Genomic DNA, 124,913 nt, shown 5'->3' with positions numbered 1-124,913 from the left:
GTTCTTCTTCCTTTCTTAGAAGTCGTTTGTTTGGACTTTCCCTTACGGCCACTTTACCACTCAAATAGGTTGGGCAATTTGGTGGTATCGTGGGTACTGCTCCGTGTATAAGCTGCGGTACAGATAGTTTTGCAGTAATCCGCCTGCCCGTTTTCTCATCAAAAGCCTGAGAATGCCATCTGATAGAGTTTGGTGCAAAATGTAGTTCACAAATCTGAAAAAGACAAAATAAAAAACAAATTAAAATAATGACAATGTTAAGATGAACTATATACGTAAATACAGTGATATTTCGAGACTTACAGAAATAACGGGGAGAGAAAGCTAAAGCCCTTAGTATAAAATCTCACAGTTATGCTCTGTAGACAAAATGAGGGACGATTAAAGGATGTGAAACGAAGGGAGTTATTAAAAACGGAAGGATCCTTAGAAACCTATAAAATGATTTTATCCATCAGAACATGGGGACATTGCGTGTAGTAGAATTGAATCAAGCCTTGGAAGCAGAGTTCTGTACTCCACTATGAAATCATGTCTTCCTCTTACGTGAACTGAATCGTATGTAAGTTGACATGGTCCTGATTATTATAATGTGATGAGAAACAAACTAGGAACATAGAGCCGTTAAAACAAATGCATGAAATGTTAAAGTATTTAATTTATTTTTATGTGCTTGAATATTAACGTAAAATAGAGTAAAAATTAAAATACCTACCTTAGTATATGTTTTCTTTTTAATCCTGATATTTCTCCTTTGGTAAAAGTATCAGTTAAGAGTTATTGAAATACCGGGATAAAAAGAAAAACAACACGTATTAAGGTAAATATGTTACCTTCCTTTATCATACGTGAATATTGCATTTCATAAGTAAAGAGGAAATTGGAAAATTAAATCACCAGACCATGTAGCGCCAGACCTAAAGAAAAAGATCAATTTCGGCTGCTACCTACATGGAATGATCCGAAATTGATTAACTCGTTAAACTGTAATAGTTATTTATTTTACAAAAAAATAAATTTTGTGTGGAAAAAGTAATATACTGCAATCTTTGCACTAAATGACTATTATTACAAAATATTCTAGAATATTTCTGATGACTAGTCAGTAATAATACGAAAAAATGTACCAAGTAAACGACTTAACATGAACGTAGTCGAACATCGAGTCGTTTCGATGTTTTACCGAAAATCCAAAAACAGTTCAAGCTAAGTGGTAAAAGATTTTTTAAAAATTCAACATTTAATTATTTTGCAAGCTTAAAATAACAACTAATAGTTATTTTAAGGGTAACGACATTATCATAACCATATCTCGTTTACAGCTCTAAGGCAGACAATTTTGAAAATGTCGTAGCTTATAAAAAGAGTTCCATCGTCCCATGAAAGTAATGCATTATTATTATTGGTATATTCAATAAAATTAAATAGCGATTAATCTCTCTTATCATTACCAATTTTGGCAACGAATATCCTTAACCAGAGTTCAAACTCGAAAGGATCAACATAGCAATAAGTCAATGGAATTATTACATACCTATTAGTGATGAAAAAAGATATGTCCAAAGATAAAGGCAAATCAAGGCAGAAAGATGAAATTGTAGCGAATTAAGCTACAGTAATACTTACCTTGCTATATTTATTTGGCACATAATTGTCTCTGTGAATGTTTCGTAGCTATTTAGACTGAAGTTCCGCATCTTTCAGAAATGAAAAAACATAAACTTTTGGTCCATTCTTATAATTACCATTACATCCTGGTACACAGCAGGTGTACGGCATATCTGAAATTTGTAACAAAACTTGAATTCACTCAAAGAATATTGATGCGTTAAAAATAGTGACACAGTAAGATAAAATTAGTACATTAGTAGAATCTATATAGTTTTCTACAATCACAAATTCAGAACAGTCAAAAGCCCAAAACTGCACTTCATATTTACACCAAACGAAGTTGAAAGCTACTATATAGTGCATCTTTATCTTGTATTCTACTACAGGGACGTACACAGCAATTTATTTTCAGGGGGAGATTAATATGAGTACGAACTGTATTGAAATATGTATAATTGCTCCTAAAATTAGGCAGAATTTAGATAAAAGACATGATTTCTGGCCTTAACGTTCTTGTGCAATAGCGGTGCTATTAAAATAAACGGACAATTTCAAAAGACTACAGAATACAGATCAAAATTAGTCCCGAGTTAGTTCACTAGTTGGAAATACGTTTTGATTTAATTTGCTTATCAGTTCAAGAAGCAAATAAAGATACGAAAATTTGACTTCACTCTAGCTTTGAAGCACTCATCTTATAGTTTTGATTTAAATTAATTCCATGAGAAAAACGTTTAAAGCAGCCAATCCTGTCCAGGACCAACCCTCTGCGTACGCCCCTGCTGTACTGTATAGAACATAATACAATATCGAATCTAATTTACTCTTCAGGCCCCTCCACACACTGTGCAAATTGACGAGAGGATGCCGGGAATTCCCCCCCTCCCTGGCAAAAACTTTTATCCTCCCTGTCGAGAAGATAATTTTTATCCTTGGTAGGGAGAACTTTCCCCACTCTCTCTTTATAGTTTACGTATGTGATAGCTGAGTGTGTATCTGGGTGAAATTCATCCCGCTGGGGAAAATGTTCAATTCGCACACTACCGGTATCTTTGCAAATACAAAAAATAGCACTTACAGCCAGAGCTGTTATATAAACAATTTAATGATTAGTAATTAACAATCTGTATTGTGATTAGTATTTAACAACTCCTGTGTTCAATGGTGAGTATAGTGACTTACTATTAATATGATTACTATGTTATTAAATTATTTTGTATTTGTATATAAATATTCCAATTATACTATAGTAATAATAAGTAGTTTGGTAGTAGTAGTAGTAGTAGTAGTACGTTGAATTACTTTAAATAATCTATTCTGTTCTATTAAACAATCATTATTTCATCACGGAAGGTAATCCGGAGAAATGTCAGCTACGGAACTTTACCCAAAGTGACTAGCTACCACAGCTTCGTGTTTTTTTTGTTTTTTTTTTCGCATAAAAGCATTTTTTTTCAAAGTAATAACGCTTATGTCTTTCTGCAGCAAATTTGTATTGAGAGCAACACCGCATATTAAACACAATGTTAGGTACTAAGAGTGTCTCTTGATGAAAAAGGAAAATTATGTAATTAAAGTTAATTTGGAACGAGGTTCTATACCTGCACACAACATAATGAACACTGCCAAGTCATGAGAAAAATTAAACTAAATACGTACTCAAAAATGTAAATAACCATTATACAATTGAAACACTACATTAAGACTGCTTTTCAACCACTTACATGTAATTTTAAAATGGTTGATTTCCGAAGTGCATTCACATAATTGAGTATATGTATTGTACAATGTAGTTGTTTGCAATATTTATAATGTACCTTATGCACTAAAAAAGTCTACACAAATTATTTGCAGTGTTTCATTGTGTACACTCCATGAAAACGCATTTTTGTAGGTGTATGGACGTACCATATTCAATTAAAGCCTATTTCGGAACTTTTGATTCATATTGACAGTTTGCACACTATAATGGTGACTCTCTCTTATCCTTCGAGGATACAGTATACATGTTTTATTTTCCGGTGCAACAACAAATAATGATTGTATCACTTATGATTTTTACGATCCTTATCGATAAATGACAACAATAACAAGAGGAACAGATGTTAAAATTAAACTCTTCTATTTAGCTATACTGTAGATGAAGGTATGAAATCAAAGATGCTGCTGAAGTTATACTTTATGTTATATTTAAAGATTAAACTAAATATATTGACTTACCTTCCACTTTTAACGTGTCCTCTAATACTTCTGTCACAAAATTGGTGTATTTCTTCCTTACAATGATATGTTTTATCTCCAAAATTTACAATAAAGCTTCAAACAAGCATGCTTATGATAGTAAGTTTGCCCTACGGGATATGACGTATGAGCTTCGTGACGTCAGCGCCCTCAGGCCTTTATATCGGTGGCTACGCCTCAGGTGACCTCCTACTGCATGACAACGCCCGATTACGTACTGCCCGTTTGACCATTGAGACTCGATATCAAATTTGAGTGTCCATTCATCCACTCTATTCACCAGATCTTGCCCTCAGTGACTTTCATGTGTTTGGACTACTCAAAAGAAGCGATGGGAGGCAAGCATTCCAATAGTGATGAAGAGGTGAAATAAGCGGTGCACGAATGGCTACAATCTCGATCAAAAGAATTCGTCCAACGTGGTATCCATGCATTTCCGAAGCGGTGGAATACTTGCATTCAATGTCAAGAGGACTACGTTGAAAAATAAGAGGACTTAATTATTTGAATAGAGAACTATATAGAGAAAGCAAACATACTTCAGATAGGGCATTGAAACAATTTAAAATAGATAATCTTTTTCCATAATTTCTTATGATTCGCTTTCGATATTGAAGAAATTTCACTAAATATTGAAAACAAGCAGCGAATTATTTGAAAGTTTCACTAAATATAATTACATACAGATTTTAGTGTAGTACGCAGTTAAAAATAAATGGAACAAAAAAATCCATGTAGGATCATGATACTGATGAAATAACAGCTTTGGTACATGAAACGAAAAGTCCTTACTTTATTGTTAGAACAAAACATACTAAAGGTATATTATATATATATATATACAGTATGGCGCTAAATTCGTTGTACAAAAACAGAGGGGTGATTTCTGAGAGTAAAACAAACAAAAAAGTTCCTATAAACATAGGGCGAAAACCCCATCGTTTACGTGTTATAGGCTGTCGAAAACATGAATTCTAAAGGTCCATAGCTCCAAAACTATGGGACCTACAGTAGTCGGGTAAACACTTCACTTAGGAACTAGTATGCGCTCTATCCAAAATTACATGTTTTAGAATCCTAAGGTACTCACGCAACAATTTTTATGAAGGTAGTTGGAGAGTACTTTATATCATAGGCCCGTAGTCAAACTCCCTCTATAAAAATTATTGTGGAAGGACCTCAGGGTTCTGAAACACATTTTTGGATAGGGAACACACTAGTTCCTAAGTGAAGTCTTGACCCGACCAAGGTACAGTGAAACCACTCTAAAGCGGACAGCCGTGGGGAATCAAAAATTGTCCGCTATAGAGAGGTGTCCGCCTTACAGAGGTTTCAATATTTTCTTACGTAAATTAATAAAAAAGGTAATATGCAATTAGAAAAAATATTTTTGCGTGAATCACGTATTTATGAATATTACCAATATGTTATTGTACCTGCATTATCTTGCGTCATCCAATTCCCTATATTCGAGACACAACATGGGAATAATGTTATAGTTCTCTGCACTTTACATTTATCGCTACTTACTAAGTTTTCAGTGTGTTGCTTTAATTTGAGAGTTAATTGCAAGCCAGTAATTACTCTTTTTTTTTAAGACAATATGCGTACCCGTGGTCAAAAATACCAAACTTGTCTTCTGCTTGGTTAGAGATTCCAGCGAGACAGTAGAATGATGTGTCATCCCAAACAGTGGGCAACTGTCAATCACTTTTGTTTCTGAAACAGGTTGGGTGGGAGTGGAATGCAAGCAAAGGACATAAGGGTGTTGTGAAACAGAGACCCTTCCTCAGGGTTGCTGAACAGAAGTTGAGGAGGCAAAATGTTGTCACACCCTCCTGTTCTTCCTTGGTGACATGGTATGAACTACTAAAAGTGTATTTATACTGTACTTTTCAACTTGTTTTTAGAGAAAGTGTCCGTAATAGGAGGTAAATACCTATAATAGACAAGAAAAACTGTCCGTATCCGCTTGAGAGAGGTTTGCCAATATGTTTTTTTCCTATTACGGTGCTTGGGATTAAAAAATATGTCCGTTAGTAGAGGTTTCACTGTAGTTCCCATAGTTTTGGAGATATGAACCTTTAAAATTCATTTTTTCATGATTTCGGCAGCCTATAACACGTAAACGATGGGGTTTTCATCCTATGCTTATTGGAACTTTTTTTTTGTTTGTTTTACTCTCAGGACTCACTCCTCTGCTTTTGCACAACGAATTTAGCACCATACTGTATATATATGATATTCAGCGTTTGAGCAACTAACTTGTCATCGATAGAGTATGAGGAGGAGGAAAGAAATCTTAGATGATGTGCATCAGGGATCTTGGAGGAATGAATATTGTTACACAGGTTGATCCATCTATACATGTCTGATTTTGAAGTCTCATCTATTTTAGGAAAAGAAACACGGGATCACCATCAGTTGACCTTGTGAGTACCATGTGTCTTGGCAATAGACCTACACCGTAACTTCCATTATAGGAGGTTCCGTTGAAGTACAGGAAATCTTGAGCCGCCCCTCTTGATAGGCTTCCCAGAAGCCACACATAGTGGTGACACGACGAAATGCAAGTGCTCTTTTCAATAGGCACCATGGGACTGGCATCAGGTGACTTGCACATTCTGAAAGGGAGTAGCCTGGATGCCAATGTCTGCCGCCACCTGTTGCAGAAATCTGTATAGAACAGGGTGTATGTAATGAGGCCTTATTCATATGCAGACGGACTTGATTTATTGAATTACCATACAAATAGGGCATATTTGGTATAAATTTGTGTGAGGATGTGTTGCCGAGAATATGCGGAGTTGATATTGCAGTTTTTAGGTACCTGCCGAATCGTTAACTTGCCTTCACAACAGTATCCCGCGACATCCGAGAAACTTGCTTTGCACTGACGGATAAAGTCAGGACGGATTTTTGCGTCTTGTACAGTGTACGTTACGGCTCGAATTTTGCTACAATCAGATAAATCCATGCTTCGTTGAGTGCGGCAACAAACTTCCACTTTTCCGCAGAACTATGGCGTTCATAGAAGCGCTTGCAATGGGTCTTTGTTTCCGATGAGCTCTAGTAAGGACATATCCACAACTTCTAAACACTGTCCAGAGCTTTAATTGCCACGTAGTTTGCGGTTCATAGTTGACTGTGCCACATACAACTTTTCAATCACACGTTGTGTAAGTGTGTTTTCCTCCAGAGCCATTCAGCGAAACTTCCAACAGCTACAGGTGAAGTCATGGCAGTACATGATCACTTTCTACTCCCCTTACTGAGTGAAGTGCTGGAACTTCGTGGTGTTTATATAGATCATGTTCTTGATGATCGTTGACCCAATGCACATAATTTTTCGTGCATTGCTTTTGAATGTGTGTCACGGGAAAGTGCTACGATATAGCCTACCCAAAACCGGTTCACTTTGGTTTCCCAGCTCGCGCCAAGTGAACTTTGTGGTGAACAAACACCGTGTGCGTGGGTTTACTCGGGGTTCTCCCGTTTCCTCCCACTTTCTTCATTCCACCATTTCATTCATTATTTCATCATCGCCGTCTCCTTTAGCCTAGCCGGCATAACCATGGGACGTAAAACTCACAGATTTCATTTTCGGTTCACTTTGGGAGCCATGATGCACACACTTCATATACACGCGAACTTGGCGCGACACTCGAAACCTTTGGCTTTCTCTTGCTGATTAAATCATTCGGATTGGTCGATTCTGTGAGCAGGGATGCAGTTTTAAAATCAGACAGACGGAGCAAGCTTCTCTAACACTCGAAATAATGTATCACCATGACTGGACCCCGTGTTTCTTAGTATTATTTTGCATTTCTTTACGTTTATTCCCTCGACGACTCATTAAGGCTTGAAAGGTAAGTGTGTACTGAGTGATATAAAGAACAATGCAAGTATTTCTATAAAGGTAACCAAGAAAGTTCTGTCGCTTTTCCACCCACCACCTTCGAACATCGATATGTCACCTAATACGTACCTGGAAGATCAAAAATAGTCCCCATCAGCATCGACGACCTTCTGCCAACGTTCTGGAAGGCCATGGATTCTATCGCGATAGAACTTCGTGGACCGTGAAGCGAAGAAGGTATCAAGTGCATTTTGCACCTCTATTAGAGATTTGAACTGGCGTCCTCAAAGATGATTGTCCAAGGAATGGAACAGATGATAATCAGGTGGTGCAATGTCCGAGGGATATTGCGGATGTACTAGTGTTTCCCATCCAAGGCGTAGGATAATGTATGGTGTCCGCGTCATCCTAGCCACGTCGGGCTTAGCGTTGCCCTGTAACAGGAGAACCCCTTTGCAATTCAGAAATGCTGGCTTCAGAGTTTTGAGTTTTTCTTGAACACGGCTCAATTTCTGACGGTACACAGTTGCATTGATGGTCTGACCAACTAGTAGAAGTTCCCCATGCACGATGCCGCGAATAATCCACCAAACACACAAAAGAACCTTCTCCTGGTGCAGTGCTGGTTTCGGCTGTTTTAGAACCGGTTCATGGGATGTTAACCAATGAAGACGGTACCGTGGAGCTTCGTAAAGGATCCACTTCTCATCACATGTCAGCTCCCTGTCCAGAAATGGTTACTTTCTCAGACAAATACAGCGAAGAAACACAGGTGTCTGCTCGCGTTGCCTTCTAGCCCGGAGTCAAATCATGTGGAACCCAAACTTGTAGTGCTTCCCAAGTTGATGGACGTGCTGCCGAATGGTTTCTCCACTCACACTGAATTGCAGTCCCAGTTCCGCACATATCTGGCCACTGTTCGCCTCAATTGTTGCCTGAAGATCTTCATTTTGTACGTGTGTTGGTCTTCCGGCACGTGGTGCGTCTTCGAGTGTTTCGTCACCGTACTTGTTAAACCACCGATGCACTGTCCGCGTAGTCACGACATCCTCACCGAAGGCCCCGCTGCAGCGGCGATTGACCCCAGTTTGAACTCTTATAGCAATAGCATACACGCCCTTATGACACTCTGTGGAGTTCCCATGTTCACTTTGTCCTTACGTAAGTTCACAGTGTAACTGAACTGCCACAACCAGGTAGTATGTTGTATATACCAACATACTTCGCCTTATCTCTATTCGCATTCATCTATGTGGGTGCTAATTGAACACTAGCCTCCACAAAAAGCGACAGAACTTTCTTGGTTACCTTTGCATTAAAGAGGCAAGTTAGCAGATGGTTTAACACACACTTCTTTAAAACAGAATTTTTAAGTAGTTTAGAGGCCACACAGGACGTGCTAACGTTAAATGTCATCGAATTTGAGTTTCAATGTATTATAATGGCTTATTTTTGCACATATATTAAAAGTTAGGAGCAGCGCTTAAAAAAATTCTGATCGAGGAGTCAATTGTGGAAACCAGCCGCCCCAATATTACAAATCCAATTTGATTTGTAGGCCTACATATCTTGGCCTTAGATTATTATAGTTACTGGTGTAGAAAAATACAATTGAAACAATAACATTGTCCGATTCTGAAATTACACCTCACTTCACATGATTCCGACTTAATACATAATGATTTGAATAAATACTTTAACATGAATCTTTCTTTCCTACCGGCATGCTAAAATAATTATTCAGCCGAGGTTGTTTCAAATCTTGTGTTTTGAGTATTTAATGCCGCACGTTTCATAATCTAAAAGCAACAAAAATTTTGCTAATTGTAAAAGAGAGAAAAATATATACAATAAAGTGATATTGTAGGTAATGGTCGTAATTCAACGGAATTAAACCTCTTCCAGTCACAATGGTGTTCTGGCGCTTGATATATTTCGAGTCATTGATAGGTGTAACACGTTAATCAAGAAAGAAGCCATGCCTAAAAGATACAAATATATTCAGAAGAAACTTCTATAAAGAAATCGCCAAAAAAAAAAAAAAAAGTCTTTTTCAATTTTATAACCCTTGCACCGAACCAAAAGTAAAAATCGTATAAAATAATTAGATCGTGTGAAAGTGGTCGAAACAATTAAGGAAAGCTCTTACAGTTACAATCAACGAAGTAAGTGTTCCACTTATTTCTTTAACATTAGAAATTCGTCAATGACTGCCTAAGTATATGTGTAAGGGTTAAGACATACCGAAGAGACCTCGCGATCGTTACCTCGACGTCTACGTCGCGATGGATGAAGGGCGCACATAGTAAGGAGGTCGCACCCTCGCTGTAAGTTCTCAGTTTGAGGAGAAACATTACTGTGACGCGTGTGAAATTATTCCGTCAGTGCATAAAAATCACTGCACAACCACATTTTGAAATTAAAAGGACCAAAGGGATGGACGCGAGACGAGATGTGTAGACTTTCGATTTCCTACTTACTGCTCACATAGTACTGGTACGTAGCGGGCCCACGTCTGTGGAATTTTATACCTCTAAAGTCGGAAACACACTTAATTGTTTGCATACTTCCACAAAACATACAAACACCAAATTTTGCATACTTGTTCGTCATGTGATGTGAGTAATGGGAAAATTCCGATATCATGAAAAAGGCGACATTTTCCATATAAATGAAGTGTCGAAATTTTTGGTCGTTTCAAAATGCTGGTTTTTAGAGTAGTTCCGCATATGATAGAAACGTCATATTTTGTCAGACAGTAAAGATAAGAACATTGTTTATGCTGAAAGAAAGAGCATTAAAATTCGTTTTGGTTTGGCGGCGCAAATCGAAATGTGAAATTTGTAATGGCTGTGTTTAGGACGTTGAAATTCCGAGGTGATGTTTATTCTGATGCGTAGTTTGCGAAGTCACTGCAACTATTATTCGACGTTTCCTCCCTATGGATACGTGCCTGACTTTACAGGTATTTCTTACCTTATATCAGTAACGAATTTAAAAGAAACCCTTAATCTCTGAATTGAAGAGGAGGGGGGCGTGTAGTTTTTAAGCAAAGATATGATTAACAGTAATTTTTTTTTTTTTATTTAGAAATTCCACAACTTACGGACTTCAGCCCGAAAGCCCCTCTGTAACCGCCACTGCCTTATATAATAATAAGCTACAGTATAATTCTCAAATGAATAACTTATCTGACATTTCCATTTCAGTTGCTATTTTCTTTCATTCTCTATTTAAAACGTGCCTATTATGATGTTTATGTTTCTTATCCCATATTGCGGAACCCCTTAGTGGAACCTTCTCCACTAGTTCTATTAATACGTCTTTCATAAATTTAATATATTCCCTTTAATATATTCCCAACCGGTGTGCCGCAAGGAAATCGAAACAAAATTATTAATTCTATAGCAACCAAATTGCAAGACATAGGAAAAAAATTTATATTTTTGTATTTCACATTACTATGAATTTCTACCATGGAAAAAGTTACTGTAATTGTAATATACGTATTATTCTACATCCATTACCGTGTAGCAGACAGTATTTCGGCTCGTACACATTTCCACGGTTAGCTGCTATGTTACGTTTCAATTGAGAGTCATACTAACACCGAGAAATGGAAGCACTTGTACGGTACGCGTCAAGTGAACGTTCGTAGAACACTCATTCGCACGTGAATGACAGAACAACACTTTGTTCAACAGCTGTGTTTTGACTTCGACGCATCGCAAGCTGTGTGATTGCAATAATATGCACCGGTTTTGGTTAAAACAGCAAAGTTAAAAGAAAGTACAAGACATTTGTTTGTTCGTTCGTTATTTAGTGATATTCGTTCTTAGTGAAAGATTGAATACAGTTTTCGAAAAAAAAAAAAAAAGTGTATTTTTAAAAACCTAAGTCCTATATTTCATTGCAATTGTTTTCTATTTTAAAATTAGAATAAAAAATAAGCATAAAGAATTAGCATGGGGGGAAAACCAGTGATCGAGCTTCCATCTCTGTGAGGAGATCAGTAATCACAGAAAAATTACCATGGTATTTTATATTTGCAAATAATATGTAATATATATGAGTGTGCCGCAAGTTGAAAAAGGTTTGGAAACGTTGCCTTAGTGGAACATTCCTCATTAGTTCTATTAATACGTCTTTCATAATCAAATTTAATAGTTCAGCAAAACCTCTCGAGCATAGACACACACAATCCTCTGCAGACGAAATTCTAAACAAATAAAGACTATTCCGTGTAGCGTTTCAGGGAGAACCAATGAGAACATGAGCCACGGCGATGCTTCCGCTGAACATGGATGTAAAAACAAACTCGGTTGTTTAGCATGGCGACCACTTATTCACCCTCGCGATCGACCTCTAGGTCCCGATGTAACGTACATCTTCGGCATGCGCTTACCCATTTGAATCCATGTGTTTGTATCAGTATCGAGGGTGCGACCGCGACTTAAGGACATGCCGAAGAGACCTCGCGATCGAGGTTTAAGTATCCTTTATTTTGATACGTATCATCAATAAGTCCGTATCATTTCATCCTAGAAAATAGAAAGCATTGATTTTTTTTCATATCTACTATACAGTTTGGTAGATAAACATTAGTCTTTTTCTCTGATTCGGTTACATAGACAGTCCGTTTACTATGTTAATATTGATTTTTCTGTGAATGTCAGGCGTGCGATCTATCTAGCAATAGATCTCGTCGGAGTGCATATAGAGTTTTGTGTATATGTGGCTGGTAGTGTTTGTGGCATGTGCGATTGAATGAGTTGCGTCAAATGTGCTAGTCATTGATAAAACTGACAAACCCTTGATATGGCAAATGCAGCTCACCGGGATCAAGCGTTATCTCGTTCGAATGTTTTCCGGTATTTTAGGAGATTTTCTGATGGATGAGACGATATTCAAGGCTATCCCAGGTGTGCAAAGACCATCGACGCAGTTCGACAATAGCTGCTTCGGAACTGCCATCTTTCGCTCAAAATGGTAAACTATGTAAATATCAGCAAGAAACTACGACGAAAATTGTCGAGAAAGATTTGCGAAAACAGATTTATTCGCGGTTCGTCCCGAAACTGATTCAAGAACAAAGATTTGATCAGCACAGTTTAAAATCTTTATTTCATGGTGCAACAAGTATGAAACTTCCACTAAACTTCCATCGGTTGCAGAAGATGGAGAAAATTCTCCGCGGCCGAAGAAAGTTTGATTTGAGAAATCTCGTGTGAAGACTGAAGACTATGCTCATAGTTTTCTTTCAGGTGGGATGGCGTTATCCACAAGAAATTCGTACCAAAATGTCAAATTGTGAATCAACAGTGCAACAAAAGCGTAAATGGAAAGGTTTCTTCAAAGCATTCAGCATGCCAAACTGGCCATGGCGAAATCCAATGATTTATTCCTTCTCTACGGCAATATCCCCGCTCACAACACGATTCCTGTTAAGCAGATTTTGGAAAAAAAAAAAAAAAAAGAAAAGAAAAGAAAAAAATATTGAACCTTCTCCATTATTTGCCCAACTTAATACCGACAGACTATCTGCTCCCAATATTCAAATTGAAAAGCCATGTTATGACTCGGTTCCAAAGATTTAGCAGAGCATAATGAGTGCGTTAAGGACAATTCCAAAAGCAAACTTCTATTAAGACATCCAAACTGTATGATCATACAAGAGATGTATATTGATATTAAAATAGCTGAAAGCTAATTTAATCTGTTTTTGTCCATAACACTCTTAAACGGATTTGTCTTGCGAGGAAATTGACGTTATTTTAATCAGCTTCAGTTACTTCAAAAATAAACCTCAAAGAAACTTTGTAGTTTTCCAGTTAGTGGACACATACAAAATATACAAATTGTTTCCTTGTAACTTATAAAGCTATTTTATTATTATTTAGTAATAAACTTACAAAATATACAACTGTTCTAAATTTCATTATACAATCAACATCTTATACAAAAATAATTCATTGAGCAATATTAATCTCCAAAAATATAATTTCAAAATTGAGCAGCAAAAAAATATAAAAACACGTAATTATGCATTCGTATTATTCGACATTATATATGTATTTTCTTAACTTGAGCATTTAAACCCGAAAAATTTCAACCAGGAATGTTAAAAGGCACATACATTTTTAGATTCGTAACATATCCATACATTATACAAACAACTTCAATTGCAATGTAATGCAAAAATACCCTTATTGTGATATTTTTTAACGATCTATGTAGTACAATAAAAAAAATCTAAATACACAATAATGCAACAAAGTCGTCGTAATTTGCAGTTACATAATGGCACTGTATACAAAACTGGGAATCAGTTCAATTATAACAGAAGAACATGTTATTGGTTTCTTCAATTTTAAAATAAACCTTCAATTTCTAAGGTTTCTGTGTTGAGATCCATATCATAGAAGCTTGGTCTCGTAGGAAGTCCAGGCATTTTACTAATCTGAAAATAAAGTTTTAGTACTCATTTTAATATTCAACTTTCACCAAAAGAATACACTTCGCATAGTGTAGTGTTTGGTATGGTTTATGTACGTTTCTATTCACATGCAACAATGATTTTTACAAAGTGTTTAAGGGTTCTTAACAATAGCAACTACTATTACTATTAAACATATTAAAAATATTTTCAAACCAATTCAGAAATTACAGTTTTATATAAACTACATATTCCGCGTCCATCTATTCTATCCTCCAAGCAATTTCTTTTGCAACATGCAAAGACCAAATGTTGATTTCAAAACACATTAGCTCCGTTTCATACACAAACTATGATAGGCTTCCAAAACAATGTTAATTCAGTATTGAAACAAGAAGTAATAGATCTAACTGATTTGCAATAGAGGGATATGGTGGGAGATGGAATCTGTTCTCACGCTGAAACCATATCAAAAAAGTTTTTTGGTGTCTTTTTTCAATTATTACTATATAGGCCTCTTATTGAACTTGTACTAGCTTGTACTATTTCCAGTTTCAGTAGAACAAGTATACACGTATTACTCGCTCAGGCCATGCGTGTTACATATTGTCCTTTAATCATTCTTTTCATTATAATTTATCAACGTTTCCGTCAATCTACAGGGCAGAACTACACAACAATGAGATGCAAAAAACAAAAAACAAAAATGCAAGAGAAATGATATGAACGCAAAAGTCTGCGAGTTTCTGCTTCTAAGGGATGAAGGTATATTTGGATTGAGTTCCGATGGTATGTATGTGCAGGTAGAATAATTGAGAGACTGGATATTAAATAGACAGGATTGACTTTCTCTAGTACAGACTACAACATAATGATTATATATTTAAAACAACTAAGTGTACTGCAATCTCTTCAATCTCCTAAAATACACCACAACTAGCATCTACATACGAGATATCCCATGAACAATACTATCCTTACAATGGTCGGATCCCCCCGTTTATTCTCTCTAAATACGGAAAGAACTCCAGCTTCGAAGCTACGTTTAGTATCAACATCTTAGAAATCCTCGATCCAAATATTTTTCCTTGGAGAGGTGAAAAACAGTGAAAATCATGAGTTACGACTAAACTAATTAATCTCCCATTTATCCATCATGATGTGGCAGTAGCGGAAGTGGCTATTATTATTATTATTATTATTATTATTATTATTATTATTATTATTATTATTATTATTATTAGTTGTTCCCCTCAAATCTTCGACTCGTATGATATAGCTTAAAACTGCTTGAAAGTTACAAGTGTTTACATTTGTCTATTAACTTACTTGCGGTTACACAAACATTAATGTTCAAATTTAAATGGCTTATTAACAGGGTTGTTTGATTTAAATCACATGACTTTTTTTTAAAATCAATGATTTAAATCAAATTTATTTTTCCTTGAACTGAAACAAAATGCAGTATTTTTGAGCATTCTGAAACTCTAATCCAATTTAAATCTAAAATTCTTATCTTAATCCGTACTGTGTAGCGGCAGTGATGCCAGTTAATAGGATAATTAGAAGGAATGTTCTTCGCAGATTACTTGGTTTATGAGTAGTAATGAAAGTTTATGATTCAAGTAAGATACATACTGAGCTATTAAGATCATATTTCCGTACTTCTTGGAATGCCATATTATTGATCATTAAGTATTTGGTTTAAACTTGCATCCTACCTGATCTTAAAACGAGGTTAGCTAAATGTTAATTTTAGATTCCTTATATGGTATCGTCTGACAGCTATCTACTAATAAGGAAACAAACACGATTAGTGATTATAATTCGTCACATTATTTAATGATCAATAATATGGCATATATAAATTCCTGGGCCAAGAATTTTATTCATTGTCAATGACAATAAATAATTTAGAATTCAATATTCACAATTTTCAGTTCAGAATTTTACATACCATGTTTGCTAATATATATAACTTTTTTTTTCCATAACTGCAAAATTATTAATACGAATATTGAAAAATATATTTTTAAGAAATGGCATTTTTGATTAGAAACTACAAACTGTTCGTTTATGGCAGTGTCTACGTCCTGTGCTAAACTACTTTCTACTAACTACTAAACCATCTTACATAGTGTTGTATTATGTTGATCATACTCAGAGTAGATAACTTGATATACAAGTTTACCTTGAATACATTTACAGTTTTTAAGCGAAAGATAAGTGATTTGTAACAAAATAAAATTAAATATTTGCCTATACAATACATCTAGTTATTATTCCTCTTTCATAGGTAAATGTAAGTGCGTACAAGAAATATGAACACATGGCATTATACAAAACGACACTGATTAACATATAAAAAGATACTGATATTTATTACGAGATAGTAAAAATAGAAGAGTGTAAAAAATCATTCATTTTATAAACAAAAATATAAAATAGGCTATATACTCACTATGCAGTGCAATGCAAATTTTTCTACATGAGCATATTTAAATTCTGATTAAGTTGCTTAAAAAGAAAAACTAACTAACAGGCTTTGTCAGTGCCTAAACGATTTCGTATTTTAGATTGTACAAAATCAAAAGAAGAAAAATTCTTTCACAGTGTGTCTATCGATCACGAAATCAGAAAACTGTCACGAAAGTCAAGAAATATAGCTTTTGGGTCACGATTTTTTGTACCCGTACAAATATAAGTACATACTGAAAATTTTTGTATAAAACGTCAAAATTCACAACCAAAAGTGTCTATGGTCGACCTAAGCGCTACCAAATCCCAAGCAAAGCACGCTTCTATCGCTTGCATGAAAATTCGGCCTAATTGGCTCGAGAATGTTACGAATTTTATGGTTTGGTGAAGAAAAAGTCACAAAATATCATTTTGAAATTTTAGTGGACACCTGTTTCAACCCCTGAAGATTAAACGGAAGCTGTAAACACCTGCATAATTGGCTTCATATTTCCAAGTCAAGGATAATTGCTTTTGATTTCCACCATTCAATGACTGTTACACCTTGTAGAACTTAGTTGGTGAAAATCACGTTAGAGAAAGGAGACTTCGCTTGAAATTTAATTACCGTGGGCAGTAGAGAAGTACCACTATAAGCTTCTTCTGCAAATTTCAAAGCTAAATCGTTTCCTTCGGCAGTTAATTTGAATTTTCGCTGTTTCAAATCGAGAAGACAGTCCAAGAAATAGGGAGGCGTTAATGCTTCCGTATACCTGTTTTCATATTTATTCTCTATTTCCTTGGAGTGCGTCTTTTAGACACTTCCATATTCCTACAGCGTCAGATATTATTGTTTCATTTCTTTGAATTCTGTCCAATACAACAGAGATCGGCTTGAGAGTTTGGACCACGTGTCCTACATTTCTTTTAATATTTACATTTTTCACTTTGTTTTATCGTTTTGTCTATTTTTGATCGATTCTTCACATACATTAAACAAAACTGGCCATTTTTTAATGTCACTCTCGTCACCCCCCAGAATCTTCCACTAGTTGTTCTGCTTTGCACACTTCTAAAGGTTTCTTCAGCTGGATAACACGATCTTGCATTTCTGAGACACACACCTTGCATTTTGCATGAAATCCTTTCTAGTTTGCAGTTGGGATTCGGATTAAAAAACTATACGTTGTTTTTCTTTCGTTTAATCATTCAGATTTGAACTCGAGATCAACGTGACCACCCACTGTTACACGTTAAGAGAACAGTGATGTACTGCTCCTGACTAATTGTCACGTATAAGAAACACCTTTCGGAAAACAGACCATAACCGCGATCGTGAAACCCCCAATTTTTCTTTTTAGTCTAACTAAAAGAAACTGGAAAACCTCCGTAACTTATCAAAAACAAAATAACAAAAATGATACATTATATATATATATATTTTTTAAATCAACTACTAGTGATTTAAATCAAGTCAACAAAAAAAATTGATTTTTTCAACCCTGCTTATTAATGGTAGTGTGCTTCATGTGGGTTGGCGGTAAAGCTTATTAAATATTGCACCGTCCTAAAGGGAAATGATAACTGCCTGTAGTTAATTATATTGTGCTTGATATAGAATAAATAATTATGGATATTATACCTAGGTATAAGCAATTACAACCTTATTTGCTGGCCTTAACCTGATTACATTTAAGGGATGACATCCCTCGGCAAGGAAACTATCCAGGGAAGGGGAAAAGAAAGAAATAGGGAAGGAAGAAAACGGTCTGAGACCTGTAAGGTATCATCCCGGCATTTGTCTGGTGTGTATGGGAGAAGTTCAGAAAAATCTCACTCAGGATGGCTGGCTTGAAAAAGCTGTTAAATCTCATTTTATTTATCTGTGTAAGCGGCAAAACTGCGAACTAATTTCCTTGTTTACGAGTGACGTCAGTCACACGGTAGAGTTGCAAGAGATACTGGTTTTACCTAAGATTTGTTTCATATGCAGTTTATCAACAAAACCAAAAGGATATGCTGAACTGGATCAAATTTAATGGAAGCTGTCATATAGCGTACTTGTGCGCTAAATACGTAAAACTACTTAACATGGGATCAAACAGTAAAGCATGTAGAGGGCTGCGAACGATTTTTCCATACTATAATAGAACTTAAATAGTATAAAAACAACTAATTTATTACGTCTACATCAGTGACAGAGCCAGAAAAAACATGTAGCTAATAAACTGCAATAGTAAAGAAACTCAAACAAGCATATGTATAAGCCGATGCACACATCATGCGTCACAAGCTGAAATGTCCGCATGGCCGGACGGACTTTCATGTCCTCTTGCATCGTAACTTTAAATATTTTATTTTCAGTACATAGAGGTAAGCCGAATTACAGGGGACAGGTAAGACTCATTCCTATTAAGTTTGTTTCTAGTCCTACAGGTTTGAAATACTGATGAAATTAGTTAACAGAGAGAAGTACTTAACTCACTGTCGCTACAATCGAAGGGCTGTGGGTACAAGATGAAGCACGTTCAACCCATATAGTGTCCTTGCGCGATGCGTGGTCACCCTCAACTAAGGTGTTATTTCTAACTTTCAGGACCTGAGTTCGCTACTTCTTAATTCATGTAGTTCCCCAATTGCCTCATGATTATGAAAAAATGAAACGAAATCGCAGTTTTACGACCTACGATTATGCCATAAAGGCTAAATAAGATTATGATCATGAAGAAATTGGAAGGAAACGAAAAAACGAGAAAATTCACGCAATTATAGTTTTGCACCACAAAGCCCACTTGATGCGAACTACGATCAAATCAGGAACACCACGCGCCAGAGAGGAGCGGTCTACCATTGAGCCACCGTGGCCCTTCATGATGATGGGTCAACCGGAAAATATTAATGGTGAAATTGGGAGTAGAACCAGGAACCACACACTACGAAATTGCGTGCGTTACAATTCGGCTAAGCAGGCCAATAAAAAAAAGAAATCTGCTCCTTTTTTTTTTTCTTTTTTTTCTTCATGCTCTTCATCGCTTCCGTAGACGATACATTTTGACGCTCATGCTGACGAGAAAGAGTCCCTCCTCTCAAAAGAATAATTCAGTACATAACCAATGTGTTGAAATCTTATGTAGGGTTAGAGCGGAATTTCTGAGAACTAAGTTTTGTTTATAACATGAATGTATAATGTTTGTGGTAAATTACACGGAAAGTTATATTATGGGGGATCACAAACGGCATATTAGCAGAATCAATTTTTAATATCACTATACTAATAGAGGGTACACTTAAGCGTGTACGCCACTGATCTACAGTGTGGATTTATGCATATACTTTCAACAGCTTGGCTGAACAAAATATACCAATTTTAATAATAGTTCTCATATTTCTGTCTACGTCACAGGCAGTTATTTCTATTAAATGTAACATAAATATACCTTTTTTTCTTTTTTTTTCTACATAGTTTTAACACGATATGTAGTCCTAATATCGGAATGCATTACTTTATATGGTGATTTTTCTTTTTTCCTTTTCATTTTCCACTTCAAATTATAACAATCACTACAACAATATTACAACATAAACCAGGTAGTGACTTTTAGTGCTCGTATGTTCTGGCCACCATGTAAAGTAAAGCAGGAATACACACCTCCCCTCCCAACTTCAACCAATAACAGCCTATAAATATACCACAGCAACTCTACAAAACAAATGCACGAACTCGCGAGAGGGGTAAAACATTTTTCGACCAAGTGTCCCCACTAGGAATTGAACCTGGGATCGCTCGCATAAAAAGTGTTAGCTACGCATGGCAATTGTTCTAATAATGAAGATCAAAGAACGTTTATGCTCAGCATAATCACTATACATTTCCACATTAAGGCAGGTAGGCAGCAAAGTGGCGCCTGATAACTAATAGGAATTAGCATTACTCGGACCAAGACATTCCCCTTTTATAACTATCATAAAAATTATGCTTTTAAAGCCATGTTTTTATTACCGTTCCCATTCCGGCTCTTTTCTCTGCACTTTTCTTATAATCTCGAGTTTTAGCTGTTTTTGCTTACTTCTACTTTTATTATCCATACATCTATTATTTTTAATTTCACTTCATTTACTTTTTGCCTGCCATCTCTATTTTTCTCGTGTTTTTGCTGTTACAATTACAGACCAGACTTTTGTAATTCTCTAGTATCCTTTTTCTCTCTTCTCTACACTACTTCAATACTACGAGCAGTTCGAGTTGAACGTGTTTATATTTAGCTCTCTTAGTTGTGGCATTCTCAATTATGAAAGAACTTATTTAATATTTTAGTTTTTAAATATTTTTATACAGAACTTTTCTAATGTCACTGACCTGTTCATACTAATCTTTCATCAAAAAATACTGACATATAGCTGACTGGCTGTGCGTAAAAGCTGTGTGCATGTTTTACTTAGTGCCTTCAGCATAGGAAAATATTTCATAATATTTCATACGAACATGAGGAAACTACCCCTCCCTCCATGTATCAGGACAACTTACCTCTCCTGCAAGTGGAACAAGAAACCCAGCTCCGACGGATACAATTATATCCTTAATAGGAACAGTGAAGCCAACAGGTGCGCCCTTAATGGTTGGATCTGCTGTGAAAGACAGGTGAGTTTTTGCCATGCACACTGGTAAATTGCCGAAGCCCTTTAAGAAAGAAAAATGTATAACGTTAATTACTTTTGAGATTTACTTTCAAATACACCAAGTATATATTTAGTATTGTTTAAAAACAACAATGCAGCAGAAACTTCAATACGATGTCTGCGTTAAATTATTTTAACTAATACATGATTTTTTTTTTTTTAATAATAATTACTACTTCTATAGAATTACACGGGAATTTAGGTTTAGAAAACTGACAAGGCATCGCAAAATTTGCTGATAGTCACACTTCCGTCATTTTAGGCACGAATTTCATACAACATAATCGTAAATCTTACCCTAAAATACTGTTTTTCTATTCTACCTACTTTCTGGGGAAGCCTATAGCAGTAAATAAGAATATCTATCTACTGAGGAAAAAGAATGTTAGTTGCATTTTAGATCCCAACTTTCCTACGAAGTTTCAAATAATTTATTTCCAAATAATATTACCTAACGAAAATACCAATTTTTACAAACCAGTATGTATATGTATAGCTTAGTATTTTCTAAAGTCACTAAGTTTAAATTCATATTGTTTAATAGATAGTAGATTTAACAGACGTATTCTAATAATAATAATAATAATTAGGATTAGAATATTTAGATTTCTGAGCTTTCGGCATCTATGGCCATTTAGCCCGTCACGTATGAAGGATGATCTCTCTCGGCGAGCACATTATCCGGGGAAAGAAAAGGAAAAAAGCGACCTGGGACCTATGAGTTAGATACCACTCCGGCATTTGCCTGGTATGAATGAAGAAAACCTCATTCAGGATGGTTGGCCTAAAGCTTTTTTTCACTTTTTCGACCGAGTGCCCCCAACGGGACTAATAAGAAAAATGTATAGCACATTAATAATTTAATAAAACACTAACTTTATTATATTAATTATCTACTAACCTCAATAATGTTCCTTCCAATTATATTGTTCTTTTCCTCCAATATTTCGAATGCATTGTCCAATCATTCTTCAAGGTCACAAGACTGAAGTAGTTATTTTTGTTAGTCTTTACATAGTTCTTACATCTCAACAGTGGCACACAAAATATATTACGCAATATATTAATCTATACTTGTTTGTCTATGTCCTACTGAGTATGTTGACTTTCAACATTTTAAAAACTAGTGCACTGGCTGTTACTAAAATCTGTATTTTTGTTTTTAGGAATCCTTGTTAAAAATTACAAAATCCATCCACTTTATAATTGTGAATGTTGTTTTTATAAAAATTAGGTTTACATATGATCATTAAATTGGAAACAATGTTGACCTGAATACAATGTATACTCATGTCCAAAATGATTGTCGCGTAAGAATAATTTGATAATGATTTTGCAGGGTGCTTTTAATACTGATACTATGTGCATAATCTGGAAATGTATATTTGTGGTAAATTTTATAGGAAAAGAGTTATAAATACAAAAATTAGAGTGAGTAAAACAAAATGTTGCTAAATGGCGAAGAAAGTTTTATTTTCGTTTTATTGTTCTTATTTACTGCTCTTTTGACAACATTTTCCACATACATGTCTTTGCCGATTATACACATACTAACATTATAAGAAATACCCGGCGAATTCGTTATCAAATTATATTCCTACAACAACATATTTATAGACATGCAACAATTTTGGACATGAGTGTACATAACAGTACATTGAAGCAGTTGTCAGTTGAGTGGATAGGGTTATCACTTAAACAAGGATTCCTAAAAACAGAAGTACTAGCTAGTGCACTAGTTTTAAAAATTTACAAACAAATTGTTAACTGTGTGTTTAAAGCAACATACCTACTGGAACACGTAGACAAACTACAAGTATAAATAAATGTACTTTTTTGTTATGCCACTGTTTAAATATAAAAACAATGTGAAGACTATCAAAACAGCGACTTAAACCTTGTGACCTTGAAGAATGTTCAACAGTGCATTCGAAATATTAGAGGAAAAAAACAATACAATTGGAAGGAGCATTATTCAGGTTAATAGACAATTAATACTACAATGTGTCCTAGTAATTATAACTTTATTGTCTCTGAAATTTTGCAGGAACTCTTGTTTCCTTCGTAAGTCACGATGTACAGGGATAAAGCAGCTAACGTTAAAACAATTCACATTCCTATAACTCAAAATTGTTGTTGTTTTGATTTTAGTTTAGTGTCCCTTTCAGCAGCGAAGCTATGAGACTTTGACCTACAGCTTAACGTAGTATCCAAACCAGATGAGGTCCTGCTGGGAATCGAACCCAGGTATTCCGCGCCGAAGACGCATACACCCTCAAAATTAAATGCACAGATTTTGTAATAACTTCGTCATAGTACACATATGAATCACTGTCTAGAACACTCATAACTAATTGATCAAAAATTGGAAGATAAAATTATAGTTTCTCTCCGTACATCCTGACTGACGAAGGGAACAGAGGAGTTGCTGAAAATTTTCCTCGAGATAAAAATATCGGCATAATAGAGTTAAATTTTATTAGATATATAGATTGTATTTTATTATAATGTCCGTCTTGTTTCTTCCTACGTCGTATTTAGTGTATAGTTTTTTTTTTAATAGTAATGAATTCACAAAGAAATCTTAATTTACATTTTTCTGATGTTCTATAATAAGCTAAAAGTTTGATCGTGATTGTCTTAGGACTTGCCGTTCGAAATATTTAACTTTTTTCCTATCTTTGTTTTCAAAGTCAGGTACAATTATGATGGTATCAAATGATGCAGCTTCCCCGGTATAAAACAACATTCTCACCTGCTTTGTGTATTCCTGAATAAGGTTCTTCACATTTTCAGACAGTTCAACTCCATCTGCTCCATAAACGTTGCGAGCTATAACGTTTAACTTTTCTTCAATTGAAAGATTCAGGTCATACAAAAACCTGTAAGTTATAAATACATGAGATTATTATTTTTTTTTTTTTTAATTACAATACCCTCTTTATCAATTAAAATAGCATATTAAAGATTGTGGCAACTGAATATAGATTAGACAATACATCACTGGAAAAATGAATTGACATTTACGCTCAAGAAGAATAATGTACTGAAGTTAGTTACAGTTAGAGTGAGTAAAGTTCAATTTTCACCTATATTTTACTGATCTATCCCAGCTTTTTCAATAGTATTAACGATATGGCATCAGTTACTTGAAGGAAGAACAGAAACTGGGTAAACAGAAATCAACCTTTTCCATCATCAAATACTTTGTGTGAAAAAGCGAACAGAAAGACCAATAAAGTATCTTGAACTGAATTATCCTATTTACAGTAATTGTATTTATTTTCACAAAAATTGTTATTCGATTTTGTGATAAATCTCCTTTAGGATAAGCTATTAAATAAGTTGTAATGTTAAAAAATGAGGAATAATAATGTGAAAAACTATTTATCTTGTAAGCGCCTCGCTTCTCGTCAATATCTATATAGAGCTAACCTTGCATCATTACTTCATTCGAACTTCTGTGCTCACTTTGAGAAAAGTGGAAAGAAATATTCCAGGAAAGAGTTTAGATTTCTCTTTGATACTTATATTCAGTTTTGTAAGTCCAGTGCCTCAGATTACAGAATTCTGTAGTGTCTGAAATTATGTTATACCTATTAAGAAATTCACTAATCATTAGCCATGTTTCTTGTACCAAATAAAATAAAATAAAATATCTAAGCTTACCTATCTGAGACAATATGTCCAAAATAAAGTACTAGTCCTGTTGAGATTATTCGTAGGTTATAGGTAATACGTCTTATAAGTGGGCGTAACATACTGATCTATCAAGACAGACAAGGTAGTATATAGATGTCTGAAAGTCTTGTACTAAGATGCGTTAAGTTTATGGAAAGTTTGTACCCTCAGGTACCTTTGAAAGTGTACTCTTCGTTGGTCGACATCAAGATCTGGGTCTAAGACTATCTATATGTAATAGGTAATACGGAAAAGGGCCAAGAGCAACAGAGTTGTGGGCCTAGTGTAATAGTTGTACGCTTTGCTTTAGGATCTGGTATTCGGCCTTTGTGTATCGCAGCCAACCAGACCAGCTTAACGGCTAAGAATGGATTATATCTTAGGCGGAAATATAACCAAATCAAACCAGTGAGAAATCTAGCTTTATACCTTTTCATTCTTATAATATATAAACAATTACGCTTTAAGATTTAAAATTTAACACTCACTCACTCACTCACTCACTCACACACTCTCTCTCTCTCTCTCTCTCTCTCTCCAAATTTTCTCAGGAAACTTTTCACTTGAAAAAGTAATTTGCAAATTGTCCCCACGACGCAATCCGGATTTAACACACTAACTTTTTTTCAATTACTGAAGTACTACGGTTTTCTGAGAACAACGAAAGTTAAAACTAAATAAGGCACACTACAATCTCCTGCCGACGAAGGAGAAATTAGGAACAGATTACGTAGGAAATTTATTTTATTCATACTTGAACTGGGAAGGCTGATTAGAAGCTTCCACCACAGCATCAGCAAGGTCCGACGCTCCAGCTCCTCCTTGAGCCCAATGTGTGCAAATTACTGCCCGGAAAGCACCATTATCCAAGCATGCTTTCTTCACAAGCTCAAGTTCGGCTTGGGTATCAGTCCTGAAATAAACGAAAATATATATTTATTTCTAAAAGCTATAGGGCACCTATTTATATGAAAAGTTACTTTAACTGAACTGAATATTTCTTTCCCGAGAGAGATGTTCCCAGAGAGGAAAGAAATATTCAATTAAAGTAAGAAATAGGGCAAGACATTGTGCATTGATGTATGTATTTATTAAAAGCAAACTGCAAACTATTGCTACTTACCATTTAGCACTCACATTCACTTTTAATGTAAATACTGGTGTAAAGCATAAGCGATAATCTGTAATTTTGTACAGATTGATAGTGAAACCTCCCTTAACGGACACCTCTATAATACGGACAGAGTTTCTTTTATCCCGGCAAATTTATATGTTCTCTTATGGAACAAAACTCTCCCTTTAACGAACACTCAGATACGGACGCGGACAGTCCTTTTTTTCCCCAAACTTTCAATAACCTCTTCATAACGGACAGGAATTATTCTCGGTTCCGCAATATATTACAGTAGACAGAAAAGTCTTTTCCCCACAAGTGTATCTATCATGAGTCTAGACCTGGTGAACCATCAAACAGAACAGCTTCAAACTGAACTTGAAATTTTTCTTTGTTTATGCCCGCAATAAACTGCTTTCTGATGGAAATCCTAGAAAACCTTCAATAAGTAATAACACTCATGCAGGTCAGTCGTAAGGCCAAGAATTCTACGCGAAAGATCTTTCCTTCCCTAACAAATTTAGCCATTTTTCATCTGGGCCTTGCATCTTTCCCGACAATTTCTTAAATAACAAAATAATGTTTGTTTTACAATAACATTTTTAACGAGCAATGTTTCTTCTCTTACTTTTTTGGAAAAGTAACATTTTTCTTTTACTTATGACACTGGAACAAGTCTGGGTTTGGGGTTTTCCCGGCTTTCTTTTCACTTTCACTAAGAGGATAGTCTTTGTGATTGGGACTGGGTCAATAAACATATGCACTTCCAATAACTTACCTTTTCATCCAAAGAACGAATATATTAACACATTCCCCAGTAATAATATTATTTAAGAAATGAATTTCTCCTTCATCCCTTCCAGTAATCCAAACGCGTACTAAATAGAATATTTTCATATTGAATTTTACGCATCTACGCTCATACATAATGCAGTTACTGTATATTACTGCATACAATTACCATTGTGAAAAATTAAATTTTTGTAACCTCTCTGTAACGGACACCTCAATAGCGGACAAAAATTCATGTCCCATTAGTGTCCGTTATTCCGAGGTTTCACTGTATATACAGAGTAGGCAGTTACCTTGACAAACACCCTTGTAACTTTTAAACTAATCTATGTAAAATTGAAATTTTGTACGATGTAAATGTCAACAGAAGGACACTGACAATCTGCACCACCACCAGATTAACAGTGTTGTTAACCCAGTTTTTTTGTTTTTTTTTTTTTTTTTTTTTTTTTCTCCCTCAATGGCACTATGTCACATTACTACACATTTCAAATCTATGTATTAAACGAAAACTTAAAATATCACATTATTTAGTGCTACAATATCCTCCTAGAAAATTACGAACAAAATTTCGGAGACATCTACAGCAGTAATTACGTAAGACAGACGGCACAATGTACATATCAAATACAATGAAACCTCGTAATAACGGATACCGATAAGACATGAATGTCTGTTCGTAAGTGAGAGGTGTCCGTCACAGAGAAGTTAAAACGAAGTTAGATTGCTCACAGCTTATATAGCAACTGTATGCAGTACGCACTGAATACATTAGTTACAAATGTAAATATAGGCTAATAAAATACTGCTCTCAGTGTTCGGATTACTGGGGAATGAGGGAAACCCTACCTCCCTTCGGTCTATGTGTAAAGAACCGAAGTATTCTGAGGGATGTGTATGTATATGGACGTGTCTATATGATCATTCTCAAGTACAAGCTATACCTCTATACAAGTCTCTTTATTAACTTACTAACTATATTAAAAGGTAAAAATAAGCCAATAAGAACATGCACATTATTATCAAATACTGAAAATGTAGATGTCACCAACCAATCATGGTGGTTTATGAATCTCTCTGAAGATAAATCTACGATGACTGTCTTATAATCCTGCGGACATTAGTTTGTAGTTGCAAGATCAGTTCAACGGATCAACTAAAGAATTTTCAAATTGCAGTAAGTTTTTCTGTGGTAAAAAAGTATAAGCTGAGAAATTCTGTCCGTTATGAAGAAATTAATACAACGTTTGGAATAAAAGAAGACTGTTCATGTCTGTAAAAGGGAGGGTTTTCTCTCATAACAGTACATATATTATTGCCGGGACGAAAAAGTTTGATGAGAGGGGGTTTCACTGTACTATGAACATATGACATTCCGAATGAATAGGAACAATAGTTACAAGGAATTAATAACTTTACTATTGTATCACTTAAATATTATAACTATAATAATAATAATAATAATAATAATAATAATAATAATATTAATAATAATAATAATAATAATAATATGATGTTAATATGTTTATTAGAAGCAAACAGCGATACAGCCACAAGTGCCCCTTACAAGAAAGAAAAAAAAATTACATAGGGCGCATGCAAATAGAATAACATTATACAACTGATTGTACAAAAATGAATAAAAAGAAAATATTTATTGAAAAAAAAAACATAAAACATGCAGTATCTGTTACAAACTGGAAGAAAAAAAATACAAAGTAAAAATACAAAATATACAAAGTAAAATTCAAGATTGGATTATTATTAACAATGTAGTTGTAGCTGTTTACAAAATAATAATAATAATAATAATAATATAATAATAATAATAATAATAATAATAATAATAATAATAATAATAATAATAATAATAATAATAATAATAAAGAGCTGTAGAATGACTAAGCTGAATTTACGGCCTTGCACTACTACTAAAAATCTTCGAACATCCTGGACTTTTGTGAGCACCTATGGTGTCATCCTGGATTTTTTGTGTGTCAGAGTTGACGGCAGTTGAATCAAGATTTGAGAGGTGCTGCAGACGATATATCTAATTATATTTCTTGAAACTGAAACCAAACAAGATAATTTTATATAGATTTTGTACAGTATAAACAAAAGTGTGGAAGGTGAGGTAAAATATTAGTTTTGTTTGAAAGATATAGACAGAGTCAATGCAGTGACAAAAGTTTGAAAGAAAAAGATCCAAATTTTGCAGTTCTTTAGACCTTACTGATATGTTAAAACGTTTTAAAAAGCCAAAAATACAACATTTTGAAGAGTTTACATTGGTTTCATATGCTCCATTGTTGCTTGTTGGAGTAGCAACGACAAGCACTACATACACGTTCCTACTTAGCAACAACCGAGCATAGAAAGCCATATATTGGCAGTCGTAAACACTTTTCAAAGTTTAGTATTTTTTGGCTTTTAAAACGTTAGCGCGCTCTTTATACTCTGCAATATCGTATATCAAATTGTCTCTTTGGTTTACATTTTAAGAAATATAATTAGATATATCATTTGCAATACCTGTGAGATCTCGATTGAACTGTTATCAAATTTTGTGCTTTAGATAGGTGTACCTACGACACGGCAGACAACTTATCGTGCCAAAATAATAGGTTCACAGTAGATGCTTACAAAAATCCGGGGTGTTCAAAATCTTGAGCGGTAGTGTATCCTTGACAGATATTAACTGTAAACAGAAACGATGGTTGAACCTTACAAGATACGAACAAATTAATACTTACGCAAATACATTGATAGCAACAACAACAGGAAGACCATACTGGATACCATTTTTGATGTGACGCAATAAGTTGGGTAATCCTTTTTCCAGAAGTTCTAAATTTTCCTGAAATAGAACTTCTAATGTAAGTTACAACACTTTGCAACCAATGAAAGAAATTGTAAATAATCAAAATGACTAACCTAGCACGGAAAGGCAGTTCATGTTACGAGCCAAATATTCAACAACATTATAATCTCGTTAATATTCAAATTTTAGACAATTTACTGCTATCGTTCTGCATTTGTAAATATCTCGATATACATAACTTGCAGTATTTAAGATAATTCAAACTGCATAATTTCACTCATTCGAATTATGACACACACATTAATGCACTGACATGTTTCACTTTGATATTGTTAACTTTATATTGTTTTCATTGAAGATTAATTACTTGAGTTAAAAATAAAATAAGTAACACTGAAATTTCGGAGCAGAAACGTGCAAAGCTGAGCCGGGAAGCGGCATACACTAAGGAAAATTGGTTTATTCCTGGAGTCTTCTCATATACGAGGCGTATTACAAAAGTAAGGGTCATTTGATTTAAAAAAAAAAAAAAAAAAAAACGCTCGTGTAGAACGGGATTTATTGTCAGAAATACGTGCCTATAGAGTTACTTCACTTTTCTACATAATGACCATGCCGTTCCAAACCCTTTTCGTAACGCTACACCATCTTCCGTAAACCCTCTGCATAGAAGTTTTCCGCCTGGGATCGGAACCAGGCGACAACGATAGTCTTGAGATCCTCATCGTTTTCAAACCGTTGTCCACCAAACCACCGTTTCAGATGCAATAAGAGGAAGTAATCGCTAGAGGAAGGTCAGGATTGTATGAAGGGTAGTCAAACAGGTCCCAACGAAAATCTTGAATCATCATCTTGAAGACGGCAGCGTTACGAGGACGATTCCGGACGACAGTTTTCCGCAGTGTCGATTTTGAATCACACGTCGCAGTACACGTCAGCTGTAACTGTTGTCCCACGTTCCACAAATCAACCAACAGGACGCCCTTGTCGTCCCAAAAGACTGTAGTCATCAGTTTGCGGAGATTGCTTAAACTTTCTGATTTCGGGGAACCTCAATTGAGTCACTGCATGGAATGTTGTTTGAATTCGAAGTTGGTGTACGAGATGTACATCTCGTCGCCCGTCACAATGTGGGAAAAATTATCTCCTTGTTGTCGATAGCGATCCAAAAACTGTCAGGCACTGCACATTCGTTGCTCTTTGTGCTGGTTTGTTAGCATTTGTGGCACCCAGCTTGCACACAATGTGATATTCAAGCATTTCTGTGACAATCCTATAGACTGTATTTTGTGCAACGTGGGAAAGCCATTAGCCAGAGCACTGATCGTCAATCGCCGATCACTTCGCAGTTTTTGGTTCACCTGCTCCACCAGGTTGTCAGTATGAACACTAGGCCTGTCACTCAGGTCCTCATCGTGCACGTTGCTGCAGCCATTTTGAAATTCGCGACAACATTTGCGAATATTTCCTGCACTCATTACTGTAGGTCCATACACTAGACAGAACTCACGAAGGATATCACAGCAGACGTTCCTTTTGCAAGCAAAAATCGTATTACACCGCGTACTTCACAACTAGCGGGAGAAAATTTTCGCGGCCATTGCGATCTGCCTTCCACGGTTGCCAACTTCTACTGACGCATGACAACCATTACAGTGGCTTCGTCAATAGTCCGTCGTTGGCGCTGCATGTGTGAAATTGTGTTCCACCCTACCCCCATTTCACTATACATCGACGGCCCTTACTTTTGGAATACGCCTCGTATATGTATAATGAAGTATCAAATTTCGTTTGATGCATTTGTGCATACATTGGAAGAGTTCTGAACTTAAATTTATTTAAATTATTGAGTAAGTTTATTTCCTTTATATAAGGAAAACTGTCATATTATTGAGAATAAATTCGAAACAATCCGCATGAGAAAACTGATGTTAATGAATTAATGAAACAGTATTAATTTAGCGTACAAGACTTTCTCCAATATACATTAAACACCAAGTATAATTATTAGTTTATCCTGAAAGTTTCACAAATACAAAATATGAAAAGTTTGTAAACTGAATGCTAACGTGAGAACTGGGAAGTGTTAATTTTATATTGTTGAGTTTCATAATTATTAGTGATCGTTAAAATTATCATAATTTAATACATAAATTACCAAATTAAGAAAATAAATTAAAATGGTAATGAATCAACGTAATAGTAAAATTTCATACCTGAGTATATTCTGGTTTCAGAGGTGTTCCGGGTGTCACCGTTGGTCCTCCACCATGCATCTTTAGTGCTCTCACAGTTGTAACTAGCACCACAGCACTTGGAAGTAAGCCTGATGTTCGGCATTTGATATTAAAGAACTTCTCCATACCTAGAACGAATACATACAAATCTTTATTCAACAGTATCTTGCTCTTACTGTCACTTTGCTCAAACCTTTCGGGCTCAGACATTCCACCGTGAGATTACAGACTCAAAAGCAGCTTGATGCACAATGACCTTTCTACAAAACAGTTCAGCGATGCACTTGAAAGGGTAAGTATACTTATTTACTTACACTGACTAATATTGCACTAGATTTCTCTAATAGAAAGTGAATTCTTAATTTTGTAAACGGTATATGTGTATTAACAATTAACTTATGACGAAGTGGGAGAAGAATCAGTACCCGTTTCCTTGGACGCACGTGGTTTCAGGTTCGATTCCCGGTCGGAAAGCACAAAGTTTACGATCATTCATTTTCATTAACCATTCATCTCCTTTAGCAAGGGCAGAATTGTGGGACAATAAGCTAAAATATGTCATTTAAGGGTTATCTCTAAATATTGTAAAACTGTCCCATATACTGTAGGTTGTAGGTAGAGCATTAATAAAAAGAGCGTCCGGAATCGACTCCCACTACCGGCTTTATTATAAAATTCCACTATAAACAGTATTTACAAAAATTTTACAAACATTCTACAAAGATGATTTCTCTAAGTTTGCAAGGCTAGATATAGGTAGTCTTTGACCGAAAGGTCGCAGACAGGATCTTCACAGAGCCCCGTAGCAGGCTAAGCGGCTGAGGTTAGGATTCCCGACAGAGCCCCGTAGCAGGCTAAGCCAGGAATCCCGTTGCAGATTAGAGGCCTGGGGTTAGGTTACTCTTAATGTTCCGTTGCAAACAGTAGGAAGGGTACCAGAGAACTGGTACAGGTCCGCTGTCTACTACCAAATTTATAGAGGTCCTTGGACGGCGGTGGCGGTGCTGCTTTGTTGGTGTTGTTTGCTTCGTGGGAGGAGCCAGAAGTCCGTCGTCTGCAGGTGATAGTAGATCCATCTGGTGTGAAGATCCTCTTGAAAAACCATGTGCTGGTGTTTGTAAACATAAGCGTGAAGTTGTTTGTATGCAACACCACGTGGGACATTACAATATCAAAATAATGGAAACACCTTAAAATGAAACAACTTACGTGATTAATAATACGGTGAAGGATCACCTTTAGACCACTAGTTAAACTTATTCATCGCGAGGCACGTCACGCGAACTGTTTTCGGATAAATAGTGTGAACCACTCTCCGTGCGATCCCGTACTCAGTCGCAACAGCGAAATTTGGGCCAAACACACTACTATAAAATTGACAATGGATATTCAATAACGTTCAATTTGGGGAGGGATTAAGTAGGTCAGGAAAGGTGTTGCAAGTTCATAGCGAGGTTCTTCACACCACGCCTGGGAAGATCTGACTGTGTGTACGGTGTGTATCTGTAATGTGGGAGGCTGCGTCTTTGTCAAGGAACAATATCTGTACCACAAAGTTCATCTAGCGACCTAAAATATCATAATTACTGGCATCATTCGTCCTTAGTAACAGTATAGATGGAACAATATAAAATTGCGACCCAGACCAGCAAAAAGTAACTGATCTTTAATGGTAGGAAGTCCAATGCATATATCTCTGAACATCCGCCACACAAGCCCAGCCTGTTTTTGCAGACAAAGAGGACAGAGGACTCATCGAATCAGTTATTCTTTTAATCCTCAGTGGTCGTCGTTTTATCTGTTCATCACAATATTGTTCGCGCTACCACGCAGTGATCAGGAATTTCGAAATCGCAACCCGACCACCGATGTTGAAGTTGTGCAGCTCTCGTACTGCAACTGTGAAATAGGTCATTCTAGATATGATCGAGTTCTTCCATCAGTTGTCTCATTAGCTGTACAGTTCTTTGTGGCAATATTCTTTAATCTTCGGCGATCCTCCTCACATACACTTTGTTTCTTTCACTACTCTTTCTCTGATTATGTCTTGTCACATGTTATGTATACAGTCTTCACACTTGTTCTCGCTACACCAAACATTATCAGTCTTGGATATAGTTGCTCCAACTATATGTACACCTATAATACGCCTCTTTTGAAAATCGGAGAGATCTTCCATTTTGCATCACCACTGTCTATTGCACACACGAATCCGTGCTACCGTCTCAAATACTACACAGCAAAAAATGTGTTGGAACAACAAAAAATGACTACCACTTTAGCGTGTTACTCGTGTGTCAATTCAACACCAAACACATCGCCTTCACAGCATATCAGTAATTCCTCCTTACGTTCTGTGAGTATTTGCATGGTTTTTTATTGTTTGGTATGAACAACGCTTTGCGAAATATATTTCGCATTTATGGCAATTAACTGATAACATTCTATGTTTTCTGTAATTAAATCATAACATTGTTGTAAACATGTGAATCGTCTAACAACAGTTACACGGATAGCAATGCTTCCATCTGTTCTCTTTATCTGTTATTCTTGTGTCTTAGCACGTATGAACAGAAGATGGCAGAACTGTTGCCTATGTAACTTGTCGGACGATTCACAGGTTTACAACAATATTACTGTGACCGACAGAAAACATAGAACATTATTCGTTACTTGGCATAAGTGCCAAATATATTTCGCAAAGTTTTGCTTATATTGAACAATAAATACTAATGCAAATTCTTTCAGGTAGTAACGAGTTATTTCTAAAGTGCTCAGAAAGCGATGTACCTAGTGCTGAATTAACACACAAGTAACACGCTAAAATGGTAGTCATTTTGTGTTGTTTCAACACCTAATTTTTTACAGTGTAATCCCTCTTCCTCAACAAAAACTAACAAGACAGTCACAGTGTATGAATAAATCACGAAGATTACATGTTGCCATACATGGACGCTCCCATTTATTTTAATAACTATCCGTGTGTATACATATATAGTTGAAACAAAGGAATTCCGAAGTGAAAATAGAAAACTAATTACCAGAAAAGTGGAAAAATAGGAAGGAAAATAAACAGAAAATGCTGAAAAGAATCTGGGTGGAAGTCCTGTAGCATTATATTATGGTTAACTTGTGATGTATTTAATTAAAGCTTTGTCTAATTTAATTCAAGGAAAAAAAAGTAAAAAAATTAGTTCTACAAAATCTTTCATCATTTAACATGATCCTTAACTTACCTACGTCCGACCCGAATCCAGCTTCCGTCACAACGTAACCATCTGGTCCAACCAATTTGAGAGCAATATTGTCTGATACTATGGATGAGCAACCATGGGCAATGTTAGCAAAAGGCCCAGCATGTACAAACACAGGTGTTCCTTCTAAAGTCTGCATTAAAGTAGGTTCAATGGCGTCCTTCAAAAGAATAGCTAACGCACCAGTAACACCCTACAATAGATTAGAAAATAATCTTTACATTTCATATTGATATTGTTAGATAATTTAGCTCTACGTTCTTGTTCTTATTTATGACTAGCTGAAATTCTCGTTCTTCACATACGAAAAATAGCTTTATGGAAAAATATTTGAAAGGTATTTTTGAATCCATATACTATGCATGTTTGGATCAAAATTATTTATTAAAAAAAAAAAAAAAAAAAAAGTTTGGCCCAAGTGCTATGTTCAATACTGCATTTAAAATTGCAGCAGTTATTCTCTCCGAATACGCATTTCAATCAAAGTGAAGTAACTCAGGTTGAAAAGGTACTTAAAAAGCGGTTCAAACGTTTCCTCACTTCGACCGTTGTGACAAAATGGGGAAAATATAATTTTTCTAGAAATTACCCCGTTAATTTCCTTTAGCAGAGGAATTTACGACAAGGGCAGGACACGTGTCAACTTACACTTCACACCACGCCTGAGCAGATTGACTGTGTGTACTGGTGCATTTAACCTTGGAAGACTGAGTCCTTGTTAAGGAACAATATACCACAAGGTGCACCTAACCACCTAAGTTTATATCTGATTAGCTCAAGAAGATAGTGAGATATATTTTTGGAATAAATTTTGAACTCTCTCTCCGTCAATATACTGTAGTAGTAGTTTCTACAAACAACAACAACTTTGAAATGTGTCGTCGAGATGTATAATTTCACTGTAACCTTTCAATGATAGAAAGTGTGACGAATAGACATTAGTAATTCTCTAAAATTGTATTCCATCATTCAATTTATCAGATTAGCACAACTCTGACAATGAGATATTAAAAATACATCTTGCTTGTCTATTGGTCTGTTGTTTTGGTTACTTCAATACAAAACTCAAAAGAAGCTACGTTGGCCATTAAGACCATAGAAAATTCATTCAGACAATACCACACCATTCAAACGATATTAGTTACTCCATTAACCCAACCCAGAATTAGAAAAGTAACAATACATCACATAATTAAAACTGGAAGCCTTAAAATATTCAGCACTTTGGTGAAAATAAACAAATCAATGTGTAAACAATATTCGTATTATTTTTAGCAAATTTAATTTCAGTTGTTTATTACAGTAAAACTTTTCAAAGCGGAGTCACAAAGGACCGAATTATTTTTCCAAACTGGACGAGTTTTCGCATTATAAAAATTGCATACAGAGATTACTGTAAGTCTGAATAAATTATACTGATTTTCAGTACACATTTATAGACGAATCTTCTGTTTAGGAGTGTCTATTCTCACTGATTTTATTCCTACATTGATGCATGCTATAAAACCCTACAGTACACTTACCAATCACATAACTGTTTATTATTCTTGTATACTAGATTTCACGCTATATTTCACTGCACATTAAACTACACTAGATCTTTAGATTTATACATTTGGAAACTAACTAGGCCTATTAAGCCTTCTTCCAAGGGTCTAACACGGAATTGACCACTTTCGAGAGATTTTATCTACAGCGAGAAGCGTCACTTTATAGCACTGGTTCATGTATGTGCGTATTTTCTGAATATGTATTAGTGAACTATTCCCAAATGGTTTTGTTGACTTCCTCATTGACAGTTTTCTTTGGTTTGCTCTTCATTTACCCATTTCCTTGCGGCCATTCATCCATGATTTTATCTTTCCGTTTTAGCACATAAATCTGAGTTTTCCTGCATTTAAATCGAGTTTACTTCCCGCACAGAGAGAGTTTGTCTCTTTAGCTTCGAAAATTTTGTCATTAGGTGAAAATGAGAAAACTCAACCATGATGCTCACTGTTAACAACCTGGGAACAAAGTGGATTATTCTTAAAATATTTCCATATTATACACATAATTTCGAGTGAATTCTTGACTTATTACTTGTACTTTCAGTTTCCGAGTTCGACAGATTCCTTATTATGCAAAGAAATTAACAAATTAGCTGGGACGATGGAGTTTGTTCATAATGGGCAAGTTTCCGCCGTTTCCACGTTTCATCTTGGATAAGTTTTACTGTACTATATTATTATTACTATACAAATTAGTATTAGCTTTTTACCGACTGTCAGAATAGTATTTCTCATTTCGACAAAAACGCAAATACATGTTCTAGTAAAATGTAATCCTTCAAATTTTTCTTTAAAATGAAGAGAAAATACTTAGTGCATACAAACCTTACGTAATGAATTAGTTAATTCATAATAACTTACTAGGTCATCTGCTGAGACAGGGTTACCTTCCTTGTCGGAGGCAACAACTATTTTCCCAAGCCTGTCTTTCATGTCATCCAAATCCTTCGCGAGAGCAAGTATAGCCATTATTTCACTAGCAACTGAAATACTAAAACCCGTTGTTCGAACATGACCCTGTTCCGTTGGGGATTGACCAACAGTAACACGTCGGAGGAACCTGTCATTTATATCAATCACTGAAAAGAAATAGTTGAACATGGAATTAATCAAGAGCCGAAATGAACAAAGTACTTATATAAGCGTATTGAAGAATACACAAATAGAATACTCATTTTGATTAACAGCTGGCCATAGACATGTGATCTTTGGTAGAAGAGGCTGCCTTCTTGAATCGTGTGGAGAAATCTTACTAGTGCTAAGCTATATATTTAAATGCTAGATTTATAGGTTTGTGGTCAAAAAAATTATGTTTATCTCCAATCCTTTCAACAATCTCATCTCGAAAACCACAAGTGCTAGAAAAGTGCCGTTTTCGCTAGTCTCTTCCAAATTTTGTGCAGATTTATCAGTTCTAATTGAATATTAAAAAAAAAAAAAAAAACTTGGCCGTTATTCTTTATTATGTTTTTTAGAGGTACACTCGAAGCGTTGAAATTTTTAAGTAAAAAATCATATCCTACGAGTTATATATTTCAACATCACATATTTGTATACATGGGGTGCATATATCTCAGGCGTTTTGATTCATGGCCTAATGATGAGAAACTAACGGTAACCGTTTCTCCAGTTTAAGATGAATCTATTGTTTGAAGTATTTTGCCCAATCAACATATCAGGATAGGCAAAAACCATGTTTTTTATTGATTTTTTTTTTTTTTTTTTTGCTTAAACCAGGATTGTTTTTGTTTAAATAATTTGTTCTATATATTTATATTACATATGGACAGAAATACAGTTGTTTCGCCTTGGTGTTATTATGCAACAACGGGGTTATGCTGGAAGGGGTCATATATAAGCTTAAAGCGGAATCCGAACTGCTTCTCGGCTTACATCCGAGAGAAATTGTTCTCCATTTGGATTCGAAACCGGCACTAATTGGCCACAAATGAGATAAGTCTGCCGACTCGCTCTTGATAAAAATACGTTGTACTAATCTTTACATACTTGTTAATACAAATGTCAAGAGTCATTTCAGAAGGACAAAAAGATGAACATTTGCACAAATGAAACCATTATACAGAATTATATATAAATCGGGAAACTCTGCCTTAGCCATTGGAAAATTCCTGTTATTACTTTTAATGCAAAGCAATAACGGAAAAATTCCGTTATTGCTTGGCATGTAAAATTTTATGGCCAACGTATCATAATCAGTACGCTAAAACTGAGATATTAGATTACAAATTTAGTATGTAGATACCACTCAATACAAAGCTAATGTTGGAAGCTACGTAGGCAGTCGATAAATTCTGCCAACTACACCAGTCTAATTTCTACCAGTATATTTAAGCAACCTTGGTTTCTTTATAAAACAACAGCCATTCAGGCAAGTAGAACTAACAATTTGGTTTCGTTTTGTATATTTAGGCCTTAAGTAATACCGAGGTTATCAAGCAGACTTTCGCTTAAAGTGACATCCGAACCGCTCCTTGGTTTACACACCTGAAAGAAGGGTTGTGGTTCAACCGAGAATTGAACAAGGGACGCCTTGATTAAAAGGTGAAAAGGAGAAAAGTAATGCAGATTGTTTGGTATGTGGAAACTTCACCATGAAGTTCATACGATTTAAAGCATTTTTTGTTTTGTTATAATTATTTTGGTTTAAACCAGTTTCTTAAAAAAACTGGTTTAAACCAAGTTTTAAACCACTTTGGTTTAAACCAGCCAACAGTGCCATATCACTGACATACTTAATTGTGTGTGTAATGTATTTGCTTATTACATGCTGTATGCAAGAAAGAAAACCTTGATCATACATGAATTAGAAACTCTAACCGGAAGTAGGCTCAAATGTTGCAAACGGTGCGAGATATTGAAAATAATAATAATCATCATCATCATCGAAAAGACCTCCCTTTTATGGTACCCCTTGCCGATTTTTATCAAGACTTATTTCACTTGTGTCGGTAAAGGGACATGTACAGATGATGTGAGGAATGACAAGGAGGTTCATCCTCATAATACATGAAAAGGGCAAGCAAATGGGGTTTGGTATCCTTCCTCAGGAGTGGTATGTAACCCTTAGTGGAATCTTACACCCAGATTTATTTCTTTGGAAACTTTCGATTACTGTATAAAAAGAAATAGTGTGTTATGGTAGGGCATACAAATCTTTCACTAAAATCCTTGACGAACATCCATCGAATCACGCTAAAAGACTGCGGGTATTAAGGATGTCCATATTCTTTCCGAAAGAAACGCGCAGGATAACCCAGCCGTTAATTGCAACTAGTTTTACTAATGGAAAGAATTTGCGCATATGGTCCATTAATTTTTAGATGAACACAGTTTCCTGATTACATGCCAAATGTCATTTCTTCCTTCATTAAACAAAGGCTTTTCTTTTAATTATGCAAATGAAATATTATCTATATGAGTAAAGGGAATTTTCCACGCGCCGCTTTTCCATATGGAGTAATCGTAACGATACTCAATTTTTTAAGGAGGAACGCAAGTGTACGTTAACTAATAGTCACGAGTCAAAGAAATAAGTCCACATCTAATGTAGGAAAATAAAAAGAAATTAAATTACAGCAGACCTAGAGAATAATAATAATAATAATAATAATAATAATAATAATACAAACTAAGATTTAATTTGGATAGGACAAGAAGTTAACAAATTCTTTCCATTTTTGAGGAAAAACTGAAGGCTGGGTAGGGATTTGAAGAAAAACTGAAAATTCGACCAAACATGAAAACAAATAGTGCTTAGACTGAAAGAAAGACAGATATCCAAACTTCGTGCATTTCCTTTCATAGTGGTTTACAGCCACCTAGTAAATAAAGATTTCGGATCAACCAACAAATATTTTATGCGATTACAGTGTGTGTACGCCAAATTGAAATTTCGAGACTTTTTCGCGACCAAACCACAAAATTTCGTAACATTCTCAAGAGCAAATCTGGGTGCAAATTAGGCTGAATTGTCATGCATGCTTACCTTGCGATTTGGTAGCGTCTGAAGTCAACCATAGATATTTTTGGTGATGAATTTTGACGTTTTATAGAACAAAATTTTCCAGTCTGTACTTATATTTATACCCCCCCCCCCAAAAAAAAAAAATCGTGACCCAAAAGCAAAATTTCTTGACTTTCATGACCGTTTTCTGATTTCATGACTCGTGACCGATAGACACCCTGAATTACATTGAAATAATTTTCATGGGAAAAGGAGGATTTTAAATTTAATTTGGTGATAGTTCATATAATCTGTTATACAGTACACTCCCTACAGTACTGGATATTTATATTAACAATATATGGTTACAGTTTTTTTTCTTGGAGATTGTAGTTAACGTTTCATATATATATTGTATATGTGCAAGTTCAGGCGTTGTCTTGGAGGATGTAAAGGTATTATTGCGATTAGCGAGGATGAAAATCAACACCTCATGGGTTTGATGTTACTAACCAAGATATCTTAATTTACTTCACTTTTTTCTTTAAATCCATTCACTTGTTCACTCATTCAGATAAGACGGAAAAACATAGCTTCGACCTTACAAATGTGAATTATGTTGTTTCTCTAAATGTATATTTTACATCATGCGTACTTAAATCTGTTTTATCATTTTATAAACCATCGTAACTACCTATTACATAATACTTATGAACATAATTTTCTCTACCTAACAATTTTGTGCAAAAACGAAGATTTTAGACTGAGCACACGAAGTAGTATTTTTGCATACTTATAGTAATCTCCCTTCCGTGGTATATAAAATGAGGATTTTACTAAATGAAGTCTTATTCGCAAGAAGCAGAGCTCGCCAATAATTAACTAAACCTTCTATCCAGAAAACTTACAGGAAGCACGTAAAGGCCACTATCAACCTCTCGTTCGAGATCAGTTTAGGATATGCAAAAGAATCTACAATCCTCTGCCTTGGAGTTGTGTTCAGAGTAACTATCTCAAGACCAAACTCGAAAAGTAGTGATTTCAGCAAACTCGATTCATTGACATTTAAAGACTAACCACTACTAAAGAGAGCCATCCAGTACTACAGTAACAAGTCAGTGACAGAATTATGTCCTTGCTTACACATTACACTCTCAACATAACCAAATACATGTATATCATTTAGTAACCATTAAACTACAGTATCACTTGAAGTCTGTTTATCTTCCATTTCTCTGTTTAAGCTAAGATATATATATATATATATATATATGATCGACATTAGGTTGGTCAGATTCTTTTCTCTTTGTTACCTCTTCTCGTACGCTCAGTTACAATTACATTCAAAACAAGATACGAGGTAGGGAAGACGACAGGTATAGGATTTTTTTTTTAAATACAATTTTCTTTCCTTCGTCTGGTTTTCCGGTTTTCAGAACCGGTTCCAGACCTAGATCCGAAAACTGTTTCAGACCTGGACCCGAAAACCCGGTTCTAGAACCGGATCTATCCTGAATCCGAAAACCTGGTTCCAGACTTGGATCCGAAAGCCCCAAAGACCCGTAAAGGAGACAAAGTTCACTTTCAAAACATTGCAAAGAGAACCACGCGCTTGTCCCCCCCCCCCCCGAAAAAAGTTTTGGTCCACCAGTGGGTGTTTAGCCAAATGTTTGCCAGTTTAGTCAATGAGTCTGCCAGTTACCCAGTTTGTTTAACTAAATGAGACAAGCAGCAGCCCGCCGCCTGGGCGCCTGCCTGTCGCTTCCATCATTTCATCTAGCACTGTTCACAGCCTGCCAGCAGCTCGGGTTTAGCGTAGGGATGGCCACAAAGTTCTGGTTCCGACGGAACCGGTTCTGGCCATTCCTAATACAGACCTTAAATTCAAGCTTTTTTTTTTTTTCTGAATTAGGTTTTTTTAACTATTTTTTTCTATCTTCTCCAGTCTTTCGTATCTACTGAAGATTTATCCTCCATCTTGGGATAGGAACCGAAAAGTACGACATAATTATCTTTGGTAAGTGCCCACACAACTTGGGTTGGTCTTCGGAAGGCCAGTTATCACTTCTTAATGACTGTCTCCACTATTTCGACTACCAAGAATAATTTTATGGGATGGTTGAGAAATTGAAATAGTTTATTGTGGCTTTTCTATCATTGAAAACAAAACTAATAACGCACAAAATCCGAACACTTTAAAATTTTCGTACCTACCTTTCTCTCTCATTATTATTATTATTATTATTATTATTATTATTATTATTAAACATCTAGATATCAATATCCCAGCTGACCACAATAACCGATTTCACTACCATGATTACAACCTCATCCACCGAGAGCTGGAACACGAGGGATTAGATGCAATCACCGTGATCTAGTAATTATATGAAACTAACATAAATCAGTAGATGCACATTACGTACCAGAGGATTAAGTTTGTAAGCAAGTGAAATCTGACAATTTAACTGTATGATTATTGTATTGAAATCTTGAATGAAAGATCACATACAAGATCGAACGAACAACAATTTTACACATTAACATTATAACTCGTAAAGACTAATGGTGCACGTGTTGAGCCATAACTCTTTGCAGGGAATCTGGTATTCACACCTAACGTTAACCATACGTTACATAGTGGCTTTTTCTTTTATATTTACGTGTAAAAATGTACCGTACTCACAGTGAGGCCTCTGTCCAGCTTTCGTACACTAGAACTGTAGTCTACTATCACTTACGACGAACAACCGAACAGTGTGTTAGCGGAAGCGCAACACATTCCTTCGAAGCGAGTTCCTGAACAACGCCAACAGCAACTATCTAAAAATACACCAAGCACCTCTACGCCTGCATCTTTAGTTCTGAATGCGTCCAAATATCAGGATTCCACTTTTGCTAAATATTGACCATTAATGTTACTACCCACTTGTCAACTTAGCGTCAAAATAAAAATGTTGCTTCTCGTACTGCTTTGATAGCGCACTGTTACAGGCTGGTCCTGTCATCATACTCGGATACTCCATACTTGCCTGTGATTGGCTGGAAAATGTCCAGTCAGTAACAGGGCCAATACAAATTTACTGACTTAGAGAAGCTTTTCTTTGAAATGCCCTACAGGAGATCGAGAATATTCCGTCCTCCCACGTCTTCAAGAGAATGAACTATTGTTCAAGCAAGATATTTTTAAGAGATTATCACAACAACCAGCGCCAGATCGTTGTATGTAAGAATATTACAGCGTAGTAGAGGTAGCTTGTAAATGTCCAAGAAAGGTAACATTGGAAAAGCATAAATAAAATACTAAAATTCTGCTTCTTTTCCTTTTAATTTTTTAGTTTAACTCATTTTGTGAGCCGAAAAAGGCTGGTGATAAAATCAATATACAGAAATTATTTCCACCAATTTATCTATTGTTCTGGTATAACTTACACTTAGATTTAATATGTTGAGAGAGAAAGAGATTATACATTCTATCACAAATTACGTATGAATGTTTTAAAACAACCTTACCTCGTAGCCACGTGATAGTATTAGGATCAATGTTTAGTCTTGCAAATTTCCTTCTTTGCTCTGGTGTTAATGCATTAGGGTCAGTTTCTTCAATCCCCAGCCTTTTCAAGCGTCTCAACTAAAAGGAAGATTTTTTTAGTTTTAGTTACATAGTATATTAAAATACGGTACTAATATCCATAACAAGAATAGCTACTCAAATTGGTAAAAGTTTACGAACTCTTTCAGATAACGCACCTATGCGTCCTTTGCCTGATATGAAGATTAAAATGAAATAAATTAACAGGAAAAACATAGGTATAAAGATAATCCATATCAAATTAAACAAAGATAGTTAAGAAAATTTATTATTATTATTATTTTTTAATTTTTGTACACAAAGCTGTACTATTTTGTGTTGAAAACTAGCATTAATTCATTTTTTTTATATGTTCTATTTGTTTGAGCGGCCGTTTTGTATAGGCGGGTAAGGCTATTTCGCACTTTACAAAGGTTTGCGGTCATCGCCAAAGTTTCGTGATTTTTTGAAAGTACTGATTTCCAATAAATAAATAAATAAAAAACTTTGAAAGCACTAAATCTCTAATAGACAAATTTAAGCCAATTACACTATGAATAGCTTTAAAAAAATCGTTGAAAAACGCTAATTATCGTTCTTAAAATTAAAAATTTTAAAGGGAAAAATAAGGCTCATGTTTTTTTTTTCCTAACTACAGTACTTCTTCCTAACAGTGTTCGTTACCTGAAAGTCTTAAGTTAAATGTATTTATTTTGAAGTCTTGCTATTTTTCGAAAATCGGCTATGTTTAACCTAAAATCTCTCAGAAAGGACACATCAAAAACTTCAAATTTTCAAACAAGGCAATTGTGTAGTAACAAGTGGTTAAAATTTGATCATAGAATTGATTAGTTTCTTGAGTTAACGATTTTTGTTCGTATGGCGCAATTCGCTTTATTAACTAAAGTACAACTAAACTGATTGTTCATTCTACAATTAAACTACATATCGCACCCTTACTACAAAAGTGCCACAACTCAAAGTCAGTTTTCCTAAATCGCATTTGAAAGTGTTAGTAATACATTCACTTTAATGTTATTCACTAGTGAAACTCACGCTCTCGTGCAGCTTCTAGAAAAGCTAGGACCATGATTCTTATATTGCCGGATAGACGGCATGCTCACTAATCCGAATATATACAACTTAAAATTGACAATTTTTGAGTTGTGGCACTTTTGTAGTAAGAGTGCGATATGTTAGCTATTAATATATATAGTTCAATTCAATTGTGCATATTTTATTGTAATAACATTTTACTGGACAAAGTAATTGTTAATTATGTTTCGAACGAACTAATTATTAAACAATAAACTTGTTTCATCTTACGAAGGTTTTGAGCTTTGCAAAGTAGCCAAGATCACTATTAATAGGAGGCCCAATTTGGCTTACCGGTAAGCAAATTACAAAATTTCAAAAACAGCTTTAAAAACAGCACGGCCAAATAATCCCCGGTCGGGTGCCTTTGTATTGAAGCAAAGAACATTTTCCGTAGATTGCAATTTTTTTTTTTTTTTTTTTTTTTTTTTTTTTAACTGCAATAAGAGGAAGTGCAAACACAACAAAACATTAATGATATGTTTCTTGCTCGCAAATTACAATCAAGGTCATTTCATGGATCTGTATATCTAACCATCGGCGTACGCAAGGGGTGAGGGTCCGGCGTTTAAACTCCCTTCGATCTTATGGAAAAATAAATATTTACTATATATATATATATATATATATATATATATATATATATATATATATACAGATACACGAAAGTCACGCCCTCTAAAAAAAATTAGAAGTTATGTATACCTACACTGAAAGGAGTTTGCTGTTTGCAGCACTAAAGTGATTACAGAAGAGTGTGTGTTGTCATTTAAAATACAAGACAGCGAAGCTTGCATTACCTACAAGAACCTGCGGATCGGAAAATTTGAGAAAGCTACGATCCGAAAGCGTCTTTCCAAATCTCTAGAGATGACAACGTTTGGGTGCCAATTAGTAAGGTACTAAAAGACCTTATCACCCACAGACTTCACAACTGCTACAAGTCAGGTCGAAGCTTCAATATCAGCGAAAGAGTATAGAAATCGAACTTTTTCAGCAGTGACATTTTAAGAAAATAAGAACAGAATAATTAACAGTTATTTGTACTTTTGCTTGAAGTATGAAGTGTATAAATAGTAATTAAAAGATACTAAGTGTTATTAATGCATTATTTCGATTTACAACACTTGTTACCACACTTGCACCAAGCACCACTTGTGATTTTGCCACTTAAGAAACGCAACTCAAAAACTAGTCGAGTCTCAGTGATCAAAATATGACCATCTGTTACTACGGAAATAACGGCTGTTTTATGAAAATCTAAGTTTTCATGTGTCTCTTGCGAGATAGTTTATGCTGAACATTGTCATGTACACTCATGTCCAAAATTATTGTCGCATGTCTATAAATATGTTGTAGGAATATATTTTGATAACGAATTTGCCCGGTATTTCTTACAACGTTAGTACAGGGTGTCCATAAAGTCCTGCAGAAAAGTGAAACTAACTTGCAAACTATGTAATGTATTAAATATTTTTTGGTGTACTTACAGAAAGGTTCAAAGTTTTGTTTCAGCTAGTTAAGATTCATCGCTAAACCTCCAATTGTGCACCATTCACGTCCAAACGCTCTTGCAGTCTTTTTGGGACCAAGAATTGTGTGTTGGCGGTGCTCGTCTGGAATGTTCAAAATCACATAAGTTATTTTGTTCATGAGATTAGCTGGCTTCTGCGAATACACCTTGGTCTTCACGTGTCCCCACAGCCAGTAATCACAAGGCGACAAATCTGGTGATCTTGCAGGCCAAGGTGTGGGTTCTCTTCGACCAATCCATCTCCTTAAATTTTTCGTTAAGAAACTGTAGAACTTGAAGGGCATAGTGCGGCGGTGCCCCATCCTGTTGCATGTGGACCTCATTAAGGATGCCTAACCTAGTAAGTTCTGGCAAAAGGAATATATGTAGCATGTTCTGATAATTGTTACCCTTTACAGTCTCTTCCTCGAAGAAAAAAGGGCCGATAATGTGGTCCATTGAAACAGCACATCACACATTGACTTTGGGACTACCCCGCTTGTGGTCCTCGAATTCACGTGGATTTTCCACCCCCCAAATTCGGCAGTTGTGCCTGTTCACTTTTCCCAACACATGAAATGTGGCTTCATCTGTAAACAGAAATCGAGACAGGTCACCATTTTCTTGTAAGCGGGTAAGTATTGACTCACAGAATTCCATTCTCATGTTATAGTCTTCCTCTATCAGCTCGTGCACAAATTTTAACTTCTTCGGCTGGACCTTCAAACTCTTGCGTACGATCTTGTGTAACGTTGACTTCGGTATTCCCAGTTCCAATGACCTACGTTTAAGCGACTTCATTGGACTCCTGGCTACGCTGCCCTGTAACGTGTGAATCACATCGTCACTCGTTCCTGGCCTTCCACTGCGTGGTAAATCTGACACACTTTCCGTTTCTTTGAACTTCTCGTACCATCTCTTGATACTTGTTTCTGTTGGGAGTGTTTTCCCATACGTTGTTTGGAACTTCCTCCGCACTGAAACGTAAGATTTTAATGCCGCCAACACAAAACACATTGTGCTTTTTCTTTAATGGACGCCATCTTAAGTCACGTGATTACCAGCGCAAACGTCATCGAGCATTGTGGCCAGAACAAAACTTTAAACTTCCCTTCTTCCAACCCCAAAAATTTATACACTTAAACATAACGGTTTCGAAGTTTTGGAATTTATACACTTAAACATAACGGTTTTGAAGTTTTGGAGTTTTAGTTTCCTGCAGGACTTTATGGACTCCCTGTAAGTGTATAATCGACAAAGACAAGTATGTGGCAAATTTCATGTCAAAAGAGCAGTAAATAAGAACAAAATGAAAATAAAACTTTCTTGTCCATTTAGCAACATTTTGTTTTACTAATTCTATGAAATTTACCAGAAATCTACATTTCCCGATTATACATATAGTATCAGTATTAAAAATACCCTGCAAAATCAGTATCAAATTATATTTTTACAAGAAGACAGTTATAGATATGCGACAATCATTTTAGACATGAGAGTACATAGTTCTCAAAACAATAGCAATGTTTGAAAGCTCATAACAAGGAAAGGATGAGTGTCAGGTTTCAAACGTTTTTAGGAAGTAGTATACCTTTTAGAAAGTTTATATTTGGAAGAACAATTAAGTCTTATTATTTTCTTTAAAATTTTTAATTAAAAAACGCAACTTTACGAATTATATTTTAACATCTTTTTCAAAGATGGTGTAGTAGGCTTAAATGTGAACTGGACACAAAATATTGTACATTTAATTCTTTCACATATTTTTTGTTGGAAATCAGTATCTTTCAAAACAGCGTTTACCACAAGCCATTGTAACGTGAAGGAAAGACTTATGTACCAATACAAAATGCCGCTCAAGAAAGAAAAAAAAAAAACACCTAAAAAAATAAATGAATCCTGGTTTTCAACTCTAAATATAGTATAACTTCGTGTACAAAAATTAAAACAGCTACCTTTTAATCTGAAATTGAGTTATTTTAGATAGATTAACTCAAACGAGTGTATTGAAATTCAATCTCTTCCAACCTGGTAAACCATGTCAAAATTATAATCACAAAATGGATTAATGTTTAAGTCATTAACCAAAAGGGCAGTGAATTTTATTTAAGCAACATCCCTATGTTTCTCCTGTTATTTTCTCTCTTTTAATCCTTATACCATCCAAGGGAGCCCGAAATGCTTTCGAAATCTTGTAAAGATTGGGTTAATTTGAATGCTGTGTTCGTAACCTTTTATTTTGATTAAAACAGTAGTTTCCTCGCTCTCGTATACTAAAATTAAAAACTGTCTTTAAAACATAAGATGGAAGACATATTAACAACAATTACAGATTCAAAAAAAAAAAAAAAAAAAAAAAAAAAAAGTGCAACTTACAAAAAGTGCTGTAACATACTACTACGAACAGTCGGCGTTGCAGTTGTCATCTGAACGTTATCAACCCAGATATCTGGGGTGTTTCAAACTCCGGGTTTTTTCATTAAATTGATATACATAGGATGGACTAATTACCTTGAAACTTTTTAAAGTAATACCCAATAAACATTGAAATTTTGTATAATGCAAATATCGACACGGGGACATTATATGACACGCTGCAATACTACCAGATGAACAGTGTTGCCAACCCGACAGAGCTGTATTTTTCAAATGCCACTACATTCGATTATTACAAATTTCAAGTTTACTTATCAAAGGAAACTTAGAATACCACATTTATTATTCAGTGCTAGAAACTACGGACAATACAATATCAAACATCCACATTTTGAAGTTTCTACAGAAGTAATAATAAAGCAGTGAGCGGACAGCTGTAATGCACATCCAAAATACCTAACGTCGAATACTATCATTATGATATGACATCTTTCAAATGAATAGAAATAAAGTTACAAGGAACTGAAAATTTGACTTTTATCGAAAGGCTAACATAAGTAACACATCTAATCATATAAATGTGTTTCAAATGATAGAAAGACCACAATTCTATTTATAGCAATTTGATATCACAAACAGTTTCGGAAATCTGGAAAATCGGAATTTAACTTCAGCATGAGATAATATTAGACATGAAAGTAGGATAAAATACCGGAAATCGAACTGATCTACCACAGACAGGTATCCTATACAGATAGTAGATTGTACTAAGCAACCATTCTACCATTATGTGCCTTCCCTTTTAAAGAAAAATTCTTTAGGAAAAGTCGAGATTTATCATTAAATAATAAGAAAGCAAAATAAAAAAATTGGGCATATTATTACAGTTGAAACAGTTTATCGTTAAGTTAAGAGTTTGAAAATATTCTAATTAACGAGCCTGAACCCAGCGTCACACAGAAATACGTTGTCTGTCCAGCAGACGCTTAACTTCAACGAACCTGCCCTTGACTTTCTTCTTGCCACCGCCGTGTAGTAAGATTCTTCTTAAGGATTTGAAATTGAAACTAAGAGAAGCATCAAATTGCGTTTGAGACTGGGCAAGACATTTACATGAATTTTCAAAATGTTGCCGGGAATGTGCGAGAAAGAAATACCCGACTGAAATGTCTAATAGATTCTCGCTTTTAGAAGGGTCGGAAAGCACTAGTATTGAAAATACTTGCGTTAAATTTACGGATAACACCAAAATTTCAGCAAACTGGAGTACGTGGAAATACATCGGAACAAATCTTGGTTTGATCGGCAATGAATAAAACCAACAGAAGAGAAAACAGTCAAATTCGTTGACCACCACAAAATTTCGTTGATATTAAGTGCAAACTTCCAAATTTTTTAGAATAAAGAAATGTGAGACTTTTTTTTAAAGCCACTGAACGTGAAAATAACAGTAAAAACAAAAATATTCGGAACATGTGTACAGGTGTGAACGAATTTAAGAAAGATTCTCAACTTTGCCTTTGTATATTAAAGAAAGCAGAACAATTCTCACAGACACGTATAGTTATTTTGAATAGGTAGAAAAATTTCTTAGTTACTCATTGAATTTAGAAAGGTCTACTGCTCAGTTAGGAGGAAAACATTACACAGTCCTTACCGAATTTGGGTATGTTTTTGATAAAGCAAGTTGTTTAACAGAGATATGTTTAAGTAAAACCCAAAGTAAAATCAGAAGAGGAAATATTTGTCCACGAGTCCTCACGTCAAGAATGAACAAGATGCCCTGTCGTATTATTATTCAACTTTGTTCTCGAATACGTATAAGGAAAACTAAAAATATTAACCAGGGCCTAGAGCTGAATGGCGATTACCAGGTTGTTGCTTTGATAATCTGATGAGGACAATATAAAAAATGTTGAGGTTTTATTAAATGTTTGCAGGGAGTGCGTGGGTTTAGAAATAGATGCTGAGAAAACTACATACATGAAAATTCAGCGCGCCCATAATGCTGCAAATTATGCATACGTTCAAACAAAGTAATACTTTCAACAAAGTGGACACTGTCTATCTGGGATTAAGTTAACAGACCAAACCATTGCCGTACAAATTAAATGTCAACTGAAAGCAGGGAATTCATGTTATTTAGTTCAAGTCTTCGCGGATTCCGTCGAAGAATTTAAAGGTTATAATATGTAAAATGATAATTATGCCTAATGTACTGTATGCTTGCGAAACAATCAGTTAATTGAGGGAAAAACTCTCAAAGTAATTGAAAATAAAATTTTGAGACGAACAGTCGGACCCAAGAGGAACGGGAATGGGGAAACTTTATATCTAGGTACTGCGTAATTTATATAGTTTACCTAATATTGTTAAGACTCACTAAGTCTAAGAAACTCAGGTGGGCAAGTCATGTAGCCAGAATGGAAGACAGTAAGAGCGCTTTCAAAATTTTTGGCTGAAAATCCAATCAGCAAAAAAACCATTAGGAAGATCTAGGCGCAGATAGGAGGACAATATTAAGATGAATCTCGCAGAAATAGGAATACAAAATAGAAGCTGAATCCAACCGGCTAACTACGAAAGTCAATGGAAAGTTTTTTGTGAATGCAGAACTGAACCTTTGAGTTTCATGGAGTATAGAGTGAGTTAGTACGAAAACCGAGTTGAAGCCAATGTTCCAAGTGATTTCAGCGTTTCAAAGCAAAAGAACATTCCTCGAAGACAAGGCAAAACCTGGTTGCCGATTAACAATTGATTATGTCACGTTCAAAAGGTATGATATGTTACACAGAAATCGTAGTTTGATTATTTGCGAAATAGCTAGGAAAAAAAAAAAAAAAAATCAGGAAATCGTCCAGTCATGTGATTTTAGAAAGCTGAACATGCACTGTGCTGCTGCAGAATTCGCTCCACGGTTGCTAATAAATTAACAAAACAGCTTGCGAAAATCGTGAAGATCTTTTAATCGCGCAATCGAAGACAACAACTTCACGAAAAACAGAACAGTTGAGGAAACTTTGGTCTATGGCTAGGATAATGAAATCAAGACAGTCATCTCGATAGGTAGGAAAATCTTAGCCGAGACACAAAAGAGTACGTCGAAGTTGCTCAAACGTTGAAGTGATGCTGATTGTTTTATTTTTGTGGTGATGTTCATTATGAATACCTCACACGTAATCAAACCATCAACGAAGAGTATTATTTAGAAGTAGTAACATACTTGAGGAAGGTTGTGCAGAACAAGGATTAGGGAATTAGATTTCTGGCCATGTTAGCCCGTCACATGGTGTCTTTCTGCGATCACACTACCCGGGGAATTCGGGAGGAAGAAAGCGTCCTGGAACCATTATGATATGTACCATCCCAGCATTTGCCTGGCGTAAACAAGAAAACCCAGTGAAACATCACTCAGAATGGCTGGCCTGAGCGTTTTTTTTTTTTAACACTTTTTCGACCGGCTGTTCCCATCGGGAATTGAACACGGGACTGCTCGCACCAAAGGCGAGTGTTAGCCACTACGCTACGCGGGGTCAAGTGAAGAGGAAGGGACTGGAAGCTTGGGGGAAAAGGAACATAATTGCTGCACCATGACAACTGTACTAGCAATTCGGCGCTCCTCGTTGGAAAGAGTTTGGCTAAAAACAATGATTGTGTACCTCCAACCACCCTACTCACCTGATTTGATACCTGTAGCCTTTTTTTTTTTTTTTCCTATTTCCAAGTTGAAATTCACCCTGAAAGGTCGCAGCTTCCAATTCACAGAAGAGAAAAAATTCGCTACGAGACCTTCAGGCTATTAAAGCGTTCCAGGATACGTTTCAACAGTGGAAGACGCGCTGGGAACGATATATCAATAGTGGAAGGAACTATTTTGAAGGAAATAAACCTGAATTATTTCCACAAATTGAAAGTACCATTATATTAGGTGGACAGACCTTGCAGTTTGTTGATTATTTTTTCTAATATATAAAAGAAGGTTAAGCATTACCACAATTTTTCTCATTACTCTTATACTTTGTGGAATGTTTAAAGCCTTGAGGGTTCTTGTATATACTTTTTAATTGTAACTAATATGTATGGAGCGTGGTAGGATAATATTGGAGGTTATTAAACGTGATATTGTCAATTGATTGGATCGTCGATTAACTCTCACTACTGGTGTAGCTGTATCTTTAGTGAACGTCTACTTGTTTACTGCTTCTTCACATCCCGAGACTAGGATTTTAACAGACATATCAGAACAAATTTAGAGGGGGTTCCAACACATTTTGATATGTATTATCTACGTCCGAGTGACACAAAATTAATAAAAATATATGGATATATTTATACACAAGCTTATGAAAGCAAGGCATCAAATAAAGCTAATTTCTGAAATGTAAGATTTCCTTACAGTTCAGAGATACTATACGTAAATGTAACTTAACGGGGATCACAGTCTCATGTATACTCATCTGAGATCACTCACTTATTTGTTGTTATTGCTTTTCACGAAAGGTGAGATTATTTAGCCACAAGTTTTTATGATGATGGAAAAAACTAACCTGAATTTTTGAAAACTTCCTTGAACCCTTAACAGATGGGACTAGTCGATTGTAAAGTGCCTCATCACTTTGTGTTGCTTCATGGAACATTCTGGCATCAATCTGGGCTGCTAGGAGATTATTTGCAGCTGACACAGCATGTATATCACCCGTCAAGTGAAGATTAAAATCTTCCATTGGAATCACTTGAGAATAACCACCTCCTGCCGCACCACCTATAAAAGGTTTTACAAATCAATTAGACGAGCCAGTCATTTCTAAAATTAACAAGAAAAAATTTAAAAAAAAAAATGGAAATACAAGAACATGACAGACCAATAAGCGTAAGGCCTCATATAGCCTTTATTTGTACGCTATTAATATTATATATGATATATAGATTGGTAATTCGATGCATTCCTTGCAAGGGATATTCTACAAGTACTTTAGAACATTTTCACCATATGAACCGGGGGTCACAAATCAATAGCTTGAGTAATTTGCACGTGTGTGATTTCTTTGAAATTTGCGGGCTAACAAGAGGTGGGCGAGAAACTTTCACTGACTCACTTCCACATATCAAAGAGCGATGAAATTTTGCATGTGTAATCCTGCATACTTTCTGCACTATTGCTGTGTTATAGGTCCGAACGTAAAGTAAGGTATAGTAGTCCAAAATCCATTATTGCACCTCAGAAAGCAGCGTGGCAACATCGCAGAACTTGTCCCAAGGAAACTACTGCGTGGTTGGGAAGAGGTGGAATGATGTGCGGTCAAGACAAAACGCGAACTATTACTGATTTTGATACCCAGGGCCGTGCATCTGTCTGGCCAACATTCGAGCGGTGAAGAGAGCGTTGTTTTCCAGGAGGCGGACACCTTTTGTCAGCATGCCACGCTCTATTTATATTTTTCACAAGTTTTTGTTAATGTTACAGGGCTAAATGTGTTATTTTGTTATGACTTACCAACATTTAAATTTTTACCTTTGTAGAAAGCTTATAACAGTACGTTCTCATTGTAGCAATTGGTACAGCAATGGTCGTAATTTTGTTTGGAGTTAAAGAGATGTATTCGACTGCTATTTCTTTATTTCTTTATTCATGTATTTATGCAAGGGAATGACTCAAGGAAGGGTTCGGACCTCCAACTCCGGGGTCATATTGGTTTCTTTACGTGGGTTTAGGATTTGGGCAGGAACTCGCCCTGGCTTTCTAGAATATACCATCCCTGCCTTCGCCTAGTAGGAGTGAAGAAAGCCAGGAAAAACCTAGTCAAATCAATGACAGCGTGCCGACGTATCATCAAAGGAAGACCGTGTTCATGAGAGACCAAAATGATCATTTTATTTGCGATCAGCATGAGATATTACTACTCGCTTTCCAGGCAAAGGGCACCACAACTACCACGATATACTGTGCCTCATTGTTGCGTGCGTTGTGGGATTGTGAAATCCTAGAGCGTGGCATGCTGACAAAAGGGTGTCCGCTTCCTGGAAAACAACGCACCCGTTCATTGTTTGAATGTTGGTCAGAGATGCACGATCCTGGGTATGAAATCAGTCATAGTTCGCGTTGTCTTGACCGCACACCTTCATTCCACCTCTTCCCAACCATGCAGTCATTTCCTTGGGGCAAGTTTTTCTGTGATGCTGCCACGCTGTTTTCTGACGTGCAGTAATGGATTTTGGACCACTACACTTACTTCAAGTTCGGACCTATAACACAGCAACGGTGCAGAGTTACGAGCTGTACGTTACCACATGTACTACATAAGTATGCACAGTTACACATGTAAAATTTCATCGCTCTACGATATGTGGAAGTGGGTCAAGGTGAAAGGTTCTCGCACATCTCTCGTTAGTCGGTAAATTTCAAAGAAATCACACATGTGCAAATTACTCAAACTATTGATTTGCGACCCCTGATTCATATGGGTGAAAATGTTCCAAAGTACTTGTAGAATATCCCCTTGTAAGGAATGCATAGAATTACCCGTCACCCTGTATATATATATTGTATTTTAGTGTGCGTGTGTCTTTCTTTTTGGAAACTATTCCATCCCTGTAATCCATTCTTTTGCTATTCAATATCGTACTCCCTTCCAATATATTCTCCCTCTATTTACTCTCTAACCCCTCCTCAATCCAAACAGGAAATCCACAATTCCAAATTACAATGAATCTTTGGACATTATATGCTTTATATAGGGTTTTGGTTGCATCTATTTCATTTTGATCATGAGAATGCGTTTTCACACGTGAGGAAACTGCGAAAGAGTCCAAGCTGTGAAAGCTCTCATTTTCTTTCAACTGAACTTCATTACGTTAGTTTCAAAATAATTGTATTTTTTTTTCCTAATTTTGATAATTTAAAATACAAAATGTTCATTAAATCTCGCAACTTTTTTCTTTATTTTACGGTCATACTATACAGGCTAATCTGCAATATTATTAGGTTTAACGGGAAAAAAAGTGCAAAGATGAGACATAGTAATCAATAGATCTTATTAAGCCGAACAAAATGTTATGCGTAGCTGTCAAATGTCATACGTAGTTTTGGAAAAGGAATTTCTCTGTAAACATCAAAATTGATGCTGTACAACCATATCACTCACTCAGGTGAAACTGATACTGAAATAATAATAATAATAATATATATATATATTTTTTTTATTGTACTCTTTCATACATAGATCTGGTCGACAAAATCTGCGATCAAGCTGGCTGTCCTTTGTACGACATGAAACTTCGAGCAGAATTACACTTTTTGCTCTTCGTCGCTCTTGTTTAGAATTGGTATCGCTCATGAATATGACTCTCTCCCTCGCGCCAAGTGGAATAATTGGGTCTATTTTTGTTTCAGTGTTAGAAAAACCTATTTTAAAAAACAAGCTTTCAAGACAAAATAAATTAAGACATAATTAAATTGGCAACAGAACGATTTCTTTGGCAACAAAAAGTTAAGGCTGTACCCACGAATTCCTTAACCAATCTTTTCAATTATTTCCACAACAATGACAAATTAGTATTTTGTCTATTTTAAGAATCAAAACTTACAACTGCTGGCTAGTATATGGGTAACTACTTTGTTTTCTTTTAAATTCCACGAACTCACGCAAATAATTATAGATATTATACGAAAGTTTTCAATAATTCTATCGGTATATTTATTAAAATCCATGTACTTTAAATACTACCTATGCAAATGACCTACAAAGCACTCACTGTAAATTTACTTATGCAAACCACTATTTTTCTTCTCAAAAGTTACCTTTTATTCCGAAAGTTGGCCCCTGTGATGGCTGACGTACGCACGCAAATACGTTTTTATTTTTATGTGCTCCTAAAGCCTGCGACAGTCCTATCGTTGTTGTGCTTTTACCTTCTCCCAACGGAGTTGGGGTAATCCTGTAACAAAAGAGATCAAAATACGTAGTTAGTACAGATTATATTTATAAACTTATTTTATACAAAATTTCGTACGCAGAGAAAGGTTTATAAAAAGAAAAAATATATATATTTTAAGTAATGAGTATAATGAACATTTTTGCTAAAAGGAAACAATGAAACAATAATCTGAGTCTTGTAAGCACATTGCATATTACTTTTAAAATGTACTAGCATCAATTACCTGCGTCACTGGGTTAAATTTAAAAAAAATAGTAAGATGTTCCGTTAGTCGTTATTACTAAAGTGCTCTTTGATATCGGTCATTTTTGACGATTTTTATATATCCCCTTCCCTCCCTATGTTGCGGAGCACGACATCGGAAGTGTCCTTGTTCATATCAGCGACCCCGAAAAGTATGAATTCGACACTCATTGATCATTTCGATCATTTATATATATATCCTCCATTTTGATCATTTATATATATCCTCCTTAACCTCTCCCAATTTCCGGGGCTGAATTTGGATTTAACGGCACCAAAAATGTCACTAATCATCTCAGTGACCCCAAAAACTATAGATTCGACACTAAAATCGGTCATTTTTGATCATTTTTAAATGTCTCTTCCCCTCCTTTAAGTTACACCGTCGAAGTGATACGGCAAAAACCATTTCAGGTTCGAACTTTATCTAGGTAGAAAATTTGATCGAAATCGATCCAGTTGTTCAAGAGTTAAGTTTTATGTATCTCCTACTCCCATCCCCCTCCCCTAAGTTCTATCATCAACATGAAATGATAGAAAACACCTCAGGCTCGAATCTCATCTATGTTAAAAATTTGATCGAGACTGATCTTTTGGTTCAAGAGTTATTCAGTTTTATTATTTTTTTTAACTCCTCCCTCCCCATCCAATAAAGTTCTATCGTCAAAGTGAATAGATGAATACCATCCCAGGCCCGAACCTCATCTATGTTAAAAATCGAGATCGGTTGGGTGGTTCAAGAGCTAACTTTTATTTATTCTTATGTATCTCTCTCCACCCCTCCCGTAAGTTCTACCGTAAAAGTGATATGATAAATACCACCTTGTTTGAACTTAATCTATATTGAAAATTTGATCAAGATCGGTTGGGTGGTTTAAGCGTTATAAAGTCACAAAGACAGTCACTTGTTTTTAAACATATCTTCCCCTCCCCTTCTACGTTGCACCGTAAAAGTGAAATGACAAACATTCCAGGCCCGAACCTTATTTATGTTGAAAGTTTGATCGAGAAATGTCGGATGGTTTAATCAGTTTTCACATATTTCCCTTCTTTCCCTCCCCTAAGACTTACCGTCAAAGTGAAATGATCAAAAAACTTCCCAGGTTCAAACCTCCTAACCCACAATTCTAACACACACACACATATTCGTTTTCCGCTCGACCCAACTAAAGGCTTCCAGTCGATTTTCATCACTTTTACGTAATGTCCACGAACAGTCATTTATATTATATATATATATAATCATCATAGGTATTCTGCCTTTATTGGCAGGTCACTTGCCGCAGCTGAGAAGCTTCCATGCTCCACGGTCCTCCGTTAATTTCTTCGTCTTCGCGTATGATCTTTGTTTTTATATCATCCATTAATTGTAGTCTCCTTCGCCCCCTTCCTCTCTTTCCCGCCACCATGCTCTCTAGGACGTCCCTCATGATACACTCTTTTCTTAGGCAATGTCCCAACCAGTTTCTCTTCCTCTTCCTAATAATATCTAAAAGTGTTCTTTTCTCACCCACCATTTCTAACACTCTCTCATTCGTTTTCCGCTCGACCCAACTAATTCTTTCCATTCTTCTTCACACCCACATTTCAAAGGCTTCCAGTCGATTTTCATCACCTTTACGTAATGTCCACGTTTCCGCCCCATACAGTACAACACTCCACACGAAGCATTTTATGAGTCTTTTTCTCAACTCTTTATTCAAGGTCCCACAAAACAGACTTTTCTTCCTCCTAAAGGCTTCTTTCGCCATTCCTATCCTTGCTTTTATTTCAAGTTCGCACTTCATGTTATTACTAAGAATACTACCCAGATATCGAAAACTATTCACTTGTTCTATTTTCTCCCCTCCTACGTTTATATTTGACACAGACCCCTTCGTTCCAATCACCATGGCTTTTGTCTTTCTAACATTTATTTTCATCCCATATTCTTCAAAGCCCTTTCTCATGTTTTCTAACATTTTATTGATTTTCTTTTCAGATTCTGCAACAAGCGCCATATCGTCTGCATCTAATCATTCTACCTCCTACCGAAATGCCATCATCATGTAAACTCTTTTTCACTATCTCTTCTAGATAGACATTAAATAGTGTTGGCGAGAGGCAGCATCCTTGTCGAACTCCCCTTCCAATTGCACTCTCTTCTATGTTGCTTCGTCAAAGTGAAATGATTATAAAAAAAAAAAAAAAAAATCCCAGGCACGAATCTCATCTCTGTTGAAAATTTGATCGCAATTGGTCGTTTAGTTCAAGAATTAATTTTTATTTATTTTTCATAATTCCCCCTCCCCTCAGTTCTACCGTCAAAGTGAAATGATAAAAACACCCCCAGGCCCGAACCTCGCGAATGTTGAAAATTTGATCGAGATCAATCGGCTGGTTCAAGAGATTAAAAGTCACGAACATAGTAACTTTCAATTTTATAATATAGACTAGCCTTTCGCTAGCTGGGGGCTCGGCCTACGACCTCGCATTTCTTATCTATCGGCCTTTGCATCAACAGTGAATTTCGTGAACTTGCTCTTCATATTTCCTGAATTTGCCCATCCGGGAGCTTCGCCCCCCACACACTTTCTTTACTCGGCCTACGGCTTCGCACCTCTTGAACCCATAATTCTATAGTTTCTTTTCCTATTTCATCTGAAAGAAAAGATTTTGTATCCCAAGAAAACGCCCATTTAAATAGCATGGGAATTTCTTCATCCCCCTTTAGACCCCTAAAAAATTAAAAATATTCACTTTTGACCATTTTCCTGTCTGTTAGTCCTGGAAGGCTACAATCGTGCCAAATTTCATCATTCTAATCCTGCCGGAAGTGCCTGAACATTTTAGGGTGTAGAAGACGTCCCATATAAATAACACGGGAAAGGTTTTTCAGTTCCCCATAAACCACTCTACGGTTGGAAATTTTATTTCTGATGATTCACTTAGATAACGCTAACGAAAACGTACAAGCATACCAAATTTCAAGTTTTTATTCCTATTCTAAGTACCTAAAACTAGATTTAAGGTTAAAAAAAAAGGCCATTTAAATAACATACGGAAATTTTCTTCATCCCCTTTTTAGATCCCCTAAAAATTAAAAATCTTCACTTTCGGCAATTTTCCTGTGGGTTAGTTCCCGAAAGCTACAATCATGCCAAATTTAATCATTGTAGCTCTACAAGAAGTGCTCAATAATTCAGGTCAACTCCTGTAATTTTATATATAGTTAGGATAAGAATACTTTGCTTAAAAGGGTAAGTCCGCTTCTTAATGCATAATTCTTAAGGTTAATAATACTACTACTAATAATAATAAGACATTTTGGAAATCAATTGAGACAACTGGCATCAAGATCAAAAATAGTATGTATAACTGTAGAATTTACTGCAAAAAAACAAAATTGAAGAAAATAGTTACAGAAAATCAATTTTTTTATTGTCTTCCTAAATCACTTTAAATTAATAAAAAGATGGGCAAAAAAATCCTATTCCCTCACTACTATTATTATTATTATTATTATTATTATTATTAAATTTTAGTAATATAAATTCTGCTCCGTCTAATATTTTGAAGGAAAATTACCTATTATAGACAAATGCTACTGAAATGTCCCCATTTCCGATAGTTCAGTGATTATACTGGCCGTCCTTGGAAACTGTAATAGTGGACCAAGCATAGCTAGAAACGGGTGGGCAATTGGAGGATTCTCATGCTTCTTTAGTAATAGTGGAAAACTGTTTAACAAATTCAAGTGAAATTAAAATGGTTGTTAAATTTTTGCAGTTAATGTCTTCTTTTAGTTTCATGTATCTTTCTAATCTAATGTATTTTTGTCAGTTAATGTCACTTCAAGATTTTGAGGATCAAAGTACTTTCTTCTTTCCATCAGTTATATTATGCTATTATAATACAGCTGTATGTTGCCCTACCCCATGGTCTAGTGGCTAGCGCGTATGCCTTTCGTGCACATGGTCCCGGATTTGATTCCCGGTAGTTTAATTTCACAATTATTCACTTTATTAATCATTATCTTCTGTACCCTAAAGGGCATATAACCGTGGAGTGTTAAACTGAAAAACAATTATTTTTAAATTTGATTTTATTTAGATTTTTTACAGTTTTATATTAAAAAGAAACTAAAAATTTTGTATCATTTACACGAAAAAATGGTGTAGGTTTAACATACATGTAAAAATTGTTCTCTACTAATCTTTTTCACAATAAATAAAAAAAAAAAAAACCTTACATACCATATTAACGTATTTACATCAATAACGAGAATATATCTGCGATAATCGATACCATTTTTTTTTAAAGCAACTTCCCAGAATAATCGGAATTGTTACGTTTACAGGCAAAATGTAAAAATGGATCGACCCGAATTATCTTGTGCATTGTTTATTTCTTACGTTCTGATCTGAATTAATCCAAAATACTTCCTCCTGATATATCATTGCACAGAAAGGGTAGATGCACTGGATTAAAACTTATTATCCTGTTGTTTATTGATTTACGACATATATACATTATTTCGAAGACCTCTTATTTAACATTGTTCCTGAATCTCATTATGTAGTTTATTTATCGTATTACTTAGCCAGAAGCAAATAATCTTGACTGCAACTTAAGTTAGTTTAATTTTACTTACCCAGTAACAACTATGTACTTCCCATGTTTCTGATTCGAAAGTCTATTTAAGACTGAAAGTGAAACTTTTGCCTTCTTGTTGCCATAAGTGCTAACTTCTGACGGATTAAGGCCTATTTCTGACGATAATAATAGAATGTCCTTTGGTACTTGAGCCCTCGCAATATCTATATCGCTGAAAAAGAATTTCAAATTTAAAAAGAAATTTTAGATACTGCACATTCAGGAGTAATTCTATTTTCAAGAACTGCTACTACTATATTGAATAAAATCTGAAAGCTAATACACTGTAATACTTTAGCAACTTTTAGAAGAAACACATGTTTGATTTTTTTTTTTTTTTTAATCCCTTTGCACTTCATCTACACATACTAGTATACAAGTGAAAACCACGTTGTCTTACATCATTATGGGAAAAAAGGCTAAATAGTTTGCTACCTACATCGAAATGTTTTTATTATGACACTTTGGTTAAAATGTTTATCCAAAGAGTTTAAAATGTTTATCCCTTAAGGAAAGACGAGGGAAGTTTAAAATTTGTGTCAAAAATATAGTAATTCAGAGGTCCCTCACATTAGGTAGATGAAACTTGGTATGTACTCCTTATTAAAAATTAGTGTAATGTACCCCCACGTTTTAGGAAATTCCTTTCCTGACAGCAGCAATCTATATATTTTTTCTCAATATGTTAAAGTAACATCGACGTTATTTGTCTTACGATCATGAGAAAACAGGTGCACAGTTTGAACGAACAACAGAAATTTATCTGAAAATTTCTGAGGCTGAAACTGATCTCCGAAGTCTTGGAATATGCTGGCTTAATAGTTACGATTATTATTTTCAGGTGTTTCAAATGTGCTAAAAACCACTAGGTATAGAATAACAGTGGGATAAATACCTGGATACTAGATAGGTAGGAACTGCAACTTACGCTTGCCTAGCGATTGCTCTACCAAGTAAGTTATGATACGAACGACACGATCAACTCATCTCTTTATTCCTGAACTCCTGCAAACAACCCAATCTTCTGACAATTTGTAGAACAACAAAAATTTATACTGGAGTTGAGAAAGCATACGCGTAACAGTAAAAACACAATACTAAAGTACACCATGAGCTTTCGCTAGATGCCTATTAAATAGGGAATAGAATAATGAGGAAAGGGAAAAATTAAGAACAGAGGAAAGTTGAGGAACGTCCAGTTGGGTGCAATGTTGGAATGCAGGGTCACATGGTTTCCTTTGTTCCATCTAGCGAATGGAAGTAAAAACTGCATGCACTCGCCTCGTTCAACACGCTGAAGATAGGGAAAAAGTCCTGCGGACAACAAATTACAGCACTACTGTCACATCCAGATGAACACTGTCTTATCTCTATTCAGCCTTAGAAAAAAGTAGATGTAAACAAACCTACCTGACTACCACCAGTGATTGGTTGTTTGTCTCACTGCACTAGTATCCTACCGCAATAAAATCATTACTAAAACAATTTAAAGTAAAAGGTATCCGAATATATCCTGCATTTTGTGATAATAAACGCAATATATGTAATATTTAACAACAGATGTAGCTTTATTTCAATCTCACCCGTACCTGGACATATAGTACTTACTGTGCAAGCGTATGCGTTCACGCGCCGACTCCGCTCACTTCAAATTGTAGAACGCACAGTTTCATGGCGAGTGACAATCCATCTTTGTCTCGTGTTATAAAACACAAAGAGGCAATCTCGTTTATATAACGATTTAAGGGAGTACATATTTCCAACATAACAGTAGTCAGTGTCAGTGCGTTAATTATTTACCGACCAACTGTAGCCTTCACTTTGGAAATTATGCGACGATAATAAGCTAGCTGATGTTCTTGCTGTCCACCTCTCGCTGCCGAAGCACGTGTGAGCCACGGAGTAATACATTTCGCTTTGTTTACGTCTACTTTGTTCTAAGGCTGGAAAGGCTTTAGAAGAGTACATTAAAGAACAGATAGTTTGGAATGTTTTTTTCGCGAGTTTGTGGTTAGCTTTCGTATATTTATAATATTTATTTTTGAAACAAACATAGGACGCACCTAAACCCTCCATTCACTTTGCTGCAATGGGTTTACGTTCCAGGATGTAAATCTGGATATGGAGAAATAGTAAGAGGCAAGCACTTTTCTCAACAGCCGAAAATGATTTTTCATAAATTCGGAAAAAGCAAGCCCTCGAAAACAGAAAATTTTAATGCAAAAATTATGTATGTGATGCTCTGTTTATTTTAAAGAGTGATTGTAATTATTATAAACAGAGAAAAAGTAGAAATTTCACGAAACAAGTGGAACTTAGTACGAGGCATTTTACCATTTTCAAATTTATCATCATATCTCAATTTCTCGTTGTTGTGAAAAGGACAATTATTACTGAAACCGAATCTTAAGAAAGCGTGCTACAGGCTGAGACTGGGAATCTTACTTCCCTGTTGTAAAATTGTCAGAGGTCCAGAACTAGTCACGTTAATAACTATGCGGATCGGCCTGGAAAAATAAATTTTGGCTCTCTCAAAAATATAATAACTGACGAACTAGAGTTACGATTACTTATGGCATATTACAACAGACAAATGCAAGTTAATGCACTATCATTAATAAATTATAGCAGAGTCGATTTCTGTGGAGAGAAGGGCAGGGAGATTTCAGGTGTGTTTCGTTGCCAGATATCCAAGCAAAGATATTCAGATCCCAAAGATCTCAACAAACTTTGAGGGGGAGGGGGAGGGGAATCCGCAAGCCTAGGATCGAAGCTCGTAACATTTTCTAAGTGCTGGTTATTAAATTGCTTGACTGACATTAATATATTACTATATTTTTGTATGTTAATATACAGAACAGAAATTCAATTTTCAATGGTCATGTTTTTTATCTGTCACATGTATTGTAAATATTTACAAAATTGTATTCACATTGTTCTTTAATGAAAAAAACAAGCGACGTGTTTCCTAGGATGCGAAGATACTGATGATTTCACTGACGTCAATGGAACTTCACATTCAATACTGAGAAGGCTGAGTTCAATCTAACCTGTCATTGCAATTAGTACGTAATTCTTCATACGTTTAATTTCGAAAATGAACGTTCAACCGAGGAAAATGATACACAAGGAGCAAGGAACATTAACTTTGATACTGAATTTTCTATTATCGGTTTGAGTTTAGTATCGCTTTTCAGTATCGAAGCTATATGAGACATGGACGTACAGTTTAATGTGAAATCTAAACCATCCTAATACATTCAAATGGCAAGAATCTCCTAGGATGAAGCAGAGAAAAGGGAGAGGGGGTGTATGTCAGAACTTCCTTACCTTGGCACGGGAGACTGCAATCGCAAAGGCATACTTCTTAGTGACCACAGTGCACTCTTCAACCTAGCTGCTACTTTCACTGCTGACTGTACTGTATTTTTCATAAGCATTGCTACTGTCATTGGCCCTACTCCACCAGGAACAGGAGTAATGTACGATGCAACTGTTTTTGCAGTTTCAAACTCAACATCTCCAACAAGACGCTGACCGGATTTTTTGGTAGAATCTGTTATAAAAATGAAGTTAAGAAAACTTATGAATAAAACTAACAAGTATGGACAGATTCAATCGCACAGAATTTTTCACTATAATTCTCATATTTTAAGGATAAAGGATTAATAAAATTTTATCCTTTATTTCTGCATATATTTAAAACTGGCAAAATTACAGGAAATCTGAAAACATATGGTAAAGTTTTTCAACACTCCTTTCCTTTCAAGACAGTAATATTAAAATTTTACATCTAAGTTTTAGTACAGGCTCTAAATACGATGGCCGTTTTATTACTAGATACAGGATCTCTCTCTCAGAGAAATTACCTCGCAAACTTCCTGGTAACTGGTATAGTCATTTATTCACCTGACAGGCACAAATATTTTAGTCAATATTAGTTTCTGAATTATAAAGTCACGACTTTCTCTTTATAGAGGAAGCACTGACGAGATTGCTGAAACAACTTCAAGATTGAGTACATTTTCATCAAGTAAGTACAGGTAGTTAAATATTCTGCGACATTTCATTGCAGAATTAAGATGTTCAACTTCACGATTTTGGTGAAAGTACTTTATGAGGATTATAAAAAGCCAAATGTTATTAATCTACATAGGATTCAATGCAGAGTTCACATAGATAAATATAAGCAAACAAAAAAATAACATGCCTGGAATTGCGTTGATGCCACAGTCGATAACAACAGCACCCGGCTTAATCCAGCTTCCTTTAACCATTTCTGGTCGGCCAATAGCAACAACAAGTATATCAGCCGCTGCTGCCTAAAAATACAGTAAAAACATATCTGAAAAACCAGTTAATTATATATTAAGATATTCCTAAATATGTATTTCATAAAAAGTATTGGCATGTTTCTTTGTTTCATTACTTTTTATTAATGAACACTAATGTAGAAATGATAAAGGGATTAATTACCACCTTGTTCTGAGATCGAACTCAAATACACAACAACAAAAAGAGGTTTTTTTGTAATTTTTAAACACCTTATCATCCTATATATTGAGATAACTATAATCAATCGATTCTATCGTTAATATTATACAAGATTAGATTTTTTAAAGAAGAAACTAGTTAAAGAATACAAACAAATGTATTTTAATTATACAAAAATAATATTGTACACCCAGAAAAGACAGTATTTGACAGTTGACAAATTTTCTTTTGTCAATAGCTCAGAAACAAATTAATTACTTTGGATCTTTTTTGTTGTTATCCTTAGAATAGTTATAATTTGATAACTTGCTAATATTGGTACTCTACTAGGTTAATTTATTATTAAGTTTTTAGGAAAAGAAATTTTGTCAATGAAAAATTCTTTCTTCCGTGACTGTACTTATTGTTACGTTGAACCACAAATAGGTTACGAACAGCGAGAAAAATTAGTCTTTCATTGATTTTAGCAGATTTTCTTGTTGTTGTGGGTGGTGGTGGTTACGTTTTTTGTTTTAGCGTCTCTTTCAACAGTGAGACTACATGAGACGTGAACATATAGCTTAAGATGGATTCCGTATTACATAAGCTCCAACCAAGACTCGTACTCGGTCTTCCACGTCAAAGGTGCGTAAGTCGTTAACCACATAGCCACGAGAGCTCAAATTTATTTAACATACAATAAAAGATTAATCAATATAGACAATTTGCATGTGTGTAAAGTTTATTTTCTACCTGAAGATGTATTTTAGTGTACAATCTTCACAAGGAATTGGAACATGACCTCATTATAATATGCCTTCTCATTGTTTGGATCATCTCCGTACATTGCAGATCCTAATTTATTTCCTTGAATGGCTGTCATCAAAGATTTCACGTGTACTAAGCAGGTTAAGGTTTAGCCCTATGCTAAGTTGTCACGATTAGATGAGTCTAATTTTAGCGATTTCTTGATTTCAGTAATTCAAATACCAACTTTGATGGAAATTTCCTAAACTAAAGGTCTGCACTTTACAATATTTAAGACAATATTTAAGCCTAAGCCAGTCATGGTCTGCCATCATGCCACGTTTGGTATCCTTGTGACTGATTTTTTTCCTTTTTACAAAAATCAAATGAAGGACGAAACTATTGCGCAAATTCTATAATCTTATACTTTTTACTTATAAGAACTGCAATTTCAATAATAAATACTTTGACTATGATAAATAATAGTAATCCAGATAACTAATACTGGTGAATCACATACAAATATTCAAGAAAACGAGAAACTGATTCCAATCACTGACCTGTTGTGCTAAGTTCTTTGTTTTTGAGTGACAAACTGTGACTGTTGCATGATGCCATTTTAACAATTCTGAGACTGGAGTGCCTACTATCTTACTCCTTCCAATCACAACTGCATTGCTACCGCTTATCGGTACACCACTCCTATAATGACCAGAAAATATATCCTTTTTAGGAATCTCGTCTTATTTTTTATATTATATATATATATATATATATTAGTAAACACTTATTGAAGATCGCTTCTTTTTTCATAAAGAAAAGTTGGCAAGAATTAGAACAAAAACTACAAATTTATTTTAAAAATTGTTTTAAAATCTTAATATTTACACTAGTCACAAAGTATATGCTGCAAAGATGGTTGGTTATCCATCTATAATTTAAATCTGACCATAAAATACGAAACTGGAATGCCGAAATTGTCCTGTACAAATTGAGCAAAAACCTGCTTGTAAAATTGTATACTGAGTTATTGTTGTAAGGGTTTATATATGTAATTCAATACATATTATAAACAAAAAGCTACCATACTTAACTAAAGAAATTATACAACAAATCCATGAACTACGGAAAGAGCCCATCCAAATTATCAGCAATACTTTTTCATTTCATTCACATTTAGTAAATATTCTGAAGTAGCAAAAATGGTATAGGAACAAAAGCAAGACAGAATAGGATACAACATCAAGGTTACTAGAGAACAGGTTGCCTCGAAACACTTCGGTTTTCGTTCGGAGGTAGTCGGTGAACATCGTAATACGTCACCCGTAGACCAAAAACTTTTAAGACACTTGAGAACTCTATGATCATCCTACAGTTTTAAATGCACTAAATACAATTAGAATGATTATTTTAGGCAATAATCCTGGCGTACTGAAAATTAACAAAAATGAAATACTGTCGAAAATTAAGAATTTATTTTAAACAAATTTCTTTAAAAATGTGGTGTTGTATGTACTGATGAAATGCTGAAGACAATGACCGAAGACAAAGATGTTCTTAAGTCAAGTGTGCTACATTGAGATACAATCAGCAATGGAAGAAGATGGACTGGTGTATATAGCAGGTTGGCTTGCAATAATAATAATAATAATAATAATAATAATAATAATAATAATAATAATAATAATAATAATAATAATAATAATAATAATAATAATAATAATAATAATAATAAAGTAAATGCAAAAAATACACCCTCATTTAAGCATTTAAGTAATCAGTACAATAAAAATGTTCTCATTGATCACACTTTACCATCATCGATTCAAAGCAGTGGTGTAGCCACAGGGGGCATCGGGGCCAGACCCCCCAAATGATTTCCTGGACTACCGAAATGACCAGCTTTTAAAACACCATCATCAGATTACCTCGCTTCAGTCATTTAAAAATAATAAAGTTCATATAATTAATAATCGGTAAATTATATACAGATCCTTGCCGATCGAAAAATAGTATGGTATCTCTTCCGTGTAAGGAATGACCAAATGCAGAACTTGCTGCCACATTTGCTACACTCGATTGATCTAGTGCTCCTGTGCGGATCATGTCCAATATGCAGCATGAAAATATTTTATATAGGCCTATTTTAAAATAATTGTCTTTCTATGCTAATACGAGAATTTGTATGATGTTTTTAGTCAAGAATAATAAATAAATATTTTTATCAGGAAATCTTAAAGAAATTAAGCGAAATTTCAAAGAATATCACTCTTATGTAGATAGGTTCTGAGTAAAGGGGCTTAAATTATAATAGTTATGCACAAAGGCATAACATTTGGTCCGGAGCTGTAGTTCTTGGTTAAGCATAATAAAAACTACTTGGTACATAATATTTATGGAGAAAAAACAAAAACCAAAGCTTAAAAGTGTTTTCAATTTTCCGGAAGGAAACGAAAATTTCCGGTTTTTTTTTCAGGGCTCAAAATCACTAACTGTAACACTTTTGTTTGGCTTTGTAAATTGTAGCTGTCTTCCACCCCCCCAAAAGAAAATGACGGGCCCTTCCTAGATAGCCTGCTGCCTACACCCCTGATTCAAAGCTTGTCTCATGGCCATCTCACACAGCCCACTGAAGAGTGTTTCGTGTGTAAAAGATATGCAAGAACAGTTTTCATTTTACCATGGAAAAACAGTGCGTAGGGGAAAAGATACCTTGAAATGTCTACAGAGGATTATTTGTGGGAGTAATGCTAATGTGAATTCTGAAATAGTGACTGCATTTGTGCGAATGAGAACATATGCCAGAATTAAGTTTTTGAATAGTTTGGCAAAACAGAAAAGAGTTTAGGTTTCTGTAAAAAGGGAAGGAAGCTCTCAGGACAAACGGGAGAAAAAGCTCAGGAAGCTTGTCCAGTGAGTAAGGTTTCTAACAATAGAATATTATGGTAAAACACAATTATTATTATAAATTCTGTTATGTTATTCTATGTAGTAAATTACAGATACTTAAGTCTGATTCTGCATGCAAGCACGTTAATTCAGTATAGGACTTCTCACGCGAAGACCATCTTCCTTATTCTTAAGTGGGAAAAAAGCAGACTTTTTTTTTTTTGCGCGCTTCACGGGTCTATAAGTGACGTCATTCCGGGACAGCCTATGACCGTGCACCATGGTTAAGAGGCAACCTGTTTTCTAGTAACCTTGATACAACATAACGTGACTTAAAAATCCATAGAGGAAGTGCTACTAAAATGGCATTGACCTATACGTCTTACAGATGATTCGAGCAGGGAGATCCGGCGGACACACTGACAAATTGATGTAAAGAGGCTAGTTATTTGTAATGTATTTCTGCACTCGTTCGGACGAACGCCCCGATAGTGTGAAGGGGATTTTAATTAATGTCAATAATGGTGACTGTACACTACCAACTTTTAGCTATTTTGCTTCAATTTACACTGGGAGCATATGTGGTTTAGATCTATTATTAAGCTGTAAATCTAAGTCTCGTATAGCTTTGATGGTTAAAAGGAACAAACTAAATCAATCCATCAATCAATTCTTTCCCGAGTACTTGCTTCGGATGTGATCAATGAAATGAAATATTTTAATTTAACGTCCCGCGATTATTATGCCTGTTAGGCTTCCCTAAAGAAAAGAAAAATTGTCCAACACAAACTTACTTGGCCGGGGATCGAACCAGAGATTCCACGCACCAAAGGTAGGTGCACTACCACTGAGCCACCGTAGCTCCCATGATGATCGGAGAGAAAACAATCCACTATCCCTTGTTCCAATTTAATTTTTCTTAAATTTCAATGAAGTATGTTTCAAAAATACTTTTCAATGAATATATCTTTATTGCCTTATATCTGATTATGCCCTTTAGGCTAAGGGAGACGAATAAAGCAAGTGAATGATTGAATAATTGGTGGAATGACGGTAGCAGGAAACGTGAGTACCCTGAGAAAACCTACGGATACATGTTGTCCACCACAAACTTATTTGGTCGATTGTCGAATCAGGGACCCCATGCACAAGAGGTGCAAAGCGCTCTATCACAGAGCCATCGTGCCTCCCCCCCCCCCCACACACACACTTTTCAGTGAAGAATTTTTGCTTTTACTTCTTACTTTCACCTGAATTACTGTATGTTGAGTGTCTTATGTGCCTTAAACTACACTACTCTTATGGGTATGTTCAGTCATCACTCACACATTTTTCATCACATTATAACGTCATTCACGCACCCCGGATGAAATTCCAAGAACTCTCTATTTGGTCAAATCAACGTCTTTTGGAGGACGAGAAATTGGTTTAAAATTAACTGACTAAATCTTGCTGTGCGTCTTGTTTTATTCCTATTATACTGCTTTTGTTATTAGAAAATGTCTATTGAATGTGAACAAAACTTTGTGAATGGAATTGAAGATTGGAAGACGAATGTGGTAAGTGCTTTATATTTATGTATCTATCCATATTTTACCCGAATTTCTTTGGGCAAGTCTTAGGTATATACTAGTTAAGATGAAAATGATTTTGTTTGACAATTGTGCTGGTTTAAAATAATTACTCCTTTATACTGCACTCATTACAAGATTATCCATATCGTAGTCAGAATAATCAATTAAATACCTTTTAATCAACTCAATACATCCATTTGGAGTGCAAGGCAAAAATCCTGAAGTGAGATCTCCTACAGCAACTCTTCCTTCATTCACAGTATGAAGACTGAAATTAAAATTGAATTAATTTTACACAGCACAAAAAGGCTATAAAAAATATGTTTCTTTCAATGAAGATAAAATCAGTACATTAAAAACAGAACACCAAGTAAATATTTGGATTCGTTTTCAATATGTGGATCGGAGTGTCTACTAAATTATTATCTTCAAATTGCATGTTTTCACCAAGTCTATTAGTAATTCTTTTTCAGGTCTAATCAGTGAGGATTTATTGTTCAAAGTCTTTTCTTTTACACAAATGAGAACTAATTATCATGTAAAATGAGTATATATCAAAGAATTAAGAAAACAAAAATACACATATATTGATTAAAGTTCACATTGTGGAAATATTTCACAAAATATGACATTCAAAAAAAAATGTTAAAATTGAATATTTCTTCTCAGAAGTCTAGAATAAGTATGATCTGGGTTTTGAGACCGACCATAAAAGTAACAATTTCAGACTTAAGTCAGTAGACACCCCTAAGAGACAGCTATACTAGTTTAGAGACATAACTGTCCTTTATCACAAAGAACTAGCATTAAAGACTAATTGTTCAATAATAGATGCGAATTTTAAGACAGGTTTTTAACAAAAGTATTTTCAGAAACTACTTTAAAAGTAGTTTAAATTTCACGAGGAACTTACTTATCACCTGTCTTAAGACACTGGATATTAAATGATTTGCAATATTGATTACTTATTAAATAAGACATCAATAAAATTGTGTGAGAATATTAAAGTACAAGGAGCGAATGTACTCCAACCGCTTCTGTTGGTTAAATATATTTACTGGCATTTTCGATTTCTACATAACCACCTTGAAAGAGGTGACAAAGTGATTAGAAAGATATCAATGTTAAAAAAATAATAAAAATTAAGAGTAGATATACATGTATATTGAAAGGCTGTGTATACAGCTTCGAAAAGTCTTAATTATGTAACCTTTTATTTCTATCCTTTTAAATGTTTGTATTTCTTGTATTCACCACTTCAACCAGCTTAAACACTACATTAACGTACATCATATTCCTGTTGTAATATGTTTCTCGTATATATACAGAATTCTATGTTCTTCTGGAACTGAACTCTAGCTTTATTTGCTCTATTTCGTAGTGTTTGTGATTATCATTTACCTACCCGTCAACATCTTTATCTGGAGAAACCGAATCTGTAATGAAATGGGAATCTACTTTGTGATCACAGTCCAATGGCATCTGCACAATAATTCCATGAGTATTTGGATCGTCATTTAACTCCTTTAATTTTGCTAAGATCTGGAAATAGAGTTAAAAATTTAAGATAATTACATACATAATATAGGAAAAATAGCATATCTATTTTGTTTTAGTTACAGACTGAATACGGAATGATACAATCATATCATGGTATAGTCTGAATGTTATCCTCATGTGCAGTTGCCTTCCACATCATAGATGGCACGGCATGTCACCAAACTCAATAAGAGGTTTATTTATGATCAGTCGCAGGGGCAGTCAATGAAGCACTATCATTGAGCCATCCTGGCCTCAATAATAATAATAATAATAATAATAATAATAATAATAATAATAATAATAATAATAATAATAATAATACCCTAGCGGATCTTAAACTTTCATATTAATAATACCTCCCAGTTCTATTTGTAGTGTTTAATTTACTGATTATGAGCAAGTTAAACGGTAGTACAAGATACAAGAAAAAGTTGTTTCGATTCATTAATTTCGAAGTAATAATAAATAATATTTAATACTCCAGTAATAATTCCACGAGAACTTTTAGCTGAGTGGTATGTCACCAAATTGGTTCACCCGTGTTACCACACTGTCTTTACTGCTGTCTTTCTACATAGATTGGATAAAAGTAGTGGCAACACTATTCTCACGTCAGAAGGCTGTCAGCATTACAAGATTTCCGTAGCCGACAAGGAAATGTAAGGCAATGGAATATGGCAGATGATAACGACTGTGTGTTAGTCAAAAAAAGAAGTGCCATAAAGTAGAGGAGGAAAATGGAAGCCCCATAATATGTTTCGGAAAGATTAACAATGTGCGTAGATCAAGATTGAAATGGCAGTGAACAACAACGTTTTCAGGGATTTCGTGATTACAGTTTCGCCAAAACGAAGACAAGAGAAGCCATCACCCGTGCCATATGGCAGTCCTTGTAGGCAGTCGACAAAGATTAAAGAGCTGACAGTGTACGACGCCTTCCACTCTTATCACAGAAGCTGATCGAGATGAGAAATGATTACATTGACGAAATGTAACATGTTCTGTGCATAAAGTCAGGTACGGATTATAACAATGTTGTCATTACTTTCTATACAGCCCTAGAAGACCTTACTCACACACCCAATGTACGCTCAGTAACTTCTTTTCCTGACAAAGCAAACATTTCAATAAACAAAATATTTTAAAGCAGTATTCTGTGCGTATTGTTAGAATCTCAGTGCCTTAGGTTGACTTTTTTTTTCTTTCTTTCTTTCTGACATACCAGATTTCAATTGGATATAGGAACATGAACTCTGTCATGGTAAAAATAAAGTTCATTTACAGCAGGTTGTATGGAAGTAGCATACTGACTAAACAAACATAATAAGCAAAGAATTACAGAGATCGCATACCTCAGCTTCTGTTGTTGATTTTGGAAGTTGTATATGAGTTGCCTTCATCCCAATCTCTTCAGCTGCTTTACGTTTCATACGTATATATACATTTGAATCTTCGCGACCTCCAACTTGGACAATGGCAAGACCTGGGCAAAAGCCAGGCAATTCTTCCTTCAATTTAGCGACTTCCTCTTTTAGATTATTTCTGATCTCTCTGAAAAATAAATAAAATTTCCGCATTTTACAGTATAAAAAAAACACAAAACCGCCCAAAAAAAAAAAAAAAAAAAAAATTGGAGGTATTCGTAACAAATTTATTCTATCATAATAATAATAACAGTTGGTATAACATAATTGCTATGATATTTAAAATCAGTACCATCGCTGTCAGTTCCCAAATTCTAGTTGCTATCATAAACCTAAACGATCACTACTAACTGCACAACCATCTTTATCATCATGCTTATTTCTGTTACATTTATCACGCATTACTATTAACACCATCTAAACTTTATACATTTTAGTAACTCAACTTTTACATTTACTTCTTTTGTAATCACAAAACATTTTATGCTTACTCTTAACACCAAGTAGAAATCATTCCTTCATTAGTCACATCATAGGATACAACTTGAATGGCATAGATTGTTGCCTAAAATGCCTGTATATGTGTTAATATTTAAAAGAATTTAATTTCATGCAATAAATAAATAAATAAATACATAAAAATTAAGAAATCACACCAGTTACAGTAACCACCACATAAAAGTGGCACGGACATAGCCAAGTTGCCTTCATGAGTTGATATTATGAACTATAAGCCTGGTATCAAGGAATGCTGTTGTTGGCGCTGGAAAGTTTCTACATGGTCTATGTAAAAGGGTATCCCCATAAAGAATGCAATTTTTGAGATGCCCGCCATTTCTGTTTTAGTAAACCGGTAGCATTGAAAGTTACACCATTTTCATCTGATGTCTTTGTGGTTAACAGTCAGGGAGCGCCGAATAGCGCATGATCATCATCTGTTTTCTGTACAGGTAGGATGCTTCACGACGGAACAGCGTGCTGTCATTGTGAAAACTTGTAGTGAGTGCTCCTATCCGTACAGAAAACAGATGATGATGCGCTCCGTGACTACTAACTAAAAAGACAGCAGATGAAAATCGTGTGACGTTCAGTGCTGCCGGCTTACTAAAACAGAAATGGAGGGTATTTCAAAAGCTGCGTTTTTCATAGGCCATCCTTGATAATATAAAACACATCTAAAAATAAAACGAGTATCAGTTTTATATATATGAGTATCAGTTTATATATATATGAGTATAAAACATACTAATCCGTACGCCATCTTCTCAGCAATTCGAATCATTTGTCCATATCTTCAATTGACATTTTATATCTTCGAATACATGTAAGTCCAAGACAACTATATTACTAAGTGCTGTTTAAAACCTAATATATATATTAATTAGTAATATATAATTATATTAGTTAGTGCTGTCTATTATGTATATTACTATATTAAATATATTACACTATATATATATTTCCAACTACTATTTTTTTTTTATATTTACTCATAAGGAGTTTGCGTAAGCCCTGGACTTTTGATACATCCCATATGTTATATTATACTGTCCCATATACACTCCGTATACTATCAGAAGAAACCAGTTAAAACCGAAACTTTAGTTCTTCACATATACCTGAGGAACCTAAATACTTACTTTGCAACTTCTGTTCCAGACAGAATATTGGCAGTGCCTTCTCCAGCTCCTGGGACTACCATTTTTAATACTGTGTTAAAATTCACACGACTACCTGACAAGAAAAAGCATAGGTTACATATACTATGAACATATGAATATATAAGCTGCGGAAAAACAACCGCCAATCTTCAGTTTTAAGAGTTTGCAATGTGAAAATTAGAAGACATTTGATTCTTCCTGTTGATTTATAATCACATAATGATAATAAATGCGATAGAACACCCCTTGTGCTTTCGATATTGGTTTTGTGTAAATATTTTTTAATCGTTCTGACCGTTTTGCTTATATAAACACATCAACCACTTTCAAAAAATCTATATAAATTTTAATGGCTTATTTTTACAAAGCTAGAAGCAAGAATTAGTCCTCAATTAAAAGTATTCACTTCTTTTCGGAAACTGAAAAGATTAAAGCATCATTTTAATCTTTTATCCAACAACCGTTTGGTGCTACGGGAAATTATTTTTTCTCATCTTGACGATGCACTGTTCAAAGAAAGCTTTTAGAAAATGTTTTTAAATTGTCTTCTTGTTGATGCTATACCTATACTAAGATCACGTAGTAATGCGAATAAAAATCGGAACCCTCCCAAAGTAACTTCAATAAAAAGATAACTTACACGCTTATAAAATAAAAATCATACCGTTTTTCAATTGCCAAATGACGAAAGAATAAAACAAAAAAACGAGTAAATAAATTTCAGGTGACATAATATATTAAATAATTTTGATCAAAATTAAACATTCTATAAGGATAAACCTAACTTATGTAATACACAATGCGGCAATTTGAATTCGAGACTGGGACTTAAAAATAAATAAATAAATAAATAAATAAATAAATAAATAAATATATGTGTTTTCATAGAAAACTATTTTAGTTTTACCGTTCAAGATAATGCTCTCCTGAATCCATACATTGTTACGCATTGCTAAGCAGCGCATGGTAGGATTGCTAGAATTTATTTAATGCTGTTTAAAACCCTTGTGTAGCCTTCTTGACTGTCAATGCATCAAAGGAAATTTACCCTATGTTTTATTTGGTTTAGAAAGTAATTATACAGAGGCAGATCCAGTGAATCGGCAGGATGTGACACCACAGATTCCCTATCGAGCCAATAACTCCTTCACAAGCAAAAGCCTTTGGTCTAGGGCATTGTCATGAAGCAGACAATAACTGCCATTACTCGTTGCTTATATGTGACCTTTGCATCAAACGTTTCCTTGTTCACTTTTAACTCTTCAGCGAATATTTAAACTGTAGAAGTTCAGTCTTTAGTAGTTATTTTCTCAACCAAATTCAGTGTCCTCGTGGTTCTTACCGCGCCTGGTTACTCGTTTTCTTTGATCCCGTTCTTTAATGACACGACTGTACCATTTATATACACACATACAGGATAAACAATCGTCCCCATATACTTGCTACAACATTTAAAATGTTTCCGCTAAGTGTTACCTAGACGCGCAAAAAAAATTTATGTTTACTATCTTATAGCACGTTGAAATCGCAACGGACCTTCAGACAAGGTTGTAATTTTCACCATTCCAGTTTTTTTTTTTTGTTTTTTTTGTTTTTAATATAAAACCCAAAATAAAAAATAAAAAAAAAAAAACTCCAAAAAATATACTTCAAAACGTGGATTGAAATATAACCTTAATGTGATTGTAATTACTTTCTTCAATAATGTTTCTCAGTACATGCCTAGTTTCAGAATTTATTTTAAATATGTATTTATCACGAGATCTGGAGAACAACAACACTGGAAAAACAGCCTATATACTTGGAAACAGTACATAACGAATTTAGTTCGCACTGGGTCAAATTCATTATAACGATGTTCAACTGCAACCTGGGATAAAAAGCAATGGAACTACATTCCCCTTGTTTTTGTACTATATACTCGCGTATTAGTATAAACCCATAATAATACGCCTGTCTCCAAGTTTCAGTTAATCACAAAAACTGAAATTAAGAACATTTTCTAAATACTACACTTAAATAATAACATACATACAAACTAAAAACATTGCATTAAAAAGGAAACAAAATCCTATTTCATGACAATTACAAATGCACAAATCAGACTTTGAAAAATATCATAATATGAATCAAAGACATTTCAAACTGTTCACTTAAATAAAAGTTAGGTCACGCACTAAACTTTCTTGCTCCAGTTTCTTAAAGTAAATCATGTTATGCTGGAGTAATTACTGAAATATTAATGAAATACGAACAAAATTATGTTTCCGGAAAACTTCGTTCGAAGTAAACTATAATTTGTGGACAATCATGAGAAATTACTTGTGCCTGTATTAGGGTTATCAATGAAACATTTGTTTATATTAACATAGCATCAGTTGTATTTGAGGAAACTGTATAATAATAATAATAATAATAATAATAATAATAATAATAATAATAATAATAATAATAATAATAAATAAAAATATAAACTACCCTTGTAGATTTTTCGTGAGTAGTGACTTGCGCAACAATATAGTTATTGATTAAATATAATCAAAATCACCTGAAGAGTGAAAACTCATCCAAAAAGAAACTCGCCTTCAACAAAATCCTCATGAAATCTATTCACGAGAAATTGTCTTCCGTATTGTAGGGTTATTAATGAAATATGAACAAAATTCCCTGAGTCGTAGTTAAAAAAAAATCTGCCCCAAAGAATAAATTTCAGTTCGTAGGTCTTTTCAGGAGAAATTAGTTATGTCATATTGTAACGTTAATAAAACATTTAGGCTATTTACGAAGTATGAAGAAAATAGTTTTTGAGATCATCTGGGAGAAAATGAGATTAAAACTAAGTTGAATGTTCCACGACTATGCCATCCAGGCTAAGGGAGACTACGATTAAAGCAAATGAATAAAATGATGGAAGAATTGGTGGAATGGAAGGAAATGAGTACCCTGAGAAACCTCACGGACGATGTTGTCTATCACGAACTTACTTGGTCGGTATCGAACCAGGTACCTCACGCACCAGAGATAAGCACTACCACAAAGCCACCATGCCCCCCGATCGTCTGAGAGAAACCCATCCCCAAGAATAAATAATCCCTTTCGCATTTTTTCAGAAAAACAACTTATACCATATTACAGGGTTGTTAATTAAACATTTATTTACGAAGTATGAACAATATCAATATCGTTAGACCAGTCTTTGAGAAAATCGCAAATTTTGACTTTTACCTTTCAGCAAATATTCAATAGATGCTTCAAAGAAGGGTATTATACCACTAGTTGGAAACTAGCTCACGTGACCCCAATATATAAATCAGGACTTAAAGATCATGTATCCTCCTATAGGCCAATCTCTCTTCTTTCTGTAATATCAATTATTTGCGAAAAAATAATCAAAGACTGTCTACTTAAATTCACCTCACTTTACATTCACAGTTCTCAGTACGGCTTTCTACCGAGAAGCTCAAGTCTCACAAACTTAAGTACTCTTCTTTCTTGTGCTATCAAATGTATGAATAACAATAGTCAATTAGATGTTATCTACTTTGATCTCTGGAAGGCCTTTGATTCTGCTAGTCACATTCATCTGCTTCGTATACTCTCCAATAGATTTAATGTACATGGCCAATTTCTCTCTAATCACCGTAAACAGAGAGTTGTTCTTTCAGGGGCGACTTCGAACCCCAACACGTGATATCAGGGGCGCCTCAGGGAAGTGTACTTGGGCCTCCGCTATTTGTCTTGTTTATGGATGATCTCGACACGCACTTATCAGCTCAACCTAGTGGCATTCTGCTTTTTGCTGACGATTGTATGTTATACAGAGAAAATATCGTGTCTCCATGATACAATTGCTCTACAGGAAGACATAAATTACCTTATAGGCTGGTGTGAAATATGACACTTGAAACTCAACAATAAGGAATGTGACGGTATTACTATTACTTTGAAAAAGTTTCCTGTTCCCTCCACATACCATGTCAATGATTCCCCTATCGCACATTCTGCTAGACATAATTATCTTGGTGTCATCTTTGATTCAAAACTCACATTCTCTGACCACATCTCCTCAATACTTAAGAATTCAATGAGCATGTTGGGACTTCTTTATCGATTCACTGAACTACGCACTGTTTAGTCATTAGCAACTTTTTATAAAACTTAAATAGCGCCCAAGATCGAATACTGCTTTCCCATGTGGGCCATGGCAGCACCTACACATCTCTAAAGACTTTATTCTATTATTAATTTGTTTATCGCTATAGTCCATTTCCGTATTCCTGCACTTCGAATATTATCTAAGAAGGAACTCTTGCAACATCTGTATATCCAGACTCCGGAAGCACGTAGAACTATCTCTGACCTGAAATATCTTCATAAAATAGTGAATGGAGACTTAAGATCGGAAATACTACTTCAGGAACTATCCTTACGTATTTCTTCGCGCGCAGCACCCGAAATATCCACCTATTCCATCTTGCCCGTCCTAGATTAGGGTTTTTTTTTTTTTTTTTTTTTTTAGAACACCAAACTGTTATAATCAAGTAACAACTGATGGTGGACATTTTTTCTAGCTACCCGGTGTTTGAGCAACTAAACGAGTTTTGACGGAATAATATTACCTTTATACTCCTTTTGACACTGTTCTATGTTCTCTTTTTTCTCTTTCTTTTGTTAACTTTCCCTGTGTAAAATGGCAAAGTTAGGCTGTATCTGGGAATTTGTTCAATAAATATAAAATATAAAACTATGAATTCAACTCTAATATTGGTCGTTTTCGATTATTTTTAAAATGTCTCCATGTTATTCTTATGGGGAGTTTCCTCCCCCATATCAGCTCAGTTGTGACCTAGGGACCTGAACAGATTATTTTGATAATTTCTCAGAGCTTTCAAACATACTGAAATTTCATGCAACTCTATCCATCACGACTTTGGAACTCACTAAAGAAATAATAAACACTTCTGACCAGAGTATGTACACTTGTTTATTAAAAACTAAATAACAGTGTAACGGTTTCGACAAAACGTTGTCTTCATCAGACACAAACTGAAACTTCAGTTAGTGTCTGATGAAAACAACTTTAAGTTGTCGAAACCATTACACTGTAATTTAGTTTTTAATAAACAAGTGTACATACTCTGGTCAGAAGTGTTTATTATTTCTAAAATTTCATATTTCTGTCTGTTATGGTTCTCGGATTGAAAAGCGCTACAGACAGACACTTTATTGTAGATGCTAAATGTTATTAAACTATTACTGACGGTGAATAATGTAAACAATTATTTTCTCATCAGTTATCAGTGATACTGGTGCGGGGGCCGCAAATATTTAGAGCACAGGGGGCGCACAATATATAAATACGGATCTGGCTGAAGAGAAAGTCCAATGCCTAAACAAAATAAGTAAATACATACTTAAAAAAAAGAATAGGTATTTGCATGATACCGTTATCAATTGCAATCGATAACTGGTAATTAAATACAGAAAGAGAGCGTTACACAAACGTGAAGTCTTAACATAAGATATTTTTTAACATGTATATGGATTGTCCAATTCAAAATTGATTATCCTGAATGTAATTATCTGGTTCTAAAATTTTATGCCCTGGTGTAATATCTTTGTCAAACCAAAGACCGTGGGGGAGTGAGGACCCCTCAATTTGTACGTGACAGATACTGGCGACCGATTGCGTGACTGATTTTTGAGTCTTGAAGTTGTGTACACTCATGTGCAAAATTAATTGCGCATGTCTATAAATATGTTGTAGGAATATAATTTTGTAACGATTTCTTCCGGTATTTCTTATAATGCTAGTATGTGTATAATCGGCAAAGATATGTATGTGGCAAATTTCATGTCAAAAGAGCAGTAAATAAGAACAATAAAACGAAAATAGAACTTTCTTGTCTATTTAGCAACATTTTGTTTCACTAATTCTAATTTTCGTATTTATAATTTTTGTTCTATGAAATTTACCAGAAATATACATTTCCCGATTATACACAGTATCAATATTAAAAATACTCTGCAAAATAATTATCAAATTATATTCTTACAAGAAGACAGTTATAGATATGCGACAAGAATGTACATATGCGTCAAACGTGCGTTATTTGTAAACGTGTAAATACCGTTCAAAATTACGCTCCAGAGTTTTAAAATTTAAAAAAAAATTACTAGTAACAATAAACTAGCACAAGATACAGGTTTACTCGCATACTCACCGTCGCTCACGCGCTTTCTTCCTAAAAATGCACACCAGCTTTCTCCTGCTCTGAACCGGAAAAGTAGCAATTCTCGCTTGAAATGATCTCTTAACACAAGCTGATGTATGCTTAAGGTGTATAAGTTTCTTTTCACGCAGTTTTAGTAGAATTTTGCAAAGAAATCGTTCTACTTATAGCTATAATGGTTATGCTCTCCTAAAGTAAGCCTGCACCGACAAATCCAAAGTTACAAGCACATATACACACATTATATATATAATGTATATAGAATGAATTTTAATGGAGTTCTCATTGTAAACTTGCACCGAAATCGCTCACAAAACAAGTTTAATATGAGCGGTAAGATTCAAAAGACTGCATATGTCTAGTTTTATTAATCAAGTCTTGCTATTCTTAATCTGCAGAAGGAAACCTCAACGAGTTACCCCACACCCTTGAGCTAGAAATATATGTATTACAAAAATCACGCGTGTTCTTAAAGAATGAGATAGAATGCTTGATCTGCCACTGACATTCTGCGTATTCCACTGACTTATATACGTAATTTAAGAGGGAGTTCACAAACCCATACAGGGTTTTGCCACTTTGTTTTCAATCATATATTTGAGAGGAACCGCTATGAATTTTTTTGATTTTTGCCAGAAGAAAATTAAATTCAAGTGAAACCTGTAAGCTAGCCACCTGATCAATTTGGCTGTATATAACTGAACATGAGGGAGGCACCAGGGCTCAGTAGTAAAGCGCTCACCTATTGTAAGGTCAGTAGTTCGATCCCCAGCCGCAAGTTTTTGGTGGACATGGTGTATGCGTTATCTCGAGGTTCTTACTTTCCTCCCACATTCTCATCCCACCAATTCCCTCATGAACATAACTCATTATTATCAGTCCCATGTAGTTTGAAAGGCATAAATGTCAAATAAAACTAAAAATCAAGTGGAACATCAGACAGAAGCGAGTGGATCGGAGCATGGTGGCTCAGTGGTAGAGCGTCCAATAATCGTAGGACGTAAATTTGACAATTTTATTTTATGTGACGGTTTATTAAAACTGGTCATGTGCAGAAATTATTTCTTTTCTGTGCTCGGAGTTTTGTGTGCAACCAGGATCTGAACCTAAGACAGGAGTCGTATGAGGCTTCAAGAGGGTACTTCCCCCTTTACATTTGAGTAATAGTTTAATCACTAATTAAAAGGTTAAAAGCTACTTATTTCCGAGGACTTTTTCCACCTACTTCCCTTAAAAAAAAAGATAAGTTAATGACATAACTGATTTAAGTAGCAGAGGTTATAAATTTGAATTGTAATCATTAAATCGAACCTCGTGTATTGCACTTAGCGACACGCTTTCTTTCTTTTTCTTCATTTCAAGGTTATGTTTACTACTAGCAATGCCGGCAGTTTTCTATGGCTTGGCTATGACTGAGATTAACAAGTACGATCACATATTACCTCAATATTCGTCCCCCCTACGAATATTGCCATTCAATTACAACTTGTTTCATTCACCACAGTTAACATCGAATAATTATTTTTCTACATTGATTTAAGTTATATGATTTACGTACCTGTACAATCTAACAAATAGAGTTTGACCACTTATTTTGAATTTAATAGTTCACTGTAATTAACTCAACACTTTGTCTCCGAACACCTGCGCACCGGCTCCAGACACTCTTGTTAATAGACAACCACCGCGTGTAAGAAACTTGTTGAGTTCTTTTCTCTGTAGCTATTGGCATGCGCCTGCTTCTCTCAGTTTGTCACGTGTTCGTGTGCTCGCCAAAGAAATTCATGAAAAAAAAAAAAAAAAGTAATAATAGTCCACCAGTCCGTCAAGATAAGTAGTTACAAGGTCATCTTTATTATAAGGAAGCACGACTACTAGAAAGAAGAGCCTGCGTGGTTTTTATCTTCATTAGTGCACGCATTTCAAGAAAAACTTTTGGCAATTATTAACAATGATTTTTGTTCGTATCGCTTGCCAAGTTTCTTACATTTGATTTACCTACGAGTAATTGATTTCCTTGGCATATTTGCGTGTCGGACAAATTCTCGCGCCAATGAAGCAATGTTGCCAGGATCAGTTAATCATCAATAATTTTCCTTCACTTACAGGTTGAGCTTCCGCACATTTTGAAACTTCCAATTAGGTATGGATCTTGTTCTTTCGATGTAATAACTTTCCGTTTTGAAATATTCATCCACTGCAATGTTCTCGTCTCCCTCTTTATATTTTATCATTTACTTCTAACCCAGGCACGTAGCCAGGATTTCGTGAAGGGGGGGGGGGTCCGTGACATGAAATACTGTGGTCATCACAACAGGGGCTCGATCATTCTAAACTATTTTATTGGAACATATATTGGTTCGTTCAGCTAGGATTTCGTAACGGGAGGGGGGGGTGACATGAAATTCTGAATGCCCAACAACTCGATCAATCTAAACTACTTTATTATCAACATATATTGGTTTGTTAGGACAATAAAATGAGGATATGTTGGTATTTTTTTTTAAATAACAAACTATGAGAAATCTCGAGTAATAAAATTAAAAAAAAATGTGCTGAAAAATATTTTACAACATTTACATCCTTCCTCTGTTCATTCAAATATAATAATTTTCCTTTCATTATGGCCCCAACTATTATAAAAAGTACAGCTCACAGAAAACGAGAAGAACCCTAGCAGAAGTAGTGTGACGTAAGTATGGGCTCGCCCACTTTTCGTACGGTGGTTTCAAATGACACCACAGAATAACACACATATAACTACCCGGAGTAGCAGACGACATCTAACTATAGACAGGGGTGTAGCCAAGGGGGGGCCCATCGGGGCCGGGCCCCCCCAAATGGTTTCCTGGCCCCCCCAAATGACCAACTTTTAAAACATCATAGTAAAATTATCTCGCTTCTTTCATTTAAAAGTAACAAAGTTTATTGACAATTAATAATTTATGGTAAAATAGTATGGAGAAATATTGTTTTTCCATACCGATCGAAAAATAGTATAGTATCTCTTCCTTATACTGATCGAAAAATAGGATACTTTTTGTGACAGCAGATTACACAATTTACTGCAATTTATATTTGATAGTTTGAAGACAAAACGTTTTAAGAAGGTACTACAAATACAGCCATAAATCAAAGGTACTAAACTGATTTGTAAGTACAGTATATTTTATATGCTTTAACAAGTGTTTTAAAAGACATAGAGGATAGAAAATTTGGTGAGAAACAATGCTTTTATTCAATTTGGATTTCATTCGCTCTCTCTTTTATTTCTACCCAGTGTAATAAAGTAATTATGTTTTTTTTTTTTTTTTAGTCACGAATAATAAATAAATATATTTGTCAGGAAACCGTAAAGAAATTAAGTGAAATTTCAAAGAAAATCAATCTTGTGTAAATAGGTTCTGTATACAAGGTCTTAAATTTAAATATGAAGGTAACCAAGAAAAGTTTTGTTGCTTTTTCACCCACCACCTTCGAACATCGATATGCCACCTAACCTGGAAGATGAAAAATAGTCCCCATCAGCATCGACGACCTTCTGAAAACGATCTGGAAGGCCATGGAATCAATCGCGGTAGAACGTGGTGGGCCGTGAAACGAAGAAACTATCAGGTGCATTTTGGACTTTTACTAGGGGTTTGAACTGACGTCCTCTAATGTGACTGTCCAAAGAATGGAACAGATGATAATCGGACGGTGCAATACCCGGGGAATATAGTGGTTGCAATATTGTTTCCCATCCAAGGCGAAAAATGGTGTCCTGAGTCATTCTAGCCACGTCGGACTTAGCGTTGTCCCGTAAACGAGGACCCATTTGCAATTCAGAAGTAATGGCTCCAGAGTTTTGAGTTTTTCTTGAGCACAGCTCAACTGCTGACATTACACAGTTGCATTGATACTCTGACCAGCTGGTAGCAGTTCCCGATGCACGATGCACCAAACACACAGAAGGACCTTCTTCTGGTACAGTGCTGGTTTCGGCTGTTTTGAAATCGGTTCATGGGATACTAACCAATGATGACGACGCCGTGGAGCTTCGTATAGAACCCACTTTTTATCACATGTCAACACCCTGTCCAGAAATGGCTCCGAAACAGTAAATAAACACAGGCGACTGCCGCGTTGCCTTCTGGCCCGGAGTCAAATTATGAGAGACCCATCGACCCAACTTGTAGTGCTTCACAAGTTGATGGATGTGCGGCCGAATGGTTTCTCCACACACTGAATTGTAGTCCCAGTTCCTCTTTGTACATGTGTTGGTCTTCTGGCACGTGGTGTTTTCGGGTGTTTCGTCATCGTCCTTAAACTTGTTAAACCATCGCTGCAATGTCCGCGTCATCACGACACCCTGACCAAAGGCCTGGCATATCTTCTGTCCCTCTACAGCGGCGTTTGACCTCCACTTGAACTCGTTCAGCATACATGCTCCTATGACGCTCTGTGGAAGTCCCATGTTCCCTCTGTCTTTACGCAAGTTCACGGTGTGTCTGAATTGCCACAACCAGGTAGTATGTTGGATATACCCACAACAACAACTGACGTTCGTCTTATCTCCACTTGCATTCAACTCACGATGTGAGATCCAATTGAACACAGACTTCCACAAAAAGGGACAGAACTTTCTTGGTTACCTTTATAGTTATGCATAAAAAGTATAACGTTTGCGGGCAGTAGTTCTTGATTAAGCATAATAAAAACTATATATTGAATATAATTTATGCATAATAGTAATAATAATAATAATAATAATAATAATAATAATAATAATAATAATAATAATAATAATAATAATAATAATAATAATAATAAGCTAAAATAGTGTTTTTAGTTTTGCAGACTAGCAGCAACACATTTTTTTGGCTTTGTACATTGTAGCTGGCCCGCCCTCAAAAACGACGGGCCCCCCCCTACACAAACCTGCTGGCTACACCCCTGACTATAGACCACACCTCAAAAACCGAAAATAGACTTGACCGTGTCGTTGACCTTTCCCTGCTAACCCTGTTTTAGGGTTCTTGTCATCTGGGAGCTGTACACACTCAATAATGTCTTGTAAAATATTTTACAATATCTGCGCTCCTTTTTCTGTTGAATCAATTGCTAATAGAACTCCTTTTCTATATATATATATATATATATATATATATATATATATATATATATATATATATATATATATATATATATATATATATATATATATATATATATATATATATATATATATATATATTGTTTTTATCATTCCGTCAACTACTGTCTGTTCCAATGATAGGTTAAAGGAGCAGTAGAAAATTGTTTTCGAAATAATATGTTTGATACTGCAAGAATGCGATGACGAAAATTTATGGTAAAAAAATGTCCACGTTGTTACACAACGGTACTATATTTTCGGAAGCTTGAAATCTCCCTTGAAATCCCCCTGACTAGTAGCAGAAATTCTGCGACTTCCGTAACTCTTCTCGAAATTCTGAGAATTCCGTAACTTTTCTAGAAATTTTAAATTCCCTGACTTTTCCAGTATATCTCTCTCACCTCGCCACCATGTATTTCAAGTAACACAAATCTCCTCATAAGAAAGAGTAACCAAAAGCTTCCTTATTTTTTAAAACTTGTAACGCGATCCTTCTTTTTCTCATTTCATTTTTCATCCTTCCTTATTTTTCATTTCTGGTCTCGAAGGGGGGGGGGAGCCCGGACCCCACTTGGCTACGTGCCTGTTCTAACCAAGACCTTCAGAATACAATTTATTCTCAATATTTTTTCCCAACTCCCACCAAGTAGGTTTTGTGGTGGCCAAACATCTGTGTGTGGATTTTCTCGATGTTCCCCCGTTTCCTCCGAGTTCTTTCATTCCACCATTTCATTCATTACAACCATACCACGGTACATAATCGTGATATGTTAAAGAAGAATAATAATGTACAGGGTGTCCAATATACAATGCAACCCGGACTTTGGGATAGTAGAACACTTGAACCTGAAGCGATACACAAATAATGGTTATACCAAAATGACGCCTTGTTCATCAATATATTTTTAAAATAAGAGTGAAGTACACTAGGAACCACACAGTGTTGCCAGATGCAATCGAAGGTGTAAATCTTTTTTTTCTTTTTCTTTTTTTTTTCTTTTTTTTTTTTTACAAAGCACGTAAATTGACTCATGACATACGTATGGATTTCCTGGCGTTAATTTTCAGTTTGTTTAGTTGGAGTAGCTTGGAAAGCATGGAGCAGAAAAAAGAATTTTTCATTTCCACGGATAACTAATCGGATGGGACATCTGTAAGGGGCAAGTAGGAAAATCGTACTTTTCATATATTAACACACTGAATTAGCAACTCTGCTGATGTTTCAGTGCATTAAAAGGTGTGTTAAGGATCTGTTTACATTATGCAATTCATGAAAACAACGAAAAATAAACTTTGAAATTATCATGATTAAACTTTTAGTTGTATACACCCGGCAACACTGCTATTCATTTCTATGGGTTATTTAAAGCTAGAGGTATACAAAAACAATTCTCGAACTATACAAGACCTAGAAACGAACATTCAGAGTGCTATTGAGAACATTAACACTTCTACTCTTCGTAAAGTTAATGCCAACATGGTAAAATATGTAAACCAGGGTTTGAATCAAAACAGAGGGCACTTCCAGCATCTCCTATAGAGCTAAAGCGTATTATACATCGTCATACTTTTTCATCAAATATTGTATCAAACTTTTCTTTGATGGTAATTTGGTCAAATAAATTGGCTAAAACTTTCGTACCCATTATAAACGATCAAATATATAGATGAATATACTTACTCATTTGTTTATATTTCTTGACTCAATTGTTAGGTTACTTAAACGTATCTATGTAGTTTTATGGTAGTACCTGCTGGTGTAACCATAATGAATAAGGTTGTAGAAATGAATGGAATGACTATTCACAGTTACTTCTGTCCCATTTCCCTCCTTTATTGCTATCCCAAATAAATCTTATTTTCATGCTTCCTTTCTTATGAATGTATATTCTATTTATTGGTCCGATGCTTAACTTTTGTCTAATTAAGTAAATTTTCGAAAACTTTTGTAACTTTGGGACACTGATTAAGAATAAATAGTCCGTCATAAAAATGTTTGGCTATTGCTTATCTTTGGGGGGCTAGGTTTTTAACCGACTTTTTTGCGATATTATATTCAATTCGGTTAGGTTAGGTTAATTACATTTAATTCAGACAGTATTGCCTAGCCAGCGTTAGCGAGTGGAGGCGGGTTAGAGTCCCGCAGAGCACGTTTTCTGTCTTGGTTAGTGATGGCCCCCATAACTAAACAATTACCAAATGTTAGGTTTTACAGTTAAAATGAGAGAGTACATATTAAAGAGGGTTCTGTAGGATATTAAATTCTGGAGGAATTTTTCAGTGTAAGAAACTACTAACTTATATTTAGAAATGCAAAAATATTACACACTCTAACATATGTGATTTTATACAACATCAAGTGTTTTTCACACTATCCTTATTTTCGCTCTCGCCTTGAGTCATTGATGCCGCTCTCTCTAGCGAACCCAACCCTGTGCTAACTCGTGGGTCCCATGCTGTGCTCCTGCTCTGAATCGGTTAAATATCATTCTTGCTTTTAATGACCACCTATCGTTAAGTTGCTTTTTTCTGCAGTCTCTTTTTAAATGGTATTCGTCCTATGCGTATTTATGCCTTAAAGAAAGTCCTCATAAAGTGAATCTCCACTCATGAATTCAACTCCTACCCTGAGAAACAATTTTTAAGACATTACGAATGAGTTTCACGAAGAAATAACTACATATAATAAGATAGCACAATATCATTCCAGACACATCGTATGCAGGCATATTGTCACTCTGTACGCAATAATCTGAGCGTGCGCGAAAGTAATAACATGCCAGAACGTCTTAAGAAATCATTTAAATCAAGATAAGTAAAAGAATATTTTTTTATTTCACGGAATATTCTCAATCTACGCCAATTTTGGGAAGTCACCTGCGGTACTTAGCTCTAATCTTCTTTAATTTTCTAGTTATATAACACAAATTACTGCTAGTCTGCATAAAAAGAATATCAACTTTCCGTGTCCACATTATACTCGATCTTAGTGCCACCCATAGCGATTTTCGTTTGTTTTCTTTCATATAATGTTGAATGGAAATAGAACAAGTTCTAATTTAGAATAGTTGTATCAAATGTTGTAACCAACCCAAAAGTTGCATACAACTTGGTATCATATATGTTCAAATTCCACTTTGATGAAATATTTGATACAATATATGATATAATATTTGTTCGTCTATAACGGGCTTAATAACTCATTTTGTGTTAGTACCAGTAGTAGTACTTGCGACACCCTGCCTAACTTTGGACTTTAACCCCGACCTTTGTGACGTCATGGTCAAAGGTCAATGACCTTGGCCCGGGGTCAATGACCTAGGGGTACTTAGGACCACCCCTCTAAATTTTGGCAGGGGTGCCTTGGCCCATCCCCTAAATTTTGGCAGGGGTACATAGGACCACCCCCCTTAAATTTTGGAAATTGCCAAATCTAAAAATTTGGTATGGTAGCCTAGGACCACAGTATGTACCTCTATCAGTATTGAGTGTCTATGTCGTTCCCTTTTATGAGTAAAAAATTGCCAAAAATTCAAATTTCGGGGGTTTTTGACCTAATTTATCCCCTTTGATGAGGTGTTATTACCTTATATGGTTATATGGACGTATACAGGGGTCCATTACCTTTCATAAGGCATGGGTATATCAATGCACCCCTTGAAAAATTTGGGAGGGGTACCTTGGCCTACCCCTTAAATTTTGGAAATTGACCAATTTAAACATTGGGTATTATAGTACAGGACCCTAATATGTATTATGATAAATTTGGGTGGTCCACCTCATTCCCTTTTAGGGTGCAAAATTGCCAAAATATAAACGTAAGCAATACGTTGTACCACGTGTTTGGTTTTCGACCTAATTTATCTCCTTGGATGAGGTCCTATTACCTTATATGGTTATATGGTCATGTATAGGGGGTCCATTACCTATCATAAGACATAGGTACATTTGCGCACCCCTTTAAATTTTTGGGAGGGGTACTTTGGCCCACCCCTTAAATTTTAGAAATTGCCCATTTTACACATTTGGTATAATAGTGTACGACCCTAATATATATTACTATAAATTGGGGTGGTCCACCTCGTTTCCTTTTATGGGTACGAAATTGCCAAGTTTTAGTACAACCACGTGTTTCGTTTTTGACCTCAGTTATTCCCTTGGATGAGGTCCTATTACCTTATATGGTTATATGGTCATGTATAGGGGTCCACTCCCTTTCATAAGATATGGATATATTGGTGCACCCCTTTAAATTTTTGGGAGCGGTAAATTGGCCCACCCCTTTCATTTTGGAAATTGCCCGTTTCTTGGTCCAATTTATCCCCCTTTGATGAGGTCCTATTATCTTATATAGTTATATGGTCATGTATAGGGGTCCATTATCTTTAATAAGACATAGGTACATTGGTGCACAACGAAAGGGGTACCTTGGCCCACCCCTTAAATTTTGGAAATTGCCCAATTTAAACATTTGGTATTATAGTATAGGATCTCAATATGTATCATGATAAATTTGAATGGTCCACCTCGTTCCCTTTTAGGGGTACAAAATTGCCAAAATATAAACGTAAGCAATACGTTGTACCACGTGTTTGGTTTTTGACCTAAGTTATCCCCTTGGATGAGATCCTATTACCTTATATGATTACAGGGGCCCATTTCCTATCATATTGATGCACCCTTCTTAAAATTTGACAAGGGGGTCCACTGAAATTGTTCAATTTAAACATAGTACAGGACCTCAATATGTTTCGGTAGTCCTATTGCCAATTTTTTAGTACAACCACGTGTTCGGTTATTGACTCAATTTATCCTATTTGATAAGGTTATAAGGTATGGACGGGTATCCCCCTTTCAATTTGGTAGGACCCTTCGGGTGTAGTACGGTCACGTGATCAATGATTTGGTTTTGATGGCGATATAAGACGAGGCCCCTGGTCACTGTTCTCTAGGAATTAGGTGGAAACTTTGAAGAAGATTCATGGCATTTAAAAGTTTTTTTTCACCTTTCAAACTAAAAAAAAATCAAAACAAAAATTGAAACGAAAACTTTTAAACAAAAATCTTGAAACTAAAAAATTTTCAAAACAAAAATTTGAAACGAAAAATTTTGAAACAAAAAAATTTCAAACAAAAGTTTTGAAACGAAAAATTTTCAACAAAGAAATTGAAACGAAAAATTTTCAAACAAAAAATTTTGAAACAATAAATTTACAAACAAAAATTTCAAACAAAAAATTTTCAAACAAAATTTTTGAAACAAAAATTTCAAAACAAATTTGAAACGAAAAATTTTTCAAATAGAATTTAAATCAAACAGTGATCAGCTTTCACGGTTAACCGTTAAAGTTTATCCGGTTTTTAACTATTCGATTAACAAATAAACGGTTTTCAACTATTCGATTATCAAATAAACTGTTTTCAACTATTCAATAAACAGATGAACGGTTTTTTCCTTTTCACATCAGTGAGTGCAAGAATTTACAAACTAAAACAAAAAATTTTTGTACTCGCTTTAAATACGCATCATTTTGAAACAAGGTGTTAGTGTTCATCATGGATATACAGTGGAAACATCCATTTACCTGTATTCTCGCAGGGCCTAGTGGGTGTGGAAAAACGTATTATGTAAAGCGATTACTGTCACATCTCCCAACTATGATCAATGCGAAATTTCGTAAGATATACTGGTATTATGCAGAATGGCAAGACGTGTATGCAACAATGCCGATTCCAGTAGAATTTCACGAAGGACTTCCACGAATGAAAGATTTTCAACCTCAAGATGGACCACATTTGATTATTATTGATGACCATATGCGAGAAGTGAATAGTGATATTGTTGATATGTTCACAAAAGGATCGCTTCATCGAAATATTAGTGTGATTTTTATAACACAAAATGTATTTCATCAAAGTAAAGCAAATAGAAATATGAGTTTAAATTGTTCGTATTTGGTGTTGTTTAAAAATCTACGTGACAAATCACAAATCAAGCATATGAGTTATTAAATCATGCCTGAGCATCCACTGTTTCTACAAGAAAGTTATGCAGACGCAACAAGAAATCCACATGGTTATTTACTGATGGATCTTAAACAAGATACACCCGATGAAATGCGATTTCGTACAAATATTTTTCCCGACGATTTGCATCATTATGTTTACTACCAACAAAACATGTTTAAATTATTGTGCTTGTGAAAAGAATGACTTAGTCTGTCACGATGTCTCCTACAGTGAAACACGCTGATCTGCTACGTGCTCTGCACAAAGCTAAACCAAGATTGCGTAAAGCTATTATTGCCAATGCAGACGCTTCATTAATTCATAGTATTTGTGAATGTTGTTATAATGTCTTAAAAGGCAATGTTCCACTGACAAGTGCGCAGAAGTCAAGATTAAAGCGTTACAAGAACACGCTTCGCTATCTCGTAGACAATACAAAATCATTGGATAAAAAGAAAAAACATTTAGCCGTACAACAAGGAGGGTTCTTACCTGCATTACTTTCACCTATTGTAGGAAGTGTGTTATCCAGTATTTTGTTTAAACAATAAACATCATGGAACATAGCAAGAAGATGGTTTTAGTGCCACCAGAAATGCTTCAACGAATGCATGCATCATCATCCCGTGTGAGTGAAAATCGAGAATCTAATCTCGATCGTGAAATGCAATCTATATTGAATACATCGTATCCAAGTGAAGAAAAATGGAATCAGTACAATAGAATATTACAGAAATATCTTTATGTGATACGTAAACAAGAAGAACCAATACCACTTACAATCACATCAATGAAAACTGATGGTGACGTCCCGAATGTTGACGATAGCACGAAACAAGAAATTTTAGCCGCAATACCACAAATGTATCGTAAGAAAGCCGAACTACTATTGCGCCGTTTAAAACAAGATGACGCAATTACGTGGGATCATAAAGGAACAGTGTACATCAACGATAATAAACTACATGGATCCAATATTGTAGATTTAATGTGCGACGAGACTCGACCGAGGAAACATTCTAATCCTCAAGGCTTGGAATTGTTTTGCAACTACCTTGTATCGTCAAACACACCTCAAGAATTGATTGGTAATCCACGAAGATTAAACTATATTGTCAAGCATAATAGTACAACAACATCTGAAGGATCTGCACCACCAAAACCGGCACCTGAATTATTTTCTTCCGGAGAAGAAGAAGAAGAAGAAGAAGATGATGATGATGTTTTAGAAGTCCGACCAAAAAGAAAACGTATCATTCCACAATGGTCAACGTACAAACCATGAACAAAAAGTTGAAATCCATTTACTACAATCCAGCACATCCTGCATCGTTTTCTACTGCAAAGAAATTATGGCAAGTCACAGGAAAATCTATACCTCTAGCCAAAATAAAACTTTGGTTAAACAAACAACCTACCTACACGTTACATCGTCCTGTACGTCGTCGTTTCCGTAAAGATTTTTATCTTGTCAACAATATTGATGATCAATGGGAATGTGATTTAAATGATTTACAATCACTTCAAAACTATAATGACAATTACCGCTATATTCTTACAGTAATTGATGTATTTAGTCGGTACGGGAGGGCTGTACCACTAAAATCAAAAAGTGCCGAGGATATAGTGAATGCATTTGAAATGATTTTCCAGGACAAAAAACCAATTGTGCTACGTAGTGATCAAGGAACTGAATTTACCAACAAGACAGTACAAAAGTTTCTCAGGAACCACAACGTGCAACATGTTACAACAAAGGATCCAGATATTAAAGCCAGCATCGCAGAAAGATTTAATCAGACATTGAAACATCGTATGTGGAAATACTTTACCAAATATCAAACATACAATTACATCAGAGTATTGCCTTTACTTGTAAAAGCGTACAATGAAAGTCGGCATTCCAGTATTAAAATGGCACCTGCAAACGTTTCTCAGGACAATTTACTGGAGGTGTGGCATAACTTATACGACAAAAAGCTACAACGTTCAAAACAAGATACGGATTTATCCGTTGGTGATACTGTTCGTATAAGTAAAACAAAACGTATCTTTGACAAGGGTTACCTCGAGAACTGGACTTGGGAAATATTTAGAGTAAAGGCTATTGTACCAAGAAACCCACCAGTGTATCGACTAGAGGATTTAAATCATCAACTCATCGATGGTGTTTTCTACAGAGAAGAATTACAACCAGTACCGCTCCCTTCGACGTTCCTCATCGATAAAATATTACGTACAAGAACAAAAGGTCACAGAAAGGAGTATATCGTCCAGTGGAAAGGATATCCTTCCTCATTCAATTCGTGGATCCCTGCAACTTCATTGAAGAAGAAGAATGGAACCTGATCAAGATTTTTACGTTACACTTCCCAGTAATAGTTCCATGGATTATTTTCCAGAAAATACATTGACTTCATATATTATGAAATTACAACGACGTGTAGAGTTTCGCAAGAAATGAGATGTGGCAATTGTAGAGATTCATTATCCACATTCTTTGCTGAACATTAACAGTGAAAACAATAAAATATATTACAAATCATCAAGTAGTAGTGATCAAGAACCGTGGAAGTTTGTGACGATCCCTGTACGCTATTATAACAATATACGGGATCTTATTCATGAAATTAATATACATAATAAAGAAACCAATTTATTTATACCTCATGACGCAACTAATAATATATGCCTCATAAGACATCCCAATAAGGAAATCCATACTTCTGTACAAATCTCACCAAGTGTTAGTTTAATGCTTGGATTTGAACCGAAAAGTGATTTAAAAGATATGGAAAAGGGACAATATACACCGGATGTACGATTAGGCTTACCATCACAAATGTACGTCTACTGTGACATTGTTGAATCTGTCATTGTTGGAGATACAATGGTACCCTTGCTACGAATTGTCAACATGGATCCTGTGAATCATACTTTTGGAAGTCATGCACTACAAATTTTTAATCTTGCACATTATGTTCCGGTGGAAAAAATGAATTTTGAGCAAATACAAATCGATATAAGGGATAGCACAGGTCATCGTATGCCATTCACCTTTGGAACGGTGTGTACAAAACTACATTTCCGTCGTCGTCGTCATGACTGATCCGTATTTGCAATACTACCAAAAACAAGCGTTATCCGGTATTGGCAACGTCTATGTGGGAAGTCCCTATCAAGCAGGACATGGCATTGGAAGTTTCCTTGGTGGCTTATTTCGTTCAGTGTTACCACTTGTGAAGCAAGGAGCTAAAACTGTGGGAAAAGAATTATTAAAATCAGGTGCCAATATGATTAATGATGTTATGATCTCGAATCAACCGCTGGAAGAATCGTTTCATCAACGGATGCAAGAGGCAAAAACAAATTTACAAGAAAAAGCTAAAAATAAGTTGAAAACTATGCTGGGAAGTGGATATCATAAACGAAAATGGGATAACTGCTCTCAGTTTGAGGTTGATCTTCCAACGATCAACAACACCATCGATCCTACAAAGAGACGTAAACTATCACATAAGAAGAAGAAGAGATCATTGGCATCGTCACCATATATTTTTGATTAATTCAACGATGGCTTTCTTACATCATCAATCCTGTGAATGTGTAAAAAGTGAATTGGACATTTTTTCAACATTACCCACGCAAACCAGTGTTCTGGACAATCGTATTATTGGCTACAAACCAATTAGTTCAATAGCTGAAAATTCACCAATAGAATTTGTAGTGAGTGGTAGCAGTGATGAATATATTGATTTGCCACAAACCTTATTGTACATCCAAGCACAAATTGTGAAACCAGATGGTTCCTCCTTCATCAATACGGATAAAGCAATTGCACCTGTCAATAATTTTCTAAATGCTATGTTTAGTGAAGTACAAATCTACTTGAACAATAAACTGATTTCATTTCCGTCACATAATCATCCATATCGTTCGTACATGGAAAAACTGCTCAATTATAGTGATGGAGCTAAAAATACACATTTACAAACAGCAATATGGTTTCAAGATACGGCTGGTCATATGAACGCAACCACAAGTGAGAACAAAGGATTTCAACAACGCTATGAACTGACAAAACAAAGTATGAAATTCGATATGATTGGACATCTTCATTGTGACATTTTTAATCAAGATAAATTTTTAATTCATGGAGAGGAATTACGTGTGAAACTTATTCCTGCAAAACCAAACTTTTGTCTCATGGCCGGTGAAAGTGGTGTCAATGCAAAAATCAATATTCTAGATGCATCGTTGCAGGTGAAAAAAGTCAGCATCAGCCCTAGTGTCAAATTGGCACACAATAAAATTTTACAATCTACACCGGCAAAGTATCCTCTGACAAGGGTTCAAATGAAATCGTTTACCATCCCGAAGGATATACAATCCAAAACTATTGATAACCTGTTTATGGGAACATTGCCAAATCGTATTATTGTAGGATTTACATCGAATGAAGCATCCAGTGGAACTATTACCAGCAATCCATTTGAATTTCAACATCTAAACATTAATTTCTTTACATTGTACGTGGATGGAAAAGCTGTACCTTCAAAACCATTGCAACCCAACTTTGAAGAAAATCTCTACATTTCATCGTACCACACATTGTTCTCAGGCTCTGGCATACATTTTACCAATACTGGAAATACAATTTCAAGAGCCGACTACAAAAATGGATATACACTGTTTCTATTTGACCTAACTCCCGATTCTTCTGCTGGAGATTGTCACTATTGGAATTTACAACGACATGGAGCCATCCGATTGGAAGTTCATTTCCAAGAGAAATTAGCAGAACCTGCAAACTGTATTGTGTATGGGGAGTTTTCCTCACTCCCAGAGATCGACCACCAGCGCAACATTATCCTGGACTTTTAAATTACAAGGTACGTATACGTTATGTATCATTTCCATTCACGATGTTGAATACATTACAATTAGCTAGTGCTTTAAACGGTAGTACATTGTTTAGAAATTATTTTACCGGGGTATTTGCAAGCGATGAGTTGCCCTCACGGATTTCTCTTCCTCTGGCAATCATTGTAAATACAGATCCATCTACAAAACTAGGAACCCATTGGATTGCAATTTATATTGATAATCGCTGTGTTGGAGAATATTTTGACAGCTATGGCCTTCCTCCTTATGTACCACAACATGTTGCATTCTTAAAATTTCATTGTATGTACTATAAATATAATAATAGCCAAATGCAAAGTCTTGGTTCATCCGTATGTGGCTATTATGCTTATTTTTATTTGTGCTGTAAAGCCCAAGGAAAATCTCTGCGTGAAACTCAATACTTGTTCACAACAGTACCCACGATTAATGATCGTAGACTGCTGCAATATACCTTCCAGGTAATTTTATCATATTTATCATTGCAAGTGTATTTGTTTTTATCATCTTCTATTTCAATACTAATCATCTTTTTCCTCGTTCTTTTTACAGAATTCACAATACGAAGCTTTGCAAACGGGTGCTATGCTGCAAAACATGGAAACAAATCATCGCAATCAAGAAGAGGCGGAGGTCTAATGAAGAAATCCAGCTCAATATACAAACATTGTCAATAAGAAAGAAAAAGAAGAAACCAGAAAAATGAATAAAATACAATTTATGCTTATCTATGTGTTTTTATTGTTCATTCCACATACAACGTTATCAGGTTCTCCCAAAGGACTGTGCGATATAAGACGAGAACCCTGGGCAAAGTTTCCACCTAATTCCTAGAGAACATTGACCAGGGGCCTCGTCTTATATCGCCATCAAAACCAAATCATTGATCACGTGACCGTACTACACCCGAAGGGTCCTACCAAATTGAAAGGGGGATACCCGTCCATACCTTATAACCTTATCAAATAGGATAAATTGAGTCAATAACCGAACACGTGGTTGTACTAAAAAATTGGCAATAGGACCACCGAAACATATTGAGATCCTGTACTATGTTTAAATTGAACAATTTCAGTGGACCCCCTTGTCAAATTTTAAGAAGGGTGCATCAATATGATAGGAAATGGGCCCCTGTAATCATATAAGGTAATAGGATCTCATCCAAGGGGATAACTTAGGTCAAAAACCAAACACGTGGTACAACGTATTGCTTACGTTTATATTTTGGCAATTTTGTACCCCTAAAAGGGAACGAGGTGAACCATTCAAATTTATCATGATACATATTGAGATCCTATACTATAATACCAAATGTTTAAATTGGGCAATTTCCAAAATTTAAGGGGTGGGCCAAGGTACCCCTTTCGTTGTGCACCAATGTACCTATGTCTTATTAAAGATAATGGACCCCTATACATGACCATATAACTATATAAGATAATAGGACCTCATCAAAGGGGGATAAATTGGACCAAGAAACGGGCAATTTCCAAAATGAAAGGGGTGGGCCAATTTACCGCTCCCAAAAATTTAAAGGGGTGCACCAATATATCCATATCTTATGAAAGGGAGTGGACCCCTATACATGACCATATAACCATATAAGGTAATAGGACCTCATCCAAGGGAATAACTGAGGTCAAAAACGAAACACGTGGTTTACTAAAACTTGGCAATTTCGTACCCATGAAAGGGAACGAGGTGGACCACCCCAATTTATAGTAATATATATTAGGGTCCTACACTATTATACCAAATGTGTAAAATGGGCAATTTCTAAAATTTAAGGGGTGGGCCAAGGTACCCCTCCCAAAAATTTAAAGGGGTGCGCAAATGTACCTATGTCTTAGGATAGGTAATGGACCCCCTATACATGACCATATAACCATATAAGGTAATAGGACCTCATCCAAGGAGATAAATTAGGTCGAAAACCAAACACGTGGTACAACGTATTGCTTACGTTTATATTTTGGCAATTTTGCACCCTAAAAGGGAATGAGGTGGACCACCCAAATTTATCATAATACATATTAGGGTCCTGTACTATAATGCCCAATGTTTAAATTGGTCAATTTCCAAAATTTAAGGGGAGGGCCAAGGTACCCCTCCCAAATTTTTCAAGGGGTGCATTAATATACCCATGCCTTATGAAAGGTAATGGACCCCTGTATACGTCCATATAACTATATAAGGTAATAACACCTCATCAAAGGGGATGAATTAGGTCAAAAACCCCCGAAATTTGAATTTTTGGCAATTTTTTACTCATAAAAGGGAACGACATAGACACCCAATACTGATAGAGGTACATACTGTGGTCCTAGGCTACCATACCAAATTTTTAGATTTGGCAATTTCCAAAATTTAAGGGGGGTGGTCCTATGTACCCCTGCCAAAATTTAGGGGATGGGCCAAGGCACCCCTGCCAAAATTTAGAGGGGGTGGTCCTAAGTACCCCTAGGTCATTGACCTCGGGCCAAGGTCATTGACCTTTGACCTATGACGTCACAAAGGTCGGGGTTAAAGTCCAAAGTTAGGCAGGGTGTCGCAAGTACTACTCCAGTTTTACCGGGTGCATGTAAGTAAAAGTTTTATCATGATAATTTCAAAGTTTTTTCATTGTTTTCAGAAATTGCATAATATTGACAGATCCCTAACATACCTTTTGATGCACTGAAACATCAGCAGAGTTGCCAATTCAGAGTTTTAATTTATGGAAACTCCGATTTCCCTACTTGCCTCTTATAGAGGCTCCATCCAATTAGTTATCGGTGAAAATGAAAAATTATTTTTTCTGCTCCATATTTTTCAAGTCACTCCAACTAAACAAACTGAAAATTAGAGACAGAACATCCATACGTATGCATTATTAGTCAATTTGCGTACTTTGTAAAAAGATTGATTTACACCTTCGGTTACATCTGGCAACACTGTGTGGTTCCTAGTGTACTTCACTCTTATTTTAAAAATATATTGATGAACAAGGCTTCATTTTGGTATAACCATTATTTGTGTATCGCTTCAGATTCAAAAGTTCTACTATCCCAAACTCTGGTTTGCATTGTATATTAGACACCCTGTACTAGACAGTTTCTTTTCTCGACAATTGTATCCAACATTTCCCCATTTACTTCTTCAACTATGTAGCTAATTTTCAAGCTCTTTTCGTGAATACTCGGTTAGCATACATGCCTTTCGCGCGGAAATCCGGGTTCGATTAAAAATCATTTACTCGGTTCGGATGTCATATTAAGTTTACTTCCATGTTAATAGCTTCAGTGTCCCTAGCTAATTTTTTCAATTCTTCTGTGTATCTACTTACGTTTCCAGACGTTTTTCTCGTACTCTTACAAGATATATATATGCGCGAAGTTTTCCCTCGGGATTCGTGTAAAACTGATTCAAATGCGAAGTTCTCCGTGGCCCAATGTGTATTGTACTAATTTTAGCGGCCCATACCGGTAATTTGCATATTTATGGGTCTTCATACGTGTATATCCGGAATTCAATCATACACTATTATAATACTCGGACACAAAATTGCTTTAGTTTCTTTAGATGTAACTGGATATGAATGTGGGCATATGCAAAATAAATTGGATCAAGTACTGCTTCTCTGACACATGTTACCCATTCTGGCCGCCATCTTGAATCCGCCATAGTGAATTCAACTTTCGTTTTCTTTAATGGGAATAGGTGCAAGTGATACATCAAATTCATGTACAATTTTCTCGGAAATTCATTGGTGTAGTAAGTTTCACCGTAGCTTATACCGTTTGCAACGTTGAATCCCATATGGCGGGGCGCCGGAGTGGGTAACATGTGTCAGAGAAGCAGTACTTGATCCAATTTGTTTGCATATGCCCACATTCATGTCAGGTTACATCTAAAGAAACTAAAAGCAATTTTGTGTCCGAGTATTATAATAGTGAAGGATTGAATTCCGGATATATGAAGGCCTATAAGTATGCAAATTATCGATAGGGGCCGCTAAAATTAGTACAATACACATTGGGCTGTGGAGAACTTTGCATTTGAATCAGTTTTACACGAATTCCGAGGGAGTACTTCGCGAATGTATCTTATAAGAGAGATAAAGAACGACTGGAAGCATAACGTAGGTACACAGAAGAATTGAGAAAATTAGCAAGGAACACCGAAGCTATATTCAACATGGAAGTAGCCTTAACATAACATCCGAACCAAGTAAATGACTTATTAAGAAAGAAACGAAATTAAGAAAGAAACGAAAAGGTGAAATCAAGTCAAACAATCAAAATGGAAAATGATAATACAATGAGAAATTTAAATAAACATAATGCAATAGAATTTTTTAAAAGTGTAAAGAAAGTGGGGAAAACAGGTTATTCCCGATTAAGAAAACCTGAACTATTTTACCGTATTAAACAACATGAAGACGTAATAAACAGATCAACTCTTAACCAATCATTCTAATTTAAACAAGACGAATTTTCTAGAGCTTCATTGTGGCTAAGCGATTAGCGTGGTGCCCCAGGTTCGATTTCCGGCGGGAGCTCCTGTGATTCGGATTCCACATTAAGCTGTAGGTCCATGTCTCATATAGCTTCGCTGCTGAAAGGGACACTAAACTAAAAATCAATTCAAAAATTTTCCAGACGTAAAGTACCACAGGGATTACGAAAAGTAAAACACAAAGATATGAACATTTATTCCCGTTTAAATAGACATTTTTGAAGAGCTTAAACCAGTACATATACCTATTACATTAGAATCAAAAGAAACAACAATTAAAAACAGATTAGAACAGTTATAGTTTAAAACGAAGAGGAAACAAAGATAAACATAATTTGTTAATACTACTGGAAGAGTTTGTTATTCACGAAATCAAAGAAGAATTACAACTTAATCTTGTTAAAGTTAATCTCGTTTTCATCTGACACCTTATTAAAGATAAAGCTGTGCAAGAATTCATTTTTAAAACATCGAAAGAAAGGATGTTGTAATCAATCGATCTAGATGAATATATTTACTATGCTAAACTAAAACTTTTAAGAGAATGGAAAATTTTCGAGGCTGGGGTTGAGAATGTTCATCCTATCAAATTCCCTTCTTACCAACCAAATTAAATTTTTTAAAAAAATCAGTAATCAATATTAAAAAATAAAGAGAAGAAATGCTTTTTGTATTAAATTGTAATTTACTTAAAACCTGTAGATCAATTCATCTAGACGATAAACCTTCACACTATAATCAAGTGGTTAGTAAATTACGAGATATAGTATCATAGTATTGAATTTCGTGTTCAATTAAAAGATACACCAAAATTTGAAAAAAAAAAGAAGTAATATATCAATAAATATTTACAGTTATGATGATAACTATAGTGTGTATTTAATTCAAATCAAAAAATAAACAGGAACATGCTAATTTATTGTATATAAAAATGATAAAAATAATTGCTTTTGTCAAATAAAAGATTTGTGTAGATTAAGTGAAATTAGAAAACACTTCAAAAGCGGAAAGCAATTGAAAAAGCAAGAATTATATTGTTGTGTTCATGAAGCTGTTCGAATAGAAGTTCCTAAACCATATGGTAACCAAGTAAAGTTTCCAAACCATAACCGATCTTTAAGAAGCCCATTTAGAAAAACTCATGATTTTGAATGTTGTTCTGTAGTTTAAAAATATAAGACAATTGTTATGAAACGACGAAAATGGGCTTTTGTTATTATATGAACTATGCTAATGAAAATTGTAGAAGTCCTCTTGCTTTTGTTGGATCAGATGCTTCCAATGTGTTCATTGAAATTTTACAAAAACAAGCAATAAAAATAAAAAGATATATGATGTGGTTGAAATTAATTCTTCTAGTATAGATGAAGAAACAATATATAACCAATTATATATGTGATAGAAACTGAAATGATTTACAACCTGCCTTGAAAAGCGAAAAGATGTGTTAAATAGTTTAAAGAGAATAAACAATTTTCAAAAGAAAAAGGGTAAATTAGAAGAAAATAAGAAGCAACTAAGAAAATTTTGTATAAAATTAATAAGAATAAAGAAAAAGTAAGATATCATCGTCATTTAACTAGGAAGTGTACAGGTGCTGATCATTGCTATCTTAATTGTAATTTAAGTTATCATAATTTAAGCTTAAGGGACTGTAATTTAAGCTATCGAAATCTCATCTTTGTTGCTATATTCATTAATAACATAAGTGGTAATGACACATTTATGGTATATCAAAAATTAGCTTATGACACAAATTAAATAAAAAATAATTGCAAACATGGAAGAAAAGTGTATAACATATTTTAAATTTGTAAAAGTAGGTGAAGTAAATGCGGTGAAGTAATTTGAATTGAACGTAGTTAATAGATTAACCTTGATCACATCATGCAAAATCACTATTTATACAGTATTACACTTTTCTATTACACTATTTTTTCTTCAAGAAAAGATGGGTTAGAATAAGAAGGTTATGCCACAGGTTCGTACTGAACACTATTTCTTTTTATCCATTTTACTAAGATTATATCCGAAACATTGTGCTGTATCATCGAATTTAAAAACTTCTTAAATCTACTGTCAAATAATTACTACCATTGTATCAACTACGCAAAAGGAACGTAGTTTGCTAATAAGAAATCAAATATGATAGTGGCGGTGATAGTCATTTTATGTATATTTGCATTCATATTTAAATAGTAATGTTTTTAGAGAAAAAGGAAAAGTAGGTTCTCATCTTACCTCTTAATATTGCTCATTACAGTGATTCAATGATAAGAATATTCACTTCTGGGGTGAGAGGTTCCTGGTTTGATTCCAGGTCGCCAAGTAAGTTTGTGATGTACAACATCGTGTACGCGGGTTTTCTCGGGGTTCTCTCGTTTCCTTCCACATTCTCATCCCATCAATTATTTCATAATTAATCGAGTAGCATCATTTCAGATGTTGCTTGAAGGAGTTAAGTTTCTTCACTGACATAAATATTTCTCGTTTTATTAGTGTATTGGTGTACAATCGATTAAAGTATATGTATGTCTCCAACTAAAGGGGGCAATTGCCCCCTGTCCTTCCCAAATTACGCCCCCGGATCAATTCCTTTCATTTATCAACCATCTCTTTTAGCCTAAAAAGCATAAGCGAGTGACGATAAATTAAAGATTCCATTTTGTTCCCTAACAGTTAACATGTGACACACATACTATTTGCAACTTTTCAGAGAAATTTCTTTGACTTTTTCATTATTTTGTAAAATATGAGAAAGTAGGTGAGTCTTCCCTGTCACATACTATCTTATCTCTGTCAGATACAGTATATTGAATAAGAAGTTTATGTCTCTGACACACTGTAGGTTTATGCAAAGACATGTTTTATGTGCCACTGTACTTATTCATGTATTTTTCTTTAGTATCGAGATTCTAAATTCTGTTTGTGAAAGATAAATTGTCTCAGTGCATCATGTTATCGTTTGCTTCCCTAAGTATAATAATTGTCGTGTAACTTGCCGTTTTAAAATTAGTTTGACATCTTAATTGCAACTTAAAGACTATGTTGTTCCAATTTAATTACTTCAAAATAGGACAAGAATAGGACTCCTAGATTTTACCACGACAGCCTATAAACATTTACACTAAAAGCCGGAATATCCTATGAAACTTTACAATAGTCATAGTTATACATTTGTTTTTCTTTGAGATATCAGAATTGAATAACAGGCCAACATTTCCCATTCCTATTAATTGAGTATTGAAAATAAAAGTAGTATCTTTTTAAATACCTCAAGAATAAGTAACATATTTTGAAGAAAAACCGGAAGATTTGAAGTTTTGAACATTTTTTGGCAGGATAAATTAAGTAAATCCGGGACTGTCTTGGCAAAATCCCGGTATCTGGAACAGTGATGTCAATCCGTGAGGAAAATTCCATTTCGTGGAAATTCTTTGACATTAATTTCTTGAAAAGGAGATAAATGGATTTTTTTATTGAAATTGGTAACATATATGGCATTTTTTTCACGTATATCAAATTCACTCCAGCATAGTTTTCTAGAGATAATAAGTATTCAGAATTAATCAATTAAATGAAAACAATGTTGGTAAATTTTAACTGCTGTTTTTTTTTTAAATCAGGGAAGTTTATGTTATTAAAGAAGTGGTTTTGTGGGGTGCCTGATAATGAAAAATCAACCACCAAGAAACGAAAATTGTACTCTGGTATTTAAAGAAAGAAGATAATAAAATGATAAAGGAGTAAATGAAAGAAAGAAAAGAAAATATCAAACGATAAACAATCAACTTCCAAAACGTTCCATATAAAATATGTGAACAACGAAGTTAGTATCGTTAGGCTCACAAGTAAAGGTCACGTTTGGGCGAATCGAGTTGCTGCCTGAGACATAGTGATAGAGTAGTACTAAGTGTGCTCAATATGTCAGGGAAGTTTTAGGTGCAAAGCTCGAAGAGTTTAGGAGATATAGCCACTAGAATGTCACATGGAGGTACATGTTATAGTCGTAATACATAGTCCGCAACATAAAGGAGAAGTCTTATACCTATTATTTTCTCTAAACTAGATTATGTTCGTGTTTCCAGCATATTTAAATGCTGAAACACAAGAGAAAGTTGTTTATTTTGCAAATCCGAAGTGGTTTTGTTATTGCACAGAAAAGATAGCAATTATTACAATCAATATGCAGTTATGAAATGAGTGTATGCCTCGCACAAATACTCTGCTCACAGTGAGCACACCTGACAAGCGCAATCAAGTCGCACTTGAAACATTTGCCGTTCACAATTCCGTCAAAGCAGTAATCGTAAGCAACGATCCAACTTTCAGGCTTCTCATTCAAGTTTCCAGCCACATGGAAAGCGAGTTGAATCATATTGAGAAAACGAGAAGCACTCAGGTGGTAAATTGTTAACGACTGAAGTTGTATGGATGCCAAATATTCACTTTACTTCCTGTTATTGCTGTATCAGTGATGAAACGAACGAAGGCTTTGTATGGACGGAAGAAGTAAACATCCAAAGGCTGAATCATACCACCATATCGGCACATCCAGATCCAACAGGTATCAGCCGTTTGATCAATGCAAAGCCTATTGCCACTCACTGTGACGAAAGATTGTCGTATTTGTTTGCAGACCATGAATCAAGTAACAGGAGGAATTTCTTCCTATCACTTGGAATGTTTTTCCACATGACGTCCGAATAGAAGGTCTTAAGGTCCTGATTATTCATATTTGCTGTTTTACCAGCAAATGAGATTAAGATTATATTAGCCAGATCGGCAGGCTTTACTTCAGGAAACCTACCGTTTGGTTTAACCACCAGGACATACATGGGATGCAGAATTACTTCATCCATGGACACAACCGGTGTTATCATATAGGGATGAGATATTGCACTCACACATTCCACTGTTATTTTGATCTTCACTGATCCTTTCTCCCTCAACATCCGGTACGAATGCAATTCCTTCTCGAAGCGACTTTGATCCGCATTGAAGACATTGGCAGCTGGAATGTCATCAGTGATCATAAGATCACGTAGTGTAACATGTACCTCCATGTGACGTTCTAGTGGCTATATCTCCTAAACTCTTTCAGCTTTGCACCTAAAACTTCACTGACATATTGAGCACACTAAGTACTACTCTATCACATATGACTCGAGCAGCAACTCGATTCACCTAAACGTGACCTTTACTTGTCAATATCAGCGTTGGGTAAGTTGCTTGTAAAAATGTAATGCGTTACAAGTTACTTTACTTTCTCTTATAATGTAACGCGTTAGTAATGCGTTACTTGCCCCAAAAAAGTAACTGTTACTTTACTTCGAAAGTAACGCGTTACTTTTAGGTCCGAAACTTTAAATAAGTGGAAAAAAATATTACTTCAATTTTCCGTACTATTATTACTACCGCTATTATTATTATTATTATTATTATTATTATTATTATTATTATTATTATTATTATTATTATTATTAATATTATTATTATTGCACGTTCTGAATCGCTTTACGTAAATACAGAGACAAATTTTTACTTGATATATGAACATTTTCATATAATGTAACATTGATAAAATGCCTAACTGCGTTGTTTTTTATACTTTAGTAAAATAGAGGAAAAAGAGGTGGAAAGGAAAGACCGCGGGGATCGCAATTATTATAATAAGATATAAATATCTAAGAATCTTTGAAGGTTAGAAACATAACATTTGGTATATGGACTTCTCACTCAAAATAATTCAATATATATTTCAGCGTTTTTGGAATTTTACCTAGACGGAAAGAAAAGGGATGGAAATTATTATTATTATTATTATTATTATTATTATTATTATTATTATTATTATTATTATTATTATTATTATTATAAGATACCCCATATCTCTGGATTAATTACGGTTCGAGACATGAAAGTTGGTATTTTAATTTTTCGTTTAAAATAACTAAACATGTATTTGATTTTTTTTTTTTTTTTTTGCCACAACGTAGTAGTGAAGAAAAATAGGTCGAGCTGGTTCACTAAAATGCCTTTCGATGTGTTTGAATTTCGTGACAGAGTCTTAGCTCAATCCAATTCTATATGAAAGACACAGAAGTAAGAAAGCAAAATATTGTGCCACAATAGCACGTAGGAGCATTTGCTACAGTGTCTGAGGCCGTATGCAGAACAAATTAGGAGTCTGGGGGCGAAGCCCTACCTAGGCGAAGTCTAGTATAATATCATTTTATTGCTGTTGTTGTACGGATAGCTGTAATTATACTATGTTTCTAACAACTGCATTTAAGAAATTACCTAATAGCAGTGGCGGCTAATGTTAGTGTTCCAGCGTTGCGCAACTACCAAAGTATTTTAAGAAAAAAATATTATTATCAATAGTAGTAAAGAACAGAAAAAATACTTTTTAATACTTGCATATATACACTTTAAATAACATATTTTTTACTTCTGTAACTGTCCGTGCCGTTAATCCGTTTTAAAAAGCGAAAAATACTCCGTCACAGTCTCTCATTTATATTGTGTTGCAGCGAGCATACAACGACCAGATTCCTTCAGTGCGGCAATTGGAGCAAATGTTAAGTCTCCTTTCCCCTATCTCGGAAGTTAAAGGGACTGGTTGTTGCAGTGCTTAGTAGCTGTACTGCTATATGTTCACATTCCAAAGGACGGGATACCATTGTTAAAACAATGGGAAAGGTTAGAATTCGAAAGAGAGAAGCTTTTTGTAACTGTCACATAAATTGGAGCTTTCTAGGATTATTACAATAGAAGATACTGTCACTTGAAAGTGAGATATAGGTTTTGGTGAATGCTGTAGTTGTAGGGGGCAGAAAAGAGTATTTGAACATGTCACATAACGTAGTTACATGTATTTAGAAACAAGGTAAATGCCGATAATACATTATTCTTAAAAGGACAGCTAAATGATGCTAAGGATGGTGGGAGGTTGAGAAAATGTAGAAAAATCCTTTGACGGCAAGTAAAGAAAGGAATATAGACAGCTGTAATGTATTTGGGTGGTACAGGTTGTCGGAGAGGTGAAGTGTAATGTCCTTTTTTGAGTAAAGAACTTCTTTTAATTGGGGCTGTGACTTGTACCCTATGGAGAATGAAAAGATGTGGAAAAAGAAATAGCACTCATTATTGTGAAGTACAGAGATTTTTAGAAACAGCTGGTTAAATGTTACATGTCACTTTGTGAAAATTACTGCAATGGAAAGCGAAACCCACATACTGTTGGACTAGAGATAGGATTGGGGGCGAACTGTAATGTCCTTTTGTGAGCAAAGGGCTGCTTTTAACTGGCGTGCGACTTGTTACGCATTTGTTAAGAAACTTGCCAGCTAGAGGCAGAGGGAGACTTTCCAATGTTACCTGAGTTTGAAAGGGGATAAAGAATGAATGAAATGTGTACGTAAGGCAACTTTCCCTTTTTGCTTTTGGAAGAAGTCTTGAAAGAAGATTTCTTTAAGATATTTTTTGCTTAAATGATTTTATCCTTTTAAAAACTAGATTATTGAATTAATTATTTATGAATATTAATGAGATGGTAATGAATATTAATGAACTGGTAACGAAAGGGGTTAGAAAGAATGATTTTTCTTGTTTTTCGTATATTTTAGAGGTATATTGGGATATATGTAATATAGAGTAGTACATATTGTACATAAATGTATCAGAAATTGTGGGAGGAAACGGCTGCAACTCTAAGAAACGCATTTTATGTATTGATATGGTATTTTCACTAGCTGATATGGGATTTTAGCATAGAATATCATCTTTTGGATACTGTATGGGTCTAATGGTGTACGAAGCTTAGACGAATGACAAATTACATGTATATATGAATATATGATTAGTTTGTAAATAGGTACATGTATGTATGTATATTGGTTTTGATATTTGGACAGGAATATATGTATCATATTGTAGACATATTATCTTTCGTTCCATGTAAGTATTTTAAGCATGTGTTGTTGGGTTGCATAGCTTTAGGCGCTATGGTAGTATGGATAGCTCGTACCTTTTGGTTTGTATTGTAGGGTTATATATTATGACTTTTTATTCAGGTAGCCTTATTTTAACGTAATGTAGAGCTGTATATTTTGTTTTGGTGATATGCTAGGTTGCATAACCCCAACTTTTCGATTATATTGTAGGCTAATATATTGTGACTCCTTATGTATATAAGTGTTTTAGATTACCTTGAGTACCATGTTAGGATGTATATATTGTGATTTTTACGTACGTAGATGATTGTTAGACATGTCCTAGTGGTATTTTAAGCACAAATGATATCACTGTAGTATAAGCCATTTACTTATAGATATCTTTTAACTGCAGTATTTTAATGACATATATTGATACCTTTACGTACTTATAAGATGCTTGTTCACCTTGTAGAAGACATTATGGCGTCAACATGGTTTCCAACGTGGGATGATTTATTGTACGAACATAAAATATGATAAATACGAATAAATAACCTTATAGAAAGCATACGTATTCTTCCTTTATCTTATATAGAATACAGATACTTCGTAATATATCAATATTTGTTTGGATATAGTCCTAGGAATAAAACATAATATCGTAAATTGTAACGCTTTATTGTATTTATATAGTGTACAATATTCTATTTCCAATATTGGCATATTTATATACATATATAGATATATTTAAATAAGATATTTACTATACTTAGAATATTCTTCATAACTTATTCCCATATTTACATTATATATACGTAGAAGAACCAACAGATAGGTCTTGTGAAAACTTGTGGACATATTTGAGGATATTATGCCTATGTTACGACATCATGATACCTTTAGACAGTCTACTATTTACATATTTACTTACATATATACACAATACCAATCATTTAACACACTTAATACTTTGATAACCATATGGCAATGTCCTATGGTCAGTAATACTGTTATGATTTAATCGTCGTCTTTTATTTTGAACTTTTTGATGTGTTTTAGTTTCAGACTTGGATACGATGACAAACCCTGGCTTACGAACAATTCTTCCTGGATTGTGTAACTGTTTTTTGTCAGCTTTATCTCGAACTAGTTGATAAAAATGTTCAAAGTTAATTTCTTGTCGTGTACGATGATTTAAAGTTATTCCTCTAATTTTAAATACATAATCTACTTTCCCTGTTTGAACTTCTTTCATTCTATAGACATAATTTTTTGGCCCTAAGCCTATAAATGCATCAATTTCCCAGCTATCAGGAACTTAATTAGTTAACTGACCCAAATAGGAACCCAAAGAAAGTGGAGGCTTTTCATTACGTCGTTGTACAAACATAATACTATCAGTGTCGCAGTACAATACACGATCAGGATCTATAGCTGCTAGTAACTCATAAAGTTTTAGACGCGCCTACGAGGTGATGAAGGCTGCAAGGACAACATTCGAAAATTTCCATGGTTTGTTTTTGTTTTCAATGTTTTTATATGATACAATGAGATGTTGCTCTCCAATAGGCAATACAGTTTGTACCTCATATTATGGTGCCCATAGATAACTTAAAAATTTTTCTGGAGTATCTATAATTACAGATTGAGATAAATATGTTCGCTGTCCCCATTTGCCATATAAAAAATTGAGAAATATTTTGGAAATATATCTTAGACCAGGATTTGATTCAATGTTATTTTCCGATAACTGAATGCATTCATGGACATAATAGTCTGCAAAATATTTCTCTTGATCTTGTTTAGTTTTGCACCAATTAGGAAATCCTGGAGACTCCTGTTTCATTTTTAAGAAGGACCGTCATTATTTTAATAACACGACTTTGCACCAAATTTGGTGAGAATTTCGGACAAAGTTGGTGAGAACTACGGTCTGTACTACTACATAATGTTTTGTGTATGTTTTATGTTTGTATTTTTATTTTCCTTTGTGTATTTTGGATTGCAACATTGTTTTAATCTTATTTTGTATTTTCGTTTTCAGTTTTGCATTTTTATTTCTTCACTTGTAATTTTTATTTTGTTTCGGAATTTGTAATGTAACATTGTGTTTTAAAGTTGTACTTTTAATTTTCTTTTGCAATTTGCATTGCAACATTGTGTTTTAAGTTTGTTTATGTATTTTTTATTATCAGTTTTGCATCTTTTGTCTTGTAGTTTTAATTTTGTTTCTGCATTTTTTATTTTTTACTTTCTGTATTTTGGATTGCAACATTGTGTTTAAAGTTTTGTTTCAGCACTTTTCTTTTGGGAACTTGTACTGTTAATTTCTTTGCAATTTGGATTGTAGCGTTGTTTTAATTTTGTTTCTGTATTTTCATTTGAGTTTCAATTTTTAAACTTGTAGTTTTAATTTTTCTTCTGCAATTTTATTTTCAGTTTTATATTTTGTTTGTAAGTTGTATTTTTAATTTTTCTTTTGCAATTTGGATTGCAACATTGTGTTTTAAGTTTGTTTCTGTATTTTTTGTTATCAGTTTTGCATCTTTTGTTTTGTAGTTTTGATTTTGTTCCTGCATTTTTTTATTTTTTACTTTCTGTATTTTGGATTGCAACATTATGTTTTAAGTTTTGTTTTTGCACTTTTCTTTTAGAACTTGTACTTTTACTTTTAGTTTGTGCATTGAATTGCAACACTGACTTAAATTTTACTTCTCCATTTTACAATTAAAGAGTTTCATGTAATAAATTTTAAGTTTAACCCACGAGTGTTGTGTTAAAAATAACTTTCTAATGTTTAAGTTTGTTTTGTTAACAAAAAATAGTTGAGTTTTTAATGAAGCGAACGAATAAAATAATTGCAACTATGTTACTTTATGTTTCTACCAGAATTAATTGTAGGTTCACATCATTTTTAATATTTTCAAAATTAATTTCAACAAGGAGTTTGCACCGCAAACGATCCAAGTAAAATTTCTATGGAAGCGGCTTATTTACAACTTCGAAATTTTTAGTATTTTCGGAATGTGATTCCTCTGAGCTTCCTATGGAAGCGATCTATTAAAAATTAGGAGTTTGTATAAGAAACAGTTTATTTACAAGTTTACAACAATTTTAATATGTTGACATTGAACAACTGTTAACAAAAAATAAGCTGAGCTTCGAATGAAGCGAACGAATAAAATAATTGCAACTGTTACTTTGAGTTTCTATCGGAATTATTTGTAGGTTGACACAACTTTTAATATTTTCGAAATGTAATTCCTCTGAGCTTCCTATGGAAGCGATCCAATAAAAAAATTAAGAGTTTGTGTAACAAACAAACCAATAAATAAAACAGTTTGCACAGCAAATGGGTCTTTCACAACGAATAAACAATAAAACTAGTTTAAACCGGTTTAAACACATGTAGCAAGGCAAACAAAAGAAATTCCTAGCATTACTAAGAAAGAAATTTTTAAATCGGTAACACAATGGAAAAGCATACAAAAAACAAGCAACTATAATTGTTTGAAGTGTTACAAACTTTAATACTACAATTACAAATTGTTTGAATAAATTATAATACATTTTGTAATATTACTGTTACTAATTTAAAATATTTTCAAACACTTGCGTACGAGACTACAAACTAAATGCCTTTGGGTACGAGATTACAAAACTAAGTGCGTTTGGGTACGAGATTACAAAACTAAATGCCTTTGGGTACGAGATTAAATTTTGAAAGTATAAATCCAGCGCAGCAAGCCGCGCGGCGCACTATAGAATTAATAGTGTTAAAGTAAAGCTGTTTATCGTTGTACTCTGTGTTCATATTACAATTAATTTTGTTACAAAGTTACATCTAATAATAAACTTTGAAGTATATCTTTGGTGATCTTTAAAGTTATAACTCTTTTGGAAGTTACATTTACTAAACGTGTACAGGAATTGTTGATACATTCTTATGTCCATCTTCGGTTAAGTTCGGCAATTTTCGGAACTATTCGTGTAGTACATTTACCAACATGTACAGGAATTTTTGATACATTCTTATGTCCATCTTCGGTTAAGTTCGGCAATGTTTAGAAACCTTTGGGAAACTTCGGGAAACTTCGTTAATCTTCGGAAATCTTCGTGAGGAGTTCTTGGAATTTCCAATTATCAGTGTTGATAATAAACATTCAATGAAAAAAGTAAACACATTTTTAGTTTACATTGAATGGTGCAATTAGTCATCAATTTCATTACGGCAATTTGTAAATTACAATTATCGGAAAGTACTGAAGGATTAACCGATAAACTTAAAAGTATATCTTCGGTGAACTAAAATATAGTTAGTGAGTGGCAAGTGTTAGTGCATCGATACTAAACTGATAAGTTATGGGAAGTTTTATGATTGTAGTTAACGGCAAGTGTTAGTGCAATTGCCGACAAGCTTTCAAATGTACTGTCGGTAAACTTAAAAAGATACGGAACATTGTAATTTATATTTACTGGTAAGTGTAAAAATTCTTAAAAAGTGTATCTTTGGTCAACACATTGTGAATCATATCATAAAAGTCTACTTACGAAACCTTGTCATTTGAAAACTGCGAAAACAATTATCAAAGTTCTGTGTGTACAGTAAATAACACTATTAATTTATTTATAGTACATCATTGTGTAAAATATTTACTGTTTAAGAAACAATAATTCAAATTGCAATTACATATTTTGTGCGTCAATAATACAATGGAAGGACAGTCTGTCATCTGTACCATGTTGTCAGCAGAAAATGAACGTGGATATGAAAATCCAAACGAAGTTTTATTTACGTGGGAAGTGTTAACACAATGTCATGCTACGGGTGCAAGGGTAAGCAATGAAGCTTATTCCAAGCTATTGCAGGCGTTGTTTATGCATTTTGGTTGTGATCCTCATGTTGTTTTGAAAAAATGTAAGGCTGCAAAAGATATTATTGATTTATATCATGTAGGCTTCTTTCGTCAAGATAATATAAAGAATTTATAGTGCGTCCAGTAAGAGAACGTCTCTGGCAGATTGCAGTGACATTGTCACTACTCGCGTGTCAAGGTTTTTTCGGTGCAACTGTAGTGGCAATTTAATTAATGGTATAAGACAGAGTGATCGTGGTTGGTAACACTGGTATCAAAATAGGGGCTGCAATGTCCCACCGCATATGATAAGAAACGTCAGAGACCATCTTTTGTTGGCCGTGCTATAGCTCGTGAGAAGTTTATGGAATTTGTGTCTGAAGGAAAAGCGGATAGTTTAACTACAGATGACTTTACCGTGTTCATGGAAAATTTTATAAACTTTCCAAGTCCTAATACTAATACTGTATCACAACCTAACATGTATGGGAGTGGTAAAACAAATGAATATTTTCGTATTGTTAATAGTACAACCAAACATTATACTTATTTTGGACTTACAGGAAAGGAAGTTACAATTGAACGTATGCAAACTGACGGAATAGATGATCCTGAAAGATATATTCAGTTATTATTTGAATTTGTAAAGGATCATGTGTTAAATGATGCCGATGATGATATGTATGTTGGTATAACAATAGAAAGTTCTGCTTCCACGATTAATAAACCAATATACATTTCGTGGCGTCAAAAGTCAAATTTAACTTCCGACATTTTATTTCGTAATATTGAAAATGTTTTAAATAGTAATGAAAATTATTTATTAGGTGATAAAGTAAATTTCAAAATTCATATTGTTGATTCACGTAAAGGTAGGGGACGAACTATGGGTTCAGCAAAATATATTGATCTTGTAACACACATGCATCAATGTACTATTCCTGTACAAAAGGATATGTATTGTCTTCCTAAAAGTATTATTTTTGGAATGGGTAGGGCTGATCATCGTTATAACTATGTATATCAATTGAAAAATGATCCTGAACGATTGATGAAACAAGCAAAGGATTTGTGTGTCAGTGCTAAAGTTGACATTGAAATCCATGATGGATGTACTATTAATGATGTAAAAAAGTTTCAAAATAAGCTAGCGCCTGATTATCAAATTGTTGTTTACGAAAAAAATCGTTTAACTCGAAACTACAATGTAATTTATCCTGGAATACATGCATCAAAGAAAATTTTAATTTTGTATACTGAGGGGCACTATGAATTAATTACTAGTATTACAACGCTATTAAACAAGAAAAATTATTGTCAATATTGTTTGGAAGGTTATCATCATACCGAAAATCATAAGTGTAACTTCAAATGTCCAATGTGTGAAAAGTATCACAATGTTTGTAATAATGATAATAATATTAAACTCGAGTGCATTGATTGTCATAGACTGTTTTCTCAGGATGAATGTTTTGACAATCATAAAACGATAAATGTTTGCGGAAAAAGTTTATGCGAAACAAAGAAAATTTGTGACCAATGTGGTGATATGATTGACATGCGTTCACGCAAATCTGAACATGAATGTGGTGAACGTTACTGTAAAACATGTTATACATATGTAAGCGCTGACCATATTTGTTTTGTTCAAATGGCTATAATGCAGCATGTAGATACTTTTTTGTACATTATCTTTGATGTAGAAACAATGTTACTTCCTAAAAATGAACAGGGAGAACAAGAACATCACGTAAATTTCATAAATTGTATTCATGCCTGTTACAAGTGTAAGGACATGAAACTTGATGATACATGCTTTGTATGCGGAGATAAAAATGGATTCCGTTCATTTGATTTCCACAACATTGACGGATTTGTTAATCATGTATTAATAACTCGACCGATGTTTAAAAAAATCATTGTACTTTCCCATAATGGCAGTAATTATGATATGCAATTCTGTGCTAAAACTTTGATAATAAACCATCATTTTACACCTGAAGTAATAATGTCGGGACAAAAAATTATTGAAATGCGTTTAGGCCAAAAGATTTACTTCCGTGACACATATTTGTATATGGGAGTTAAATTATCAAAATTACCTAAGACGTTAGGTCTTTCTGCAAATTTACGAAAGGGAGATTTCCCATACTTGTTTAATACATTAGAAAACCAAAATTACATAGGCAAAATTCCTGAGCTAAAGTATTTTGATCCTGATTCAAGAAACACTGAAGATCGAAACCAACTTATCATCTGGCACGAACAACGTGCTGCAAGTAATGAGGAGTATAATCTTCAAAAGGAAATGATGGAGTATTGTCGGAATGATGTTAAAATTTTAGCAGAGGCTGTCATTAAATTTTCAAACTTAATTGAAGACAAAACAAATGGTATCCAATGTTTTATCGCTGCACCAACTATTGCTAGTTTGGCAATACTAACGTATCGTACCTTATATTTACCCAAATAAATTATTCCAATTATTCCACCTTATGGGTTTGACCATCGTGATCGTCAAAGTCTAAAGGCAATGTATTGGCTACGATACTTAGAACGCACTACTGGTAGTGAAATTCTCCATTCTGGGAAAGGCTTGGAAAAACGATTTGGGAGGTATAAGGTCGATGGATTTCAAAGTAAAACAAATACATTTTACGAATTTCATGGATGTTACTATCACGGGTGTTTAAACTGTTATCTTACACTACGACACATATCCCTAGATTCTACCTCTAAGCAAGGTACATCACTACAAGATCGGTATGAAAACACCACCACAAAAATAGCATTTCTTAAAAAATTAAATCTTAATGTCATTGAAATGTGGGAATGTGAATGGGACAATATGGTAAAAAATGACAAAAAATTACAACAGTTTATTGAAACACAGTGTCATGATCTTGTTGATCATCTGGTACCTAAAGATAGTTTTCATGGTGGACGTACCGAATGTTTTAATGCGTTGTACGAATGTACCAGTGAAGAGGTTGTGGTATATTATGATGTTACTAGTCTTTACCCCTGGGTAATGGCACGTAAGCCATTGCCTATAGGTAAACCTATAATATACAAGGGGCCTAGCTTTTCACAAGTGCAAAGTATTCATGGATTAGTTAAATGTAGTATCTTACCTCCCAAAGACTTATATTTTCCAATTTTACCATATATATGTAATGAACGCGTTTTGTTTGGGTTATGTCGTACGTGTATGGAACAAAGTAATAACATTTGCATGCATAATGATACCGAGCGTGTCCTTACTGGTACATACTGTACTCCTGAACTTCATGTAGCTTTAGATCTCGGATACAAAATTCTACAAATTATCGAAATTTGGGAATTCAAATTATCTGGATCAGAAAATAATCTGTTTAAAGATTATGTCAATTTTTTCTCAAAAATGAAACAGGAGTCTTCAGGATTTCCTAATTGGTGCAAAACTAAACAAGATCAAGAGAAATATTTTGCAGACTATTATGTCCATGAATGCATTCAGTTAACGGAAAATAACATTGAATCAAATTCTGGTCTAAGATATATTTCCAAAATATTTCTCAATTCCTTATATGGCAAATGGGGACAGCGAACATATTTATCTCAATCTGTAATTATAGATACTCCAGAAAAATTTTTAAGTTATCTATGGGCACCATAATATGAGGTACAAACTGTATTGCCTATTGGAGAGCAACATCTCATTGTATCATATAAAAACATTGAAAACAAAAACAAACCATGGAAATTTTCGAATGTTGTCCTTGCAGCCTTCATCACCTCGTAGGCGCGTCTAAAACTCTATGAGTTACTAACAGCTATAGATCCTGATCGTGTATTGTACTGCGACACTGATAGTATTATGTTTGTACAACGACGTAATGAAAAGCCTCCACTTTCTTTGGGTTCCTATTTGGGTCAGTTAACTAATTAAGTTCCTGATAGCTGGGAAATTGATGCATTTATAGGCTTAGGGCCAAAAAATTATGCCTATAGAATGAAAGAAGTTCAAACAGGGAAAGTAGATTATGTATTTAAAATTAGAGGAATAACTTTAAATCATCGTACACGACAAGAAATTAACTTTGAACATTTTTATCAACTAGTTCGAGATAAAGCTGACAAAAAACAGTTACACAATCCAGGAAGAATTGTTCGTAAGCCAGGGTTCGTCATCGTATCCAAGTCTGAAACTAAAACACATCAAAAAGTTCAAAATAAAAGACGACGATTAAATCATAACAGTATTACTGACCATAGGACATTGCCATATGGTTATCAAAGTATTAAGTGTGTTAAATGATTGGTATTGTGTATATATGTAAGTAAATATGTAAATAGTAGACTGTCTAAAGGTATCATGATGTCGTAACATAGGCATAATATCCTCAAATATGTCCACAAGTTTTCACAAGACCTATCTGTTGGTTCTTCTACGTATATATAATGTAAATATGGGAATAAGTTATGAAGAATATTCTAAGTATAGTAAATATCTTATTTAAATATATCTATATATGTATATAAATATGCCAATATTAAAAATAGAATATTGTACACTATATAAATACAATAAAGCGTTACAATTTACGATATTATGTTTTATTCCTAGGACTATATCCAAACAAATATTGATATATTACGAAGTATCTGTATTCTATATAAGATAAAGGAAGAATACGTATGCTTTCTATAAGGTTATTTATTCGTATTTATCATATTTTATGTTCGTACAATAAATCATCCCACGTTGGAAACCATGTTGACGCCACAATGTCTTCTACAAGGTGAACAAGCATCTTATAAGTACGTAAATGTATCAATATATGTCATTAAAATACTGTAGTTAAAATATATCTATAAGTAAATGGCTTATACTACAGTGATATCAATTGTGCTTAAAATACCACTAGGACATGTCTAACAATCATCTACGTACGTAAAAATCACAATATATACATCCTAACATGGTACTCAAGGTAATCTAAAACACTTATATACATAAGGAGTCACAATATATTAGCCTACAATATAATCGAAAAGTTGGGGTTATGCAACCTAGCATATCACCAAAACAAAATATACAGCTCTACATTACGTTAAAATAAGGCTACCTGAATAAAAAGTCATAATATATAACCCTACAATACAAACCAAAAGGTACGAGCTATCCATACTACCATAGCGCCTAAAGCTATGCAACCCAACAACACATGCTTAAAATACTTACATGGAACGAAAGATAATATGTCTACAATATGATACATATATTCCTGTCCAAATATCAAAACCAATATACATACATACATGTACCTATTTACAAACTAATCATATATTCATATATACATGTAATTTGTCATTCGTCTAAGCTTCGTACACTATTAGACCCATACAGTATCCAAAAGATGATATTCTATGCTAAAATCCCATATCAGCTAGTGAAAATACCATATCAATACATAAAATACGTTTCTTAGAGCTGCAGCCGTTTCCTCCCACAATTTCTGATACATTTATGTACAATATGTACTACTCTATATTACATATATCCCGATATACCTCTAAAATATACGAAAAACAAGAAAAATCATTCTTTCTAACCCCTTTCGTTACCAGTTCATTAATATTCATTACCATCGCATTAATATTCATAAATAATTAATTCAATAATCTAGTTTTTAAAAGGATAAAATCATTTAAGCAAAAAATATCTTAAAGAAATCTTCTTTCAAGACTTCTTCCAAAAGCAAAAAGGGAAAGTTGCTTTACGTATACATTTCATTCATTCTTTATCCCCTTTCAAACTCAGGTAACAATGGAAAGTCTCCCTCTGCCTCTAGCTGGCAAGTTTCTTAACAAATGCGTAACAAGTCGCACGCCAATTAAAAGCAGCCCTTTGCTCACAAAAGGACATTACAGTTCGCCCCCCAATCCTATCTCTAGTCAAACAGTATGTGGGTTTCGCTTTCCATTGCAGTAATTTTCACAAAGTGACATGTAACATTTAACCAGCTGTTTCTAAAAATCTCTGTACTTCACAATAATGAGTGCTATTTCTTTTTCCACATCTTTTCATTCTCCATAGGGTACAAGTCACAGCCCCAATTAAAAGAAGTTCTTTACTCAAAAAAGGACATTACACTTCACCTCTCTGACAACCTGGACCACCCAAATACATTACAGCTGCCTATATTCCTTTCTTTACTTGCCCTCAAAGGATATTTCTACATTTTCTCAACCTCCCACCATCCTTAGCTATCATTTAGCTGTCCTTTTAAGAATAATGTATTATCGGCATTTACCTTGTTTCTAAATACATGTAACTACGTTATGTGACATGTTCAAATACTCTTTTCTGCCCCCTACAACTACAGCATTCACCAAAACCTATATCTCACTTTCAAGTGACAGTATCTTCTATTGTAATAATCCTAGAAAGCTCCAATTTATGTGACAGTTACAAAAAGCTTCTCTCTTTCGAATTCTAACCTTTCCCATTGTTTTAACAATGGTATCCCGTCGTTTGGAATGTGGACATATAGCAATACAGCTACTGTGCTTCTGCAACACTGCACGGTTTCCAGTGAACGAGAAGATTTTTCACGCTAAATAAGATTTCTGAATTTTTGTCACTAGCAATTAACAAATGGAATTTGTTTTTATGCATTCATATTTTTAAATTACGGGACCATACTGAAGCAAATCAATATAATGACAATTAAAAAAAGTGATTGCAGAATTACAAAATAAGAAAGAAAGAGAAGGACAGATTTGCTCCAATCAAAAAGAGGAGAATGAACTTACTAATTAATTAAGGTGATTAATCGGATAAAATGTTCTGAATTTTTTAGTTTTTAAAAACAGAATTTTATTTAATTTAACATGTCACATAGCATTTACATCTAAAGTTACGCTGATTTGTCAATGAGTTAACTTTATATCTTCTGTCTCTTATCGTTCGTACTGCAACACCCGAAACCACAATCCACCGGCCGCCACTGCCTAATAGAGCCAATTTCCAACACCCTATTCCTGGTCTGCTTTTTTCTTTACATACCCAATTATACTACTGCAAATGAGGTGTATTCGGACAAAATATCCTGTACAAAGCATCTGCCAGTGGCGGCCAGCGGATTGTGGTTTCGGGTGTTGCAATACGAACGATAAGAGACCCAAGATATAAAGTTGACTCATTGACTAATCAGCATAACTTTAGATGCAAATGCTATGTGACATGTTAAATTAAATAAAATTCTGTTTTTAAAAAATAAAAAAATACAGAACATTTTATCCGATTAATCACCTTAATTAATTAGTAAGTTCATTCTTCTCTCTTTGATTGGAACAAATCTGCCTAATACATCCTGGTTGAACTCTGGTAATCTTATGGTCAGGTCTTTTACGATGGAAAGCATAACCAATGGTGATAACCTTTCTTGGAACGTTCAATTTCTTGAAAGTGTCAATTCTTTTTGATGTGAAAAAAAAACTTTTCTTCTTTTACTGACGCCATAGGTACAGTTAATATTAATTTCAGAAGCTTTGTAGATTCACTAAATATTTTTCTAGTTATTGCGAACGATTCATTCTAGCAAACTCAGTCCCTGACAGTGATCCGAATTTCTCTTCAGCGTTGACTGAAGAGAGTTCGTAGCTGAGATTAGTGTTATAAAAAATGTACATTGAACACACTTTATTCACAGTTTATCCAGGAAAATTTAAAATAAATTGAGGAAATGTATCTGGTACAAACAACACTACTGCCGTAAGATATCCTGTAAATTTAAACTGGATTTTTTTTTAACACTCTCCTGAATTGCCCTTTGCTTGTTTTGTCTAAGCCTTAATTGCAAATTTTTCCTCAGTTGAAAGCTGGTCAATGTTTTTTGTAAGTTATTTACGGAAGTCATGGTATACAATTCATTCAGAATTTGTAGGTTATTCACATAATTAAAGCACACACAATAAAATTAAACCTAATAATTAAAAACCAAAACAGCTGATACAAAAGAGGTACTGGTATATGAATTCCGAGTGTCACATATTCATACATCAACACACACACATGTGCGTAAAAGAAAAAAAACTACATTCCAAATCATCCCTCTTGGTTGTTATGCAATGCACGATGAACACAATATACTTCCACATGAGGCGAAACAATGCTTAGCAATGTGGTATGTTCTGGAAAGGAAAGCTTGAAACTCCCAGATGAAGGATCAGCATGTAACAGGAGCCAAAAATCAAAGAACATCAAAACAAACAGCACTGCCAGTTCTACACTCAGAAATGTTAACTGGGAGGCTCCAAAATATTCGAGGGAGGTCCAATATACCTACATAATATAGAACCTGTCTTATACTGCACCCGAAAAGACGATAAGTAAGTATTACTTACTGTCACCTATATTTTTGGAAAAAATGATAGAACGATTAGTTTTATAAGAAAAGAAAGAGTACATGATGATGCGTAAAATAAAATATTTAGCCTACATCAATCGTTTTTCTGTTTAACAAGTATAGTTCGTTAGGGAAGTCTACAAATGTTAGTCAAGTTTCGAAATTTTTGGGAGGTCCTGACCTGGTGGACCCCCCTCGTGGCTACGCCCCAGAGCATTGCTAACTAGTCCCAAATTCAATGTGGCGTTCCCCATCATACAGTTTTATGTGGAAATTATCAAGAGTATAAAATATACTTATTTTATAAAAAAAATATGTTTATACTAAAATACTATCCACAGGGGGGGAGCTATTCTACATATTTGATTCACAAATTACTGTAGAAGAAGCCTTCGTTTAATTCTCATTATATTGATTTGCTTCAGTATGGTCCTGTAATTTAAAAATATGAATGCATAAAAACAAATTCCATTTGTTAATTGCCAGTGAAATAAAATTCAGAAATCTTATTTAGCGCGAAAAACCTTCCCGTTCACTGGGAACCGTGCTGTGTTGCAGAAGTACTGCA

The 124,913-nt window shown here is 34.7% G+C and overlaps 1 protein-coding gene across 2 annotated transcripts; it reads right to left on the bottom strand.

Annotated features, from left to right (window-relative positions):
• Positions 1-13,569: 13,569 nt before the first annotated feature.
• pug (pug C-1-tetrahydrofolate synthase, cytoplasmic) lies at positions 13,570-84,601 on the bottom strand. Of its 2 annotated transcripts, none has more exons than XM_081730889.1 (20): positions 84,164-84,601; positions 76,352-76,441; positions 74,640-74,838; positions 73,151-73,287; positions 71,918-72,013; positions 67,843-67,984; positions 66,273-66,384; positions 65,393-65,618; positions 62,061-62,234; positions 57,048-57,184; positions 53,797-54,011; positions 44,208-44,325; positions 37,592-37,809; positions 35,163-35,373; positions 31,906-32,054; positions 29,622-29,725; positions 25,717-25,875; positions 24,037-24,163; positions 21,130-21,282; positions 13,570-14,171 (listed from the first exon to the last, which is right to left on the bottom strand). In XM_081730889.1, the coding sequence occupies exons 2-20, from the start codon at positions 76,411-76,413 to the stop codon at positions 14,082-14,084; spliced, it is 2,829 nt and encodes a 942-aa protein (XP_081587015.1). In that variant the 5' UTR covers positions 76,414-76,441; positions 84,164-84,601; the 3' UTR covers positions 13,570-14,081. The 2 variants fall into 2 exon arrangements, with proteins under 2 accessions (XP_081587015.1, XP_081587014.1); XM_081730888.1 differs by having other exon boundaries at positions 76,352-76,445; positions 84,164-84,599.
• Positions 84,602-124,913: the final 40,312 nt, after the last annotated feature.

This window comes from Thermobia domestica, chromosome 11 (genome assembly GCF_964235325.1).
Source record: "Thermobia domestica chromosome 11, izTheDome1.hap1.1, whole genome shotgun sequence".
Taxonomy (NCBI): Eukaryota; Metazoa; Arthropoda; class Insecta; order Zygentoma; family Lepismatidae; genus Thermobia; species Thermobia domestica.
The sequence above is the reverse complement of the archived record's forward strand: the minus strand, read 5'-3'. Positions and strand labels throughout refer to the sequence as shown.

Bases quoted from the DNA above. Each gene is read 5' to 3' on its own strand.
- pug (XM_081730889.1), bottom strand. From the start codon at position 76,413: ATGGTAGTCCCAGGAGCTGGAGAAGGCACTGCCAATATTCTGTCTGGA. The intron at 62,235-65,392 runs GTAAGGAAGTTC...ATTCTTTTTCAG, and splicing joins TTGCAGTCTCCCGTGCCAAG to CGATATAGATATTGCGAGGG. The intron at 29,726-31,905 runs GTATGAAATTTT...GTTCTATTTCAG, and splicing joins TGAAACCAGAATATACTCAG to GAAAATTTAGAACTTCTGGA.